Here is a 141,864-nt window from a genome sequence, read left to right as displayed (position 1 = left end):
TAGGTGCCCAACTCGTCAAGAGGAGCGGGTGCCTAACTCCTATAGAGTACTATCGAAGTCTCAGCCTTAATAGTCCAAGAATCCATGTTACAGGGAGAGAATTCCCAGCACAATTTAACAACATTTTCAGGTTCCACAACTTATATAATGGAAAAGGTTTTCAACTATTATTAATATTTGCTAAAGGTAGTAAATCTGGGTCTACCTGTTGGGAATTTTTGATATTTTGGAACTGTGTAACAATGTGAAAGAATCACAGAGGTACATTCATAGATTTATAGATTGGAAAGCCACAAAAGACCATTAGATCCTCTAGTTTGATGTCCAACACTAGATTTATTGATTGATTGATTTGGTTTATACAAAAATATGAAGACTTTCTCAATAATGGTATCCCACATTTGGACAAACTTTGTCATAAGAAGAGATATGAGATTATGTGAATCAAACTATGTGTGTCTAAATGGCTGCCCATTATGGTGGGCTCTCAGACCATTCAACATAGCAACTGGGTTCCTGGTCCAATTCGAGAGATGTTGATATTTTGTTAAATCTGCTGCATAAAACTTACGATAATATATCCAAAGAGTCAACATACCAGCCAGCTCTGTTCCTGCAACTCCATTATCAAACCAGGGGGCTTCCTTCCCCCTCAACTTCTTCTTTGCTGGGTTAAAGCTTAAGTATGTTTTCGCCAATCATCTCCAAGACGTATTTTTCTCTTCCTCACTTTTTATCCTTCCTAGATACACCCCATGGCAAACACAGAAGGGAGGAATCAAACGTCCATCACAGAATTTGTCCTCCTGGGATTCAGGGATCTTCCTGAACTGTTGGCCCTACTCTTCCTGCTGTTTCTAGTGATCTACGTTGTGACCTTGAACATCCTCATTGTTGCGCTAGTTGTGGCTGATCGGCACTTTCACACCCCCATGTACTTCTTCCTGGGGAACTTGTCCTGCTTGGAGACCTGCTACACCTCCACCCTCCTGCCCAGGGTTCTGGCCAGTTTCCTGACAGGGGACAATACCATTTCTGTTAGTGGTTGTATGACACAATTTTATTTTGTTAGTTTCTTTGCTGCTGCAGAATGCTATCTGCTAGCAGTGATGTCATATGATCGGTACTCGGCGATATGCAAACTGCTCCATTATGCAGCCCTCATGAATACCAGGTTCTGCCTGTCGTTAGCAGCTGGGTCTTGGATAAATGGATTTCTGGCTGGTATCATAGTAATAGTTCTTATGTTACAATTAACTTTCTGTGGCCCCAATAAAAACGATCATTTCTGCTGTGAATCCACAGAAATGTTAAATCTCTGCTGCAATGGCACCAACCAGATAGAGCTTGTCATTACCATCCTGGCTGCTATATTCACTCTGCCTCCATTGGTATTAACCATGATGTCCTATGTGTGTATCATCTTCACCATCCTGAGAATCCCTTCCACCGCCGGGAGGCAAAAGGCATTTTCTACCTGCTCCTCTCACCTCATTGTGGTGGCCATTTTCTGTGGGACCCTAATCACTGTGTACCTGCTACCAAAAACCAACACACTGAGAGACCTGAACAAAGTGTTCTTCATCTGCTACGCAATTCTGACTCCTATGGCCAATCCCTTCATATGCAGCCTGATTAACCACGAGGTCAAGGAAGCCCTGAAAAAACTGTCAGTAAGTGTCTAGATTTTATGAGAATTCAGAAACTTTAATCCCTTAAGGCAAGATGGTGTAATACTCATGCTATGTGGATCTTATTTCTCACTCCATTTTTGGTGATATGCACTTATAACATTTTGAGGATGTGCAAAGTTTTGAAAATATAAGAGGAATCAATACCAGGACTGTTGGAATAAAACTGAGCTGTATTTTACTTGCTGAATGTGGGTAGATATCTCGATTAATTCCATACACTAGAATGACTTAGGGCTAGATCTACGAAGGGACTTAGGTGTTGCAATGAGTAAGTTTTAGTGCCACACCAGCCAGTGGGAACCTCAGCCCTGAGTTCGCAGCCAGGCTCCCTATACGGTGCATGGGGAGAAGTAGGCAGCTAAGAAAGGGATCCCCAGAGATCAGCATGCGGAGCAAGGAGCTGCCTCACCTAGCCAAGAGGAAAAATCAGTTAGAGTGTTGCCTAAGCCCCATCTCTCCCATGGAGTTCGACACTGCCTCTGCTTGGGATTTTCAGCTGGGAACCCCAAGGGGGAGGGGTGAACTCACCAGGCTGTTGGAGACTCAGGTTCAGTCCCCCCGACTAATACGGAGCAGGGATATGACTGTGGGTTCCCCCACCCCAGGCGAGTGTCCTAGCCACTGGACTGCAGAGTCCTCCTCTGGCCCAATGCATGTTTAATTAGTTTTACACAGTGGAACAATGTCCTCAGGAGACTTTGAGGGAGCCCCAGACCTGATTGCCCTCCATGCCAGTGCACGGGGAACTCACCCGAGAAGAGGGAAACCCAAGTTTAAATGGCTCCTCTTTGGGGGGGGAGGAGGGAATTGGACCTGTCTCCCCCACGTCCTGGCTGAAGGCCCTAGCCACTGGGATCAGGGTTATAATGGAGGCTTCATGCCCCTCAGCCACTTTGGCTGGGGATAGGCTTGTTGGGAGCATGCCTACCAGATGGAGCCCTGCAGGTGAGACAGGCAGGGCCATGTCTAGCTTGAGGCTCCTGTGGGGGTGAGGTCTGAGATGAGTGCCTAGACTGAGGGGGCTGTCCATATGTTCACTGGCAGAGACTGGCTCCTACAGGCCTTTAGTGGCAGAGATTTAGCCACCTATGACATCAGGTGTCAGCTGAGCCGGTGTTTTGAGGCTCTCAGTGGTGCCTAAATGCTGGCCCTAGGCACCTGAGTCCCTTTGTGGACCTAGCTCTGAAAACCCAACTTCCGAAGTGACGGATGCTCTTAGGCCCATGGCCTCTCAATGAGATTTGTGTTCCTGTGTCACCAAGGTCGCTTGAGGCCAGATGTACTTAAAGGTATTGAGGTGCCTAGTGGGATTTTCAAAAGCATCCAGGTGCAGAACATGCCAAAAATGGGTTTAAGCCCCAAGATGCTGCTGAAAGTCCTATTGGCATCTAAATACATTTTAAAATGTATCAGTGAAATCCTTGCTGATCTTAAGCACAAAAAAGAAGCTTACAAGAAGTGGAAGATTGGACAAATGACCAGGGAAGATTATAAAAATATTGCTCGGGCATGTAGGAGTGAAAACAGGAAGGCGAAATGACACCTGGAGTTGCAGCTAGCAAGAGATGTTAAGAGTAACAAGAAGGGTTTCTTCAGGTATATTAGCAACAAGAAGAAAGTCAAGGAAAGTGTGGGCCCCTTACTGAATGAGGGAGGCAACCTAGTGACAGAGGATGTGGAAAAAGCTAATGTACTCAATGCTTTTTTTGCCTCTGTCTTCACGAACAAGGTCAGCTCCCAGACTACTGCACTAGGCAGCACAGCATGGGGAGGAGGTGACCAGCCCTCTGTGGAGAAAGAAGTGGTTCGGGACTATTTAGAAAAGCTGGATGTGCACAAGTCCATGGGGCCAAATGCGTTGCATCCGAGAGTGCTAAAGGAGTTGGCGAATGTGATTGCAGAGCCATTGGCCATTATCTTTGAAAACTCATGGTGATTGGGGGAAGTCCCGGACGACTGGAAAAAGGCTAATGTAGTGCCCATCTTTAAAAGAGGGAAGAAGGAGGATCCTGGGAACTACAGGCTGGTCAGCCTCATCTCAATCCCCAGAAAAATCATGGAGCAGATCCTCAGGGAATCAATTGTGAAGCACTTAGAGGAGAGGAAAGTGATCAGGAACAGTCAGCATGGATTCACCAAGGGCAAGTCATGCCTGACTAATCTAATTGCCTTCTATGATGAGATAACTGGTTCTGTGGATGAGGGGAAAGCAGTGGACGTGTTGTTCCTTGATTTTAGCAAAGCTTTTGCCATGGTCTCCCACAGTATTCTTGCCAGCAAGTTCAAGAAGTATGGGCTGGATGAATGGACTATAAGGTGGGTAGAAAGTTGGCTAGATTGTCAGGCTCAATGGGTAGTGATCAAAGGCTCCATGTCTAGTTGGCAGCCGGTATCAAGTGGAGTGCCCCAAGGGTTGGTCCTGGGGCCTTTTTTGTTCAATATCTTCAGAAATGATCTGGAGGATGGTGTGGATTGCATCCTCAGCAAGTTTGCAGATGACACTAAACTGGGAGGAGAGGTAGATACGCTGGAGGGTAGGGATAGGATACAGAGGGACCTAGACAAATTGGAGGATTGGGCCAAAATAAATCTGATGAGGTTCAACAAGGACAAGTGCAGAGTCCTGCACTTAGGACGGAAGAATCCCATGCACCGCTACAGACTAGGGACCGAATGGCTCGGCAGCAGTTCTGCAGAAAAGGAGCTAGGGGTTACAGTGGACGAGAAGCTGGATATGAGTAAACAGTGTGCGCTTGTTGCCAAGAAGGCCAATGGCATTTTGGAATGTATAAGTAGGGGCATTGCCAGCAGATTGAGGGACGTGATCGTTCCCCTCTATTTGACATTAGTGAGGCCTCATCTGGAGTACTGTGTCCAGATTTGGGCCCCACACTACAAGAAGGATGTGGAAAAATTGGAAAGAGTCCAGCAGAGGGCAACAAAAATGATTAGGGGACTGGAACACATGAGTTATGAGGAGAGGCTGAGGGAACTGGGATTGTTTAGTCTATGGAAGAGAAGAATGAGGGGGGATTTGATAGCTGCTTTCAACTACCTGAAAGGGGGTTCCAAGGAAGATGGACCTAGACTGTTCTCAGTGGTAGCAGATGACAGAACAAGGAGTAATGGTCTCAAGTTGCAGTGGGGGAGGTTTAGATTGGATGTTAGGAAAAACTTTTTCACTAGGAGAGTGGTGAAACACTGGAATGCGTTACCTAGGGAGGTGGTGGAATCTCCTTCATTAGAAGTTTTTAAGGTCAGGCTTGACAAAGCCCTGATTGGGATGATTTGATTGGGGATTGGTCCTGCTTTGAGCAGGGGGTTGGACTAGATGACCTCCTAAGGTCCCTTCCAACCCTGATATTCTATGATTCTATGAAAATCTGGCTCTTGGGCACTTCTGAAAATTTTACTCCTGGTCTTTAACCTCTCCGATGAGAGCGGAGGGAATCATTACTTTTACAGCTTGGTGGCCCATATGAGACCGGGACCTCTGCCAACTGGCCTATGGCACAGAGTGTGCATAGTTTCATAGGGATCCCCTGGGTTGGATATCTGCACAAGAGCTCACCAGAGGGTGGCATGTGAGCTCTGTACTGAGAGCCAATATCACACGGATTGTCATAACTCCTTAAGAATTATCGAGCCAAACATTTCACAAGGATTATGTATCTATACTGAAAATACCATCTTGGGGTTGAGCCAGGTCACCAGGAGGTGACACGCCTCCAGAAATACTTCCTAACTGTAAGAACAGTGGGACAACGGAACAGACGCCTAAGGAGGTTGTGGAAGCTCCTTTCCTGGAGGTTTTCAAAAGGAGGCTGGAGAGCCAGCTGTCTTGAATGGTTTAGACAAAACAAATCCTGCATCTTGGCAGGGGGTTAGACTAGATGACCCTTGTGGTCCCTTCTAACCCTATAGTTTTATACCTCCTGAGATAACAGGATGCTTTTCTCCCTGTCTGGCCATTTGTATATTGTAGGCCTCACCAAGGAGGCCTCTTTACAGAATGAGCCTGGTGCAAGTTAAGAGATTGCAAAATCGGAGAGAAACAAAACAGCAGGGGGTGTTGAGAGTCCTTCACCTAGGAGACAAGTTAACCGTGTTTGTCTTATGAAAGGAGGGTCACCACTAGCCTGGCTATAAAGCACAGCAAGGATTTTGCGGGAGCAATACTCTACAAGACACATGTATCTTGTTAACTAAGTTTGGGCTCTAGAATACATGTTATGATTTTATTTTGTTATAGGTAACCATTTGTTTCCAGTACTTGCTACTACTGGAATCTCTAAGCTTTGCTAAATAAACTTCTATTTGTTTTCACTAGAAACATATGTAAGTGCTGTGTGTTAAGCAGAGCGGTGAGCCGAGATGGAATGGTTAAGCTAAGGTTTTCTGGTTCTTTGGAAGCAGCAGATCTGTGAATATGGCAAGTGTCCAGTGGACCAGGGGCTGGTCACTCCAGGGGGATGCTCTGAGGCCTTGAGCATTGGTATGTGCCCAACGCGAACTGTAAAGTAACAGCAGGGCCTGCAGAGGCCTGGAGAGGAGCGCTTGTCGCCCAAGGCTGGTGGAGTTGGGGAGCTGACCCCCTGGTAGGTACAAACAAGTCTTCCTCACACTGAGGGCAGGCGGTGGCGAGGTGCTTCACAGCACTGGGTATTACAGGAAGTGTCGCAGCAAAACTGATCAAATTAGTAAGTTTTTTTTGTTTTTAACCAAAATGAGTCTCTCACTGAAATGAACGGCTGAAAAAATTCTATTCAAGTTGAATGAAATTTTTTCAGTGCTAATTTAAAACATTTCAAGACATTCCCAATTTTTTCTCCCGAAAACTCTTCACCAAATTCAACCTGAATTCCTGAATAGTTTCACCGCCCTGAAAAATGCATTTTTTTTTTTTGGCAAATTTACCATTCACTGAAGAAATGTCTCCATGCTCTCCCTGTGGGCCATGAGTGACTCTATCTGGGTGATTGTCTACCTGAGCTCTCTGGGAGAGGGGATGCACAGAACATTTGCCCCCCACTCTCGTAGATTGCGTTGGATACAGGCTGAGTTTAGTGCTGCACACTGGGATATTTGTGGGAACTCCCTGATTGTGAACTTGGGAACCACTTGTGAGATGAGGATCCTGGGTGGAGGAATGCGCAGAGGGGTAAGGATGCTGTGTGCTCCTTGTCCCAGGTGCTTTATAGCTCAGGCCCCAGGTTTCAATGGCATGGCACAGGCTGATGGATGTTGGGAAAGCAGTGAAAATGTTGATATGTTGAATAATGACTCCCTGAGAGGGCTCCGGATTGACATCCCTTCGCTAAGTAGCTGCATTGTGTAACAGTCACTAGGTAGCAACATTGCAACTTTTATACTATTTATGCTGCTACAGCATCTAATGGACCTAAGATGGCAAAGCAGTGTCCCAAAGGAGTGGGGCGTCTCTGCTACTGGGACAAGGTGAGAGCTGAGAGTAATGCAAGAGAAAAGGGCACCTATCGCTAGGCTTGGCAGAAGTCATTTTTTTTTGTTTCAATGGATAATATTGATTTAATCCATAAAAATAAAAAATACTTAAATACATTTTCAGTTGCAGAAAATTATGGGGGATCAGACCGTGGGTGGGTCAGTCAATAGTTATTTAATTACAGTACTTGTTGAGATTCAAAAAGTTAAAGCTTTAAACTGTTAAAATACAAATTTTTAACATCCCGTGTCAAAATATACCAAGTAAATATCCTTAAATCAAACTCTAAGTTCTCAAGCAGCATCTTTCGTTCTTTGCTGATCTGTAAATTTCAATCGTCATCAATGGAAATTTTTTTCATCAGTTTGTGTTGGGTGAAATCAACATTTACCAAGAAAAATCTAATTCTTCGAAGCTGAAGTATAGTTCATCTTTTCCTCCTGTTTATCCTCTACAGAATCCTCCTGGCTCTCACTGATGGCGTCTTATGTCTCGCTCACAATCTATATTTTCCACAATAGACCCCCCCATGTGTATCCCTTACCCTGTGCCGCCACCTAGTGCACAGTATATTGTCTTTATCGTTGGTGCTGCCTGGCTATCTAGCAGCCACAGCACCTCGGCTGAGAACGCTTTTCTGTCGGTGTCCTTTTCTCTTGGCTCTCAGTGGGTGCCAGTAACACAACACGGCGGGGTCCTTATTCTCTGCTGCCACCCAGTGGCAGCAAATGTAGAGTGCAGCTGCCCCTTTCCATTGTCCTTATCTTCCACTCTCCTCTAGCAGTCATTACACAGTATAACAGCCTGTTCCCTCTTCCTTATCTCCTGTCCTCTAAGGGTATTCCCAGAGTAAAATGGTCCTTTCTCCTTTCATTACCCTCTGCTGCTACCCAGTAGCCCCACTGTATAATACAGTTGTGTCTCTGGCCAGGTCTAAACAGAAATGTTTCCCAGTACAGTAATGTTGGTTAGGCTTTTTAATGACACGTCTTCCCCAGCAAAATCCCTAGCGTAGACCTGGGTGTACCAACCAAAAAATGTGCTCTTACTAATATAGCTTATTTCTTTCAGGGAACCCATCTGTATAAGCTCTACAAGCAAAATCACTTTCTTGCTGGTAAAAGCCATGTCTGAGGTCGGAAGACTTTCAGGGAGAGCTCTGCCCACCAACCTTCTTCTAGTTTGGGCTCGATTTCATACCAGTATAACTTTGTGTATTAGGGGTGTGATTTTTTTTTAACCAATATAACAGATAACAACCCTGCGTTGCATACGGGAAACTGAGGATTTCCTGGACGAAACTCAGGATAGGCTTCTAGGGGCACAAAGCTCTACAGATATAGAGCAGGTTGCACAGAGGAGCCAAGAGACCAGTGAAGAAGCTTGGCAACATGTGACCTCCAGAAGAGGTAAGCGGAATGTCCGGGTTCCAGTAACACAGACACAGGTAACTAACCGCTTTCATGTTCTCTCCACAGGTATCGTTGCGGAGAGTGGACCAGATGATATGTCTGGGGCGAGAAAGCAGAAGGAGACTCCGCTGGTTGGAAGGCATGGGATGTGCTGTCCTGAGGTTGGGGGTTCCACGACCACCACCCCCAAGAGGAGAAGGCGGGTGGTGGTGGTCGGGGACTCTCTCCTCCGGGGGACTGAGTCATCTATCTGCCGCCCTGACCGGGAAAACCGAGAAGTCTGCTGCTTGCCAGGGGCTAAGATTCGTGATGTGACGGAGAGACTGCCGAGACTCATCAAGCCCTCGGATCGCTACCCCTTCCTGCTTCTCCACGTGGGCACCAATGATACTGCCAAGAATGACCTTGAGCGGATCACTGCGGACTATGTGGCTCTAGGAAGAAGAATAAAGGAGTTGGAGGCGCAAGTGGTGTTCTCGTCCATCCTCCCCGTGGAAGGAAAAGGCCTAGGTAGGGAGCGTCGAATCGTGGAAGTCAACGAATGGCTACGCAGATGGTGTCGGAGAGAAGGCTTTGGTTTCTTTGACCATGGGATGGTGTTCCATGAAGGAGGAGTGCTGGGTAGAGACGGGCTCCATCTTACGAAGAGAGGGAAGAGCATCTTTGCCAGCAGGCTGGCTAACCTAGTGAGGAGGGCTTTAAACTAGGTTCACCGGGGGAAGGAGACCAAAGCCCTGAGGTAAGTGGGAAAGCGGGATACCGGGAGGAAGCACAGGCAGGAATGTCTGTGAGGGGAGGGCTCCTGCCTCATACTGGCAATGAGGGGCGATCAACAGGTTATCTCAAGTGCTTATATACAAATGCACAAAGCCTTGGAAACAAGCAGGGAGAACTGGAGGTCCTGGTGATGTCAAGGAACTATGACGTGATTGGAATAACAGAGACTTGGTGGGATAACTCATATGACTGGAGTACTGTCATGGATGGTTATAAACTGTTCAGGAAGGACAGGCAGGGCAGAAAAGGTGGGGGAGTAGCACTGTATGTAAGGGAGCAGTATGACTGCTCAGAGCTCCGGTACGAAACTGCAGAAAAACCTGAGTGTCTCTGGATTAAGTTTAGAAGTGTGTGCAACAAGAGTGATGTAGTGGTGGGAGTCTGCTATAGACCACCGGACCAGGGGGATGAGGTGGATGAGGCTTTCTTCCGGCAGCTCACGGAAGCTACTAGATCGCATGCCCTGATTCTCATGGGTGACTTTAATTTTCCTGATATCTGCTGGGAGAGCAATACAGCGGTGCATAGACAATCCAGGAAGTTTTTGGAAAGCGTAGGGGACAATTTCCTGGCGCAAGTGCTAGAGGAGCCAACTAGGGGGGGTGCTTTTCTTGACCTGCTGCTCACAAACCGGGTAGAATTAGTGGGGGAAGCAAAAGTGGATGGGAATCTGGGAGGCAGTGACCATGAGTTGGTTGAGTTCAGGATCCTGACGCAGGGAAGAAAGGTAAGCAGCAGGATACGGACCCTGGACTTCAGGAAAGCAGACTTCGACTCCCTCAGGGAACGGATGGCCAGGATCCCCTGGGGGACTAACTTGAAGGGGAAAGGAGTCCAGGAGAGCTGGCTGTATTTCAAGGAATCCCTGTTGAGGTTACAGGGACAAACCATCCTGATGAGTCGAAAGAATAGTAAATATGGCAGGCGACCAACTTGGCTTAATGGTGAAATCCTAGCGGATCTTAAACATAAAAAAGAAGCTTACAAGAAGTGGAAGGTTGGACATATGACCAGGGAAGAGTATAAAAATATTGCTCGGGCATGTAGGAATGTTATCAGGAGGGCCAAATCGCACCTGGAGCTGCAGCTAGCCAGAGATGTCAAGAGTAACAAGAAGGGTTTCTTCAGGTATGTTGGCAACAAGAAGAAAGCCAAGGAATGTGTGGGCCCCTTACTGAATGAGGGAGGCAACCTAGTGACAGAGGATGTGGAAAAAGCTAATGTACTCAATGCTTTTTTAGCCTCTGTCTTCACGAACAAGGTCAGCTCCCAGACTGCTGCGCTGGGCATCACAAAATGCGGAAGAGATGGCCAGCCCTCTGTGGAGATAGAGGCGGTTAGGGACTATTTAGAAAAGCTGGACATGCACAAGTCCCTGGGGCCGGACGAGTTGCATCCGAGAGTGCTGAAGGAATTGGCGGCTGTGATTGCAGAGCCACTGGCCATTATCTTTGAAAACTCGTGGCGAACCGGGGAAGTCCCGGATGACTGGAAAAAGGCTAATGTAGTGCCAATCTTTAAAAAAGGGAAGAAGGAAGATCCTGGGAACTACAGGCCAGTCAGCCTCACCTCAGTCCCTGGAAAAATCATGGAGCAGGTCCTCAAAGAATCAATCCTGAAGCACTTGCATGAGAGGAAAGTGATCAGGAACAGCCAGCATGGATTCAACAAGGGAAGGTCATGCCTGACTAATCTAATCGCCTTCTATGATGAGATTACTGGTTCTGTGGATGAAGGGAAAGCAGTGGATGTATTGTTTCTTGACTTTAGCAAAGCTTTTGACACGGTCTCCCATAGTATTCTTGTCAGCAAGTTAAGGAAGTATGGGCTGGATGAATGCACTATAAGGTGGGTAGAAAGCTGGCTAAATTGTAGGGCTCAACGGGTAGTGATCAATGGCTCCATGTCTAGTTGGCAGCCGGTATCAAGTGGAGTGCCCCAAGGGTCGGTCCTGGGGCCGGTTTTATTCAATATCTTCATAAATGATCTGGAGGATGGTATGGATTGCACTCTCAGCAAATTTGCGGATGATACTAAACTGGGAGGAGTGGTAGATACGCTGGAGGGGAGGGATAGGATACAGAAGGACCTAGACCAATTGGAAGATTGGGCCAAAAGGAATCTGATGAGGTTCAATAAGGATAAGTGCAGGGTCCTGCACTTAGGACGGAAGAACCCAATGCACAGCTACAGACTAGGGACCGAATGACTAGGCAGCAGTTCTGCAGAAAAGGACCTAGGGGTGACAGTGGACGAGAAGCTGGATATGAGTCAGCAGTGTGCCCTTGTTGCCAAGAAGGCCAATGGCATTTTGGGATGTATAAGTAGGGGCATAGCGAGCAGATCGAGGGACGTGATCGTTCCCCTCTATTCGACATTGGTGAGGCCTCATCTGGAGTACTGTGTCCAGTTTTGGGCCCCACACTTCAAGAAGGATGTGGATAAATTGGAGAGAGTCCAGCGAAGGGCAACAAAAATGATTAGGGGACTGGAACACATGAGTTATGAGGAGAGGCTGAGGGAGCTGGGATTGTTTAGCCTGCAGAAGAGAAGAATGAGGGGGGATTTGATAGCTGCTTTCAACTACCTGAAAGGGGGTTCCAAAGAGGATGGCTCTAGACTGTTCTCAATGGTAGCAGATGACAGAACGAGGAGTAATGGTCTCAAGTTGCAGTGGGGGAGGTTTAGATTGGATATTAGGAAAAACTTTTTCACTAAGAGGGTGGTGAAACACTGGAATGCGTTACCTAGGGAGGTGGTAGAATCTCCTTCCTTAGAGGTTTTTAAGGTCAGGCTTGACAAAGCCCTGGCTGGGATGATTTAACTGGGAATTGGTCCTGCTTTGAGCAGGGGGTTGGACTAGATGACCTTCTGGGGTCCCTTCCAACCCTGATATTCTATGATTCTATGATTCTAATATAATTACACTGGCACAAGCCCTTATACCTGGCAGTTACAGCAACGCAAAGATTCCTTATACCAGGAGAGCTCTGGCTACAATTCACCAAAATATCATTATCCAAATTCAGCAGGTAAACTACAGTTCAAGTTGATTCTGACTGTAATGATCCCAGTACGGACTCCTCTTACCTGTTTAAATCTTTGCACATCCGCAAATGTTATAAGCGCACGTGACCAAAGACTGAGCGAGAAGAAAGGGCTACACAGCATCTGAGTATCAAAGAGAAAAGCAGCTGCGCTCGTCACCATTTCGTCTTTTTTTTTTAAAGTGAGATTTCTGAATTCTCAGACAATCTGGACCAGGGTTTCTCAGCCTGTGGGCCGAGACCAGAAATTGTCACCAGAATGTTTCAAAGGTGGCATGGCAGCTCCTGTCCCACAGGGCTGGCTGGGCTCGTCCCCCTGCTCCAGACACTGCAAGCTCTGGGGCAGAGGTGGTACCAGCCCATTGGGGGCCCTAAGCAGGAATATTTGGGGGGACCCCCCCACAGCACACATACTAATAACTAATAGGGGGCCCCCTTGAGCTGCTTGAGGCCCTAAGCGATTGCTCAGTCTGCTAACGCCTAGTATCAGCTCTGCTCTGGGGTCCCAGCACCACTCAGGTTTGGCCCAGCCATCATGATGGCGGGAGTCCGGGTAGGCCAAATCCGAGTGAGTGGCACTGCCCTGGGTGCCCTGTTAGGGTCTAACCGGGTGAAATGTAAGGGCTATGCTGGAGTCAGACAGGAGGACCTGATGGTCTCTTCTGGTCTTAAACTCTATGAATTGCTGATAAATGGGGATGGGTGGTAGGGGAGAGGATTGAGGGTGGGGAGAGTGTTCCGGGGGGTGGGGAGTGTCAGGCCAGGGGGAGGGGAGAAACACTGGAAGGGGATCAAGGGAATGGTGGTGGAAGGGGGAGGGGTGGGCTAAGGAGGTGGGGATTGTCAGCTCCACATTCCCCTATCTCGTTTGAAGCCACCACCCCTTTCCCTTCCCCTCCCCTACTCCTCTCTAGCCTGGGTGGTAGTGGGGAGGGGGGAGAGATGCCTCTTATTCACAGCCCCATTGCTCAGGGCAATGGCTGGGAGACAGAGAGGGACACACCTCAGACAAAGGCGGGAAGGGGGTGTCAGCAGCCCCAGGCTCAGTCAGGATCTCAGGGACCCTGCTCCTCTGGGGGCTTTTCTGCCCCCGCCCCCCCATGCATGAGCCTGGTCCGCACACTTCCACTGACACCACCGACAGGACTTGGTGCTGAAATGCGGTGTCCTTGATCTCTTAAAGTGCGGCTGCACCTATCCTTCTATCACAGCGACAGCTCTGATCAAACTGTTCCAGCTAATCCCCTACCATAAACAGAGGTGGATCAGATTGCGAGTTTAGTAGTTTAAACAAAAAAAAAAATCTGTAGGGGTATTATTTAAATTAGAAATGGAGAGAAAGCTGGCAGGGAGAGAAGTCAATCAATGACATGTTAGAAAGGGTGAAGACAGCTGATAAGTGGCTGAGCTGCTAACGAAATATATAGTCTATATTGCACTATATGACTGGAGAGGAACAAATAGAGACAGCTGCTTGGGAATTTTCCATCAAATGTTTTTAGACAGAAAATGCAGTTTTGTCAGAATCAACATTTTTCACAGGAGTTTCAGCCAAACATTTTCAATTTTTTTCCTGATGGAAAATTGGAATGAAAGATTTTGTCCTGGATCAGGATGATTTGAAATGAAAATATCAGTTTGTCAAATCCAGTCAAAACATTCAATTTTGGGCCAGTTGGATGCACCCAACTGAGCAGCCATGATACTTCATGGGAGCTGTGGGCTGGGCTCTTGGGCTGGACTACATTTCCCTTGATGCACTGAGGACTCGCTTCTGCTTGAACCATTCAAAAATTCATAGATTTGAAGGCCAGAAGGGACCACTAATCCTCTAGTCTGACCTCCTGTATAACATAGGCCATAAAACTTCCCCAAAATAATTGCTCTTTGAATTAGAGCAGATCTTTTTAATAAAAATAACAATCTTGATTTAAAAGTGTCAGTGATGGAGAATCCACCATGTCGCTTGATTACTTGTTCCAATGGTTAATTACCCTCGCTGTTAAAAATTTATGCCTTATTTCCAGTCTGAATTTGTTCAGCTTCAGTTTTCAGCCATTGGATCTTGTTATACCTTTCTCTGCTAGGTTGAAGAGTCCATTATCAAATATTTGTTCCCAATGTAGGTACTCATAGACTGCAATCAAGTCACCCATTAACCTTTGTTGTTAAGCTAAATAGATTGAGCTCTTTGAGTCTATCACTGTAAGGTGTGTTTTCTAATCCTTTGGTCATTCTTGTTTCTCTTCTCTGAGCCCTCTCCAATTTATCAACATGCTTCATGAATTGTGGTCACCAGAACTGGACACAGGATTCCAGCAGCGGATGCACCAGTTCCAAATATAGAGGTAAAATAACCTCTCTATGCCTAGTCAATATTCCCCTGTTTATGCCTCCATTGCAGTCCATCAGATGAGATGTAATCCAGCCAGGGAGTCCAGCTCAGAGAGGAAAACAGGACCATGAAGCACCCACACTGCAACGCCCATGGATTGCTGAAGCAGCTCAGGGGGAGAGAGTTTAATGTCTAACCTACCCCAATTAAATGTTTCAGTTTGGTTAAAAACAAAAACCAAAATGTATCAATCTGAGAATGTTTGTTTATCATTAGGGGAAAACAGGTAGGCACATGCCTGTGGAGGAGAACCTAGATCTTCTGTCTCCCTCTCCTTTGCCTTAACACTAAGACCATCCATCATTCCCATGCATAGAATTTCACATAATGAAATCGCTTTTATTTAACCCCATGCAGGAGAGCTCCTCTTCAAGCAGAGAAAAGGACAATGGAATGATGGTGACTGAATTCATCCTTACGGGACTTTCCAATTGCCCAGCCATTCGCTTATCCCTTTTTGTTGGTCTACTTGATAACCCTCGCTGCCAATGGCCTCATCTTCATAGCCATAGGGACTGAGGCTAAGCTGCACAACCCCATGTACTTCTCCCTCAGCAACCTCTCCTTGTTAGATATCTGCTGCCCCACTGCTACAATGCCCAAGATGCTGGAAAACCTCTTGTCTGAGAGCAACACAATTTCCTTCACTGGCTGCATGTTGCAGCTCTACTTCCTGGTGGCTCTAGCAGGGACGGAGGTTTTCCTCTTGGCAATGATGGGCTAGATGGTCATGGCCTAGATGGCATGGAGGATGGTGTGGATTGCACCCTCAGCAAATTTTCAGATGACACTAAACTGGGAGGAGTGGTAGATACACTGGAGGGTAGGGATAGGATACAGCAGGACCTAGACAAATTAGAGGGTTGAACCTCCTAAAGTTTAGGTTGGATATTGGGAAAAACATTTTCACTGGAGGGTGGTGAAGCACTAGACTGGGTTACCTAGGGAGGTGGTGGAATCTCCATCCTCAGGGGTTTTTAAGGCCTGGCTTGACAAAGCTCTGGCTGGGATGACTTAGTGGGTGTTGGTGGTTGGGATGACTTAGTGGGTGTTGGTCCTGCTTTGAGCAGGGGATTGGACTAGAAGACCTCTTGAGGTCTCTTCCAACCCTAATATTCTATGGATCTGGTCAGAAAATGAGGGTGGGAAATCACTAAAATGTTCATGATTTCCACCCCACCCTGTTTTTAATCCAAACCTCATTTGACCAATATTGTCCAACCATCTCTGTTACACCTTAGTGTAATACAAAGATGTGACTGTGAAGAACATTCTAAACATGGCTGAGTCAGACAAACCAGATTATTAGGGCTGGTCAAAAAATTTTCGTCAACTTTTTCAGAGAATTGGGAGTGTGATTAAATGATTTTTTTTTAATGGAAAGTATATGCTTCCCTTCCAAATTATTGATTTTTCATCAGAAAACTGAACCTGCTGCCAAAACCCCCGAAACTTTGAGGGTGGCAGTTTTGTCTGAAAATGTTTGTTTTTAGCAGTCTGGGGCCAAAAATTGTTCAGTTTGCAGCTGAAATTTTTCAAAATTTGGTTGTTTGAAAACAAAATAATGGGTTTGGGAGGGGTATGTATTTTGTCCAAAAAGTCAAAATTTTTCCTGCAGGAAAAAACAAACATGTTCTGACCAGCTGGATAGATGATTTGTTTGTCAAAACCCGTTGTGACATGGTGAGGAATGCAAGGTTGATAGTGGGTGATTGTTCTGTATTTCCAAAGTTTCATATATGATATTCCAAAAAAAATGTCTATTATCTGATCCTTTGTACCCAGAAGGCTGAGATTTTTCAGAGGTCCCTAGAAAATGTGGATGCCTCAATTCCCATCAGTTTTCAGAACTGGGCTTCCAAATTCCTTGGCAGCTTCAAGAATTTCAGTCATTGGCTTCTCCACATTTATCCCGGTATAACTGAGTCCACAGTTAAAGTGGTACACCTTCACGCATTGCGCTCAGGCTTAGGCATCCAGACACCTAGAATGGAGCAGCAGGGCGACCCTCAGAGACACAAACATCGGTACACACGGAACGGTCACTTCCCAAATTTAGGTGCCAACTCCGAGTGACACCTACAGGGTTTGGCGGCAGCTGAGGGGGGCGGGGGGGGGGAGGATTGTGAATTGCAGTGGGGCCTAGAACTGGTTCATGTTACCTCTTCTCTGGGGCAAGGGAAGAGCCAGGGACTCTTGGGGTCAAAATCCGTCTCCTGGTCTGCTCCTGGGGCAGTGTCTGCACTGCCCCTTATGCAGGGATCAGGATAAAGTCCTTCTTGTGAGTTCACTCCCATTTGTGTTTCTTTTTTGAGTGGCCCAGCAAATGGGCTTGCCACTAGCCGTGTCTGGAAAACGGTGAACTTGAAGCAACTCTCACAGAGTTTCATGGAAAGAGATTCTGAATTCACAGCATTGGGCATGCCCAGAAGACGTAGGACCTCACTTCCAGAAGAAATGGGGGTAGGGTGAATGTAAAGGCTAGGGTGAAAGTTATAAGGTCCAGTGTGTGGGTGTCACTGCAGGAAAGGTTTGTCATGATCACCAAGCGTAATTTAATTTGTCTACAGAAAACCAATTGTAACATCATACCCATTAATATGGAAGTAATCAGAAATCTGCTCATCCAAGACCAGCTGCTAGCTGGAGGCAAAATCTGCCATTCATAAGGGCTGCATAATGCAAGGGGTTACATATCACTAAATACCGATCATGAGACATTGTAGCTAGGAGATAGAATTCAGCACCTGCCAGAGAATCAAAAGTATAAATTGCATGATGCAGCTGCTAACAGAAATGGGTCTGTCCCCAGTCAGGAGACTGGCCAGCATTCTGGTCAAGATGGGCAAAGAGAAGCAGATCTCCAAGCAGAAAGAATGGAGGTGTGAAGGGGTGTGTGAAGGTTCTGATCACCCACAAGTAGCGCAACAACGAGGATGTTCCTAGCCATGCTCACAGTGGAGATCACTAGAAGCTGCAAGAAGAGAAGAACCTTCAGTTTTTGGGTATTCCTGGATCCCAGGAGGATGAATTCTCTGACGGACCTTTGATTTCCCTATTTTGCGTCTGCCATGGCTTGTATCGAATGGAACCAAACAAACTCTGCCGTGTAATGAGGAGAACACAGAATTAAATGTTAATACATTGGCACCACTTAATTCTAGACTTGTTAAACCTGCCTCCTCCTTTTGGCCAGCAGTGTAAGGACTAGCTGGAGAATCCAGACCAGGGCTTCAAACTGGATTTGATATTTTGGAAAGTGGATTAGATTCTACTTCAGGTAAAATGATAATCATAGAACCATGCACTCCAGCCTAAACTCTAAGAAATATTGAAATCCTAGGCATGAAATAAAACCAGTATAAACCTCTCTTCTCCGCCATCTTTTCATGCACAGTTTGGGACATTGCAATCCTAATTCGCATCCCCATCCTCCGCCACCCTAGATTGCCCTGCAAGTTAAGCATGTGCTCAAGTATTGTGGGGAATTGGGGTCTAAATTGCTAGCAGTCTCCTGGGGGCAGCTACCATTTTGTGCTCACTTCTAAAACAAAATTACTGAGGCGATACACACACTGTGCTCTCTGTCATGGATACTTTATTTTTATTCCTTCTGTTGCTGTTTGCCTTTAATATAAAATAAAAAAAGTCATTGAGGCTGAGATTTTCAAAGCTGTCTAAGGAATTCAGTCATCCAATTCACAATAAAACTAGTGGGAACTGTGTGTTCAAATCCCCTAGACAGCTTTAAAAGGCTCAGCTGGAAAGTATATGCTTACTCTCTGTGTATGGGAAACAGAAAAGAAGTCAAAGTCCTAGATAGAACTTCAAGATCACAGGTCAAGGCAGGGGAATTAGGGGCAGGATTGCTGCTGTGGTTGGTGAGCTTTGGGAAATGTTTTTAATTATGATTTTAGTTTTGTCTTTTATATTTCTTTATAACAGACTGTAGCTTCATGGAGCAGTGGAACATGTTATGCTTTGTGGACAAGTAGTTGATAAATTGAAGAGGTTCAGAGAAGAGCCACAAGAATGATTAAAGGATTAGAAAACCTGCCTTATAGTGATAGACTCAAGGAGCTCAATCGACTTATCTTAACAACGAGAAGGTGAAGGGGTGACTTCCATACAGTCTGAGTACCTATATGGGGAACCAATATTTAATAATGGGCTCTTCAATCTGGCAGAGAAAGGTACAACATGGTCCAATGGCTGGAAGTTGAAGCTAGACAAATTCAGGCTGGAAATAAGGCATAAATTTGTAACAGTGAGGGTGATTACCCATAGAACAATTTACCAAGGGTCATGGTGGATTCTCCCTCACTGACAATTTATAAATCAAGATTCAATATTTTTCTAAAAGTTCTGCTCTAGGAATTATTTTTGGGGAAGTTCTCTGGCTTGTGTTATACAGGAGGTCAGACTAGATGATCACCATGGTCCCTTCCGACCTTGGAATCTATGAAACCTGAAAGGTGGCAGATCTCTGTTCAAATCCTTTCTCCCCCTGAGCCAGAAGGGGGACTTGAACCAGTGTTATCGTACACCCCAACTACATAGCCTAACCACTGGGTTAAAAGTTATGAGGGAGGTCCTCCTCTTGCCCCAACTCCAGCCATCCTTGCTTTGCCTAAAAGGGCCCAATCTGGTAGGTGAGCTCTGACCATGTTTACCAAATTGGGCCCCACAGACAAATGAGGCAGAGGACTGGTTATCTCCTCCCAGCTCGTACATCGCTCTGGGGCTCAGGTGTCTGTGTGGTTGGCGTTGGGCTGCGGAGCACATGCCCAGAGGCACCTTGGGAACTTTTACTGCAAAAAAGCAGGAGCCCAGGGAGTTTAGGGACCGACAGCGTTTGACGGCAGCTCAGCAACAGTTTTGTGAATCCCAGAGGGGGCCTGACTCTGGGATCTTCAGGGGCCTAAAGTGGTAGTTAGGTACCCAAGTTCCTTTGTGGATCTGGGCCTTTTGGATTTTGGCCCTTCCCTGTTTAGGCGATTTTGAAAATCCCACATGGGACCTCTCTGCATCTTTAGCCTGTGAAATACCTTTGAAAAGATGCCCCCTGTCTCTGGGTGTGTCTGCTCCCCGTTTGCAATATGGGGATCACAGCGCTGCCTACACCACAGGGGAGTTGTGAGGCTAAAGAAATTGTGTGAGGCGCTTACTCCAATGTAGGCCATAGAAGTACCTCAGAGAAAGCGAAATAATGAGGTTCCTCATGGGTAATAAGTTCAAAATCAGCGATTTAAGGACTTTAGTCCCATTTTCAAAAAGTTTTGGGGATTCCTGTCTTCCAAAGCAGACACTTCTGTCTTCCATTGGAAACCCAGTTTTTTGGTGAAAAAAGTTTTGATGGAAAATTTTCCACCATCCCTTGTTCAAAACAGCTGTCCCTGGAAACTTTGACCCTGACTATCAAGCTGTATATTCTCCACCCCAAAGAGAGAAGAAAAAGTCTTTGTCTCATCTATGAGTCCCTTACATTGCAAGGATTCAATGCATCAGGGAACCTGTCTCAATGGAGGCATAAAAGAACTTAAATACTCAGACTCCTCAAGGTGTGGCTTCTTCAGAGTTGCTCAACACGCGGCTCGCAAGCTTTAAAGCACATGATTATATTAGATTAAAATATTTTTTTAAAGTCAATGTTTTTTCTACACGTTATTGCTTTTTAACCAAGCACATCGGTGCATATCTTTCGCTTGGTCCTTTTTCTCCACTGCTTTGTACCTTTGTGTAGTCATTTCTATGTGAGCAATGTGAGTGGTGACTGGGTATGGAAACACTCCTCCTAGTACAAGTGGGTAATTCTGATATGGAGTCATTTTGCACTCACCTTGCATCGGTATAAATGACTACACATGGTACAAGGGAGCAGGGAGTCAGCTGCTGGTGTGTTGTTCCTCTCCCCTTACCATTTTGCTATACTAAGGAATAATTTATAATTTATAGCTGGAATTTCCAGTGGAACCTAAGGGAGGTACCCACCCAACTCCCCTGAACTTAAAGTTCTGTGCCTGAAAAAAATGTAATCAGGATCTTGGCTGCTAAGTACAGTCTTAGTGGGTCTCTATGAAAGTGATTCATAGATCCTAAGGTCAGAAGGGACCATTATGATCATCTAGTCCGACCTCCTGCACAAGGCAGGCCACAGAATCTCACCCCCCACTCCTGCGAAAAACCTCTCACCTGTGTCTGTGCTATTGAAGTCCTCAAATCATAGATAGATGGATGGATGCAGTGTTTGTCGAAGCCATGTCAGTCCCAGGATATGAGAGAGTCAAGGCGGGTGAGGTAATATTTTTTATTGGACCAACTTCTGTGGCAAGAGAGGCAAGCTTCTGAGCGTCCACGGAGCTGCTCTTGATGGCTGGGAAATGAACGGAGGCTGGGTCTGCGCTACGGACCTCACAGCGGCGCAGCCGTGCTGCTAAAGCTGTGCCGCAGCAAGGTCTCCCGCGCAGCCGCTCTTCTGCCGGCAAAATCAAACCACCCGAACAAGCGGCGGCCGCTTCGTCGGCAGGAGAGTGTCTCCCGCCGACATAGCGCTGTTCACACGGGCGCTCCGTAAAACTTTTGTCCGTCAGGCCTGGATATTTCTTTTCACACCCCGACCAACAAAAGTTTTACCACCAAAAGTGCTAATGTAGACAAAGCCAGAGAGTGTCACAGATAAATACAAAGGGGAACAGATTGTTCGGCATAAGCAGTTAACACACATTTCAAGGGACCATTCAAAGTGAAGTGGCTCGTTACTACCCTCCAGTCATAGGGAGGAAAGGAAGGGGGGTGGAGAAAAGCAGCTGGGGTGTGGTGTGGTTAGTGGGGGTCACAGATTGTTGTAATAAGCCATAAATCCAGTGTCTCTGTTCAGTCCATGATTTTTACTATCTAGTAAAGTTATGAATTTAAGCTCCCAGGATTGTCTTTTGAAAGTGTTGTGCAGGTTTCCTTTGAGGATGAGGACTGATAGCTTAGACACAGAGTGATCACTTTGTGAAGAGTGTTCTCCCACAGGGGATGGGGTGGTTTTGTCTTTGATCATTTTTGTCTTGACTTCATTAAATCACTAAATGCTCCATAGTGATCACTGTGCTCTCAAATGAACTCTCACAGGAAAATGATAGCAGGTGAGGCTGGAGCTCAGGATATGAAGTCTAGTGAGGTGGGTGGGCTAAGTCTGCTGACCCGGGCTGGGAGACTCACTCCTGCTTGCTCCAAAATGCTGTGTAGACACATCCAATGTGGTCTGGCTGGTATCGGAGCCAGGGATATCAACCTCTGTAACCAGACCTGAGGAACAGGAAATAAAGCCTGGTCTACTTGGTGAGACAGAGCAATCCTCTCCTCGTTTTACAGAGCAGGGAGATTCAGGCTGACGTTCTCAAAACGGGCCACTTGCTTTAGATGCCTCCTATTTTGGATGTCCAAGTCGTGACACATTGAACCTGGCTTTCCAACTGAAGTCAGTGGGAGCTGTGGGATCTTAGTGCCACTGCACATAAAGTACCAGATGTCCTACACTGGGCATCCACAAATGAAAACACCACTGAAAATTTGTTGTATCAAAGATTATGTATATATGTATATAAATTTCTTATACGATTCACCGATGTCACGGTGCGGGACTCACCCTGTGTCATTTCCTGCTGGTTATCCTTGGGAATTAGCTCTTCCAGCCTCCGGAGCGCCCTCTGCAGGCCGGTGTCCCACTTGTCGCTGGCCCCCGTGTCCCTCCCGGACCACGGTGCCCCTTTACCCGGGGTGCTGCCCCCTGCAGTACCCCGCAGATTTGGGTCTCCCCTCCCCAGGGAACCCCCACCCTCTATCCCCACCTCACCAGCTCCTCTGGCCTTTCCCCAGCCCTGCTCCACCTCAGGTACTGTGGTATGCTCCCCAGCAGCCAGGCCCATCTCTCTCTACAGCTAGAGGAGACTCTCTGCTTCTGGCCTACTGCCCTCTTATAAGGGCCAGCTGAGCCCTGATTGGGGTGTGGCCACAGCTGAGCCTGCTTCCCCCAATGAGCCTGGGAACTGCTTGCTCCCAGCTACAGTCCTGGGCTGTTTTAAGCCCTTTAAGGCTGGAGCAGGTGACCACCCCGCTACAACCCAACTTAACCAGTTAATGAACCAACCTGATAGCTTTCTTTGACAGGGTAACAAGCCTTGTGGATAGGGGGGAAGCGGTAGCTGTGGTATATCTTGGATTTTGTAAGGCTTTTGATACTGTCTCACGTGACCTTCTCATAAACAAACTAGGGAAATACCATCTAGATGGAGCTACTATAAGATGGGTGCATAACTGGTTGGAAAACCATTCCCAGAGAGTAGTTATCCGTGGTTCACAGTCCTGCTGGAGGTGCATAATGAGTGGGGTCCCACAGGGATTGATTCTGGGTTGGGTTCTATTCAATATCTTCATCAGTGATTTAGATAACGGTATAGAGAGTACTCTTATAAAGTTTGTGGACCACACCAAGATGAGAGTGGTTGCAAGTGCTTTGGAGGATAGGATTAAAATTCAAAATGATCTGGACAAACTGGAGAAATGATCTGAAGTAAATAGAATGAAATTCAATAATGACAAATGCAAAGTACTTCACTTAGGAAGGAACAATCAGTTGCACACGTACAAGATGGGAAATGACTGCCTAGGAAGGAGCACTACGGAAAGGGATCTGGGGGCTCATAGTGGATCACAAGCTAAATATGAGTCAACAGTGTAACACTGTTCCAAAAAAACCAAACCTCATTCTAGGATGTCTTAGCAGAAGTGTTGTAAGCAAGACATGAGAAGTAATTCTTCCACTCTACTCCCAGCTGATTAGACCTCAACTGGAGTATTCTGTTCAGTTCTGGACGCCACATTTCAGGAGAGATGTGGACAAATCGGAGAAAGTCCAGAGAAGAACACAAAAAATGATCAACGGTCTAGAAAACATGACCTATGAGGGAAGATTAAAAAAAAATTGGGTTTGTTCAGTCTGGAGAAGAGAAGACTGAGAGGGGACATAAAAGGTTGTTACAAGGAGGAGGGAGGAAAACTGTTCTCCTTAACCTCTGAGGATAGGACAAGAAGCAATGAGCTTAAATTGCAGCAAGGGTGGTTTAGGCTGGACATTAGGAAAAACTTCCTAACTGTCAGGGTGGTTAAGCATGGAATAAATTGCCTAGGGAGTTATGGAATCTCCATCATTGGAGATTTTTAAGAGCAGGTTAGACAAACACCTGTCAGGGATGGTCTAGATAATATTTAGTCCTGCCATGAGTGCAGGGGACTGGACTAGATGACCTCTCGAGGTCCCTTCCAGTCCTATGCCTCTGTGATTTTATTATCTCCACAGATAGAAAACAACTGTAGGACATGGCTAGCAGGAACCACACAGTTGTGATACAGTTCTTCTTGGTGGCTTTTTCCAACATCCTGGAGCTCCAAGTTTCACTTTTTCTTTCTGGTGCTGCTGTTGTACCTCACCACCATGGTGGGCAACATCCTCCTCATCACGATCATGGTGGTGGACCCTGCCCTTCAGTCCCCCATGTATTTCTTCCTTTGGAATTTGTCCTTTCTGGAAATGGGTTATACTTCGTCCACTACCCCCAAGATGCTGGTGAACTTATTCTCTGAGGACAAGAGTATTTCCTTCCTGGGCTGTGCCACACAGATGTATTTCTTCTCCTTCCTGGGGATCACTGAGTGTTGCCTGCTGGCTGCCATGGCATATGACTGTTACATGGCCATATGTCAACCACTGCGCTACACGACCATGATGATCAGAGGTGTGTGTCTCCAGCTCTCAAGTGTGTCCTGGCTCATCAGGGTGCTGGTGGGAGTCGGGCAGACAACTTTCATATTCCCTCTGTCCTACTGTGCGCCTATTAGCATCAACCACTTCTTCTGCAACCTGCCCCCGCTGCTGAATTTGGCCTGCACGGATACCTACAGGAATGAAATAGCTGTTTACACCATCTCTGCCACCTTCATCATGGTCCCCTTCCTGCTCATCCTTGTATCCTACATCCGTATCCTCCACGCTATCCTCACTATTCCGTCAGTCGCGGGCAGGAGCAAAACTTTCTCCACCTGCTCCTCCCACCTCATCGTGGTGACCTTGTTTTTCGGGTCTGGCATCGTGAATATCTGAAGCCCAAATCCAGCTACTCACTCGGCAGCGACAAACTGCTTTCCCTGTTCTACTCAGTGGTGTCTCCAATGCTGAACCCTTTGATCTACAGCCTGAGGAACAAGGAGGTAAAGGAAGCCCTGAGAAGGGTGATGGCCAGAAAAATATTTATTTGAAAAGTGGGGGGAAAATATTATTTTAATAGTCTTGTGATGGATTTGGAGTTGCCTGTTGTAGCCTGATCTATGAATCGTATATTAATTATATTGATTACTTAAGAATTCCCAGTTATCACTCTGAGGTATTGAAGGTTCTTGTCCCAGTATCAGGCCCAGTGTAATTAAAGTTACTGTTCAGTTGGGAACGCCGATGTCCACGGTTGCAACACTCACACTTTAGGAACCCTTCTGTCTTTGTAATCGTTTATTAATACATTCAGCAAAGTCACAAACACTCTAACCCAGCAAGGTAGACTGAAATAATACATACTGTACATCTGAACATCCATATACTCCCACCATCCCTTGCACAACAACCAGAAATGTTAGCCATTATCTTCCTCATCACCATCACCTTTCTCATTAGCACCAGTGGCCATCATCCTGGCACCTTCCAAGGGGTACATCTCTCTCTCCCCCTGCACACAGGCTGGGATACAACTTTTATAATATGTTATGTCAGGGGTAGTCAATAGGTGGACTGCGGGCCAAATCCGGACTGCCAGATGTTTTTGAATGGACTTCAAAATCTTTTAAATTACTTGTTGTTGTTATTATTGTTACTGTGGTGTGAAAAAAATAAATGCTAAAGCGAGCTCTATGGGCTACCCTGTAGCAGTCTGTGAATACTGTATGATGCTTGTCTGAATATTGTACAGATGTTTTTGTATGCACCTATTGGGTTAATTCAACAGCCGGGTGTTCAGGAAACGACCTAGGAAGATGGACAATAGCTCAGAGAAGAGCTCCTCTGCAAACACCAAGGACAATTAACGGTGACATGCTACCTCTGCCCACCCATGGTGGGCCTGCTAGCCCAGCTTTCCCAGGACTGCATCCCTCCTAAATAGAGGAGAGCGTGGTTTGTTGAGATGGTTTAGAGGGTGCAATTGCCTCCTGACCTCCAGAGGCTGGGGGGTTCTTCGAGGAAGCATAGCCTGCCTTGTCTCTTGCTGTGCTGTGTTCCTATGGTTGAGATTAAACAACACTGTTTTAAGAAGGCTGTTTTGGGTCACTGTTATCACCGCAGGTCACGGGTCCCCAAGTGGACATGCACTTGTACCGAGTCCAGTCAGACCTGCTGAGTAATGCTGGATGATTTTAAATTTGGTTTAGAAAGAGCTCAGCAGACCCTGGCTTGCCAGACCTCACCCACTGATTGTCAAATTTCTCAGATTTACTGTAAAAGAAAAAATAATAATGCAGCCAGCTCTTGGGTGGGGGAGAGAGCAGCTTTGGGGGATGCCACAAAATGAGAGAATGATTTTGCAAGGTTTTGAGAAAGACGTGGCTGAACAGAGATCAGCTTTCAGAAGAGCAAGGGAACCTGCCAAGCAGCGAGGGCTCAAATATTTGATAAAGTTTCCAGCTCAGTTTCATGTCAGGGCTCGTGAGGAAGTGCATCAGTTCCAAAAGCCACAAGGCTTGGAACATTTTGTAACTAGCCTAAAATGAATCAAGTCCCTGTTCTGTTCTAAACCACGTTTACTTGGCCTCCGTTGATGATATTGCAGTCTTCAGAAATGCATGGGCAGGGCACAAGGCTCACAGAGAAATTGTGCTGAAGAGACTCAAAGGGTTTGTCCCCTGCAAAGAGAAACCCATGGCTGGCCCATGCCAGCTGACTCAGGCTCGCAGGGCTCGGCTTGTGGGGCTGTTTCATTGCAGTGTAGACTTCTGGGCTCAGGCTGGAGTCCAAGCTCTGGGACCCTCCAATCTTGCCGGGTCCTAGAGCCTGTGTTCTAGCCTGAGCCTGGAAGTCTACACTGCAATGAAACAGCCTCACAAGCCCGAGTCGGCTGGCATGGGCCAGCTGCGGGTGTCTAATTGCTGTATAGACATACCCAAAGGTGCCGGTCTCACAGTAAAAGTGTCAAAATGCAAGATGGGGCGAAAGTCCCTTATCCAGGCCATTGGCAGGACAGGGCCAGATTTGCCAGAAACCCTTACAAGTGGACTCCATTGTTAACTGGCCTGTACCCTGAACCAAAAAGCAAATTCAGTCTTTTAGAGGCTTGCCGAATTATTACCAAAGACTCGTGGAAGGTTTCAGCAACATTGCGACTGTGATGACAGACGTCTGCAAAAAGACACAGCCTGCCAAGGTGGTTTTGACTACAGCCTGTCAGGAGGGCTTTGCTCAAGTGAAAAGACTTCTGTCAGCGACACTGGCTCTAGCCGGTCCAAATTTCGATAAAAGGTTTGAACTCTGCACAGATTCATCAAGTACAGGCCTGGGAGCCGCACTGATACAAGCAGGCAAGGGCGATAAGAAGCGTCCTATTGCTTTCTTTAAGTAAACAACTGACCCATCACTGAACAAAATTACTCAGTCATCAAAAGGAAATATGCAGTTGTGGGGCAACTAAGGCTATAGCTACTGCCCAGGAAGTTCAGAGTCCTAACAGACCATTCTCCACTGGCAGGGCTTCACGGAAGAGAAGGTACCAGCTCCAGACTGCAACGCTGGAGTCCAGACATTCATGAGTACGGTATGGAAACTGCACACGTGAAGGGCAAGGAAAATGTGTGACAGAAGCACTGTCCAGGCACGAGGGTTCTGAGGCAACGCATGTGGATTAGCCAGTGGCTAACCCTACTGCCTCAGTGAGAGTGGGGGAGGTGTGAGCCAGGAATCCCGTGGTGCCAAGCGGCAGAGGGGTTGCCTAGGGTTTTACGGGAAGACCCTGAGTTGGATATCTGTATAACTCTTCACCCAATGGTGGCATGTGAGGTCTCTACCAAGAGCCGGCAGCCCACTAGGCATCCTAATCGGTGTGAAATGTGGGTGTGGATAATATTGAAGGAGTCATGTGTCCATACTCAAAACAATGTCTTTAAGGTCTTGGCCTTAAGGCAGGTCATGTGGGTCGGAGGTGTTCCTACCAGGCAGTGGGTAACTGTGACCTTAAGAGCCCCTGAGTCAGCAAAGGGCCCTCTAGACTGTAACTCGCAACAGGACTGACACACTCACTACACTCAACACACTGTTGTCGTCATGTGTATCTAAGCGGTGTCACGTTAGGTATCGTATGCAAAATGGTGACGCTGCTACCGAAAATCCTTGTGTTCTGTGTGTATGGGTTGTGTATAGCAAGTTATGTATATGTGAGGGAAATATGTTCTTAAAATGGCATTTGGAGGCCGTACAGAATCCAGGTCTGCCCTAGACAAAGGAATATGGATTTACCTGTCTTATCAGCTTAATTACAGGGAGAGGACAATAAAAGGACATTTCCATATAAGGTAAACAAAGCAATCAAGCTAATGAGTGATGGAGGAAACAATGTAGTGAGCATACTGGGGGTCCGAATCTGCACCTCAAGGAAATCTTTCTAACTCGTGAGACAGACAATGGACTTTGGAAAATACAAGCAGGAGCAAAAAGCCATTCTAGTTAACCCTCAATTTGGGGACAAAGATAACAGCACCCTCTGATTCTGTGGAAGTTGGATCCCTGGCCTGGAGGGCTAAAGATGCTGGTAACTTGATGTGAGTGAGAAAACTGCTTAGGCAAAGATTGTAACTTATTAAGATTTAAGTTTTAGTCACTAGAAAGCATGGTTTGGTTTGGTTTGTTTGTAACCAGACCTGTATCTTTTTTCTCTTGCTTAGTATCATTTACATTTCTGTTCTTTGTTAATAAACTTATCCTTAGTTTTACTATGAACCAATTCGGTGCTGTGATCTTGAAGTGAAGTGTGAGTTGTCAGCTAAACTAACAGTCTGGTGTGTGCGCTGCCTCTTTGGAATCAGTGAACTCAATAATTTCTGAGTGTGCAGTGACAGGGACTAGACACTGCAGGGATATGTCTTTGGGGAACTCAGGAACTGGAGGTCAGTGATGGCTACCTGCAAGGCAAGGTTAAGATTGGCAGAATCTTGAGGCGTTCACTATGAAGCAGTCAGATGGGTGTGGGAGGGAGCAACACACAGTCTAACCTCCAGCAAAGCTCATTCTTGCTAAAGCGGAGGGGTGACACAGTGGCTTATAGTTCTGGGTTCCCTGAGCAGACCCTTATCTCCCTGTCTGGACAGGCAGGCATTGTGTATTGTACGCCTCTCAGTGTAGGCCTATTTGCATACTGAGCCAGATGCAAATTAAGAGAGTGCAAAATCTACAAAGTAAATCTGCAGGGTGAAACAAAGAGTGTGTGGGGGGGTGTCCTTTTTGTGAATAGGATCAAAGGATTGGGCTGGTGTATCAGGGAGTGCAAAGAAACTCACTGAGTCCTTCACCTGGGAGAAAAAGTGACTGGTCATTTGTTTCATGAAAGCAGGGTCTCAGCCAGCCTGACTGTAAGCGCTGCAAGGATCCAGGGTGAGAAATACTCTACAAGACACAAGAGTATCTTGGGAATTAAGTCTAGGCTCTAGAATGTATGTTATGTATATAACCCTTTGTTTCCATTACTTCTACTTTCTGCTATTTGGATCTCTGTGCTTTGTTCAATTAACATCTACTTGTTTAAACTATAAACGTATCTAAGTGCTGTGTGTTAAGCGGAGCGGTGCTCTAAGGTAGAACTGATAAGCTGGGCTTCACTGATCCTTTGGGAGCAGCCAATCTGTGACTACCGCAAGTGTCCAGTGGACAATGGGCTGGATGCTCCAGGGAGATGCTCGGGGGTTGGAGAGTGTCTATCACTAACCTGCAGAGTGACAGTGGGGCCTGCATAGGCCTAGGGGGAGTGCATGTGTTGCCCTTGGTCGGTGGAGATGGGGCATTGACCCCCGGCAGGCACAGTCAGGGTCAAGAGGTTGTGTCAGTTTTATTACGGTAGCACCTAGAAACTCTATTCACCCAAAATGACTTGCCCAAATTGTGGGAGTTGTGAAAAGAACTCAGTGCCCTACAGTGCAAGGTACCATCAGCAAGGATACTGGATGGTAGCACACTTTTTTTCTCCCCAACATTCTTCTCAAGGCCGCCTGCACCCCTTTGTTCCTCAGGCTGTAGATAACGGGGTTCAGCCTGGGCGTGAGGACAATGTACACCAGGCCGAATGGCCTGTCTCTGTCCCCTCCATAACTTGACTTGGGTCAGAAATTGATAACACTCACGGATCCATAGAATACAGTCACCACCACGAGGTGTGAGGAGCAGGTGGAGAAGGCTTTGCGCCTTCCCTCAGCAGAAGACATCTTGAGGATGATGTGGGCATAAGACACAAGGATCAGCAGGCCAGGGGCCATGACCGCCAACACGACCACCACAAATATCTCCACCTTGTTCAGGTAGATGTCGGCGCAGGCCAGCTTCAGAAGAGGGGGGATGCACCACAAGAAGTGGTGAATCTCAAATCACTAACATCTGGGTCAGAGGAGCAATGGGTCAGAGGAGACTTAAGTGTATAAAATAATGAATGGTGTAGAGGCGGTAGATTAGGCTCTTCTCTTCTCCCTGTCTCATAACACAAGAACAAGGGGACTGTGACCCAGGAACCCCTTTGGTGCCAAGTGGCAGAGGGCATAGGTTTTTACAGCGATCCATTGGGTTGGATATCTGCATAATACCAAAGGGTGACATGTGAGATTACGAAGAGCCAGCTGCCCACTGGTCATCATAATCACTGCAAAATGTATGTACGGATAAATTTAAGGAGTTATGGTATCTATACTAGGCAAAGAAAAAGACTAAATCCTTCACTTGGGAGGCAACTGACAGTGTATTTGCTTCAGGAACCCTGGGTCATGGCCAGGGCTAGCTGTAATGCTCTGCAAGCATTTTGGGGTGAGCAATATTCTGCAAGACGTGAGAGTCTCCTGTTAATCAAGTCTGGGCTCCAGAACGCAGGGTATGATTTTGTTTTATATGTAACCATTTGTTCCCAATACTTTTACTTGCTGCTACTTGACTCTCTGTGGTTCGGTAAATAACGTCAGACTTCTTTTGACTGTAACCATTTCTTAGTGCTGTGTGTCAAGCAGAGCCATGATCTGAGGTGGACCTGGCTCGGGTGTTGGAGCGAGCCTGTCGCTAACCTGTACAGTAACAGCGGGGCCTGCATAGGCCTAGAAGGGAGTGCTTGTGTCACCCATGACCAGTGGATTTGGGGAGCTGACCCCCGGCAGGCACAGACTTGACTTCCCCACGCTAAGGGCAGGTGGCAGTGGGTACCGCACAACCCCAGGCACCCACAAGAAACATCACAGGGACATACAATAAAATTAAAAGATGGCAAATTCTGAACCAATAAATACCTTTTCTTACGATGTGTGATTAGACTGTAATCATGAAAGCGGGACTGGGCATTTGTATGGCTAACAAGAATAGCCAGAGTTATCATATGTAATGATGATAATATTTATTACTCTAAGCAGCAGGTTGTTTTTCTCTAGGGACCAGACAGAGACTCTCAGTTCTTCTGCTGCAAAAACAAGACAACCCTGAGTAGAGGCTGAGGACATTAGGTTTGAAACCACCCCACACACAATGTGTATCCCCATGTCGGGTAAAGACTGTGTATCATTACCCCTTTTTGACCAGAGTGGCAAGGCAAAGTTTGGAGCCATGGGGATGTCCCCACTGGAAGTAGAAATTGATGGAGTCTGGTATTTTCTTTGATCTGATTTATTGACAAGGAATGTACAAAGTCCAACTTCTCTGAATGCATGAGGAACCAAGAACAAAAGGAGCAGCTTCTTTGCTTACTGCCCCAAGTCTCGTTAGCCACCTTATTAGATCCAAACACTCACTTTTTCCAGGCTCGCACTGGGCTACTGCTTGGCTTTTTTCCCCTCTAGCGCGCTCTCTCTCTCTCAGCAAAGCCCTTCTGCCCACTCAGTCCAAATTCCTGGGCAAGTCCACACACCTCTTAAGCAGAAGCCCCTTCCCCCGCCTAAGATTAACTCATCCTGACAGGTATGTGACTAGAAGGGTGTGTTCACACATCAGTTAGAATACGTGTTTTAACTCAACCATAACGAGGTTTCATCCAGCTCATTACAACATCCCCCACCTCAGCGGAGGCTCGTGCTAGTCACCCAGGCTTGGCCCCACCCTACAATGTTCACCCAGCTATTTTTAGCACGCTAGCACAAGCCCTGCTAGGAGGAGTCTGCCTGCCTAGGCTGGGAGGCTCACCTTCAGCTGCCGTGTAGACGTACCCTCAATGGTTCAACTACTGTCATGCCTTCAATTAGTTCCTGTGTATTAATTTGAATCGGAGTCCTAAGAATTCAAGTACTACTCAATGGGTAGAATTTTCAAAAGCGCCCAAGTGACCTCAGAGCCTGCGTTCCCCTTTCAGAAGGCCCTAAGGACTGGGGAATCTCTGTCACATTGAAAGTCAATGTGATTATGCTTCTAAGTCAGCTAGGCACTTTTGGAAATTTTACCCCATGTGCTTCAGGATGAAAGATGCTGGCACTTGTCAAATATGTCATGACTAGCATTTCCTCCATGCCTAACTGCTGTTTTTTTTTACTTGACATTGGTTTTGTTGTTTGTTGCTGCTGCTGTAGCAAAGAGGTTGTGTCAACAAAAATCATTCACATCATTTATTTTACTTTGTTAGCCATTAATCTGGGTCTTGGGGAATGTCTACACTGCAAAGTAAGCCCAAACTCAGACTCAGGCTCGAGGATTTCAGTCTGACAAACGCACATTCAACCGCCATTCTACACCTACTGAGAATGTAATTAAACCTCCTTTTGCCAGGGCCTCTGTGATCAGGATCCTGTTTCATAAGCCCAGGCAAAAGGGGGTACATGGGATCCCCTAGAATAACCGTGGGAACAATGACTCCATTTATGACATTGTCATTTGGAATAGTGTTTCGGCCTGTCCATTAAGGTAGACGCCTGGCTGGCGGAAAACCCTGGCATCATGAACTTTTCCCGTGCAGCCCACGTTGGCGTCCATAAATTGCCCTCTGTGGTCCCCAAGGGCCTGCATGCCCATGGAGTAGTACCCTTTGCAGTGTAGGTACTCCTGCTCCTTGAGGAGGGCAAGCAATGGGCTCATGAGTCCCATCAGTGGCCCCAGTGCAGTGGGGAAACCCCATTCTTTCCAAGCCAGCAGTTACTTCGGGGATATTGTTTATGCCCTCACCTTTGGATAAACCACACACCTGATCGCCTCAGAAACCTCGGCCACCACTTTACCGTCCAGTCAACTTTCCAACCCCAAACTGGTTAGCAACGGACCTGTAGGACTCTGGGGTGTAGAAACCCACTTTTGAACAGGAATGGCTTCCTTCGCGTATATGTCATGGTGCTGAAGGGTCTGGGCAAGCTGCTCACAAGGCTCCAGAAATCTAGCTTTCTTCATGAGCAAGTTCTAGTCATCCCAGATCCGCATGACTATGGGGTCCCACTGGTCTGTGCTCGTGGCCCTGCTCCAGAAGCGCCGGTCTACACAGGGGGCATCAGCAGCTCTCCCGAGAGCTGTGAGCACCATCAGCCAGTTTGAGTCTGACAGGTCTGTTTCACCCCCCGCCCCCCGACAGGTGCCTTCTTCAGCAGGTCAGAAAATGCCCCCGAAACGTCCACCAGCACTTCATGGACTCTCTGCCCATTGCCTGAAACAGGAGCGAAAGCACAAGCAAGACAAGTGCTTCAAACGCTGACTCCTCCCTGTTGCTGGCTCCAGCCGTCAGGCACGTGTAGACTCAAAAGACAGCTCGGCCGGATGCCTTGGCAGGATGCAACAGCTTCCGGTAAAGTGCCACGGGATGGACAGTCAAGTTTTCCCACAGGACATCACAAAGGGCTAGAACGGCTACCGCTGGGGAGGGTGCTAGGAAACCTGGCACAGGCTGGTTTGACTTAGGTTTGCGTAGTGCAGCACAGATGCCTGAGCACTGGTGTGAGGCCCGGGTCCAGAAATTCTAAATCTTAGCTTAATATGCAGTGTGACAAAGTGGGACTGTTCTTAATGTTTCCTCTGAATAGTGTGGGGGTGCCTCAGTTTCCCCTAGGCAGTTCTTAAGTATCTAGATGGTGGGTTAAGGGTGTATGATCATTGCAGAGCCCTAGAGGGCAGGTGTGTGCAGGGGTCTGGACACAGAGAATGGCCGACACCCTGTTTCCTGGTAACTGATGGCTGGGCCCTTCCCCCCTGTAAAGGGAGAGCTAAAGGGGTTGGAGAACAAAGGAATCAGGTGACCTCCTGGCCCAGGAAAGGAACAAAGCCCAGAGGAGGAGGGGCTGGAGGGAGTTTCAGTTTGGGGCTGCTGGGGAGTGGAGTGAAGTACAGACGTGGTTGTCTGGCTCACTGCCTCCCAGAATGGACCCAGCTGAGGGGTCCTGGTCTCTGCACCTACAAGCTCTGTTTTAGACCATGTTCCTGTCGTCTAATAAACCTCTGTTTTACTGGCTGGCTGAGCGTCACGTCTGACTGTGAAGTTGGGGTACAGGACCCTCTGGCTTCCCCAGGACCCCGCCTGGGCGGACTCGCTGTGGGAAGCGCACGGAGGGGCAGAGGATGCTGAATGCTCCGAGGTCAGACCCAGGAAGGTGGAAGCTGTGTGAGCTGCGTGTCCTGCAGACAGTCTGCTCCCAGAGAGGAGACTGCCCCAGAGTCCTGACTGGCTTCGTAGGGAGCAGTTCCAGAGCATCGCCCAGGGCCTCCGTGAAGACTGGCGGCAGCGGTGGGATGTAGTGCACCCCGTGGATGGCGCTTCCTGCAGTAAGTGACTGGGGAGCAGTAAAACAAAGGGGGTTTGACGAGGACCAGGCATGCTGAAGGCTCAGAGAGGAGCGGTTTCAGGGGGCGGTTAACCCCTGGGAGTGTGACCAGAGAGAAGGACTGTGCAGTAATGGGGTCCCCCTGGGGACTGTGGTGAGCAGTCTCAGGGGCGGAGGAGCCTGCGGCTTGGCCCTTGGAGAAAGAAGGACTTTTGCAGTAACAGGGTTTCCCTGGGGATTGCAGCGAGCAGTCCAAGGGGCGGAGAAGTCTGCAGCTCGACCCTGGCAAAGAGGTGGTGACCTGGAGAAGGGCTGGCACACTAGGGGTTCTCCCTGGAAACCATGGGGAGCTGAGAGCACACAGGCCTGTGAGTCCGCAACAACTTGGGAAGAGCGGAGTGATGGCCTGTCACTATCTCCTTAAGAAGGACATAGTAACCCTGTGCAGAAAGAGAAGGTTGAGCATTGGAAAGTTCACCAAAGCACAAAGAAAAGGAGTATGCGTCCGATGAAGTGAGCTGTAGCTCACGAAAGCTTATGCTCAAATAAATTGGTGAGTCTCTAAGGTGCCACAAGTCCTCCTTTTCTTTTTACGAATGCAGACTAACACGGCTGTTGCTCTGAAACCCACCAAAGCACAGTTAATCGTGCAGCTGGAGGAGGAGGATCGCTCTAAGGGACAGATTCCTGACCCCAACTGGGGCTATAGCAGGATCTGGGAGCAGCTGGAGTAGTAGCCAGGCATCCTCAAGACTCCAGTCCCCAACCAGACGAGGGTCTTCACGATCGGGTTCCCCATCCGGGGATCGGAGACGGACGGGATTGGAGCTGAGTCTGAGAGAGCAAGAGGACTGTGAGAGACAGCGAGAGTCCAAGAAAGAGCTGCAGAAGCAGCAGCAGCAGGAACTGGCGATGGTGGAGCAGAGAGGCAGAAGGGACCTCCCGGGGGTGGGTGGGGATAGACCCCGGGGTGCCAGTTCCGCAGGGAACCTTGAGAATCATTTGCTGCCCCTGGTTAAGGAGTGGGGGGATGTGGATGCCCACCTCACTGCCTTTGAGCAGGCTGGTGATTTGAACCAGGGGGACCCTGCGGAAAAGCCCCGGTGTCTAGCTCCCTTGCAGGGCCCCAAGGCCATAGGCTCCGTCAGCCAGATGAGTGGGGTGGTGGACAGGCTCCCACTTCTCACCCCTACCTATATGTCTGTGTGGAGTTTCCTGGGGCCAGGCCCCTCGGACCTCCAGTGGGAACGGAAGGTGATGGTCAGTGGGGAGACATTCCTGGGGTGGCGAGATCCTGGGGCAGAGAGAACTGTTGTCAGGCCCGTGGTGGTGCAGCCTCAGATGCTGAGGGGCTGTGTGAGGGTCCCAGGGATGAAGCCCCTCTCCCTCCCTATGGCCCAGATTCCTGTGCAGACCTAGGAGGGGTGGGGCTGGCTGGTCGTTGGGGTTCCCCAGGATACCAGCTGCGAGACCCTGTTGTGGGGTGACTGTGTCTCTTTGAGACAGGATCCAGGCCCTGCTCCTGTAACTGCCAAGGGTTTGAATTTGAATCCAGGGAACCAATTGGTGGAGAGGGAAATGGTCAGTGAAAATGCAGATGACCTGGCTGGCAGCAGGGAGGAGCTGCTAGGCTCAGGCTACCTGCATGCCTGTAACCAGCCCCTGGGGCTGAGTGGGACCGAGAGATGCTCCCCGCCCCCTTGCACACCGGAGAGGGGGCTCACGCTGGCTCTGATGCAGTGAGGAAAGCAGCGAGCTTGCTGCCTACTCCACTGGGACGGCAAGGGCAGAGCTGAGCACAGTGGAACCTGAGACCCCAGCTGAGTGGGGGGAGACACAGGCAGGGCAGGGTATCTGTTGGGAGTGGCAAGGTGCTTGGTAAGAAAAGTCTGGATGAGCCAAGGCAGCCTTGTGAGCTGATGGCTTTGTCTAGTCAGAAGTGTGGAAGCCGAGGAGAGTGGAAGATGAGTGTCCCTGGACCTTACCTGTTAGCTGGGTGGAGAAGTGTGACAGTGAAGGAAACATGCCTGTGTCTGTCAGGGGTATTGACTTGCCTATGGAGGGAGCTAACCTGATCTCCAAGCAGTTGTCTGTGACCAGCCTTGTGTGCTGGGACCAGGGGAATGAGATCCCACGCTGTGTGTCTGGTAAAGGAGAAAGTGTGTCCGGCTCTTCTTTGTCTGTGGAGCAGACAGAAGGGGCCTTTCGGCCTGTGATGGTTGAGAATACTGCAGTTGTCTCAGAGTTGGTTCTGGATTCAGCTAAAGCCCAGGAAGGGAATGGTCCTAAGTTTGTGTCTGCTAGGGAGAATGGCCCTGTAACTAGGTCGCATCCAGTCCGTGTCTATGTAAAATGCCAGAACCCAGACAATTCTGATGCTTGTATTTTGCCTGTTGCTAGTGGGTGGCAAAGGGAAGGAGAATGCTTCTCACCTTTCATCTAGGAAGTCTGTAAGTTTGCCTGAAAGGGGATTGTGTCGGAATCTGCCTGACGGGCCAGAGGTAATTCTGGATGTAAGTGAGACCCAGAAAGAGTCTGTTGTTGCTCAGGAAAGTGTTCCTCTAGAGCAAGCCCTAGGTAAAGAGGGTAAGAGCAAAAAGAAAAGGAGTACTTGTGGCACCTTAGAGACTAACCAATTTATCTGAGCATGAGCTTTCGTGAGCTACAGCTCACTTCATCGGAATTTCTGTGAAGGGTGAATTGTTGCATAGAAAAGCCCCTAGGGAAAGGAGTCCTTATGGAGTCTTTGCAAGCAGTTTACTGCAGCTGAAGAGTGTGAAAGTGATTTAATCAAGAAAGTTTCAGTTCCTAACAGCCAGAAGTTTTCTGTTGTGAATGAAGCCCCTGACTTTCCTGTTGAAAGATCCAGTGTGGATAGCTTTGAGAAGGTCTCAGATGAAGTGAAAGCCGTTAAGAAAGTTAAACAGTCCTATCACCAAGTGGCTGTGTTTGGCCAGATTGTTGGGGGAGACAAGGTTGTTGAGAAAGGAATGTCTCCATGCTAGTTCTGTAAGTGAACAGTATGTGGCCCAGGTCAATATGGGGGCTCTTAACCAAGAGAGCCTGAATGGCAGTCCTCCAGACTGGAGCGCTGGGAGAAGACCCGATCCCAGTTTGACCCCCAGGGGTTTTGGGGTGGCCAAAGGGCACAGGCCGCATAAACTTTCCCACATGCGGCCTGCGAGTGCTATCGTCCACCCCCGACCTAAGGGAGGGCGTGAAACTGGAAGGGCCTGGTGTAACTCCCACCAAGGAATGGGAGAGATGCTGGGGCATCTATGGGAATGTTGGTGGCTTCGAACTTCCCCAGGTCACCGGCTAAAGTGACCCCGCTCAGTTCGATCTTGAAGGGGGGAGAGATGTGACGAAGTGGGACTGTTCTTAATGGTTCCTCTTGAATAGAGTGGGGGTGCCTCAGTTTCCCCTAGGCAGTTCTTAAGTATCTAGGTGGTGGGATAAGGGTGTATGATCAGTGCAGAGCCCTAGAGGGCAGGTGTGTGCAGGGGTCTGGACACAGAGAATGTCTGACACCCTGTTTCCTGGCAACTGTTGGCCTGGGCCCTTCCCCCCTGCAAGGTGAGAACTAAAGGGTTGGAGAACAAAGGAATCAGGTGACCTCCTGGCCCGGGAAAGGAACAAAGCCCGGAGGAGGAGGGTCTGGAGGGAGTTTTCAGTTTTGATGCTGGCTGGGGACTTGGAGTGAAGTGCAGACGTGGTTGTCTGGCTCACTGACCCCCAAAATGGACCCAGCTGAGGGGTCCTGGTCTCTGCACCTACAAGCTCTGTTTTGGACCATGTTCCTGTCATCTAATAAACCTTCTGTTTTACTGGCTGGCTGAGAGTCACGTCTGACTGCGGAGTTGGGGTGCAGGACACTCTGGCTTCCCCAGGACAACGCCTGGGCGGACTGGCTGTCAGAAGCGCACGGAGGGGCAGGGGATGCTGAATGCTCCGAGGTCAGACCCAGGAAGGTGGAAGCTATGTGAGCTGCGTGTCCTACAGACAGTCTGCTCCCAGAAAGGAGACTTCCCCAGAGTCCTGACTGGCTTCGTAGGGAGCAGTTCCAGAACATCGCCCGAGGACTCCGTGACACCCTGTCCAAGGGATGGACCCCTTTCTCCAAGACCAGGGAGGTGGCAGAGCACAGACTGTTTTATGACATATACGAAACCTTTGCTGGTCAGCCCTGAACTCTGAATTCCATGATTCATCTTCTTCTGACACTTAATTGCTTTTCTATTTTAGCTGTAGCGATTCTTCAGACGCTCGGGCAAAAGGCAATCCCGCTTCCACATGGCACGTCAATTTCTCACTCTCTAAAGTGGGGATAATCCTGGCCCACATTCAGAAAGTGGTTGATCTTCTCTCTTTCTTCCCAAGTCCCTGCCCTCCTTGCCCAGCCCCGGCCTCTGTCCTGTTCCCCAAACTTCCATGCCCATGTGAGTGCCTGTCTCACCCCCACCTCAACCTGCAAGGTCTCCTGCCAGCAAAGAAAAGCTGCTCCCGGATCTGGAGCTGCATTCACATGTCCTGAGGGCTGTCCTGCACCACGGTCACCATGGGCAGGTAGGTCATCAACCTCCATCTGTGCCCCAGGTGCAGGCTGGCCTCTGGTTCCTGCTCTCTCAGGCACCTGGAGATGCTGAAATAGGGCTGGGGTTGGCGGAGCAGGAGAACACCCCATGAGGTTAAGAAAAGGCAGTGAGAGCCTTTTCCTTCCCTGGGAGATTAAGGTGTCCCTCTGTGGGGACTCCCTTCCTGGCAGATACTGTGCTTTCGTTCCTGGACACTAACAGGAGGCTCAGCTCCCAACCCTAGCAGCTTGGCTGTTCCATTCCCTACTGTGTACCGAAACTGCCTTTAAAGGACTATCCGAGCCCCTCCCAGGCCTGCTCCCATTGCGGGTCTCTCTCCTGGCTGAGCACAGGCTGTCCTTATATCACCCACCAGGCATGGATCCTAGTCACATGCTGCTCCTTCTCATGTGACCCCTGCACTTATTCCCTTCACCTGGGGAGAGGTTCAGTTCAGCTACTACCCCTTTCATGGCCATCTCACCCTGGGAAAGCCTGAAACTGGAAACCTGTGCTCCAACAGTAACTGTTTGCTAGGAAAGGTGCTGAAGACACAATGGAAGAGGAAATCCTTTGGACTGGATTGAAATTATATCAAAGGAAAGTGAATGAGAGAAAATGACCAGCATTATCCTCCGAGCGAAAGAAATAATTGAAGGTCAGAAAGGACCATTCTGTCCATCTTCTGTGTAACACAGGCCTTAGAACGGCACCGAGTGCTTCCTCCAGAAAACCCATGACATGGGACTGAGCCAGAGCACATCTTCTGGAAAGACATCGACATGCATTAGAACCAGCTGGTCAGAAACAATCTTTCTTCTGCAGCGATGTGAAGTTAAAGGGCAGGGAGAAGAAGAAAACCTCGACTCGGGTTGTTACTGGAGCTGAAGCAGAGAGGCCAGGACAAACACGGCTAGGGGCCAGGACTAACTATCAGAAGATCTGCCGTTTTCTCTTCCTGGCTCTTTGACCATGAGCAAATCTCTTTCCTTCTGTGTGCCTCAGTTTCCACAACTATAAATAAAGCTACTCAAGGTTATGTTTTTTTCTCTCCTGTTTTGCAAGCTGGGGCACTTAGATACATTTGGGGCCTGCTATGGTGCCAGTCTAGAGTGTATCTGTAAGCTGATGACCCCCACATGTAGATCAGACCCGATGGATAACACAAGCTCCTAAGGACAGGCTTCAGAGTAGCAGCCATGTTAGTCTGTATTCGCAAAAAGAAAAGGAGTACTTGTGGCACCTTAGAGACTAACCAATTTATTTGAGCATAAGCTTTCGTGAGCTACAGATCACTTCATCGGATGCCTCTAAGGTGCCAAAAGTACTCCTTTTCTTTTTACAAGCTCCTAAGTTTGTTCTGTGCTTAGCCCCAAGGGAGCAGTTGGGCTGGGTGGCCTTTTCTTGCTGTGCTGTGTGGAGCAGGTTCTGGGCACTAGGGATATAAAGAGACTCTCAAGGACTAATTCTTGAAAATAAATATCAATGAACTGCACCCCAGTATAAAATCACTGCTGCTAACATTGGTGGGTGATAAAATCATAGCAGAGTGGAATTAATGATGAGGAGAGGGCAGTGACACAGAGCAATCGGATCCCTTGATAAGCTGGAGCCATTCAAAGAAAACAAGTTGGAAAAGAACCAATTGAAGGGTCCTATACCTACCAACAAAGCATGCAGGCCACACCTACAGAAGGGGGAAGTGTATCCAGGAAAGCACTGACTGTGAAGAGGATTTAGGGGCCATGCTAGGCAAGCCATTCAACATGAGCACCCAGGGGGATACTGTGGTGGACAGGGCTAAAGCCATCATTAAATGTATGAAAAGAGCAGTGAGGAGCATAGGGAGGTGACACACTATGAGGAAGACTGATCATGGAATACTGTATCCAGTCTTGGCTTCCACCTTTGAAAAAAGATTTGGAAATATTGGAGTTGGGGCAGCAAAAAGCAATGAAACATTTTGAGGGCTGGAGAAAAATGCCTGCCAGTGAGCTATTGAAAGAGCTCAGCCTGTTTAGATGATAAAAAAGATCGGGAGGTGACGTCATTGAAGTGTTGAAGTGACTTCATGGAGAGAAAATATCGGGTATTAAAGGGCTCATTAATCTAGCCAAGAAAAGCATAACAAGACCCAGTGGCTGGAAACTTAAAAGAAACCAATTTGTATTCGAAAGAGGGCACACATATTCAACGGTGAGGATGAATCACCAAAGGAACAAACTAGAAAGGGATGTGGTGGGAATTCCCCACCTCTTGATGTCTTCTAATGAAGATGAGATGGCTTTCTGGAACGTCTGCAGTCAAAAACTAGCTACTATTCTCTCCAGAAAGCATGTGATATGCAGGGGGTGAGATGACATGCTCTAATTGTCTCTTCTGTTCATAAAGTCTGCTCATTTATGAAAAACTGAGCGTAGCATGGGGAGAAGCCTCTGATGTTTTACTGTGTTTGGCTTGAGCCCCGAACAATGAACGCTCATTGCGTGGGGTGATCCAGGGGAAGCGGCTGAAACATCCAGTGTGGCTGGACAGGGGCAGGACATCAGCACTGCAAGGGAGGGGTGGGTGTGGCAGTGACATCACAAGGGCCTTTGGCAGGACCTCAGCCGATTGGACAAAGGTGGTGGGGAGGCGATGACCTCACAGAGAGATCTTGACATCAGCCAGGCAGGACAGGGGTGCAGGACAGGGGCAACCTCGGAGATCTCTGTGGCTTTGCTTCAGCACGTCTCCTTCTCGAGGTCTCTCCTGGAGGACTGAGAGAGCATTCACTTGCACGTACGTGAGCGCAAGGAGGACCCTCTTCGGAGTTTTCTCCTATTCTTTTAGTGGTTTTGCTCGAAAACAGACGTCCCTGTATAGAAGGTAAGAGCCTCAGAGAGGTTTGGAACCTGTTCAGTCTGATCCATCAGGAGCCGGCTGACTTTTAGGAAAGGAAAACACTAGATTGTGGGGGCAGCATTTTATTTGCGACCTAGGACTTTGTCCCTTCCAATTACTGGGACCATTGGGGTTTCTCCTTTTTGTTTTCTCTTTTCCTCTGTCCCTCCTACCTTTCTCTTCTTGCTTCCTTTGTGCTTTTCCTCTGCTCTCCTCCCACCACCAGGAGCTCTGTGTGTGGAGCGGGGGCTGGACAGGGGCGGGGGGCAGGTTGTGGGAGGCCCACACAGAGAGGTGAGACTGGAATAGTGCTCCGAGAGTGATCCCCTCGGTGGTAACCAGGGCCATTCTTTGGGCTATTTGATGAGAACCCTTAGCCCCCCACCCCTCAAAGTCTCAACCTTGATTGGCTGAGGAGGGGTCTATTGACAGGGAGGAAACTCTAGTCTTTGTTGTTCTCTTTTATGACCAAGCAAATAAGTCACAACCAGTTAAATGTTTGACCAATGTGGATGCTGCTCTCCATTCATTGTCTCGGAGCAGTTCATGATCCTCTTGAACATTCCAATTCTTCTCAAATACTTGCTGAATAATTACTATGAACAATTGTTGGTCTGTAGCTCATTTGAGAGCAACTCTGCTACTGACTGGCTGCATCAGCTAAGACAAGTCCCTGCTCCTTTCTCAGCCTTCGTTTCTCCTTCTGTCAAGAACGAATAACAATCCTCTCCCACCTACCTCGCCATGGGTGGATGCTGGGGATCCACTGAAGAGTGTCACTCGGAGCAGTGCAGACTAGGGGTGTCCTATCACACTGAGCCATATCCGATTATGACCTAATATTCTATTGGTTTTGTATTTTATTCTTTTGAAATTGTGAAGATCAGCAACTACTTAGCTCAGACGGAAGCATCTCATCTAATTTTCTAGATCATAGTTGGTTTCAGAGTAGCAGCCGTGTTAGTCTGTATTCGCAAAAAGAACAGGAGGACTTGTGGCACCTTAGAGACTAACCAATTTATTTGAGCATAAGCTTTCGTGAGCTACAGCTGTCATGAGCTACAGATGCATCCGATGAAGAGAGCTGGAGCTCACGAAAGCTTATGCTCAAATAAATTCGTTAGTCTCTAAGGTGCCACAAGTTCTCCTTTTTCTTTTTGCTTGATCATAGTGTCTCCCCTTTGTGTACGACGAGACAGTTTAATGCACTGTGACAAACAGGAGATTCTCTTGTTTTGCAAGCAAATATTTTTGCAAAGAATTTTCATCCTACTTCTTATGATTTCAAGAAACAAAGTGGTTTCCTCTGAATGGATTTTCTGACAGAAAACGGTTTCCATGAAAATGTTCACACCTGATTTCCTGGGCTTTATCCCTGCCTCCGGGGGGTTGTTGTCTGTTAGTTAGAACAGGAGTCAGGACTGTTGTCTTCTCTTTCTGGCTCCGTCACCGCTTTGCTGTGTGACACCTTGGGTAGGTCCAATGGGAACAGGGTCAATTCTCTAACTCCAGGCAGCAGGGAGCCTGGGTGAGATAAGGGATGTTAAGGCCATCTGCGAAGGAGAAAGGGATGTTTCCAGGTGATGAATGTCAAGAATTCTAAACTTCGCTAAAATGGCTAGTCCCGAGAAACAAGAACTAGTTAGGGCCAAACTTTAACCATTGTCTTTTTTAAAGCCCATTCAGGGATGTGAGTCACAGAGAGCCATAGAGAGGGGGAGCAACTTGCCCAAAGTCCCACAGATCAAGAGGCAGCAATGGAAGCAGGAGTGACACTCTCTCTCAAAGGCAGGGGGACCAGACATTAGGGCCTGGTTGCAATTGCCAGCTGTGGGAGGGAGTGTGTGGCAGTGGTTAGTGAAGGGGTCCATCCATGGCTCTGACACTCAGTGTGACCCTGAGCTAGTAGCTGAGGTCCGTTTGCCATCAGTAGGGTTCGGGTCCCATCGCTACAGCCCAGGGGGCTTGGGAGGCTCCAGGAAGGTGAGTAAAGTGCTGGGATGTCAGGATCTCGGAGGCGCTGTCACCTCCGCCCTCGGGCCGTGTTCTGCACCCCCCTCCTGCTGGCTGAGTTTCTCCGTCCCTTGGCAATCAGACAGACTCTTCTTTTCACAGCCAGTCGATCGCCCTCGTGTCATCACCCTGCCTGCTGGCTGGGCAGGGTAACTCCTGAGGTCACCACCCTCTCCAGCCTGCCTTGGACTTGGAGCGCGAGGAGGAGGGCGAGGGACGTCTGCTGACCCTGAACATCCGCCATCCATCATCCCATCACTGAGAGCAAGTGAGTGGCATTCGGGTTCCTCGGTGGCTTCCCCTCTCTGTCTGGGGAGAGGCAGAAACGGGGAGAGACTATCTCCAAAGGGGGATTTCCTTTGCAAACAGCCCCCAAGAGCCCCTCACTCTTAGGCCAGGCAGGGGCTTCTCCAGAGCCATCTCCAGTGTGTTTGGAAAAGTTCCAGCAATGGGGCTCCCAGCCCTTCCCTTGTGGGACACTGTTCCCCAGGCTGAGAGTCTCCCTGTGAGCTGCTGAGCCTGGAAATCAATGGGGAACGAGGAGGGCCCTGGTCTTCCTGTGCCTAGGCTCTTTGTGACTTTGATGTGGGGAATGGTTTCCCAGGAGAAGTCCAGACTCCTGGGTTCTCTTCCTTCTCTAGCCTGGGTGGGAGAGTGGCCTAGGATGACAGGAGGGGGCTGCTTGTCCAGAGGAACCGGTGGTGTTTGGGACGGACCCCACTGCTCAAAAAGGATGAGACTTCCTGGATATTGCAGCAGCAGGGATTATGAGGGGGAATGTTGGGAGCAGTTCATGCAATGAACTCCTGCCCGTGTGTGTAGAAGGCACTCCCTGCACTCCTGTAGGGGCAGAGGGGGCTGCTGTGGTTGGAGCAGGGGGGAGGAGGGACAGAAAAGGCCCATGAGTGAAAGGCTGCCTTGAGCCCAGACTCACACCTGCTTCCCACTCGGTTCCAGGATGGCCAGGCTCCTGCGGATGTTGCGGAGGAAGGCTCTGCAGGTGGCCCCAGAGCCTGAGGGAAGCAGCTGCCGTCTTCCCAAGGGGCAGAGCAAGCCCTGCGTCCCCGCTGGCGGGGAAGCAGGTCCCGTCCAGGCCAGACGGCGGAAGTGCCCGGCCTTCTGGAAAAGGACCCCGGCTCCCGGCGCAGGCGCCGAGCTGGGAGAGGCCCCAACCAGGCCCCAGTGGAGCTGGCCCAGTCTGCGGTTTGGCAGACAGGACCCAGCCCAGGAGGGGCGCCGGGCAGGGTGGCTCTGGGGCTTGTTGTGTGGGCAGCAGCGGCCCCAGGAGCCCAGCCCTCCTTCCCATCAGGAGGCCTCGCCCTGCCCGGTCTCTGAGGCCCTTCCAGCCCCCGCCGGCCAGGAGGGGGAAGGTCCCTGTCCCAGCACCGGCAGCTCAGCCTGGGACCGCGGCAGCACCTGGGCCTCTGGCAGCAGCCAGGCCGATGGAGGCCACTGCTTTGTTCCAGGTGAGGAGCCAGGCTGGGCTCCGGGAGGGCTGGGCTCCGGGAGGACGGGATGTGAACACCCTGGGCCCAGACGCTCTCCCAGTATATCGGGGGGGGGGGGTCCCCAGCCCAGGTGTCTGGCCTGAGCCACGCGAACGCCACTGAGAGCAGCAGCCATCACACAGCTGCCCCTTTCGCATGGGGACCTGGGGGTGGGGGGGTGAAGAGCTGCTGCCACTTTGGTCCTTGCTGCTCCGGGCGGGGGGAACAGGCACCTCCCCTGGAGTCCTGGCCAGTGGAAGGGGGCTCTGCTCTCGGCTTCTGAAGCTGTTGGGGGCTGAAGGCATCCCTGAGAGGGATGTTTGGAGCCCGATCTGCCCTGGGTGCCTGAGGTGGGAAGGGGGGTCTTGAATCCTGCTCTGCCCACCACGCCCCTGTCCTTCCCTCCCTGGTGCAGGGACCCCCCTGGATTCGGAGCAGGAGGAAGGGGTGGACGTGGCCAAAGATGAAGCTGCTCTCAAGGTCATCCGAGAGCAGCTCCAGTGCAGAGATAAGGTACAAATGTTCCCCACCTGGGTTTGAACCAAGATTGCCATGTCCCTTCCCAGCATCCCCACCCCCTGCCGAGGGTCTTATCCCTCTAGTCCACCACCCGTAATGGGGCCCTTTTACATCCATGATGTGGGACCCCCAAGATGGGGGTGTTTGTCCCACAACAGCCCAGGTCGTCTCCCCCCACAGGCACTGTCCCAGTTCCTGATCCTGCTTGCGTAGGACTGGTGGGGGATTTGGACAATAGGCGGGTCCCCACAATCCCCCATTAAAGCCTGAGCCCTGAAGCTGGTTTGAGTGGGGCAGGAAGGTCCCGAGCTAACAGGTTCTCTCTCGCTATACCCCACTCCCGGTGGGTCCAGGACGAGGGGCAGCAGCTCCTGTTCCTTCAGGCCATCTACCCCGCATGTCTGGCTGCACGGGAGAGAGGGGAGGACACGCTGGAGCCGCGCTGCTGCAAGGCGGCTGTGGTGAAGAGGATTGTGGTGAGTGAGACATGCCATACGGCAGCTGGAGGGAGGAGAGAGACATGGGATTGGCAGGGGTATGGGCGGGCTAATGGGTGTGGGCCGGGTGGTGTTGGAGGGGGCAGCAGAGAACAAGGATTGCTGGAGCTGAAGACTTGGGAGAAGAGAAGGGAGAAATTGTGAGATTGGTCAGTAGTGGGCAGGGGGGGAGTTGTGGGGCTGGAGGGCAGCTGAGAGTTGGGGACAAGGAATCACATGGTTCCAGCTCGGTCATCGGGATGGGGCTGAATGGGGGCAGTTTTGACAGGGAGGAGGAGAGAAGGGGATTGGGAGTGAGCTGGGCAGGAATCCGGGAAGGGGGACAAGTCTGATGGGCAGGAAGGAATCGGAGGAGCGGGAGGTGGTGGGGGATCCTGCTGGCCATGTGGGGCACTGGCTGTGTTATCTCCTCAGTGGGAGGTGTCAGTCGGGCCTGAATCTCACACGCTCCTTTGTCTCCTTTGCGTCTCACAGGAGCTCATCAAGGAGCTTCCCGATGACTCGTCACCCAGCGCCGTCCTCGCTCACTCCCTGGCTGCAGTGGGCTACCTCTGGTACCGAGACAGCCCCACCCCCCCACCCCGCCAGCTCCCCTCACCCCAGTGCTGCTCAGGCCCAAGGCTGGGAGTCACCGTCACTGTCCCTCCCAGGTCACCTCCCAAGAGTGGCGCCTCTGGCAGAGATGGTGGGGTGGGAAGGTTCACTCTCTCCATGACAGGGACCTTGGGGAGGGGCTCACTCCTGGGCTCAGATACAGGAGGGGCAGCAGGCTCCAGGGAACAGGAGCTATTCCTGTCCTGCCACTGTCTGTCTGGGACGCCTTGGCCTTGTCATTCCCTAGCTAAGTGCCTCAGTTTCCATTCTCGCCAGCCTGTGCCTCTATCCCTGTGGCTTGGTGTCCGTGTTGGCGACAGTCCCACCCCCGTACTGCACAGTCTAATACCAGCTCCTCTCTCTTGCCAGCACCATGAAACCTGCCCTGGAGCCAGCCCTAGAGACCCACCTCTTGCGAGCTGCCCTTCACTCCGTCTTCACCCTGGGCACGGAGAAGGACACCACCGGCATCCAGGTACCTCCTCCTCCTCCATCCTCTTACTTTTCCTTGGTCCCTGCTCCCTTGATTCGCTGGAGCTCCAGCTTTAGGGGTGGAGTAGTGGAGATGGAACAAGCTGCAGGGTTAGATCCTTCCCTCCAGCAGGGAAGAGATTACCCCTCCCTGGGGGATTTCTTTCTTTCTTTCTTTCTTTCTTTCTTTCTTTCTTTCTTTCTTTCTTTCTTTCTTTCTTTCTTTCTTTCTTTCTTTCTTTCTTTCTTTCATAAGCCGTGTTTTGCCCAGAAGCCCAGCTTCCATCCATAGCAACTTGGCTGTTTTATACTCTTCTGCCTACAAGGCCCTCTGCAGAGACCTGCTAAGCTCATGGATCAAAGGTCCAGAGGTCATCAATTCTTGCAAATTGCCTGCAGTGCGATGTGAAGGAGAGAGGCCAGGAAATGTGTTTGGGAGTCTCCCCAGTGCTTCCCAGAGACCCCTCTTCCCATCCTGTGGCAGGTGTAGGCCCAGGTTCCCTAACTCTGACCCATGCTTTGCAGGCTCTCCACAAAGTCATCCCAGAGGTCCTGGATGCCATGCTGGGGAACCTGCTGGCAGAGTCCCCAGACACAGATAGGCTCCACTTCATCTTGGAGGTGAGCCCCATTTTACTGTAACTCTTTGGGGGACTGGTAAGGAGAGACTGGAAGATGCATTTTTTACTCTGTCTTCCTAGCTGGGTCCCCAGTTGGCCGTCCTTGGTTGGGGAGGTCAGGGCAATGTAGTGTCAGGTCCTTCCTTCTTGAGGGACAGAGGAAGGAGCTGGGACTTGGAGCCAGAGCTCTGCCTGGTTCTGCTGAGCACTAAGCACAGGGCTCCTGGCTGTCTTGGGGAGTGAGAGTCTGAAAACCCACCCTTCCCCCACCCCTCCAACACACAGAGCCCATGAGATTCGGGAGATGGTTCTCAGAGCAGAGGCACATGCTCCTTCCTAGAGAAACAGGAGGAGCCCAGGGAATCAGCCCTTTCCTCTGATCTGCTCTGAAATTCCTGGGGGGATTGTGCTCTCAGTCACTCCCTACATCCCCCCAAGGATTTGCGTAGCAGGGAAGGGCCGAGGGTTCACTCTCCTTTCTGGTGAACTGTTCAGGAATCAGGAGTTCTGGGAGGATGGGACCAGCCCTGACCCCGAACATTGTCCCAATCTAGAGAGACACTGAGAAGTTGTGACCTGAAGGGTACAAGCTGCGTCCTGGGGGAAAGAATCCCCTTCTAAAGCTCTGCCATCAATGACTCAGCTATCCCCCCCTGCGCAGAATGTCTCAGGCCCCTGGGGCTGGGGGCATGGGGCTCATTTGCAAAGCAGGTGCAGCTGGCCACTGAGTCTGACCTGCCTCCTTTCCCCACAGCATGTCAACCTCTGGGTCGTGTCCAGGGTGTCCCAGGAGCGAGCCAGGGCTATCAGGAGCAGCACAGCCCTGCTGAGATACACAGTCACCCTCCCTGAGTTTGACGTAAGTGAGCTCCAAGCCCAACTTGCTGGCTCCAGGGGGAGGCGGGCTGGCTCCAGTGGGCTGCCGGATCTGCTGCTGCTGCTGCCGGGCTGTGGCTTAGGAGGGTTCTTCATGGGGAGGCAGAGTCAGAGCAGGACTGAGCTAGGCTTGAGTCAAGTTCTTCTTGTCCTGGTTCAGTGTTGTCCCTGGGCCTTTAAGGGGAACATGCTCCAGCCCCTGCTTGGCATCCCAAAGCAGGTGCGGGCACCCTTGGCAGCAGAGCAAATGAAGGGTCGATCTCAAGCTCCTCTCCCCCAGCATCTCCTGCAGAGGGGCTAAGAGGAAGGAGCCCTCTGGCCCAGGGGGGACAGGGAGCTGAGAGGAAAATGCTGATGGAGTTCCCTCTGCTCTCCCTTCCATTAGATCTCAGCCGAGTTCCCTCGGATGGGTCACCATGTGGCCCAGCTGGCTCTGTTTGTCAGCGAGCCAGACAAGGACATCAGCCGGCAGGCCAGGGAGGGGACTTACCGGCTCTACCAACTGCTGCTCCAACAGAGGGGTAAGGAACCCAGCTGGGACACGGAACCCAATAGGGGACTAAGAGTGACCACAGGTGGATAATGGGACCCCAGACCATTTCTCTCAGACTGACCCCAGCCGGAGGACAAGTCTCTCTCTGCCTCTGTTCTTCTCCACTCCACTGTGCAGCCACCAATGGGATTGGAAGGACACAGAAACTGCAACCAGAATGAGGAGAAAAGTCTCTCTCTCTCTCTCTCTCTCTTCCAGGCCTGACCATACATGACGTGGAAGATCTCTGGTGCTATGACTGGCACCAGGACAGCAGGCTGTTGGGCTACAAGAACACAGCCAGAGTGGGGGAGGTAAGGGCACTGTGCCAGGGCATGACACAGCTCAGGGAGTGGGGCTGGCTGGGTTCCCTGTAGTGGATGCCTCCTGGAGACAGGAAAAGAGCCCACTCCTTATTTCCAGTTCAGAGTTCCTCATCCAGCAACCAGTGGGACAGGCTGGTGCTAAAGGTCCCACATTGGAACCTCGCTAGTTGCCGTGATTTGAGGAGAATCCCCCGTGGGTGAGTTAAGATAGGATTATGGCTCTGGGTGTCTCTCTGCTCCTTGTCCCCCTGGCTGATCCCCAAGTGTCTGAGAGGAGAGCACTGGCTCAGCCAGTCACGATTGCTTGATCAGACCCTTGTTGAATTCCCTGCACCCTGTAGAAGCAGAGAAAGGAGGTGGGGTTTGCCCAATTCCATTGCCGGTCAGGAAGCAGAATGCCCCAACCTGGGAACTGGGTAGGGGACATAGTGAGCTCCAGAGCCAATATGGACCACACGGGCCCCCCTCATGGCTCCAGACCCGGCCAGGGAATGGCAGAGTATCTGGACCTCAGCCACTGTTCCAAAGAAGCACATTGTCACTGAGACAAGTTGCGGCTACTTGCTGCACAAGTAGAAAATCAAAGACACCCCCCACCCCCGTCTCACAACTGTGGTGAGAATATCCAAACCTTCAAACACACTGTAACACAGTGCCCCCAGACTGGAGTCAAACGTGAAATGGGTGATTTCCACAACATCACAGAGGAGGCCTTGGAATGGCTCCTGGATCGACAAGGGCATCTACAGAACGCTCCTCCACAGACGCCCTGTGAGAGAGACTGTGTGAGCTTGTCCCGCCTCCCACAAGCTGAATTGCTGCAGCGGAAGAAAAGTCTCTGAGGAGCGTCTGGGACGGGGACTGGGCCATGAGTCTCCTTGTCTTTGTTAGGCTGCAGGTTGGATTCCCCTTGAAGAAACCAAGGAGATGCAGAGGCCAAAGCCAGCAACTAGAGAAATTACTTAGCTGGGGGAAGAGACCTCTGGTCTGTCAGCTCCAACCCCCTCGCCCCCACAACAGCACACACACTCCTCTAGCTGCTGAGGTGCAGGAGATCTCTCTGCTGGAAGCAAGACAGGGTCCCCTGTCGTCTCTGTGCCCTGCACAGCAGAGTGGGCCTGCTCACACACATTAAAGATCCATTTCCAGCCCATCCTGGCCCCTGCCATAAATTGCCTTCCCGAAAGAGCCACTGGAGGCTTTGGTCCCTCAGCATCTGCAACCTTTTAATAAAGGGGCTTCCCTGAGCCCTGGGACCCTGAAAGCCTCCTAAGGAATGAAGTGCCTTGGCCACAGCAGCTCTCTTCCCCGCCCTTTGGGGCACTAGACACCATTGTACTGCCAGGACTTGGAGGCTGGCTCTGGGCAATCTGCTTGATCCTCGTGTCCTCTTGGTTTTAGGTCTTTGGTAAATTTTTCTCCGTCGAGCAGAGAAGATCCTTCCTGCGGACAGCAGTGCTGGCCATCCACGACCCCCTGCTGCGTGTCAGCCAGGCTGGGCTGGTGCTTGTCTACTCCCTCCTGGGGGAAGCCCAGCAACTGATGGGGGACACGGTAAGCAGCTGCAATCGACTGAGGAGCTTGGGGTGGGGCCCAGGGCCCCATTCCCATCCTATCGGCATTCGCTGGCCTGGTAGCAAGGAGCCTAGTGGGGACTTCTGGACTTCTGTTCTTAGGATGTGGTGCTCTGCTATCACTCCTGGGAAGGACAGGAGAGTCCCCTAAGTGTCCTCTGGGAACCTTTCCTGCCCCACAGAGCTGCCCCCATTTCCCCATGGCCTAGTGTCCATGTCACCCGAGCCACCATCGAGAGTTGCTCCCTTCCCTGGGAGCCTGGGAGGCCAAGGACTGACTGGTGATGGCGACTGAGCAGGAAGGGCTGAGGCACATGGGCGTGGGAAGCTGGTCTTGCTGCTGGTAGGGCTGGACCCGCTCTCAAGAGATTGGGAGGATTCAGTCAGCAGGGGTTGCTGACCTGCCCCGTTCACCAGGGCTGCCATCAGCTTTTGTCAATGGGGTGACTTGGGGAAAGGTCTCAAGCTCTCCCCATCCCACTTCACTGCTGCCAGAATCCCTCCTGCCCCCCGCCACCCTTCTAGAGCCCCCTCTCTGCCCTACCTGGGTGGGGATGGAAGTGGGGGTGGAGGAGAGGGTTCTCCGAACTTGAGCGATGTCCCCAGGTGGGTTGGAGGTGGAACAGCTGTCAGGGGCACTGATGGGGAGGTGGCAGGAGCTCACCCGACAAGGAGGGGGGTTGGCACTGGAGGTCACTAGAGAGGACAGCAAGCCTCCATCCTGGGGGTCAGGAGGGTGAATCCACAACTCAGACATGAGCAGCTGCTGGGTGGAAATGATGGCACTGGTTCCAGGTGCCCTTCATCCTCCCTGATTCCTGGGGAGTGTCTCAGTCTCTGACATGTTCTCGTTCCCCTGCAGCACGAGGATGTCACAGCCAAGGTCATGGGCCAGCTTCACATCATCCGGCACTTGCACCAGATGCCCGAGGCGCTGCAAGGGCTGTGGCTCGTCTGATGCTCTTAAAGGTTCCTCTCCCTGTTCATCAAGTCCCGCTCCCTGCTGCAGGTACTGCTCTGTCTCACTGTAAATGGGGGGCTAGTGGAAGTGGAAATGGAGGCCCCTGGCACTCACAGAAACTCTCTCCTCTCTGTGGAGCCGGGTCCTTCCCTCAGCCCCCCAAATTCCTTCATCTGGGCCAGGAGCTCTTTCCCTCACACCCACATCCCTCCCCTCTTTCCTTGATCTCACCCCCATCCCATTCCCTGTGCTCCCAGGCAGAGATCTTCCTGCCCCATATGGCGCAGAAGGACCTTTGTGTCAGGGCGACAGACTGTCTGCCCAACTGAAGCTCAGGAAGCTCCACATTTGAGGAGGTGAGGATGGGACAGAGGCTCCGGGCTAGCTTCATCTCCTGCCCTTTATTCTTCCTTTGGCCCTTCTCTGGGCTCTCAGAGTCTGACATGAAGAGGAGCCTCCTCCCCCCGTGTCTTCTAGGCCCTGGGGTGTGTGACACCCTCCCAGATGGGTGCAGTCAGAAGCTGAACCACCTCAGGGAGCAGTGGGGACAGGTCCCTTGTCCTAGGAAACCAAGCAGTGGTAGTTCTCAAAGAGGCTGAGAGGGAAGAGCCCGCTCCCTCATGGAGGTAAGAGCCATTGAGTTCTTTGGGCATATGGGTTTCTTGGGGGAGAAATGGGATCCCTGCTGCATAGCCTGGCTGGGAGCTTCCCCCATCCCTGGGGACAGAGACATCTCCATCAATGAGCCACCCTTGTTTTTTTCCTAGCAAGAGGCTCTTCATAGAACTCCTCAAACCTGTTCTCCTGGGAGCGTTTCTGGGAGGAGGCTCTCGTCCCTCAGTCTCCAACTCCATCATGCAGTCTCTTTCACCTAACATCTCCGCTCTCCAGCTCCACTTCCCGCAGCGGGACAAACGGACCTTCAGCTCCCAGAGAACAGACTCTGACCTCCTTCTGATCAGCAATGGGGTTTCACCATCCCTTCAGCCAACCTGTCAGCTGGGCTGGACCGGATTGGAAGGAGGAGGGTATCTAACAGGGTGGCTTGGCCTATGGCTGCCTAGCCTGGGGCTAGGCCAAATTGATGACCAAGTGAACCCCACCTGAGGGGACACAAGCGAAAACAGCAGCAAAAGTACAGAAGCAGAGTGAGCTGTTCAGTAGACGGCCTTGGGCCAAACCCTGGAGTCCAGGTTAGGACTGGCTTCTCTCACCGTCCCTAAGGAAGGGGACATAGAAGACCCTAGAAACCCAGAAGGGCAGGCCGAAGCAAAATCAGGCTGAGGAAGAACTCCCCACGAGGGTGGAAGGCCTTGTTTCTGTTCAAGACATTTTTGGACTTTGTTTGGAAGGAGCACGACACAGGAAGGAGTGGAGTAAAGGCCAGTCACCAGGTTGGAGGGCTGAGTTCTCAGCCAACAAAGTGCAAGAGTGAGTATCAGCGGGGTTGCTAGCCCAGCTAGAAAGCGGTGACACGAGGCCTGGCCAGCATCTAGCAGTGAGTGAACTCTGGTACACACCCACGGTGGCTGTGTCTGGAGCCCTGGTAGCCTCTTCTGTGGGAAGTTCCCATGGGTCAGTGGGGCCAGAATCTCTCCTGCTCCTTTGGTCTCTTTGGGCTTCACACGAGATGTCTGGTGAACTGCCCTTGAACTCTGGGCCCAGCACCACTCACAAATTATTCGTTACCTTCAGAGAGACAGGGCACAGCTCAGCCTGTTGGGTAGGCTGGAGACTCACACTTCACTTGAACACATAACACTGAGGTGGTTTGGGAGGCATAGTGACAAAGAAGAGATTTTAGTGATACTAATCAAGAGAAAGAGACAAATTTCAAAGAGAGAAACAAAACACAACACACTTTGTAGTGACTAAAACTGAATCTTCATGACTGTGTTTTTTTCTTCTCAGAGGATGCATCCGGGACCCTGGAGACTGTTTCGTGCAGGAGGTTTGAGCGGGGAGAGATCACTCACTGTCATGACCCATGGGTCATTAACCCGGGTCTGCAGGGTTCCTGGGAGGAGTCACCCTCCAGCATGCCACCTGGAAGCCTATGAAAAACTGCTTAAGCTCGGACTGACGAAGTCCAGACCCAGTTTGAGGCTCCTATTGGCAGAGTCCCAGGGCAGCTAAATGGCCCCCGGGACCTAATTAAACCAGCAGCAGGAACAAGAAGCTGTCTGAACAGCAGCGCTCCTCCCCGGCTCTGGACCGTTTGTTGGCTGTTCATGCTCCCACTCCCCAGGCTTGATTTCCTGGCATCCGGACTCGGGTTGACTCATCTGATTTGAGGTTCTGAACACAATTTGGTTTTTTGCTTCTGCTCTTCCCGTGTCCTGACCCAGCTGACTCTCGACTCCTGTCTTGTGAGTGTGGACTCTGCCTCTGACCACTAGGTCTGGGTGCCCATGACCCAGCCATGACACTGACTTTTCTTCAATTCCTCCAATGCCCTTTTCTGCTCTCCAGCTCTGCTCTCCCAGCAAGACACACCGATCCCTTGGCTCCCAGAGTCCTGCTTGCCTGCTAGTCAAGGGCTCAGGGGGAGTGTTTGTCTTGCCTCCTCCCCCACCACAGCTGCTTTTTCTCTGGGACTCTCCCTAGCACAGAGGAGAATCCGTCCTGGCAGCAATTCAGGAAGTCACAGAAGGGACGGTCTGCTCAGCTCCCTCTGCAATGCCACTGCCCGAGACCATTACGAGTGGGTGCCCAGTGACTGAGCCGGCAGCTCCTTGAGAGACTCCTGGGGGCAGCGTAGTCGTGTTTCACGGTGAGGGCGTGGCATTGAAGAGACTCTCCTGCTGTCCCAAAGGGTTTCTGTTCTCCTGCACGGTCAGACCGTGGGGCCAGGTTGCAGAATGGGGAAGAGCTGTTTGGCGATGAGTCGGAGGATTCACCATACAGGTGGCTGCAGCTGCCGAACCTGGAGTCCCTGTGGTAGGGTTACCATGCATCCAGATTTTCCCGGACATGTCCAGGCTTTTGGGGTTTTAAATCGCCCTCCGGGAGGAATTTGTCAAACTCTCCAAAGGTCCAGGATTTCCCTCCCAATGCAGCACTCTGGAGGCTGGGGGGGGAGCTGCACGCTCTGCGGGGGAGCGCTGAACTGTGTCTGGCTCCGCACCCCAGACACAGTGCTCTGAGCCGCAGGGTACGGGGGCTGGGGGGGCTGGAGAAGGGGCATGGGGTCCCAAGGGACAGCCAGGGAGCAGGGAGGGGTTGGATGGGTCACGGATTCTGGGGGGAGCCTGTCAGGGGGTGGGCATATGGAGAGGGGATGGGGGAGTCAAGGGACAGGGAGCAGGGGGGTTTGGATGGGGCGGAGGTTTGGGGGGAAGTCAGGGGCAGGGAACATGGGGGATTAGATGGGTCAGGGGTTCTGCGGGGGCAGTCGGGGGACAGGAGTGGTTGGATAGGTGTGGGAGAGCCGGGGGTCTGTCAGGGGGTGGGGGTGCGGATAGGGGGCAGGGCAGTCAGGGGACACGTAGGGGGTGGAGTTCTAGGGGGGCAGTTAGGGTGGAGGGGTCTCAGGAGGGGGCAGTTGGAGACAGGGAGAAGGAAGGCTTAGATAGAGGGCAAGGTCCTGGAAGGGGGCGATCAGGGGACAAGGAGCAGGCGGGGTTGGATGGGTTGGCGGCCCTGTGGTGGGCAGTCAGGGGGCAGGAAGTGGTAGGGAGGAGATAGGGGGCAGGGCTACCACTCCCCCCCCCCCCGCCACCGGAGTGTCCTCTGTTTTGAAAGTTCAAATATGGTAACCCTATGGGCCCAGCCTCCACTCCTGAGAGTTCAGGCGAACCTCCCCCTGTTCTCAGGGAGTCTTTGGCTTTGGCGGCTGGGCCTGCCTGCTGAGACAGAGGACTCAGTGTTTCCATCAGGCTGCTCAGTTGCAAATGCAGCCATCCAAAGACGTGAAGAATGGAAGCGAAAGAGCAAAGCTGGACCATCCGCTGACCTCCTGCCATCAAGTGAGCCCAGCTGGGACAGACCAGGGAAAGCTCCAAGGTGGCTGATGGGTGCAGGAATCCAGGGGAGGAGAAATAAATAGTTCATGATGAATCCTACGGGCTTTTTCTTGTGTGGTGAAGGGTTTAAAATGGGTCTAGTTACGATCACATTCAACTTTACAATCGCTGTGTCTGATTGAAGGGCAGGTCTAGAAAGGTCAGAGGTCAATCGAGGAGCTTCAAGTCTCAGATTCTGTCCCTATTGCCTGCTTTGACCAGCTGATCTCAACCCAACACATCCCTCAGGTGGTAGCAGTGGTGAGCTCTTTCCCTCTTTTTCTGGATTAGCCACCAGCATGGGGACAGGATACATGTGGCTAAGGAAATGGAGAGGCGTGGGGGTCACGTGCAGAGGCATGCAGATAACTTGCAGAGTTGCCTGTTAATGCAGCTCCCATGTGGGAAGAACGGTAGAGTACCGTGCACTCCGGGGCACCATTTCCAATTTTGGTGCTGGCGGGGAGGATAATTTTACCATGATTCCAGGGGCTACTTAGGCACCTGAAAACTCTAGTGTTTTGACAGATAACTTAGCAATGAGCTGACAGAAACACTTGCCAGACTCTTTTCCGGGGAAGACAGCTATAAGAATGGATCCAGGGAATGGTTCTGTATCTCTGAGCTGTTTGGACACTTTCAGGGAACATTCCCGATGCAAGACAGAGATTCCCAAAGTTATCCTGGGGAACCCTGAGAGACTTATGGAAAACTAGCAGATCCCACATCTCTGCTGTCACTTTGCACAGACAAACTTGGACTGTCCCAACCTGTTCATGTATTTTACCTACTTTAACCTCTCAAGAACTTTCACATATGAAAGAAAGAAAATTAAATAATTGATGTAGTTACACTGATATAGGGCTGTAGCGTAAACCCGGCCTCAGAGTTGTCCCATTGAAATGGAAGTATTCACAGCAGTAATTAAAGTGAAACATGCACATAAGTGTTTCCAGGGCCAAGATTAAGGCCACAGCTTATGAGAGGTGCAGACGCAAGAAGAGAAGAGCTGTGCAAAAACTGAAATGCCACTCGGAACTTGGCCCAAACAATGCATCACGAAAAATAAACTCATCCTGTTATACAGTAATAGAGCTGGTCCAAAAGGGTTTTACACGGACAATGCAACCTTTGAACTAAAAATGCTACTTTGGATTACATTGACCATTTGAACAAAGTTCCCTTTTAAAAAAAACATTTTGGATTTCTCTGCCCACTTGAGAGAGAACGTGGAGTTTTTCCCACCAAAACTAAACAAAACTTTGATAATTAAAAACATTTGCAAATAAGTTTGAAGACTATGCGGGGGGGCCGGCAGGGGGGCGAGTGGTTTCTTCTTCAATTTTCATGAACCTCTCCACCCTTGCTATTTTTGACCAGTTCTAATTATGAATAAATGTCTGTATGTACATGAATAATAAATATGTCTGCTACTGAAACATTTACAAACAACGGCTCTCATCAGGAGCACTGAGGTCACATTACGTAGAGAAACACCCAGGCCTGCAGGGTTCACATTCTCAAAGACATAAACCGCCCCAGGACGGGAATGTCACACACAACACAACGTGACTGGCCCGGATAGGTTAGGTGCGTGTTTTGCAGTTGCTGGCAAATTGTGCTTTTTTGAGGTCGGGGGGAGGTGTGGGGGGGTTATATTTGAAAGGAGTTCTTCATCCTCTCCCACTCTCCTCCAGGGGTGCCGGAACAGGGGGGACCAGGGCCCACCACTTTTTACTGGCCATAAGTGTGAGCAACTGGATGAGTGGGGAGAGAAGGGAACGGGGGGGGCGGGGGGTTGTTTGGGGGCAAGGGGCGGTGTGAAGTGGGAGCTCAGAGAGAAAGGCTGCGTGAGGGGGGGGCCCAGGGAAAGGGGCAGTTTGAGGGGCAGGACCTCGAGGAGAAGGGGTGGCAGAGGGGCTGGGCCACAGTTTGGGTGCCAGCAGCCCCCACACACTTTTAGGAAGCTTTTGCCCATCCTGCCCTCATCCCAAATTAATTTATTACAGTAAGAAAACTTTGAGCAACAAGGAGACTCAGAGACCCACAATATAACTGCCAAAATCCTCACCCGCCCCTGGAGCTGGGCAAACAGAATTTTTGGGTCGCTGGCAATTCCAAAAAAAGAGATGGAAAAAAACTGGTTTCAGGCTGAACAAAACGAACATTTTTCCAAATTTTTGATGAACCAAAAAGCTTTAAAAAAAAAACAAAACACCCAGGAACATTTCAAGGGTTGTAACTTTTTGAATTTTTAAAATAAAACTGAAAGACATTTTTAAACAAAAAATTATTTCAAGCTGAAAAATCAAAATGGTTTGTTTGGAAAGTGTCTAAACGAAATGCTTTGACGTGTGAAGAACTGGGGGGAGGGTCTGGATGTGAACAATTCAGCAGACCGGATACGAATTCGCAAACTGCTGAATCTGCATTTTTCACCTCAAATAGGTTTAGATGAAAAGTTTCACCCAGTCTAGTCCCCACCATTGAGGGGCATCATAGGAGGGATCAGCTCTTCTCGCTGGTTCCCGAGCCCAAGTCTGTCTCCATTTGGTTCCCGAGCCCAAGTCTGTCCCTCCCCCCACTCCGGTTTAGGGTTGCCAATTTTAATTGGACGTATTCCTGAAGATTTTATCACATGACAATTAATCTTTAATTACTGCAGACTCCCAGTCACCCTGGAGGATTGGCAACGCTGCTCCAGTTTCCTGGGCCACACCTGTGTCCCCACCTAATGGATCCCTTCCTCTGGGTTCCTGGGGGAAGCGTCTGTCCTCCATTAGCAGGTCTCCTTCCCCATTCTCCAGGGCTGGGTCTTGATTCCTGTTTCTGGTTCCCTGGGCCTGGTCCCCGTCCCTGTCACACACTGCGGGGAGCTCAGATTCCTGGGAATCCTGCCGACTTCCAGGCTGCAGGGAGGGATGAGTCAGCAGCTTCCTGAAGATGAGTTGCGAGTAGGCAAACACTTTTCCTCTACCTTTCCAAAACCCACATAGGTAGAGTGAGACTAGCACCCCCACCACCCTCACCACTCCACGCACCAGGAGACGATTCCAGGACGCTGGCTCTGAAACTAAAGAGAGAGAAAGGCCCCATGACTAAGGAACTCCGATAAATCATCCCACTGCTGCCATGAGGATCCCAGAAGATGAAGACGTTCCTGGGATACAGGAAGAGCTGAGCTGGGTCGTGTGCACATGGGCAGCACTCAGAGCAGTGGGAATGAGATCTCCAGGCTCATTATCCCCATTGGCCAACCTGACGGAGGGAGAAAGGTGAGCCCGGCAAAGCAGCCATTACCATCTACCAATGTGATATATGCCATCATGTGCCAGCAATGCCCCTCTGCCATGTACATTGGTCAAACTGGACAGTCTCTACGTAAAAGAAAAAATGGACACAAATCAGATGTCAAGAATTATAACATTCATAAACCAGTCGGAGAACACTTCAATCTCTCTGGTCACTCGATCTCAGACCTAAAGGTCGCAATATTCAAATAAAAAGACTTCAAAAACAGACTCCAACGAGAGACTGCTGAATTGGAATTAATTTGCAAACTGGATACAATTAACTGAGGCTTGAATGGAGACTGGGAATGGATGGGTCATTACACAAAATAAAACTATTTCCTCATGTTTATTTCCTCCCCTCCACCCCCCACTGCTCCTCGGACGTTTCTGTTAACTGCTGGAAATGGCCCACCTTGATTATCACTTCAAAAGGTTTTCTCCACCCCCCCGCCCCGACCCCCGCTCTCCTGCTGGTATTAGCTCATCTTAAGTGATCACTCTCCTTACAGTAAAAAGAAAAGGAGAACTTGTGGCACCGAATAGAAACACAAGTAAGGTGCTTTGCATGTTCTTGTCTTTGTTTAATTGTTTCTTTTGCTTTTTTGGTTGCTTTTTTTTTGCTTGCGAGTAAGTCTGCTGCTGTGAAAAGTGATGTTTGTACGTTTGTTAATATCACGTCTCACAGCAGTGATTCCAAACATCACAGTGTGAGAGGAGGGGGATCCCCACCCCTCACTCCCTGATACCCCCTCACCCTCGCTACAAGCCTCTCAGCAAGGAGAGGAGAGGTTGTTACCTGCGGGGGACTCCAGTCTGGGGAGAATCTGGAGAGAGAAGAGAAGAGAAGAGAAGAGAAGAGAAGAGAAGAGAAGAGAAGAGAAGAGAAGAGAAGAGGTGAGAGCTCCAGGGAGGGGATGGGGGTGCAGAGGGATGGAGGGATGCTGGACGGGGGGATCTCCAGACAGACAGACAGAGGGATGCGGGCCGAGGGAGGTCACTTACCCAGCAGAAGCAGAAGGAGAGTTCGTGCCATCCTGAGCTGGTTGCTCTGGGGTGGGAGCTTGGTTCTCAGCTCAGCGACCGGCCCCATCTGGGTGCAGGGAGGGGGACGGGCCCTTCCCCTCTGATGGAGGCAGAGGAAGTCACAGCCTTAGGCGCAGTCACCGCTCAGCTCAGAGGGCCATTGCACTGTAACTGCAGTCCTCTTACTTTAAAGTGTAATGTGTATCCCTCTTTTGTATATATATAGAGCTCATGTTGAAGGAGATTTTTGTCCACCCACTCTGTTCCTGTGAGACACTGGGGCAAATTCTCCAAAGTCAAGTGAGTTACACCAGATGTGAATTTGGTTCAATGTCCCTTTGTAACATCAGTACCCAAGCTTGTATCCCAACTTGATAATCACTCCATAGGAAGGATAAATAAGTCTTTAATTTAAATACTCAGATCCTCAAACCATGAGCCTGGGATTTATATTGCATATTAGACAAAAAGCGCACAATAAAAATCATATCGTATGAGGTGATCAGGTCCCTCATTCACATTAATTGCTGTGTTTCTGTGTCTTGCTATCACTGTACACTGAGTTGAGTACGTTGTGAAATCAGTAACTTGAATTATTCTTTTATCCTTGTGAACCATCAAATGATATTTCCTGAATTGTTTCAGGTGGTCCGATGGTCCAGTGAAGCACAATCTAGAAATTCCATTTGAAACATCCATGATTGCCAAGAGAAACCAAAGCTACCAGTAAAATTCTATTCAAGTATCAGGGGAAATGAAGGTGTATTAACTGTATGGAGATCACAGTTAACAAAAATTCTCTCTCTCTGTGTCCCCAGACACATCTATCTATCTAATCTAATTTATCGTACTATCTAGGTATTCCAACAATAAATATATTCAGACTAATCAAGTGCATAGTGTCTCACAAAAGTAGAATTCACAGAATAAACTAAATTGGTTGAGAATGATTTGGGGACATAATCTTCCTTGTACATATCACTTTCATAACCTTTAACATTTTGAAACAGCCTCCACCAGGCCCAAAGTGATAGCTATCCACAAAAGCACCACATTTCGGTGGCATTTCATGATTCTAACACCTGTGAGTGCATGGAAACGTTAGAATTTACACTCACGAAACTCAATGGGCTCAAGATTCAATGGAAACATGGACACTGCTTATGTGAATCAGTGAGTGACCACTTACAATGATCTTTATGTGAATATTAGGTAAATCAGATGGCACAAAATCTTAACCAGTTCCATGTTATTTTATGAAGCGATATTAATTGTACATAGCAGATCCTTATGTTTTAAGTACATTTGGTAGACTGGATGCTAATCTACTGTAAATTGGCAGTTGAAGGTCTGGCCCAAGACAGCAGGCAAGCCTCAAAGGGTTTGAATGTTGGGTTAAGATAAAATTCTGGACAATGTAAGGTGAAATCCTGGCCCCACTGAAATTAAGTTCTGTCGTTGACGTCAGTGTGGCTAGGATCTTCTTATGATTTTTAATGTCTGCCTCACAATATTTGTTGTTTTTCTTCAAATCTCAACTGCTTGAATCAACAGATCAGCTTTCATATTTTCTTTTACATAATCATTATCCCTCTCTCTTCGGTAGTTCTTTTCATCCATAGATCACAAAGCACTATATAAAGGAGGTGAGAATCATTATCCCCATTTTACAGATGTGGAAACTGAGGCACAGAGAGAAGCCATTTGTTAGGGGGCTTATTCCTTCACCCACTTACTTCCCTGGTCCTTCTCACATGAACAGAGAGCAACAATACCCGAAGTCCAAAGGTGCAAACAATTCAATGTTTATTGGGGTGAAGTTCCAGCAAGCATGATTCCAGTTTCCTTCCTTAGTGTCCCTCTTCCCAGCTCTGATACCACAGAGCCTTACACCTGTCTCCCTCTTCCATTCCTGCCGTTAGCCAAACATGATTCCAATTTCCCCATCCACAGTTCCCATTTCCCCCTGCCCACACACCCAACCACCCACTCACTTCCTGATTGACTGCAGACTATACAGCCCCCTAACACCATTACCTGTCCAAAGTCATCCACCAAGCCAATGGCAGAGCCAGGAATAGAACTAAGAAAAGGAGGACTTGTGGCACCTTAGAGACTAACCAATTTATTTGAGCATAAGCTTTCATGAGCTACAGCTCACTTCATTCTCCTAGTTGCAGTCCAGTCCTCTTTCCACCAGGGCACACTCATGGTTACAGAGAAAAGCATAAAAACATGAAGTGCACCCTACAGACTCAAAAACCAGACAGCAAATCAAAAGAACCCAACATTTATTATTTAAAGCCAATCTCATGATTTCTAACGACGTCTCCTCTCCTTGCTGAGATGCTCGCAGCAAGGGTAAGGGGGTATCAGGGAGTGGGGGGGTGGGGATCCCCCTCCACTCCCACTGTGATTTTAAAGGTGAATCAGGACTAAGATTCTGGATTCAGTTTTGACATCATCAAAATTTTGTAAGCTATTCTCACATATTTTCAGTCCAAACTGGCAGAATCTGTGTGAATTCAATCTTTCCAAAATTTTGGAATGCCCGTGTACTAAAAACAAAGAAAAAAAGAAGCCTACAAAAATACCCATCTGGGTTTTTACCCAGTCTGGAACTGGAACCGGAACTTTATTCTGAATCCCCTTCAAAATCCACTGGGGTCTTGATTTGAGGTTCCTGTGGGTTTATCTTACCTTGGTTTGGAAGGGTTAAATTTTTATCAGTAAATGTCGGGAAATGCCAGTTTTGCCACGCAGAACGTCAACCGCCCAAAAAAAAAAAAGGTCCAAAAAACCAGTTGTCGTTAAATAATTATTCTTTGACCCACCTTGTTGTCTGACACGCCACAGTAATTTCCCACAAGTGTGAAAATACAAATAGACAATTTTTTTTAAAAAAATGCTCACAAATAAACCTTGATATTCTCTGTCAAAATTATAAAAAATAAAAATTGAATTCTGCCAAGCCTGTCGATATCTCTATCCTCTCCACAGGCCAGGCTTTAATAGAAATAAATAATTGGCACATGTGCAATTTGTTTCATTTTAAATTAAATACAAAGTAAGAGGATAACAATGCATAAGGGCTGGATTTTGAAAGGTATTTAGGTGCTTAGTGGGGTTTTAAAAAGTATCTAGGCCCTTAAAACTCATAGAAAATCCCATTAGGCACCTAAATACATTTAACAATCTGGCTGTAAATGTTCAAGGATGTGAGACACTAAGGACCAGATTGTTAAAGGTATTTAGTCAACTAACTCACACTGATTTCCATTGGAGTTGGGCAGCTAATTATCTTTAGACTTCTGGCCCTCAGGGATTGTTGTTGTTTTTTCAATACCCTATCAACTTTGGTATATCTTCCATGTGCAGACTCATTTTTCTTTCACCACATTTTCTGTGACAGCCAATGACCTCCAGCACATTTTGAAAAACATCGCTTCCCTGAATACATGTTTCAGGGCTTCTTTTACCTCTGGGTTCCTCAGTGTGTAGATGAAAGGGTTCAACAGGGGTGTGACAATAGTATTCAAGACGGTGACTATTTTGGTCAATTCCAATGAGTTCTGCATGGAAGGGTTGACATGTAGGAAAATGGTCGAACCGTACCAGATAATCACAACTGTGAGATGGGAAAAGCAAGTTAAAAAGGCCCTTCTCCATTCCTTATCTGATGGGATTGTCAGTACAGTGGAGATGATGTAAAGGTAGGAGAGAGGTGTCATGACACAGGAGCCCAGGATGACGATGAAGGAGATGATAAAGGCCACCAGATCAATAAGGTAGGTATCTGTGCAGGAAAGAACTATCCACGGTGCTAGGTCCCCAGAGAAGTGATTGATGACACTAGGGTACAGAAGGACAACCTGGTGATCAGAAATGCTGGGACACAAATAGCCAGGAAACCACACAACCAAGAGCCAACAGCCAGCTGAGCAGTCAAGGTGCTGTTCAGGATGGAGCTGTAGAGCAAAGGATAGCATATAGCCAAATAGCAATCGTAGACCATGGCAGCCAAGAGAAAATCTCTGTGCATCCTAGGGAGAAAACAAAATACACCCGTAGGACACAGCTGACGAAGAAGATGGATTTGCTTTGGGACACAAGGTTGGCAAGCGTCTTTGGGATACAAGCTGTGGTCTGCCATACCTGCGGGAAGGAGAAATTTCAGAGAAGGAAATACATTGGGGTGCAAAGGTGACGGCTGGTTGCCACTAGGACTATGATCGCCACATTTCCTGTGACAAGGAAGAGCACAAAGAGCGAGATCTGCAAATATTGGGTCGCAGGGAATCCCAGGAGAGTAAATTCCTTCACACTGGTGTGATAGCCCTTTTCCAGTGTGGTCAGCTGTTTTACCTGCCAAAACAAATGAAGACATGAAATTAAACTGATTAAACACAACTGTGGCTTTGTGGGTTACAGATGATTTTGATGCACAGAAAGAGCAGATAATTAAAAGAGGCAGGAAATAATGGTTTAAGGCTGAAAATATCCTATTGCTATTACATTTCTGGAGCCTTCCTGCTCACAGGGTGAATTTAAGCTTGTCCTAAATTTTCCTGTGGAAACTTTTTTTCCAGTGGAACGTGGCTTTTGGACCAAAAAGAAACTTTCAGGATAGAAATTCCATTTTCAGGTGTTCCTTGAAAAACACAATTTTTAGTTTTTGTCAATGAAACATGTTTTTTCCACGGTCAGCATCCAAAGCCCAAGATTGATTTTATTTTAATTGATATTTTTGTTGTTTTAAATTGAAAATTTTCAAATACAAAGTTGTTTTCGGGGTGTGTGTGGGGGGTGGGGGTTGTCCTTTTGACAAAACCCTGAAAAATTTCAACAGAAAAAACAACATTTTTCCTGTAAATTCTTCAGGATTCAGGAGCCAAATCATTTTCAAATGAGACCTATGGGTGTTAGGCATTCAGCACAATCTGTGATTCCTTTAGAATTGAACAAAACCCCATCGTCTCTTTTGAAAATCCCTGCTAAATAGGGTGAGCTTTTCAAAAGTTCTCAGTATAGGCCTATTTCTGCTCCCGAGGAAGGAAGTCAATAGGATTTTTGTCATTGAGTCAGTGGGAGCAGACTTAGGTCAATACTGAACACGTGAGATTTGTACCTGTCAATTTCCTTCCTACAATGCAAGAGGACCTTTAATTCTTTTTATGCAGAAAGTCTCAGGTTCTAAGCCTGCTGAAGTCCCAAGTTGGAGTGGGGATGTTATACAAAAAGAAAAGGAGGACTTGTGGCACCTTAGAGACTAACCAATTTATTTGAGCATGAGCTTTCGTGAGCTACAGACTAAAGCTGTACATGAGCTTTCGTGAACTACAGACACGGCTGTTACTCTGAAACCTGATGTTATACAAAGTTGCAGTTCAGAGGACAGCTACTCAATTTTGGAGCATAAATAATCATTTACATCTATAAACCAGCATTCATTTTGGGTGGTTGAAAATGAGTCAGTTGCAACCTCCTTTGACCAATTGAGACTGAGGTGTGCAAGGTCATGCAATGTGCCAATTACAGCAAAGCTCAGGGCCAGAGAGGACCAAAGAACAAAAGGAAGCAATTTTCCTAAAAAAAAAAATAATCAAAAAATGCATCCCTTTTTTATCAGAATTTTAAATTCTGATGAAGAATTTCATCAAAACTGTGAATTTCAAACATTTTTGACCAGCTGTGCCAGGAGTCTGCAATTCTTCTCCCCGTTTAGTCATTCGAACATACTTCTCGACCAGAACCGTTAATAGAACCCAGGAGCCCTGATTCTCAGCCCCCGCTCTGCTCCAACCACGATCCTAACTCCCCTCAAAGAATGGGAATAGAACCCAAGTGTACTGATTCCTGGTCCTTTGATACAACAGCTATTCTACGCATCGCTAATAGAGCTCAGCACAGAATCCAGGTACCCTCACTCCCACACAACAGACCGCAAGCCCCACAAATACAGCAAAACTGAAATATGCCGAGTTTCTAAAACACCTTCAGAAAAAAATATCAGGTTCCTACTGCTGGCCAAAAGTTTCCTTCACAGATGGATTAATGCTGAGGTCTCAAATTTGAGGCATTCAGAATTAGAAGCCACTTTTGAAAAAGTTGTCCCTACCTTGAAATCTATCAATGACTTTTACAGTGAATGTTCTGAATTTTTGTTTGACTGTTTGTTTTGGGTGTTCTGATTTTTCATTTTTCATAACCTAAATTTAGTCCCCCTCCCTATTTGGATTTGAATTTGCAAAGGATCCGAAAGGAGTTATGAAATGTAATGGAGTTGGGTGTCTAACTCCCTCAGACACCTTTGAAAATCCCAGCCTTAAATATTTTGTATCAAAGTCTAATCAACACGGGCAATCAACAATTATATTTTCTCCCTCTTCAATATAAACCATTTATTTTGTTATGACTAATATCCTATGAATAGCATCTAATGCCCTGATTCTACAAACAGTTAATAGATAAATAAACTTGCATATATAGACATATATAAAATAAAAATGCCTAAATTTACTCACATGAATGATTCCTTTGAAGTCAAGGGTTCCACTCACATGAGTAAAGTGAGGAAAATAAGTAAAATTTTTAAACATTTTAAACAATGGAACTTACTGCAACTCATCATTCAGCAAATCTTCTTACTGGGCAAACCTTCAGCTGGTGTGAATTATCAATAGACAGGGCTGATGAGAGCGGGAAGGGTGTGGAACAATTGTACTGAGGTCCTGAGCTCAGTGCCCCCGCAAAACTATCTAACTATAGGGTGAAAGGGGAGGGGGAAAACATAATTTACTGGGCCTCCAAATTTCTCTCAGCAGACCTCTCAATGGAGCTATGACTATTTAGACCAACTGAGGATCTGGCTCTTTGTATTCAGTCTCCACTGATGGAAAGAGCTGAACCTCGCAAAATTTCTGGAACAGTTAAAACACCTGATTGACAAAATCCACTTGCCTGCCCTTTATCACGATGAAAATGATGAAAACAGCCGTGATATTCTATTTTCTCCATAAAAAGAAGGACTCATCTCAGCTGAATGGTAGAGTTAATCTTTTCAAGACTTTCCTTGTACCAACGAGACCTTATTGGCTTGCAGGGAACTGTATGCCTTTCACAGTAAATTATGTTAAAATATGGAATTCCTTTAAAAAAATACCTCGTTTGTCAGGTAGTGAACTGTAAGCACTCAGAACCAAGTTGGACACTAAGATGACGATTGATTAGATAGATAGGATAGGATTAAAGTTCAAAATGATCTGGACAAACTGGAGAAATGGTCTGAAGTAAATAGGATTAAATTCCATGAAAACAAATGCAAAGTACTTCACTTAGGAAGAAACAATCAGTTGCACATATACACAATGGGAAATGACTGCCCAGGGAGGAGTACTGTGGAAAGGGATCTTGGGGCCATAGTGGGTCACAAGCTAAACATGAGTCAATAGTGTAACACTGTTTCAAAACAAAGAGCAAATATCATTCTGGGATGTATTAACAGGAGTGTTGTAAGCAAGACACAAGAAGTAATTCTTCTGCTCTATTCTGCGCTGATTAGGCCTCAACTGGCATATTGTGTCCAGTTCTGGGCACCACATTTCAGGAAAGATGTGGACAAATTGGAGAAAGTCCAGAGAAGAACAACAAAAATGATTAAAGGTCTAGAAAACATGACCTATGAGGGAAGACTGGGGGGAGGGGGAGAGGGAAAGGGCTTGTTTAGTCTGGAGACGAGAAGACTGAGCGGGGGACATGATAACAGTTTTCAAGTACATGAAAGGTTGTTACAAGGAGGAGGGAGGTAAATTGTTCTCATTAACCTGTGAAGATAGAACAAGAAGTAACGGGCTTAAATTGCAACAAGGGCAGTTTAGGTTGGACATTAGGAAAAAACTTCTGAATTGTCAGGGTAGTAAAGCACTGGAATAAATTGTCTAGGGAAGTTGTGGAATCTCTATCTTTGGAGATTTTTAAGAGCAGGTTAGACAAACACTGTCAGGGACGGTCTAGATAATACCCTTTTAACAAAGTTAAAATAATTTTCTAACCTCAGATCAAGTTCGGTGGTTGCTTCAGATATTGATGTCTAAGGGAATTGCTTGTGTGACTTGTGGTTAGCCAGTGGGGTAAAAGCAAAGTCTTTTCTGTCTGGCTGGTTTGCTTTGCCCTGGTGTGCACAGAAACCCCAGCCTTGGGCTGTAACTGCCCTGCTTGAAGCTATTTGATCTGAATGGGCACTCTCCATTGGGTCCCGCCAGAACCAGCATCGTTACACTGATAAGGGACTCAATTAATAAAGAAATAAAGTAATATAATTTGTGGTGGTTCAATACAAGACAGGACACGGCTTTAGGCAAGCAAGCAGGCTGGTCTGCTGATGGGATTACCCCTGTCAGCTTTTCCACCTCTTTTATTTCTCTCCCCCCTGCGCATCACATACCCCAACCGACCACAAAAGGCATCAACAAAGGAAATAATATGACTTTGATTAATATTCCTATTTACTAGCCTCTATCTACTACAATCTTTATTCTCAGGCCTTGAGCTTCGGCCGAGGAAGCTTCCCACGGCTGATGTCCTTATTTTGACTTCCCAGATGGTCCATGTTTTCATGGTCCATGTCCTTGGACAGAACAGAGCAATGTGTGCATTGCTCCTACACAACAGTCAGGGTGTGCCCTGACTGTTTCCAGGTGCATGAACGCTACATGAACCCTTCATCCCCCCTTTTGTTATTATTATGCTCGGCCATCTCATGGTAGCCATCAATTTGCTTTTGTAAGTGATTCAACTCCCGGACAGACAAGGACATAACTCGGGGAGCCTACCAGGGCGGATCTCTGCAAAGCCTTAGCAAGGAGGGAATACATTGTATACAGCAGCAGCAAAATATAAGCCCAACAATTACAAACACAGCATAACCGAAAAGTTGTCGCAGCCATCCTAGAGAGGGCAGCCATCCTGTAAGCCAATTCCAAAAGCCCTCAAACCCCAGATCTTGGCGTATGTGTGCTGTAAGATTGGCCAATTCGGCCAGTCTAGTTTCTATGGAGCGACTATTATCAGTTAAATTAAAGCAACACATGTGCTGAAACGTGGAGCAGCCTAGATGGTGTTTCAGGAGCAAAAAATCAATGGCTGCTCTGTTATCCAAAATTGCATCCCTTAATTCATGTTGCTCTGTGTTAAGTAGGGCAATTGCCTGGGATGTTGTATTAATTGCCTTTGCCGCAAAGCATGCCAGGTTATTTAAAGTTCTGGCTGTATAAATGGCAAGCGCGGGGACCCCAACAATAGAGGCCGCTAAAGCAGTATACTCAGCACGACTGAAAAGCTCAACATCTGCAATACAATCATCTGAAAGGGGTACACTTCTTCTACTACGTTTTTGACCAGCAAAAGGCAATATAAGTGTCATTCTACTAAGACAGCAAAGGGTGCCATCACTTAAATTTGCAGGAATATAATTAAAGGTGCGTGAACCGCAGGTAAAAAACCATCCTGATGGTAGGATGATATGGCCATAATTGTATGAAACATTTACGGCGTGGGAACAATTTAAAAAGGGTTGAGAAACTTGCCGACAGCCCAAGGGCACCCTTGTACTAGTGCAGTTAACCACACGTGCACAGGTGACATTGTTGGCCCCGGCCGGGTACGGTGTGTGGAGGGATATGGCCGTGTGAGACAAAGTATAATTGGCCGGGCCCCAATTAGCCATACCAGAGTATTGGGAAGAGAGATTCGCGTAAGCAGCAAGCATCGTCTCATTCCCTATTTCTTCAGGGTGATGACATACTGGAATAAGGCATGTACCCAACAATTCTCCAGCTGCTACAGAATTAGATAAACAAAAGTGGGTAACATTTGCTATTGAAGCCAATCTTTCCCATAGGTTATATGTCATTCGGGCTCGTAACGGAGAAAGCGCTCCCGAGCCAACCCCTACAGGAAATAGCAGGCACAAAAGGCATACAATCAATACAGAATTAGCAGTAATTTGGGCAAGAATTGCCACAAACAAAGTCTCAGGAGTCTCTGGCTGTTGGTTTGCTGCCAGCCGTCGTTGAGCCACGGGGACCAATGCTTTTACTGCTCCCCATGTCACGGGCTGGCTTGGGACACTACGCCTCTTCCGTTTCCGTCCCGCCGTTGTCGACCCAGGAGGCACCGCTCCCTCCTCCAGGGTCAGCTGAAACTCCGGTATGGGGTTCGATAGTCCCTGGTGCCATGCCATGCTGCTTCAGTGCCGGTCGCACACATCGGGCCGGAACCCACAACGGTCCTGCAGGGAGAGACACAGCAGCATATCCCCGACCCCAAGTGATTAGAGGTACTGGGCCCAGCCATTGCGGATCAGGCAGCTGACGGTAATAGACACGTGGTCTTTCCAGCACCTCGGATTTATGAAAATGCCGATCTGTGGGGGTCTGCTGATCTGCGTTTAGCGTTAAGTTATTTAAAGTGAACAAAAGGATATGCAATTGTTGCTGAATGTCTCCCAAGGTTCGGAGACGCAGCTCCCCTTGTTTTAATTGTTTGTCAAGCAAGGTTTTTAGTGTGCGATTTGCACGTTCAACAATGGCTTGGCCCGTGGAGTTGTAAGGGATCCCGTGTGTGAGACGGACGTCCCATTGGACACAAAAGGCGGAAAGGGCTGTGGAGCAGTAGGCTGGGGCATTATCTGTTTTTATTTGGCTCGGGCGGCCCATAACAGAAAAACAGGCTAGCAGATGGTGAATAACTTTAGGAGTGGCTTCCCCACGCTGTGGGGTTGCCCAGAGGAATTCCGAATAGGTATCAATGGAGACATGTAAAAACGAATAGGGGCGGAATTGTGGCACATGAGTGACATCCATTTGCCACAGCTGATTTGCTGCGGTACCTCGGGGGTTAACGGCATAAGAAAAGGTAGGAGCAGCAGCAGCACAGTGGGGGCAGGAACGAACAATGGAACCTGCATGATCAGCAGGAATGTGAAACTGCCGGGCCAAAACAGAGGCAGACTGATGAAAAAAGGCATGGCTTTCAATGGGGTCAGAAAAAAGGGAATTTACCTGACCACGCAACGTGCGATCGGCGCGTGCATTGCCCTCAGTGAGTGGCCCAGGCAGAGGGGTATGACTGCGAATATGAGCAACAAAGTACGGGAAATTACGAGTGGTGATGAGATACTGTAAAGACAAAAACAGGCGAAGGAGGTCTGCATCGACCTGAGGGGTAATGAGGGCTAGGGGTAAATGATCAATTACTTGAGAAACATAATGGGTGTCCACAATCAAATTAAAGGGACAATCAACAAAAAGTTGAAAGGCCAAAACAACAGCAGCCAATTCTGAGCGCTGCACAGAATGCTGAGGCAGCGTAAAGCGAGAATGCCAACGAGGGGGGTCACCTAATTGATAGATGACAACACCGCGACGTGGAGAGCCATCAGTAAAAAGAGTGACGGCTGAAACAATGGGTTGAGAGCGACTAAGACGATGGACAACCAGGGGCACCTGTTGGGTAATTACCAATTGGGGATCTTTAGGGGGATTATAAGAGATCTCTCCCATATAATCACAAAGAGCAACCTGCCAGGCCAAGGAGGTGTGGCACAAAGAGTCAAATTCAGTACGGGACAAGGGGAGCACAATGGCAACTAAATCAGTGCCAGTAAGTTGCATTGCACGGTGGCGGGCTTTACGAACAAGATCAGATAGGGCATCTAAATACGGGTAAATATTTTGAGGGGGGGTGGATGAAAGGTATAGCCATTCTATAATAGAGACGGCTGTGTCTGTACGGGGTACAAACAGAGCCGCAGTTGGCGTATGAGGGGTGGCAAGAAGAACCAACCGTAAGGGACGGACCTCAGGGAGTCTGTCCACAAACTGTTGACTCAATGCTGCATTGATCTGTCGAATGCAGGCAGTATGCTTTTCAGTGATGGCAATAACCGCACCCGGTGCCCGGGCTCCACGCAGGAGCTCGAACAACGGCTGCAGCATTGAAGTGGGGAGACGAAAGTAGGGCCGAATCCAATTTAAATGGCCCAAAACTTGTTGTAATTTAACAAGGGTTAGGGGTTGAGGTAGAATTAATTCCGGACGAACCGGAGCAGCATAGGTTTGTAAAACCTTATGTCCGAAGTAGTGATAGGGATAAGAGCGTTGGATTTTTTCTGGTGCCACTAATAGGCCATTTTGGCCGAGAATCTCGGACAGAGATTCAAGTTGTTCTGCCGTAACCTGAGGACCACTAAGCAAAATGTCATCCATATAATGGTAGACCTTTAGTGTGGGGTACCGGGCACGAAAAGGGGCAAGGGCCCGATCCACAAAGAGCTGACACAAGGTCGGACTATTTTGCATTCCCTGGGGCAAGACTTTCCATTGATACCTATGAGAGGGTCGCTGATTATTATATTGTGGCACCGTAAACGCAAATTTTTCGCGGTCTTGTGGGCAAAGGGGAATAGTGAAAAAACAATCCTTTAAATCTAACACACAAAGCTGATCGGTTTGAGGAATTAAATTCGGGTTCGGTAAGCCAAATTGCAAGGGGCCCATAGGTTGGATGCGTTTATTTATTTCCCTTGGATCATGTAACAGCCGCCAAGCACCCGACTTTTTCTTAATAACGAGCACCGGGGTGTCCAGGGACTAGTGGAGCTCTCCAAGCGCTGTGCTTGCAAATGCTGCTGCACCAGTGAATGAAGCGCTTTTAGCTTCTCTAGAGGGACGGGCCACTGGTCAATCCATACGGGCTCTAAGGATTGCCACACCAAGAGTAATGCTGAAGGCATGGTGGGTGCGGGAGGGTTTTGGGCCATTAGATATTAATATCGAGGGTGGTGTCCAGCTTTGTAAGCAAGTCACGGCCCCAAATATTGAGGTGGACAGGGAGCACAAAAGGACGGATTGTAGCAAGGGCACGGCCTCCCGGTTTAGAGACCGTGACCCAAGACAAACTTTGGCGTCCGGGTTTACTACCCCCAATCCCCCACAACTCCTTAGAAGGAACTGTTGGCCAACTGACCGGCCACTCCGGATCACGAATCACCGTAACGTCAGCTCCAGTGTCCACCAGCCCTGTAAAGGGAACATCATTTAGAGAAGTGTTAACTGAGGTTTCGAGGGGCGGACCGACATTGTTAGAGCAACAAGTGGAGAGGACGTGCTGTGAGATGGCGACTGAGCCAGCGTCGATCCAAAGCCGCCTCCGCCCCGGTCTCGATCCTCCGCAGCTGGCACCTGATAGGGGACTAAAATCAATTGTGCAATTGACCGTCCACATGGGAGCGACTGTGGAAGATGAGTCCACACCTGAACCTTAATAATGCCTGTGTAGTCAGCATCAATGACCCCTGGAATGACAAAAAAGCCCTGTTTCCCAGCATGTGAGCGAGGGAGAACAAGACCTACAAAGCCGGCAGGGAGAGGTCCCGTCACCTGTGTAGGTATGGCGCAAACCTCCCCTGGCAGCCGAAAGTCAGTGTCCTCCTGCATGATCAAATCAAGCCCTGCACTTCCAGCAGTCGCCGCCCTCATAGAGTCTATGGATTTTAAGGCAGAGGAGCGGTTGTCTGAGTGGGAAACACCCCCGTTTGGCCCTGGGTTCGGGGGGGGACCCGTCGCGCGGTTTCCCGACCCGCTACGACACTGATTAGCCCAGTGATAACCTTTCCCACACTTGGGGCACTTCTTGGAGGGTCGGGCTGGTGCCTTAGCTGAGCGGCACTCCCGCTGAAAATGACCCTCCTTACCACAGCGGTAACAGCGCTTCCCCTCCTTCCCGGTTTTTCTCAGGGCGGCAGCCAGAACTCCAGCCTTATGGGCTTGTGTGCCGATGTTCTGGCATGCCCGCAGCATGTCTGAGAGCTCTAAAATACCAGAGGCTTGCGCTGCCTGGAGAGCACGGCGGCAATCCTCGTTTGCATTTTCAACTGCCAATTTTAACAGGAGCTCGTGAGCTGCCTCAGTGTTATCCACCTGTCGGAGAATAGCCTCATGCAATCTGTTGGTAAAATCCAAAAAGGACTCTGAGGCACCCTGACGGATACTGACAAAGCTTTTGGTAGGCTTGCCTGAATCCGGGACCTTCTTGAAAGCATGCTGGGCACAGGTGGAAATAATGGGGAAGACGGCCTGAGGGAGTTGAGACTGCATCTCAATAGTAGCAAACGGGCCCTCCCCTGCCAAATGTTCATAAATGATACCGTGCTCTCTATGTACCTGAGCTTGGCGTTCTGCCATCTGCCGATACTCACTAAGCCAAATAACATACTGACTGGGTGATAACATCATGCGCAGCAGCGTTTTCCAATCCTCAGGGATTAGGGAGTACCCAGTACCTATCCCCTCAATGAGACCACGCACAAAGGTGCTAGTCAGGCCAAACTCACAAATTGCTTTCTTTACCTCTCTAACCACCAACTATGGCAAAGTGGTCCAGGTGCCCACGGGGTTGCCCTGGTCATCATTCTGCCAGGTCACCGGGCAAACTGAGACCAGATCAGCCAGCTCCTCCGCTGTAAGATCTGAGCGAGTCTTCGCTGCATGGACCATTCGTTGCACCAGCGAAAGCCCCTGAGCAGACACGGATGACCCTCCAGGGGGCCCCACGGGGGGAGGGTGATCACACACCAGCTCCGGTGGGGAAGGCCAGGGAGGCGGTGGTAATAGAGGCCCTGGGGGCGAAGCAGGGGGAGGGATGGTTGCAGGAGCAGACGGGGGTGGCGAGATCACCAGCCTCGCGAGGGAGGGTCTGTCCGAGGCGACACGCTGTATCGCGTCGCGGCAGAGGTGCCAGGCATGTAAAGCCTGCACGGGCGCCCGAGGCTCCTCGTGCAATGTCTGGCCCAACCGCTCCCAGTCCGCTAAGTTAAGGGTTCCAGCTTCAGGGTACCATGGGCACTGGGCACTCACCTCCTGTAGCAGGAGAGTGAGCTCTCTAGTGGGACAGTCATGCTGAGCCTTACGCAACAAATACTGTAGCTCACAGCGGTGTTGCACTTACAAAGCAGAGAGGGAACTTCCCATACTTACCACAATGAAAAATACTCACCGGGATCCGCGAAGCGGATGAGTGACGCGTCTGAAACCCTTGCCAGGCGAGGTGAGTGCTGAGGGCCCCACGTTTGGGTGCCAGTTGTGGCGGTTCAATACAAAACAGGACACGGCTTTAGGCAAGCAAGCAGGCTGGTCTGCTGATGGGATCACCCCTGTCAGCTTTTCCACCTCTTTTATTTCTCTCCCCCCTGCGCATCACATACCCCAACCGACCGCAAAAGGCATCAACAAAGAAAATAATATGACTTTAATTAATATTCCTATTTACTAGCCTCTATCTACTACAATCTTTATTCTCAGGCCTTGAGCTTCGGCTGAGGAAGCTTCCCACGGCTGATGTCCTTATTTTGACTTCCCAGATGGTCCATGTTTTCATGGTCCATGTCCTTGGATAGAACAGAGCAATGTGTGCATTGCTCCTACACAACAGTCAGGGTGTGCCCTGACTGTTTCCAGGTGCATGAACGCTACATGAACCCTTCACCTCACCACCACAGATTTTCATTGATGTATTCAGGGAAGTTAAACGACCACATGAGAGAGAGGTGAGGGCTCTTGAAGCTCACATGTGTGGGTCATCCCAGGTGTGAACATCTTTAACATGGGAGTGTTTCATACACAATAAATGTTGCTGTAATCTAGTGGTAAACCAGACAGGCATGCTGCCCTACTGCTTCATTTCTGTCCAAGCATACCGCCAGTGACTGAACAAAGTGAATTTTGAAGTGACTGAGAGCAAGGTGATGAATGTTTCATATTATTAGGGACTAGATGCAAGATCATTTGGATTCTAGTAGCTATTGAGGCCCGGGAAAGAGTCAAAGCTAGGGTCAGTAGCATTCTTCATTCTCCTAGAAGACCGAGAATAAAACTGTAATTAATCATACTGCTTTTTTAAAATGTGGTGGCCGTAGCTAATGGCCCCAGTAAACAAGCAATTTAATAAAAGTATCTGCTGCTACAATTTGTGCATGTGTTAATTTACAGTGCTGGCAACAGTGGACCGGAAAGGCTGGCTGCTAGAAAAAACAGAACCGAATAGAAAGCAGTCATGTCTTTCTGGCACTGAATCAACTTTCTCCGGGCAACAGGGAGGGTTTCAGACACAGCTGAGCGAAAATGTTTTTGAAGAGTTTGCAAACATTTTATCAAAATAAAAATGGCACTTCCCACAATTATCTGAGTCGATCATAGTTTCATCCATTTAATGGCTCAGAAGGAAAACACTCAATTTAACATTATTTTAAGCATGATTCTAAGATATGAAGACCTCTAGTCCACATAAATAAACATCATCCCTCAAAATATGGCCTCATTCTTCCATTAGTTTCCAACTGATATTCATATAAGTGAATGAAATGAAATGGATCAAGTATGCAAATGGACCTTTCCCAAATAGCACCATGGAGCGAGTGGTTTGTAAATGAGGATGTAACATAAAATGAGCCCATTGCATATAAATCTATATACATGGCAGGTATATAGGGTTTGGGGTTTTTTTTGTATATAAGAATACACAACTTCCCAAACCCCTCGTCCAGAGGCGTAGCTAGACAAATATCTGAGCAGAACCATCACATCAAATATGACTGCATGTACTTGCAATTATCTGGAGTGACTGTGACACAAAAAAACTGGATGTAAAATAAGCTAGGCAGCTAATAAATTTGGCTCAGTGATTCTTTCCTTCAGAAAGGTCCCCAGCTATTTTTAAAGAGAAAAGGAGTACTTGTGGCACCTTAGAGACTAACCAATTTATTTGAGCATGAGCTTTCGTGAGCTACAGCTCACTTCATCGGATCTATTTTTAAGTATTCAGCATAAATTTTCAAAAGTGCCTAAGTTGCATGAAAAAACAGGAAGAGATTTAAAGTGTCCTGAAATTCTCTAGGCCTGCTAGCTCTTTTCCTAAAGTCTTTTCCTCTATCTGTCTATCCCTCTGTTATTTGTTTGGGCAACCCTCCTGCTTAAAAAAATTTGGCCATCCAATTAGGGAATGGAAGCTAGGCCATATGATTTAGATCACCACTCACATAAACCAACTACTGAATTCCAATTACCCAATACAGGAAGGAATATTTCTTCAAACAGTTCGAGAAGAAAACCACACCAGTTCCAAGGGGCTTGTTAAAAATTTTCAGCAAACAATTTTAAACAATGAACAATTCTAGGAAAATTCTCATTGATTCACAGACCATTCACAAGCAGGAAAAGAGACCGAAAAGTTTGCTCGTAAGAGGGTTCATACAGCTCTGCACTCAGATGGGCACGTTGCTTTTGGATAAAGAGTGAAATTCAAAGGGGATTCTGGAAGAAGAGTTTGTGTGAGGCACAGAGACCATCTTGAGGCATATTGACGGTCTGTTGTGTCCCCCGAGTTTCTGGGAGTCACGCAGCAGACTCCGGACAAACTGAGCACAGAGGCAGACTCACTGAGCAAATGAGTTGGAGTAGTGGGTGCCTGTGCCTCACTGGTAACACTTCAGCTGTTACCAGCCTTCCATGCTTTGGGGTTGCATTAAGATATAAAATGACAAGGGGATTTGTAACCCTTCTGCCCGTCACAGTTGGCAGCAACAAGGGCCGGGTTCAATATCTAGGGGATCCATTCCAATAACACAATGCAAACCGGCTCGAGCCCCCACCCAGTGACCTGGGACAAATATATACCACCCCCGCTGGGCGCCTCCAAGAGGCAATACTTCCCCTCTCGCAAGCACATAGTCTGTGTGTAGCAAAAAGCCTTTTAATAACAGAGAGAAACAATGTGGCATTATGTTGGGGAAACACCACCAACAGGATTCATAACACAACCCATGAGCAAAAGCAACCCCACCCCAAGCAAATTGGGGCATGCCCTTTCCCTTTGGTTCTTGAGTCCAGCAACCCCAAATCACCCAAAGTCCCAAAAGTCCAATGACCCAAAAGTCTCTGTCCCTGGTCAGGGCAGCCCCAGAGTTCGAAAGTTGATCTGCAGAGCTTTACCTCCTAACCTGGGTGGAGATGGGGGGCAGAAGAGAGGTAAGGGGCACCTTACATGATCTGAAGCTGACCGCCCCACATCTCCATAGGCCTTCACTCCGCTCTGCCAGCCGCCCCTCAAACTGCTTCGCTCCGCTCCGCTCCCCACAAGCAACTCCCGCCATCCCACAAACTGCTCCACCGGCCGGTCCCCAAACTGCTCCAAGTCCCACAAGCAGCTTCCACCGTCCTATGAATTGCTCCACCAGCCTGTCCTGTCCTGCTGCGCTATAGAGGCAGACTTGACCACTGGATTGGCCTCTGGAGGGACCCTGGGCAGCTCTAGAAATGGGCCAATGGCACCAAATTCAACAACCTGTAAGTCCTCTGTGAATTCCCTGGGCTTTGGGTCCCTGGCGTCTGAGATAGCGAGTTCAGGCCGACGCACCAGTCAGTGCTATGTACTCTGTGTATTAGTGCTGGGTGGAAGCAAGTGTTGTCTGCTGGGAGACTGGCCAAAGCTTTCAGATCTGTCTGGCTTTAGTGGGGCCATCTGCGTTAAAGACGCCTGATAGTCACAAATGCTGAGTGCCTGGGGCTGCCGTGAGAACTGGGGTGCAGTAGAGATGGCCCAGACGACATCCCAAGAGGAATTTCAGTGGGATGTGGGTGGGATCAAATAACCAAACCCCAGTTGATCCGATAGCAGGGTTTGACCCTGGACCATCAGCGCTGAAAGAACGGCAGAGTAGGTCACGCTGGCGGGGGAGTGGCACTACACGTCCAGGAAAGCATAGAGTAAATTAGAGTAAAAATCTTAAACAAATGCAGCTGTATCCTAGCATCTCTCAGAATAGAAATTCCACACTTGAAGAATAGGAATCTAGCAGCAGGAATATACTACTGACCAGGATGGGGACTGTGAAATTTAGGGAGATTAGAGAGGCTACAAAAGCATAAAACCCAATAATAATGGGGGTTTTCAACTATCCCCATATTGTCTGGGAACATGTCCCCTCTGGATGGGATGCAGAGAAGTGATTTTTAGACACCATCAATGACGGCTTGTTGGAGCAGCTAATCCTGGCACCCACAAGGGAAGGGGCAATTCTTGATTTAGGCCTAAGCGGAGCACAGGGTCCGGTCCAAGTGGGGAATGTAGCTGAACTGCTCGGTAATAGTGACCATAATGTAATTAAATTTAACATTTAACAGCTCACTTCATCGGATACATTCAGTGGAAAATAAGAGTGAGTAAATTTATATACACACACAACATGAAAAATGAGTGTTTAACACGCATACTGTAAGGAGAGTGATCACTTAAGATGAGCTATTACCAGCAGGGGAGTGGGGTGAGGGGAGAGAGAGAAAACCTTTTGAAGTGATAATCAAGGTGGGCCATTTCCAGCCCATTTCCAGGAGTTTACAAGAGCATCTGAGGAACAGTGGTGGGGGGGGGGAGGGGGAGAAATAGTTTTAAACAACCATTTTTTCATGTTCTGTGTATATATAAATTTACTCACTGTTATTTTCCACTGAATGCATCTGATGAAGTGAGCTGTAGCTCACGAAAGCTTATGCTCAACTAAATTGGTTAGTCTCTAAGGTGCCACAAGTCCTCCTTTTCTCCTTGCGAATACAGACTAACACGGCTGCTACTCTGAAACCTGTCACAATTAAATGAATAGGCAGCAGGTCTGACAAAAACAAAAGGAAAAAGAAAAGGAGTACTTGTGGCACCTTAGAGACGAACCAATTTATTTGAGCATGAGCTTTCGTGAGCTACAGCTCACTTCATCGGATGCATACTGTGGAAACTGCAGAAGACATTATATACACACAGAGACCATGAAACAATAAATCCTCCCACCCCACTCTCCTGCTGGTAATAGCTTATCTAAAGTGATCATCAAGTTGGGCCATTTCCAGCACAAATCCAGGTTTTCTCACCCTCCGCCCCTCCACACACAAACTCACTCTCTTGCTGGTAATAGCCCATCCAAAGTGACCACTCTCCTCACAATGTGCATGATAATCAAGGTGGGCCATTTCCAGCACAAATCCAGGTTTTCTCAACCCCCCCCCCCCCAGCCCCATACACACACAAACTCACTCTCCTGCTGGCAATAGCTCATCCAAACTGACCACTCTCCTTACAATGTGCATGATAATCAAGGTGGGTCATTTCCAGCATAAATCCAAGTTTAACCAGAACGTCGGGGGGGTGGGGGGGGAGAAAAAAACAAGGGGAAATAGGCTACCTTGCATAATGACTTAGCCACTCCCAGTCTCTATTTAAGCCTAAATTAATAGTATCCAATTTGCAAATGAATTCCAATTCAGCAGTTTCTCGCTGGAGTCTGGATTTGAAGTTTTTTTGTTGTAAGATAGCGACCTTCATGTCTGTGATTGCGTGACCAGAGAGATTGAAGTGTTCTCTGACTGGTTTATGAATGTTATAATTCTTGACATCTGATTTGTGTCCATTTATTCTTTTACGTAGAGACTGTCCAGTTTGACCAATGCACATGGCAGAGGGGCTTTGCTGGCACATGATGGAATATATCACATTGGTGGATGTACAGGTGAACTAGCCTCTGATAGTGTGGCTGATGTTATTAGGAAGTATTTCTTCACACAACACACAGTCAACCTGTGGAGCTTGTTGCCAGGGGATGTTGTGAAGGCCAATAGTATAACTCTGTTCAAACAAGAAGTAGATCAGTTCACAGAGGATAGCTCGACCAGTTCCTATCAGCCAGGGTGGTCAGGGATGCAACCCCATGTTCTGAGTGTCCATAAACATCTGACTGCCAGAAGCTGGGTGTGAATGGGATGGATCACTCGATACTGACCCTGTTCTGTTCATTCCCTCGGAAGCACCTACCGCTGGCCAGTATCGGAGGACAGGACACTGGGCTAGATGGGCCATTGGTCTGACCCATGTGGCCAGTCTTAGGTACTTACAACTAAAAGAGCCCTTTGCGGTTGATGGGAAGCTGGAAAATGTGCCCAGAGGAGGCTTAGAAAACAAGTCAGTTGATGACCCGTTGTTTGATCCCAGTCAGATATTTTCACATATTCCAGCAAGGATGCCCTGATGTCGGCAGCAGTCTGTCTTTGTGATTGCCTCATGAGCCCATCTGTTAGTCAGGTTTGGGGTCTGTCCACACCACAGCTGGCACCATGCCATTGCAGAGAAACTAAATGAATTCTTTGCAGCAGTCTTCACGGCTGAGCGTGTGAGGGAGATTCCCAAAGCTGAGCCGTCCTTTTTAGGTGACAAATCTGAGGAACTGTCCCAGATGGAGGTGTCATTAGAGGAGGTTTTGGAACAAATTGAGAAACTAAACAGTAACAAGTCACCAGGACCAGGAACTCAAATGTGAAATTGCAGGACTACTCACTGTAGTCTGTAACCTATCATTTAAATCCGTTTCTGTACCCGATGACTGGAGGATAGCTAATGTGACGCCAATTTACCGGAACTGGGTAAACAGGCATCTCAGTGGGGTGTTAACCCTGAAATCTGCCACCCTGTGGGCGCCCACCCCAGCAGAAGGCTCTGGGTGCATCATTGCCATCTCCTCAGAGAGCTCATCTGGGGTGATGCTGGTGGGGGAGCCACCCACAGCCAACTGCTCAGGTGGCTGTGAGCTGGGTTCTCCCTTCTCTGGGACAGATCTCACCCCGAGCCAGAGGCTGGTGGCCTGAGGGCAGGGAGATCTCGGCCTGCCCAAAGAATTTTGCTGGGCCTTCTCCTAGTGGATCACATGTCTACTGTGAGTAGCCAGGATGGGACCATGGGGAAGGATTTGCTTGTGGACCTGGATCCCACCCTGTTCCCAGGTGGGAAGCGCTGGCCTCCAGCTCTGACGGGAAGCTCTGTGTGAGTGGCTGGGGTCACCCCATGGCCGCTGGGTTTGTGCTGCTGGCATTTCACTCCAGCCGCCCCCTGCAATACAGCTTGTCCTGACAGGCCTCTGGCCTGAGAGCTGATGTAAACTGTCCAGGGAGCCATGGACCCAGCTCTTCTGTGCAGCATTACTCCTGCTCCTCGCCACGCTGAGAGTCACCTGGAACCTGCGCCCAGGGCAGTTTGGGTGGGTTGGGCCTGCAGGGGCCCATCCAGACCCAGCTGGGTGTGTGGGGGGGGAGAGTAGGAACTGGGTTAATACCCACCCAGCATAAATGCTCCATGGAGGTCAGTTGATCTTCGAACCTTTCCTGGCCTTGCTACCCCACTGCCCCCTTTCTAGCTGGGGCCTGTGGCAGGTGCAGGAAGGGGAATTGTGAGGGGCTGTGAGTGCAGCAGCTCCCTGCACTGTGCGAGAGCATCTCTCCCTGCCTGTGACTGATGGGAAATGTCCAACTCCTACCTGACACCAGCTTCCTGGCTTCTGTCTTGCAGGTTTCCGATAGGAGGAGGAGGAGACTGCGCGTATCTGAACGATGTGAATGGGGTCAGCAGCTGGCGATGCAGCAGTGAGAGACCCTGGATCTGCACCAAACCTGATGCATTTACACAGGCACAGGAGGCTGCCGTGGTAGGGGGCTCGTAAGGAGAGTACTGTGGAATTAGTCCCGGAAAAGCCGGACTGATCTCTTGACAAGATCACATCTGAGCAACTCTAGAATATTGGGGAATGCTCTGCTCATCACTGGGCAGAGCACTGTGGACTTAGGTGAAAACCAGAGATGCTATTTGCACATCTTGTCCCCCCACCCGTGCCGTCTCTTTTTCCGCCAGTGGAACGGCTCAAATCCAGCCTTTCTAACCTACCTCAACTGGACCTGGAACTCTGCCTAACTGAGCCAAGGCACCAGCCTCAGCTTTCGCTGCCCTGACATTCCCCCACAGAAGCTTTTTACTCTAGAAAATTATGTATGGAATCTTTGAAAAATATTCATCATTCCCATTCGGTGGTCTGGCATAGATCTATGGGGGGATGTTCTACATTCCCGCGCCGCTGCCCCCCCCCGCCCCCCCCGCCCAGGAACTTTTTAACAAAGTTTTTTTTAATGGGTCAGTTTTGGGGGTCTTTTGAAAACCCAATTGATTTTGAAGTTTGCAGGTTTACACCACCAGTTGCTTTTTTTTGCTGTTGCCAGATATTGCTTTGGATAAAAGCATGAATGTTTTAAACTGGTTTAAATTTTCCATTTTTAGTTTTAAGAGCGCTGTACCTGCCAAGGGAGTAGACCCCCTGTTACACTCCTCGTGGGACACCTAGGGCCTGGAACGTAGGAGCAAGAGGAGAAATGTCTGTTCTCTCCCTTCCTGGAGCCCAGTGGGTTTGAAAAGGGCAGGGAGGGGGTAGGTGTGACACGGACAGACCAGGTGGCAGGTCATGCCAAAGTCCCCATGTCTGCTATAGATGCTTCTGTTACCTTTTGAAACTTTGTAGCTTCGTTGTGTATGTATGTTCACCCGCTTTAGCCTTGTAAATAAATCTTATTTCCTTTTTAATAAATTGTCATATAATAAGACTGGCTACATGCGCGGTCTTTGGTGTGACATCTAAGGTGCAGTTCACCTGGGGTGCCTGGGCCTGTGGGACTGGGAGTAACCTGAATACTGTTGTGATTCTGAGTGTGAGAGACCATCTGTCTCTCAAAGGCAGGCTCACCTGGGTTGCGAGACAGATCTGAGAACCCAAAGGGACTGCATGGCTAGGCTGTTAGGATGCCGGGGGAGGTTACCCTGCATGTTTGGTTGGTGAAATCTAGGTGTAGAATTCTCAGCCAGTTTGGATTTGTGCCCTGGTTCCCAGCAGTCTGCCCTGAGGTTGGCGCGCACTCTCTCCAGACACTGCAGACAGCGCTATTGCACGGCCTTGGCTCCAGTTCCCTCCTTGCAGGAGAGAGGAGCTGAGCCTGCCCAGAGATGGAGTTTGGGGGAAAGATGCACGTGACCCAGGGACCCCTTGGTGCCAACTGACAGGCAGCACAGAAGGTTTTCCAGGAATCCCCTGGGTCTGATCTTTACATCAGTCATTTTAAACCTTTCCAGATGACTGTACCTCTTTCAGGAGTCTGATTTGTCACCTTACTTAAAAAGTGAAATTCCAGTTAAAAACTACTCTCTTACAAAATCAGACATAAAAAATACAGAAGCATTACAGACATTATTACTGAGAAAAGAAAAGGAGGACTTTTGGCACCTTAGAGACTAACCAATTTATTTGAGCATAAGCTTTCATAGGCTACAGCTCACTTCATCGGATGCATAAAAGTGGAAAATGCACTGAGGATGTTTTTATACACATAGATCATGAAAAAATGGGTGTTTATCACTTCAAAAGGTTTTCTCTCCCCCAACCCCACTCTCTTGCTGGTAATAGCTTATCTAAAGTGATCACTCTCCTTACATTGTGTATGATAATCAAGGTGGGCCATTTCCAGCACAAATCCAGGGTTTAACAAGAACGTCTGAGGAACAGAGGTGGGGGGTGGGAGCAGAGAAAACCTTTTGAAGTGATAAACCCCCATTTTTTCATGATCTGTGTGTATAAAAACATCCTCACTGCATTTTCCACTTTTATGCATCCTATGAAGTGAGCTGTAGCCCACAAAAGCTTATGCTCAAATAATATTTGGTTAGTCTCTAAAGTGCCACAAGTCCTCCTTTTCTTTTTGCGAATACAGGCTAACACGGCTGCTACTCTGAATCCTGTCTTTATTACTGAAAAATGGCTCACGTTCTCATTGTTACCATATAATAAAATAAATCAATGGAAATATAAATTTTGTACTTCCATTTCAGTGTATAGGGATAGAGCAGTGTAAACAAGTCACTATCTGAAATTTTAGTTTGTACTGACTTCGCTCGTGCTTTTTGTGTAGCCTGTTTTAAAACTAGGTAAATATCTGGATGAGTTGATGTCTCCCCGGGAAGACCTCTGCATATCGCCAGGAGTACATGTTCCCCTGGTTGAGAACCAGTGGTCTACGGAATAGTTCACCAAAGGGGGCATGTGAGGTCTGTATCAAGGGCCAGTAGCCCAATGGTCACCATAATCGGAGCAAGACCTCTGTACGGATACTATGTAAGGAGCTGTGTCTCTAGACGGACAATGGTGCTCTTAAGGTCTTGGAGTTAAGGCAGGTCACAGGAGGTGATGTGCCCCAGATGCTCCTTTCAGACAGGAGGCAACTGAGGTTACCTCCCTGTCTGGCCATCTGTGTATTGTGTGCCTGACATAGGATGTCTCTTTGCGCACTGAGCCAGGTGTAAAATTAGAGTGCAAAATCCACAAAAAAGGGAAATCTACAGGAAGAAACTAAGAGCAGGGGGCTGTGTGTGTGTCCATCTGTCGTGTTTAAGCATAAAGACAAAGGATCGGTCTGATCTCTCTCGGTGTGCAGAGACGTACTGAATCCTTGCCCTTGGAGACAAACTGACAGTATGCATGTCTCATGAAAGCAGGGTCTGAGCCTGCCTGGCTGTGAAGTGCTGCAAGGATTTCGGGTGAGCTGTACTTGGTTAGACAGGAGAATACCTTGTTAGTTCAGTCTTGGCTCTAGAACGTATGTTGTGACTTTGATATATGTAACCATTTGTTTCCAACACTTCCACTTGACTCTTGGCTTTGTTGAACTGAGGCGTGATTTCACTATGAGCCTATGGCAGCGCTGTGTGTTAAGTGGAGCAGTGATCTGAGCTGGAGCTGGTAAGCTGGGGCCGAGGATGTTACTGTTCCTTTGGAAACAGTGAAATGTGAATCCTGCCAGTGCCCAGGGGACCAGGGACTGGACGCTCCAGGCAGATGCTCAGAGGGCTTGAGGGCAGAGTGGGCCTATTGCTACCCTGCAGTGACGGCAGGCCCAGCAGCGAGTGCGTGTGGCCAGTGGAGTGGGGGAGCTGACCCCTGGCAGGCACAGACAAGGCTCCCTCAGGCAAAGGGCAGGTGGTGGCGAGGTGCCTCCCAGCCCTGGGTACCCTGGGAAGCATTGCAGGGTATTAACTTACTGCAGGTTTGGGGCAGTTAGAAATTACACCCCAAGGCCCCAGCCCAGTGAGAAGGACCAAGGAGAGGAACTGTGACTGCGTGGGGCACCTGAGTCCCAGCCCCGCCCAGAGTTCTGCTCTGCCTAAAGCCCCAGTCCCGCCCCGTGAGTAGGGCTTTACCAAATTCATGACCATGAAAATTGCATCACAGCCTGTGAAATCTGGTCTCCCCTGTGAAATCTGGCCAGGGGAGGAGGGGATATGTCCCAGTACTGCCCCTCTTACGTCTACCCCGCCTTCAGAGCTGGGCGGCCAGAGAGCAGCAGCTGCTGGTCTGGTGCCCAGCTCTGAAGGCAGCGCTGCTGCCAGCAACAGTGCAGAAGTGAGGATGGCATGGGGGGGAGGGGGGAGGGCCAACCTTATGGGTGGATGATGCAGGCAACTGCCCCGAGCGCGGTGGTCAGGAGGGAACCCCGCCACCCGCCAGCTCCAGGCCCTTTTAACCTCTGAGTGCTGGACTCTGGAACGGGGGAGGGGCAGGGCTGGCAGCGTCCTGGGCAGGGGCTCCTACCGTGTGCCAGGCTCTAGCTGCAAGTTCGGGCTGGGCTGGGGAGGAACCGGACCTCGTCCCCTGCATGGGCTGCTCCCAGGGCCAGATCAGAGCCATTGCCAGGAACCTCCCCCAGCAGCAGAAAGCTCCGTGGCTGCCGGCCGGGAGCCCAGCTCTGAAGGTAGCACCACTGCCAGGAGCAGTGCCGAAGTCAGGGTCGCAATACCGTGACACCCCTCCCCCAATAGCCCTGAGACCCCCCCATGACCCTCTTTGGGGATGGGATCCACACAGTTACAACAGGGTGACATTTCAGATTGAAATAGCTAAAACTGTGAAATTTAAAAGACTTTTAAAAATCTCATGACCATGAAATTTACCAAACTGGATGAGTGAATTTGGTAGGGCCGTACCCAGGAGACTAAACAGGGGGTACTTCACATTACAGATACACAAATGTGGATCCTCAGTAGCACTGTTTATATCAGGGCCGCTTCTTTCTGGCAGATCCATTTGAGCTCCGCGGCACACATCTCAGACAGAACCTCGCTGCCTTTTATCCACCCGCAGCTGTTCCCATCAGCAGAGCCTGAGAAGCTGCAGAGTGAGAGAGAGTCCGTGTCATTGTGAGTCCGTGTAACAAGGAAAGGCCCAGGGGTGAGTTTTTCCTCCCCCTCCCGCTAATGGGAAGCTGGGCTCTGGTGTTGTCCTTCATCTCTGACTTGCGGAGCGTCAGTCGAGAAGACGTCCCAGGCTGTGAGGTGAGTTAGGGAAGTGGCTCTCAACCTTTCCAGACCACTGCACCCCTTTCAGGAGTCTGATTTGTCTTGCGTACCCCAAGTTTCTCCTGACTTATAAATGACTTGCTTAGTGTATGTCTATACTACGGAATAAGGTCGAATTTATAGAAGTCGTTTTTTTAGAAATCGCTTTTATATATTCGAGTGTGTGTGTCCCCACAGAAAATGCTCTAAGTGCATTAAGTGCATTAACTCGGCGGAGCGCTTCCACAGTACCGAGGCTAGAGTCGACTTCCGGAGCGTTGCACTGTGGATAGCTATCCCACAGTTCCCGCAGTCTCCGCTGCCCATTGGAATTCTGGGTTGAGATCCCAATGCCTGATGGGGCTAAAACATTGTCACGGGTGGTTCTGGGTACATATCGTCAGGCCCCCCTTCCCTCTCTCCCTCCATGAAAGCAAGGGCAGACAATCGTTTCGCGCCTTTTTTCCTGAGTTACCTTTGCAAGCATGGAGCCCGCTCAGGTAGCCGTCACCGTATGTCTCCTGGGTGCTGGCAGACGTGGTACGGCATTGCTACACAGTAGCAGCAACCCATTGCCTTGTGGCAGCAGACAGTACAGTACGACTGGTAGCCGTCCTTGTCATGTCCGAGGTGCTCCTGGCCACGTCGGCTGGGAGCGCCTGGGCAGACATGGGCGCAGGGACTAAATTTGGAGTGACTTGACCAGGTCATTCTCTTTAGTCCTGCAGTCAGTCCTATTGAACTGTCTTATGGTGAGCAGGCAGGCGATACGGATTGCTCGCAGTCCTACTGCATCATCTTCTGCTGGGCAGGCAAGAGAAGAGGATGGCTAGCAGTCCTACTGCACCATCTTCTGCTGAGCAGCCATGAGATGTGGATGGCATGCAGTCCTTCTGCACCGTCTGCTGCCAGCCAAAGATGTAAAAGATAGATGGAGTGGATCAAAACAAGAAATAGACCAGATTTGTTTTGTACTCATTTGCCTCCTCCTCCGTCTAGGGGACTCATTTCTCTAGGTCACACTGCAGTCACTCACAGAGAAGGTGCAGCGAGGTAAATCTAGCCATGTATCAATCAGAGGCCAGGCTAACCTCCTTGTTCCAATAAGAACAATAACTTAGGTGCACCATTTCTTATTGGAACCCTCCATGAAGTCCTGCCTGAAATACTCCTTGATCTAAAGCCACCCCCTTTGTTGATTTTAGCTCCCTGAAGCCAACTCTGTAAGCCGTGTCGTCAGTCGCCCCTCCCTCCGTCAGAGCAACGGCAGACAATCGTTCCACGTCTTTTTTCTGTGCGGATGCCATACCAAGGCAAGCATGGAGGCCGCTCAGCTCACTTTGGCAATTAGGAGCACATTAAACACCACACGCATTATCCAGCAGTATATGCAGCACCAGAACCTGGCAAAGCGATACCGGGCGAGGAGGCGACGTCAGCACGGTCACGTGAGTGATCAGTACATGGACACAGATTTCTCTGAAAGCATGGGCCCTGCCAATGCATGCATCATGGTGCTAATGGGGCAGGTTCATGCTGTGGAACGCCGATTCTGGGCTCGGGAAACAAGCACAGACTGGTGGGACCGCATAGTGTTGCAGGTCTGGGACGATTCCCAGTGGCTGCAAAACTTTCACATGCGTAAGGGCACTTTCATGGAACTTTGTAACTTGCTTTCCCCTGCCCTGAGGAGTATGAATACCAAGATGAGAGCAGCCCTCACAGTTGAGAAGTGAGTGGCGATAGCCCTGTGGAAGCTTGCAACGCCAGACAGCTACCGGTCAGTTGGGAATCAATTTGGAGTGGGCAAATCTACTGTTGGGGCTGCTGTGATGCAAGTAGCCCACGCAATCAAAGATCTGCTGATATCAAGGGTAGTGACCCTGGGAAAAGTGCAGGTCATAGTGGATGGCTTTGCTGCAATGGGATTCCCTAACTGTGGTGGGGCCATAGACGGAACCCATATCCCTATCTTGGCACCGGAGCACCAAGCCGCCGAGTACATAAACCGCAAGGGGTACTTTTCAATAGTGCTGCAAGCTCTGGTGGATCACAAGGGACATTTCACCAACATCAACGTGGGATGGCCGGGAAAGGTACATGACGCTCGCATCTTCAGGAACTCTGGTCTGTTTCAAAAGCTGCAGGAAGGGACTTTATTCCCAGACCAGAAAATAACTGTTGGGGATGTTGAAATGCCTATATGTATCCTTGGGGACCCAGCCTACCCCTTAATGCCATGGCTCATGAAGCCATACACAGGCAGCCTGGACAGTAGTCAGGAGCTGTTCAACTACAGGCTGAGCAAGTGCAGAATGGTGGTAGAATGTGCATTTGGACGTTTAAAGGCACGCTGGCGCAGTTTACTGACTCGCTTAGACCTCAGCGAAACCAATATTCCCACTGTTATTACTGCTTGCTGTGTGCTCCACGATATCTGTGAGAGTAAGGGGGAGACGTTTATGGCGGGGTGGGAGGTTGAGGCAAATCGCCTGGCTTCTGGTTACACGCAGCCAGACACCAGGGTGGTTAGAAGAGCACAGGAGGGCGCGGTATGCATCAGAGAAGCTTTGAAAACCAGTTTCATGACTGGCCAGGCTACGGTGTGAAAGTTCTGTTTGTTTCTCCTTGATGAAACCCCCCGCCCCTTGGTTCACTCTACTTCCCTGTAAGCTAACCACCCTCCCCTCCTCCCTTCGATCACTGCTTGCAGAGGCAATAAAGTCATTGTTGCTTCACATTCATGCATTCTTTATTCATTCATCACACAAATAGGGGGATGACTACCAAGGTAGCCCGGGAGGGGTGGTGGAGGAGGGAAGGAAAATGCCACACAGCACTTTAAAAGTTTACAAATTTAAAATTTATTGAATGCCAGCCTTCTTTTTTCTGGGCAATCCTCTGTGGTGGAGTGGCTGGTTGGCTGGTGGCCCCCCTACCCACGTTCTTGGGTGTCTGGGTGTGGAGGCTATGGAACTTGGGGAGGAGGGCGGTTGGTTACACAGGGGCTGTAGTGGCAGTCTGTGCTCCAGCTGCCTTTGCTGCAGCTCATCCATACACTAGAGTATACTGGTTTGGTCCTCCAGCAGCCTCAGCATTGAATCCTGCCTCCTCTCATCACTCTGCCGCCACATTTGAGCTTCAGCCCTGTCTTCAGCCCGCCACTTACTCTCTTCAGCCTGCCACCTCTCCTCCCGGTCATTTTGTGCTTTCCTGCACTCTGACATTATTTGCTTCCATGCATTCGTCTGTGCTCTATCAGTGTGGGAGGACAGCATGAGCTCGGAGAACATTTCATCTCGAGTGTGTTTTTTTTTTCTTTCTAAGCTTCACTAGCCTCTGGGAAGGAGAAGATCCTGTGATCATTGAAACACATGCAGCTGGTGGAGAAAAAAAAAGGGACAGCGGTATTTAAAAAGACACATTTTATAAAACAGTGGCTACACTCTTTCAGAGTAAACCTTGCTGTTAACATTACATACATAGCACGTGTGCTTTCGTTACAAGGTCGCATTTTGCCTCCCCCCACCGCGTGGCTACCCTCTCAACCCTCCCCCCTCCCTGTGGCTAACAGCAGGGAACATTTCTGTTTAGCCACAGGCAAACAGCCCAGCAGGAATGGGCTGCTCTGAGTGTCCCCTGAAGAAAAGCACTCTATTTCAACCAGGTGACCATGAATGATATCTCACTCTCCTGAGGATAACACAGAGAAATAAAGAACGGATGTTGTCTGAACGCCAGCAAACATACACTGCAATGCTTTGTTGTACAGTGATTCCCGAGTACGTGTTACTGGCCTGGAGTGGTAAAGTGTCCTACCATGAAGGAAGCAATAAGGCTGCCCTCCCCAGAAACCTTTTGCAAAGGCTTTGGGAGTACATCCAGGAGAACCGTGAATGCCAGGGCAAAGTAATCCTTTCACATGCTTGCTTTTAAACCATGTATAGTATTTTAAAAGGTACACTCACTGGAGGTCCCTTCTCCGCCTGCTGGGTCCAGGAGGCAGCCTTGGGTGGGTTCGGGGGGTACTGGCTCCAGGTCCAAGGTGAGAAACAGTTCCTGGCTGTCGGAAAACCGGTTTCTCCGCTTGCTTGCTGTGAGCTATCTACAACCTCATCATCATCTTCTTCGTCCCCTAAACCTGCTTCCGTATTGACTCCATCTCCATTGAAGGAGTCAAACAACACGGCTGGGGTAGTGGTGGCTGAACCCCCTAAAGTGGCATGCAGCTCATCATAGAAGCGGCATGTTTGGGGCTCTGACCTGGAGCGGCCGTTCACCTCTCTGGTTTTCTGGTAGGCTTGCCTCAGCTCCTTCAGTTTCACGTGGCACTGCTTCGGGTCCTTGTTATGGCCTCCGTCCTTCATGCCCTGGGAGATTTTGACAAAGGTTTTGGCATTTCGAAAACTGGAACGGAGTTCTGATGGCACGGATTCCTCTCCCCAAACAGTGATCATATCCCGTACCTCCCGTTCGGTCCATGCTGGAGCTCTTTTGCGATTCTGGGACTCCATCATGGTCACTTGTGCTGATGAGCTCTGCATGGTCACCTGCAGCTTGCCACGCTGGCCAAACAGGAAATGAGATTCAAAAGTTCGCGGTTCTTTTTCTGTCTACCTGGCCAGTGCATCTGAGTTGAGAGTGCTGTCCAGAGCGGTCACAATGGAGCACTCTGGGATAGCTCCCGGAGGCCAATACTGTCGAATTGTGTCCACAGTACCCCAAATTCGAGCCGGCAAGGCCGATTTAAGTGCTAATCCACTTGTCAGGGTTGGAGTAAGGAAATCGATTTTAAGAGCACTTTAAGTTGAAATAAAGGGCTTCATCGTGTGGACGGGTGCAGGTTTACATCGATTTAATGCTGCTAAATTTGACCTGAAGTCCTAGTGTAGACCAGGGCTAAGACTTTTCAGTGTTGACCAGGCCTCGAACAGACGTTGGACATTTAACATGAGCAAGTTATACAATGGGAGCTTTTCCCAAAGATCTCAAAGAGTAAACGTCAAGCAGCACTCACCGCACTGGATCTAATGGGGAACCGTCCACCCAGGTCCATTTCCCCCCTGGGGGTGTCACTTGAAGGCCAATCCAGATGTAGTTTGCATCTTGTACAACATCTTGTATGAAATCCTGTGATGTGCAAAGCAGAGGGGGTGGGGATGAGTATCCTGTAACATGCTAGAATTCCCTTAGTGATCCCTGTCACGGAGTGTGGGGGAGTCCAGGCCCTGCACCCCTCTTCTTGGGATTCACTGAGACTCTCAGCCAGCCAGTAAAACAGAAGGTTTATTGGACAACAGGAACACAGTCCAAAACAGAGCTTGTGGGTACAACCAGGACCCCTCAGTCAAGTCCTTCTGGGGGAGCAGGGAGCTTAGACCCCAGCCCTGGGGTTCCCTGTGTTCCTCCACCCAGCCCCAAACTGAAAACTAAACCGTCCTAGCAGCTCTCTCCTGCAGCCTGTCTTCCCATTCCTGGGCAGAGGTGTTACCTCCCCCTCACACTCCTGGCTCAGGTTACAGGCTCTCAGATCTCCCATCCCCAGGGCACATTCCCAGGTCAACACTTCACCCCTCCCTGCTGCCTCACATCCTCACAATCCCATGAAGTGCCTGCTCTCTCCTTCAGTAGCTCCGCCCATAATGCCAGCAGGAGACCCCACCAGCCCCTGAGTTAGTTCACCCTCTCCCCTGGGTGGGCAGGGTCCCAGTGCAGGTAAACGTGGCTCTCTCTATGCAGACATGGTAACATCAGCACCAGTCCTTGGTGGCACAGGGTGAGCTGGCCCTTTAAGGGAGTCCTGGATTGAGCCTCACCTGTGACTAGGTGCCCCTGGATTTAGAGGCAAAGGTGATGGAAGCAGGTGACCAGGAGCCAGGCCTGGTGGGGCTACAAGGGCAGCCAGTCTGAGCAGGGAGAGATTTGATGGGGTAGGAGGTTTGTGTGAGTAGTTCTATGCAGAAGGGCCCTGCTGAGCTCTCAGACAGAGAGCCTGGGAGTGAAACGCCTACAGGAGCCAGCTGGGCAGTCTGGGGTGGGAAAGCTGTGGGGTTCTTGTTCTGAACTGTATGTTAATAAGCCAGACCCCTAGAAGGGGAGAAAACACCCCAGTGTGGAGTTTGATTTGCGGGGGCGGGGGGGGGGGGTAGAGTCAGGCTACACTGGGATTGTAACTAGTGACACACATCTTTCTCCAGCTGGAGTTGGATGAGCCTGTATTTTCTGTTACCATCTCCTCCTGGTTCTGGATCACGAGCATGCGAGAGCTCTTCCCCGAGCAGTCGTCACGGCTCCCAGTCCAGTCTTTACGCTCCTTAGACAGCCAGTAGCACTTGTCCCCATGCAGAAGCCAGTCCCGGGGGCAGAGTTTGCACCCGGATCCCTCTGGAGGGAGAGATGGGAACCGAGGTGTCATTAATTCTGAACCTTCAAACTACAGCTGGATGAAAACTCTTGTTCAAAGTTGTTTTTTAATGGAAAATGCCATTTTGAGCCAAATGAAAGGTTTTATTTTGATTGCCATTTTTCATTTTTTGATGGGGGAGCGGACTTTGAATGGAAATGCTGGTTTTGAGGGTGGGAGGGAGGATTTCATTCAGTTTTGGAGGGGAAATAAACATTTACTCTTAACAGTTCCCTCCATTTGAAAAGTGGCGGAGGACTTTCACTTTTCTACTTCCTTCAAAGGACATCAAACTGTCATTTCTTTTCACCTTTTTCATGACCTAGGCTTACACTGTATCAGCTCTAGTTCTAGACATTGCTGAAGTTTCCCCTACAGTTGTGTAAAAAGCAGGGCTGTCAATTAATCACCGTTAACTCACGTGATTAACTGAAAAAATTAACTGTGATTAAAAAAATTAATCGTGATTAATCACACTGTTAAACAATAGAATACCAATTGAAATTGATTAAATATTTTTGGATGTTTTTCTACATTTGCAAATATATTGATTGCTATTACAACACAGAACACAAAGGGCACAGTGCTCACTTTACATGATTATTTTTGATTACAAATATTTGCACTGTAAAAATGATAAAAGAAATAGTATTTTTCAATTCACCTCATACAAGTCCTGTAGTGCAATCTCTTTATCGTGAAAGTGTAACTTACAGATGTGGATTTTTTTCTTACATAACTGCACTCAAAAATGAAACAGTGTAAAACTTTAGAGCCTACAAGTCCACTCAGTCCTACTTCTTGTTAAGCCAATCGCTAAGAAAAACAAGTTTTGTTTACATTGACGGGAGATACTGCTGCCCCCTTCTTATTTACAATGTCATCTGAAAGTGAGAACAGGCATTCACATGGCACTTTTGTAGCTGGCATTGCAAGGTATTTATGTGGCAGATATGCTAAACATTCATCTGCCCCTTCATGCTTTGGCCACCATTCCAGAGGACATGCTTCCATGCTGATAATGCTCATTAAAAAAAATAAATGCGTTAATTACATTTGTGACTGAACTCCTTGGGGGAGAATTGTAGGTCTCCTGTTCTGTTTTACCCACATTCTGCCCTATATTTCATGCTATAGAAGTCTCGGATGATGATCCAACACATGTTCATTTTAAGAACACTTTCACAGCAGATTTGACAAAATGCAAAGGAGGTACCAGTGTGAGCTTTCTAAAGATAGATTCAGCACTCAACCCAAGGTTTAAGAATCTGAAGTACCTTCCAAAATGTGATCGGGACGAGGTGTGGAGCATGCTGTCAGATGTCTTCAAAGAGCAACACTCTGATACGGAAACTACAGAACCCAAACCACCAAAAAAGAAAATCAACCCTCTGCTGGTGGCACCTGACTCAGATGATGAAAATGAACATGCCTCGGTCCGCTCTGCCATGGATCGTTATTGAGCAGAACCCGTCATCAGCATGGACACATGGCCTCCGGAATGGTGGTTTAAGCATGGAGGGACATATGAATCTTTAGCACATCTGGCACATAAATATTTTGTGCAGTGCCATGCGAATGTCTGTTCCCACTTTCAGGTCATATTGTAAATAAGAAGTGGGCAACATTATCTCTTGCAAAATGTCACCAAACTTGTTTGTCTGAGCGATTGGCTGAAGTAGGACTGAGTGGACTTGTAGGCTTGAAAGTTTTACATTGTTTTATTTTTGAATGCAGTTATTTTTTGTACATAATGCTACATTTGTAAGTTCAACTTTCATGATAAAGAGATTGCACTCCAGTACTTGTATTAGGTGAATTGAAATATTCTCTTTCTTTTGTTTTTTACAGTGCAAATATTTATAACCAAAAATATGAAGTGAGCACCGTACACTTTGTATTCTGTTGTAATTGAAATCAATATATTTGAAAATGTAGAAACCATCCAAAAATATTTAAATAAATGATATTCTCTTATTGTTTAACAGTGCAATTAAGCGCGATTATTTTTTTTAATCGTTTGCCAGCCCTAGTAAAAAGCCTTCAGGCTCAATGTACTAGTGAGGGCTTTTCTCAGGGTCAGCACTCAAACAGCCGGGCACGCTGTAGGTCAGGAAAGCAAAGTGCTGGGAGGCCAGAGAGGAGAGAATTCACTCCAAGTCTTTACACGGAGTTGCTCTCTTACGAATGGTCTGCTCTAACTCAGTCACAAGTTCTGGGCTCGATGTAGGAATCACTGGCTGGGAGAAATCTCTGGCTTGGTGCATTCCAATGTAATTCCTTGAGGTATGACGGTGTGAGCTTATAAAAGCTGAACAGGGACAGACCCAGGCTGTTTCCCAATGGGAAACCTCAAGGGAAACTCAGTGTTGAAACAAATAAGACGGATGACACCCCCGATTAAGGCAGAACTGAACCCAGAGACTCAACCTGGCCGCTGGGGGCGCTGTACCTCTGCTGGTGTCAGGATTCAGCTGGGAGTTAAAAGCAAGGTCCCATTATGGTCGTTACAAATCCTATGGCTCTTCTTTAATGGGGGAGATCTGAGTCGGTTCAAATGACAGTTCGGGGGACTACAATTTGCCTCCCTCAAATGCCCTGTGAAATTCCAATAGGTGAGTGGATTCTGCTTCAACCATTCCCCTAAGACATCGTCTGCCCGTGTTGTGTGCTGCTGAACAGTTGTGGAGTTTCACTCCAGAGGTGGCTGCATGTCAGTAGTGGGGGGAAAGGATTCCCATAAGTACGGCGTGGTTGGTAAAGCACTTTGGGATCCAACCTCTAGAGCAGTTGTATTCTTTATTACACTATTGTCATGATTGTCTGTGCTCCAGCAATGGGAATTCCTCTTCCCACTAGAGGTCACTGCTGCTCCTCTGCACAAGCGGCTGAGAATTACTTATTGTGCTTCTTCTGCACACTCCCTGGGGAAAGGATTGTCTTTCTGTGATGTGTTTTTTATGGCATCTGGCACAATGGGGCCTCCATCCCTGAGGCAGGACTGCAGTGGAAAGAAATAGGGCAGAGCTGAGAGGTTCCTGTCCTGGATCGGGTTAGAGGTTGGTCTAGGGATGCTGCGCACAGATAGTAAGACAATCTCTGCCACAAAGAGCTCCCAGCCTGAACATCTGATGTGAAACGGGTGGAGAGAAAGAGGAGGACGGCAACAAGGAAAGAGAGAGACCAGCTGGGTAATTCCTGTTCCTAGACTAACTTCCACTGGTGGAAGATACAAACTCGGAGCTCCACAGAGCTCGTCTTCAGGGCTGGGGGAGGACATCAGAGGAAACCCGAAGAAGAGCTCTGTGGCGCTCCAGAGTTTGTACCTTTCACCACCAGAAGTTGGTCCAAGAAAAGCTATCAGCTCCCCGCCTTGTCTCTCTCACATTCTGGGACCAGCCCGGCCACAACACCCCTGCCCCCAAGAAGGGAGAGGAACCCAGCCATCGGGGTACAGACAAAGGCAGCCACAGCCTGGGTCTTGCACCCACCACCTGGGAGAGATGAAGTGAAAGAAGACAGGGGTGCTGGGGGTGTACAGCGCATCACAACGGTACCCAGAGCATTCAAGCAGATTTAAAGGTGTCTCTCCCCCCGCCCCCCCCCCCCAACTTAAACATCACCCTGGCGGTGGAACATTGTTCTCCCGCTGGAGTTACGAGCCGAGCGAGTCCCCCCGCCCCAGCCAAGCCAATGCAGGGTCAGACACCGTCTCCCCTTCACCCAGAGAGCTCCCCACCACACGGCCTGTTCGCGGCTCCTGCTCGCAGCCCCCGAGGGGCTGAGCTTCTCTCGCGAAAGCTCCTGCAAAGACCCCGGCTACCCTGTCCCCCAGGAGCCTGCCCCCCCAGCTGCCGTAAGACCCCCCCCAGCCACGAGCATGGGACCCCAGAGGTTGGAGGGACCGGGGCAGGAGGCCAAGCGATGCGCGCCGCGCTCTGGGCCAGGCTACTCGGGAAGGGAGAAGTGACGTCTGCACACGGGGTTGATTTTTCCCCCGAAGGGAGGATTTGCCAGAGAACAGGAGCCCTTTCTGAAAGGCAGGACGTCTCGCCGACTTGGGAGCAATTCTGTGTGTTTTACTCGGTTTTCTGCTACTGCTACTTAAAAGCTACTGTTCGTTTCCTGGACCCACCCCCCCCCAAGCTCTCCTTTACCCAACACCTCATTTTGTGGGAAACGAAAATATTCAAGCTCAATTTGTGGCCGAAGAATGGACACACAATTCAACAGCGGCTGCTGTACAAATCGTACGTCATTCACAGACATTGAGACGCCCTGCAGCCTGCCTGTGGGGGCTGTAACAATAATCACAGGGCTGCGATGACACTGGGATCTTCAGAATAACCCCCTGTCTCCACCCTAACCCCAGTCCCTCCATTGCAGAGCGGGGGGGGGGGTGTGGGAGTCAGGTTCCCAGGGCACTGCTCTGGAGGAAGATCACAGCTTACCTCCTCCAGGGACTCCATGGCTGCAGCAGCCTTTGCAAGGCAGGTCCCTGCTCCATCCCCCCTCTCTGTGCATTAGCTGAAGGGGGGAACCCCAACTCCCCCTTTCACACACATCAGTCTTCCCCCATGGCTCGTGCAAGGGAAAGCGCCCGAAAAAGCCAGCCGCGAGGAGAATGAAACTACACAGCACGGGGGAGATCATACACCTTATTAGCATATTGCTTCTGATTGGACAAGGGGCAGGAGCGCCGCAGGGGGAGGAGGGTCCACTTGCTCTGGCCCAGGGCCCCAGGAAACCCTCGTCCGCCTCTGCTCGTCTCGCTATTGGCCTAGTTTTACCAGGGGCTGCCTGAAAGCCCTGGTGACCTCAGTGCAAACCAACATTCCAGACAGTGACGTCTTCATCTTGCTCTATGGAGTGTACACCGACATGTACATTTCCAGCTGATTTCTTTTATAATTATATGGTAACAAGGAGAGAGTCAGCAATTTTTCCATAATAGTGGCTGTGTGACACTTTTGTATTTTTATGTCCGGCTTTGTAAGCGAATGGTTTTTAAGTGAGGTGTAACTTGGGGTCTGTAAATCAGACTCCTGAAAGGGGTACAGTAGTATGGAAAAGTTGAGAGTCACTGCAATCCTTGGGCGAGCAGGGGCAGAGACTGGTGGGACGGGGGGAGAAGGGGCAAAGAAGGGCCTCTCTGCCCCGGGCACAGACTGGGGGAGGGTTGGAACTGTGACAGAGTGGGAATTTTCTGTACTATTTTGTATGAATACTATGTGCCTCAGTTTCCCCTATGTGCTGCATGGTTAAGTAGGTGGTGGGAAAAGGTTGTTTATCCTTTGTAGAGACCCAGAGATACAGACGTGGCCGACGCCTAGATGCCTGGGCCCTGGGGCCCCATGCCCATGGAGACGCCCAGAAGACAATGGCCATTCCAATTGCCCAGACATTTGGCACCCAGCAACTAATGACCATGGATGGGCCACCCTCTGCAGGAAGCCAGTGGGATGGGACCAGCTGGAGAACAAAGGGCTGAGGAGGAAGGCCAGGGGACAAGGTTTGCCCAGGAACAAAAAGAAAGGGCTGAAGAGGAGCCACGTTGGGGGTTGTTCAGTGTGGGACCACTGGAATCGGGGATGCTCTCCTGAACTGGGACAACAAAGGGGTCAAAGGGCTCTTGGTTGACGCGGAGGGACCATGCCGGAACTCTCAGTTCTAACCAAGGACTCTCTATACTGTGTTCCAGACAGCTAATAAACCCTCCTGCTTTTACAACAGTGGCTGAGAGCCACATCAGTTTAAGGAAGTTGGGGGTACATTGCTCCCTTTGGGGATACAAGTCTCCCTGATGTAAGGCAACTGTCGTCCACTTCTTAAAACTCAGTGGGGGTGTTTGGGTTAGCTAGCTCCCAGTACCAAAAGGAAGAGGAAGGGTCAATGGGAAATCAGGACCCTGAGACTGCCAGTCCCCAGGAACAATGGGGAGAGGCCAATGCGCCAGGTCAGCCTGATTGACAGGGCGGGCAGGTTACTCAGGGAGTCAGGAGGCCAGGGGGGTCCCATCCTCTGTGTGAGCCAGAACTGCCTGGGTCAGAGAGAGAGGGGCCGAGCTAAGGAGAAAGCAGGGTCCAAACTGAGCTGGGGAACAGGGTCATGCCAGCCAGGGGGGCCAGAAAAGCAGCCCAGGGAGCACGTCAGTGCTGGGAACGGAGCCAAGAAGCAGCCAGCCACAAACCCAAGGGAACAAAGTTTCCCTGGAAAATTGTGGAATGTAACTATCACTTGCCATTCATTCTCAACTCTGCCACACGCCTCTCTCCAGAATGGGGCCTCGGAGAGACAGCCCCATAGACATCTGGGGGCAGGGAGAGACCCAGGGGTGCAGGGAAAATGGGGGTAGGATGGAGGGAGCTGGAGAAAAGTAGAGATACATGGGTGGGTTGTTATGTGTTGGGACAGGGACTGACCAACTCTCAGTACATGCTGGGGGGGGTGCTGGGGTGCCATTTCAGATGGGGGGGGCAACTTTAACAGGTACTACTTAGGCATCTGAAAAATCTAGGGTTTTTTTTTGCAGATAACTTGGAAATTAGCTGACAGGAGCACTGTATCTAATTCCTATGTAACTGTAACCCTTCTGCATGTCAGAGTTAGCAGCAACAAGGGCCAGGTTGAGTATCTAGGGGTTTCAATAACGCAATACAAAACCAGCTCGAGCCCCCACCCAGAGACCTGGGAGAATTACAAACCACCCCCGGGTGCCTCCAAGAGGCAATACTTCCCCTCTCGCAAGCATAGAGTCTGAATGTAGCAAAAGCCTTTTAATAAAGGAGGGAAACAATGCGGCATTATGCTGAGGAAACACCACCCACAGGATTCATAACACAACCCATGAGCAAAAGACCGACCCCCAAGTAAATCTGGCAGGGTCCTTTTCCCCTCAGGGTCTTGAGCCGGTGAGAAACGTGCAACCCACGCTGGGCTCGCTGGGGGAGCTCCGGGACACTGGGGGGCAGGGGCTGGAACCCCCCCTCCAGAGCCCCCCCCCCGCCGGAACCCCGACTCATGGGCTGGGCATCGCCGTTTGGCGACCGCTCCCCCTAAGGGGCCCCCTCCCCCTCTTCGAGCTGGGGGGGCGCCTCTGTCTCCCCTCTCCCCTCCCCTTCCCCCTCTCCGGGCTGGGGGGGGTCCCCCGTCCCTTCCCCCTCTCCAGGCTGGCGGGGCGGGGGGGCCCTCTGTCCCCCGCCTCTAATTCCCAGGTTTCTGATGCTTGAGTTTTGCTGATGCCCATTTTCTGGAAGGGAAGGAGCTGTCCCTGCCCGGCAAGCCGGACCTCTGCCTCCATGAAGTCTCTGCTGTTTAACTGATTTCAGATACCTGCCCCTGGTTGGAGCTGAATTCACACTGCTGCGGGGTGGCGGGCGGGGGACAGTCTCTCAGAGCCCCACAAGTCTTGTCCATCCCAGCAGCCTTTCAACCCTCTGGCTCTCTGTCTGTGCATGCTCAGTGTAGTCCAGGGGTCCTCAAACTGGGGGTCGTGAGGTTATTATGTGGGGGTCATGAGCTGTCAACCTTCACCCCCAAACCCTGCTTCATCCCCAGCCATTATAACAGTGTTAAATATATTAAAGTGGTTTTTAATTTATAACGGGGGGGTTGCATTCAAAGGCTTGCTGTGTGGAAGGGGTCACCAGGACAAAAGTTTGAGAACCACTGAAATGGTTCAATTATTTTTTTTTTTTTCGGAAAAATTGGGTGTTTGATTCAAGGCAACCTTTTGTGGAAAGTGTCGACTTAAATAAAAAACATTCACTATCTTCTTGGAAAAAAACAAAAAATTGTTCTGTTTTCAATCATTCTGGACTAATTTTTTCTGATTCTGGTAGAAGATTTTTTCGGGGTTGGCCATTTTTGTCCGAAGTTTTTCTTGTTCTAGCCCTCCTGGATGGGGAGAAAAGCTTGAAAAGGTGACCCCTAAAGGCTCCACCACCAGGAGATCAAGAACAGAACCCACAGTTGTTTTCAAAATCTCATCTTGTTTAAGCCAATCTCATGGTTTTGGGGGGCTCTGACTTGTGATTTTTGGTCACTGGGGGTTGGCCACATGGGCTAGAACCAGCTTGGCCAGGATCCAGATGTTAACCCCCGTGTAGAGGGCCCTGGCCGTGGCCCAAACCCAGCAGCTGTGGGGGACAGGAGAGAGATTTGATGTGTTCCCTGAGGTTCAAATTAGCAAGAGAAGCGGCCGGGGAGACACATTCTAAACTGGGGGATCAGTGACATTCAGGGTGAGGCAACATTGAAAATACTCCGCAGTGTTACAGTTACTTTGCTCTGACACTCTCAGCCCTGGTGGAGCAGAGCCCCCGGCCCTTCCCTGAACACACCCACAGATACCTCTGCTATGGGGGTCCAGAGCTAGGAGCGGGGGCAGGGGGACCCCTGGGCACCAACTCCTCACCGCACTCTCCTCTCCCTGTTCTCTCTCTCTCTTTCCAGATCCAGCCAGCCGGAGCGGGGTGGAAGCTCCTCCCGCCCTACAGGGACCCCTTGCTGCAGCTGTCGTGAGTAAGTGTTGGGGAGCGAACCCCTGTGCCAGGCCGGGATCTCGGTGTCTGGGGTGGGGGGTGGGGGATTTCCTGGGGGGTGTCTCTGTTCTGCGCTCTCACAGCCCCGCTTTCCTCTCTCTGTTAAATCTCCTGAGGTGGGATCCACCTTCCACCCCTCCTCTGACCTGCCTGTGCCCCTCTCCTCTCTCTGCCAGGCCCCTGCCTTCGCTTGGAGCTCTCGCCGGGGAGGGGCTGCTGCTGCTGACTCTGCTCTGAGCTCTGCCTGAGGCTGGGGGAGATGCACTCGGCTCCTGGAGGGGTCAGGAACCGAACGTAGAGAGAATCTTGCAGGGGTTCCTGTTTCAAACCAATCGCTGCACCCAGGGCCTGTTGCACTGGGAGAGCCATCGAGGGCCTGATTCTGGGAGCTGCCTCCTCTGAGAATCGGCCCAGAGACGCCTGGGAACTAGTTCATGGTTTGAGATTGTCTAGCTCGGCATTTGTCCAACTGGGAGTCCTGACCCAAAAGGGGGTTGCAAGGCTTTGGAGGGGGGAGGGGGGGTCAAGAGATCACAAAAAATATTCTCAGGGGAGGGGGGCAGGAGGGGAAGAGGGCTACAACAGCTGCCCCTCTCCAGCTGCCCAGCTCTGAGGGCAGTGCCCCGCCCGTAGCAGCCCAGAAGTAAGGGTGGCAATACCATGCGTATGTTTCTATGAGTCCGTACAGTAACTTGCTATGACTGTTTGGGGGTCGGGGGTTGTCATAGCCTGAAATACTTTCAAAGTGGGGCCAGCAAAACCAAAAGTTTGAGAAGCCCGGGTCTAGCTTATTCTGATACCTGTTGCTCCCAGCCTTCCCCCAGCTGGTTTTATAGAACTGGTGAGGCTCTTCCTCCCCATCTAGTGTCCGATGATAGTAAAGCAAGAGGGAAAAAAGTGATCCAGGCAACTACAGACCCATTCATCTAAGCAAAAAGAAAAGGAGGACGTGTGGCACCTTAGAGACTAACCAATTTAGTTGAGCATAAGCTTTCGTGAGCTACAGCTCACATCATTGGGTGCATTCAGTGGAAAATACAGTGAGGAGATTTATATACACACAGAACGTGAAAAAATGGGTGTTATCATACACACTCACTTCAAATGAGCTATTACCAGCAGGAGAGTGGAACGGGGGAAAGAAAACCATTTGTAGTGATAATCAAGGTGGGCCATTTCACTCTCACAAATCTTGGGAGACAGGCCAGTCCTTGACTAAAGACAGCCCCCCAACCTGAAGCAAATACTCACCAGCAACCACACACCACACAACAGAACCACTAACCCAGGAAACTATCCTTGCAACAAAGCCCGTTGCCAACTGTGTCCACATAACTATTCAGGGAACAACATCATAGGACCTAATCACATCACCCACACTATCAGAGGCTCGTTCACCTGCACATCTACCAATGTGATCTATGCCATCATGTGCCAGCAATGCCCCCTGCCATGTACATTGGCCAAACCGGACAGTCTCTACGTAAAAGAATAAACGGACACAAATCAGATGTCAAGAATTATAACGTTCATAAACCAGTCGGAGAACACTTCAATCTCTCTGGTCACTCGATCTCTGACCTAAAAGTTGCTATATTACAAGAAAAAGACTTCAAAAACAGACTCCAATGAGAGACTGCTGAATTGGAGTTAATTTGCAAACTGGATACAATTAATTTAGGCTTGAATAAAGACAGGGAATGGATGAGTCATTAGACAAAGTAAAACTATTTCCCCATGTTTATTCCCCCATCCCCCACTGTTCCTCAGACGTTCTTATTAACTGCTGGAAATGGCCCACCTTGATTATCACTACAAAAGGTTTTCTTCCCCCCCGCCCCCTTGCTGGTAATAGCTCATCTGAAGTGAGTGTGTATGAGAACACCCATTTTTTCACGTTCTGTGTGTATATAAATCTCCTCACTGTATTTTCCACTGAATGCATCTGATGAAGTGAAGTGAAGCGCATCCAACTATACTCTTAGCCCAGCAAAAAGAATCTGTCTTATCTCTGGGCCTCTCCTTCTGCCCCTGCACTTATTCCCTTCACCTGGGGACAGGTTCAGTTGAGCTACTAACCCTTTCATGGCCATCTCACCCTGGGACAGCCTGAAACTGGAAACCTGTGCTCGAACAGGAACTGTTTGCTAGGAAAGGAGCTGAAGACACAATGGAAGAGGAAATCCTTTGGACTGGATTGAAATTATTCCAAAGGAAAGTGAATGAGAGAAAATGTCCAGCGTTACCCTCCTAGTGAAAGAAAAGAATTAAGGTCAGAAAGGACCATTCTGTCCATCTTCTGTGTAACACAGGCCCTAGAACGGCACCGAGCACTTCATCCAGAAAACCTACGACATGGGACTGAGCCAGAGCACGTCTTCTGGAAAGACATCTCCGTGCATTAGAGCCAGCTGGTCAGAAACAATCTTTCTTCTGCAGTGACGTGAAGTTAAAGGACATGGAGACGAAGGAAACCTCGACTCGGGTTGTTGCTGGAGCTGAAGCAGAGAGGCCAGGACAAACACGGCTAGGGCCCAGGACTATCAGCAGATCTGCCGTTTTCTATTCCTGGCTTTTTGACCATAAGCGAATCTCTTTGCTTCTCTGTGCCTCAGTTTCCACGACTATAAAATAAAGCTAATCAAGGTTCTGTTTTTTTCTCTCCTCTTTTTCAAGGCGGGACACTTAGATACATTTGGGGCCTGTCTACGCTACCAGTCTAGAATGTATTTGTAAGCTGATGACCCCCACATGTTGTTCAGAAGCTATGGATGACACAAGCTCCTAAGGTTGTTTTGTGCTTAGCCCCTATGGCACAGCTGGGCTGGGCGGCCTTTTCTCGCTGTGCTGTGTGGAGCAGGTTCTGGGCACTAGGGATATGAAGAGGCTGTCGGGGACTAATTCTTGAAAATAAATATCAATGAACTGCAACCCAAATAAAAAATCACTGCTGCTAACATTGGTGGGTGATAAAATAGTAGCAGAGTGGTAATTAATTATGAGGACAGGGCAGTGACACAGAGCAATCGGATCCCTTGAGAAGCTGGACCCATTCAAAGAAAACAAGTTTGAAAAGAACCAAAGGAAGGGTCCTATAGCTAGCAACAAAGCTCAAACATCCAATGTAGCTGGACGGGGCAGGACATCAGCACTGCAGGGGAGGGGTGGGTGTGGCAGTGACATCACAAGGGCCTTTGGCAGGACCTCAGCCTATTGGACAAAGGTGGTGGGGAGGCGATGACCTCACAGAGAGATCTTGACATCAGCCAGGCAGGACAGGGGTGCAGGACAGGGGCAACCTCGGAGATCCCTGTGGCTTTGCTTCAGCACGTCTCCTTCTCGAGGTCTCTCCTGGAGGACTGAGAGAGCATTCACTTGCACGTACGTGAGCGCAAGGAGGACCCTCTTTGGAGTTTTCTCCTTTTCTTTTAGTGGTTTTGCTTGAAAACAGACGTCCCTGTATAGAAGGTAAGAGCCTCAGAGAGGTTTGGAACCTGTTCAGTCTGATCCATCAGGTGCCGGCTGACTTTTAGGAAAGGAAAACATTAGATTGTGGGGGCAGTAATTTATCTCCGACCTAGGACTTTGTCCCTTAGAATTACTGGGGACATTGGGGTTTCTCCTTTTTGTTTTCCCTTTTCCTCTGTCCCTCCTACCTTTCTCTTCTTGCTTCCTTTGCCCTTTTCCTCTGCTCTCCTGCCACCACCAGGAGCTCTGTGTGTGGAGCAGGAGCCGGGGCGTGGGGGGGGTGGGAGGCCCTCACAGAGAGGTGAGACTGGACTAGTGCTCCGAGAGTGATCCCCTCGGTGGTGACCAGGGCCATTCTTTGGGCTATTTGATGAGAGCTCTTCGCCTCCCACCCCTCAAAGTCCCAACCTTGATTGGCTGAGGAGGGGGCTATTGACAGGAAGGAAACTCTGGTCTTTGTTGTTCTCTTTTATGACCAAGCAAATAAGTCACAACCAGTTATATGTGTGACCAATGTTGACGCTCCTCTCCATTCATTGTCTCGGAGCAGTTCATGATCCTCTCGAACATTCCAATTCTTCTGAAATAATTGCTGAATAATTACTAGGAACAATTGTTGGTCTGTAGCTCATTTGAGAGCAACTCTGCTACTGACTGGCTGCATCAGCTAAGACAAGTCACTGCTCCTTTCTCAGCCTTCGTTTCTCCTTCTGTCAAGTACAAATAACAATTCTCTCCCACCTACCTCGCCATGGGTGGATGCTGGGGATCCACTGAAGAGTGTCACTCGAAGCAGTGCAGACTAGGGGGTGTCCTATCACGCTGAGCCATAGCAGATTATGACCTAATATTCAATCTCATTTGTATTTTATTGCTTTGAAATTGTGAAGAGCAGCAACTACTTAGCTCAGACTGAAGCATCTCATCTAATTTTCTAGAGCATAGTGTCTCCCCTTTGTGTACGATGAGACAGTTTAATGCACTATGATAAACAGGAGATGCTCTTCTTTGCAAACAACTATTTTTGCAAAGAATTTTCCTCCTACTTGTTACGATTTCAAGAAAGAAAGTGGTTTCGTCTGAATGGATTTTCTGACAGAAAACGGTTTCCATGCAAATGTTCACACCTTATTTCCTGGGCTTTATCCCTGCCTCCGGGGGGGAGTTATTGTCTGTTAGAACAGGAGTCAGGACTGTTGTCTTCTCTTACTGGCTCCGTCACCGCTTTGCTGTGTGACACCTTGGGTAGGTCCAACGGGAACAGGGTCAATTCTCTAACTCCAGGCAGCAGTGAGCCTGGGTGAGATAAGGTATGTTAAGGCCATCTGCGAAGGAGAAAGGGATGTTTCCAGATGCTGAATGTCAAGAACTCTAAACTTTGCTAAAATGGCTAGTCTCGAGAAACAAGAACTAGTTGGGGCCAAACTTTAACCATTGTCTTTTTTAAAGCCCATTCAGGGATGTGAGGTCCAGAGAGCCATAGAGAGGGGGAGCAACTTGCCCAAAGTCCCACAGATCAATAGGCAGCAATGGAAGCAGGAGTGACCCTCCCTCTCAAAGGCAGGGGGACCAGCCATTAGGGCCTGGTTGCAATTGCCAGATGTGGGAGAGAGTGTGCGGCAGTGGTTAGTGAAGGGGTCCATCCATGGCTCTGAGACTCAGTGTGACCCTGAGCTGGTCGCTGAGGCCCGTTTGCCGTCAGTCGTGTTGGGGTCCGATTGCTACAGCCCAGCGGGGTTGGGAGGCTCCAGGAAGGTGTGTAAAGAGCTGGGATGTCAGGATCCTGGAGGTGCTGACATCTCCGCCCTAGGGCAGTGTTCTGCACCCCCCTGCTGCTGGCTGAGTTTCTCCGTCCCTTGGCAATAAGACAGATGCTTGTTTTCACAGCCAGTCGATCGCCCTCGTGTCATCACCCTGCCTGCTGGCTGGGCAGGGTAACTCCTGAGGTCACCACCCTCTCCAGCCTGCCTTGGGCTTGGAGAGTGAGGAGGAGGGCGAGGGACGTCTGCTCACCCTGAACATCCGCCATCCATCATACCATCACTGAGAGCAAGTGAGTGGCATTCGAGTTCCTCGGTGGCTTCCCCTGTCTGTCTGGGGAGAGGAGAAAAAGGGGGAGAGACTATCTCCAAAGGGGGATTTCATTTGCAAACAGCTCCCAAGAGCCCCTCACTCTTAGATCAGGCAGGGGGTTCTCTAGAGCCGTCTCCAGTATGTTTGGAAAGGTTCCAGCAATGGGGCTCCCAGCCCTTCCCTGTTGGACACTGTTCCCCATGCTGGGAGTCTCTGAGCTGGGCCAGACCCTGTGAGGTGCTGAGCCTGGAAATCAATGGAGAACAAGGAGGGCCCTGGTCTTCCTGTGCTTAGGGTCTTTGTGACTTTGACGTGGGGAATGGTTTCCCAGGAGAAGTCCGGACGCCTGAGTTCTGTTCCTTCTCTAGCCTGGGCGGGAGAGTGGCCTGGGACGACAGGAGGGGGTTGCATGTCCAGAGTAACCGATGGTCTTTGGGACTGACCCCATTGCTGGAAAAGGATGAGACTTCCTGGCTATGTGAGCAGCTGGGATTACGAGGGGGAATGTTGGGAGCAGTTCATGCAATGAACTCCTGCCCGTGTGTGTAGATGGCACTCCCTGCACTCCTGTAGGGGCAGAGGGTGCGGCTGTGGTTGGAGCAGGGAGGAGGAGGGACGGAAAAGGCCCAGGAGTGAAAGGCTGCCTTGAGCCCAGACTCACACCTGCTTCCCACTCGGTTCCAGGATGGCCAGGCTCCTGCGGATGTTGCGGAGGAAGGCTCTGCAGGTGGCCCCAGAGTCTGAGGGAAGCAGCTGCCGTCTTCCCAAGGGGCAGAGCAAGCCCTGCGTCCCCGCTGGCGGGGAAGCAGCTCCCGTCCAGGCCAGACGGCGGAAGTGCCCGGCCTTCTGGAAAAGGACCCCGGCTCCCGGCGCAGGCGCCGAGCTGGGAGAGGCCCCGACCAGGCCCCAGTGGAGCTGGCCCAGGCTGCGGTTTGGCAGACAGGACCCAGCCCAGGAGGGGCGCCGGGCAGGGTGGCTCTGGGGCTTGTTGTGTGGGCAGCAGCGGCCCCAGGAGCCCAGCCCTCCTTCCCATCAGGAGTCATCGCCCTGCCCGGTCTCTGAGGCCCTTCCAGCCCCCGCCGGCCAGGAGGGGGAAGGTCCCTGTCCCAGCACCGGCAGCTCAGCCTGGGACCGCGGCAGCACCTGGGCCTCTGGCAGCAGCCAGGCCGACGGGCGCCACTGCTTTGTGCCAGGTGAGGAGCCAGGCTGGGCTCTGGGAGGGCTGAGGACGGGATGTGAACACCCTGGGCCCAGACGCTCTCCCAGGGATACGGGGGGGGGTCCCCAGCCCAGGAGTCTGACCTGAGCCCCGCGAACCCCACGGACAGCAGCAGCCGTCACACAGCTGCCCCTTCCGCACGGGGACCTGGGGGTGGGGGCGTGAAGAGCTGCTGCCAGTTGGTCCTTGCTGCTCCGGGCGGGGGGAACAGGCACCTCCCCTGGAGTCCTGGGCAGGGGAGGGGGGCTCTGCTCTGGGCTTCGGCAGCTGATGCGGGCTGAAGGCATCCCTGAGAGGGAGGTTTGGGGCCCGATCTGCCCTGGGTGCCTGAAGCGGGAAGGAGGGTCTTGAATCCTGCTCTGCCCACCACGCCCCTGTCCTTCCCTCCCTGGTGCAGGGACCCCCCTGGATTCGGAGCAGGAGGAAGGGGTGGACATGGCCAAAGATGAAGCTGCTCTCAAGGTCATCCGAGAGCAGCTCCAGTGCAGAGATAAGGTACAAATGTTCCCCACCTGGGCTGGAACCAAGATTGCCCTGTCCCTTCCCAGCATCCCCACCCCCTGCCAAGGGTCTTGTCCCTCCTGATCCACCACCCCTAATGGGACCCTTTTACATTCATGATGTGGGACCCCCAAGATGGGGGTGTTTGTCCCCCAACAGCCGAGGTCATCTCCCCCCACAGGCACTGTCCCAGTTCCTGATCCTGCTTGCGTGGGAGTGGTGGGGGATTTGGACAATAGGCGGGTCCCCACAATCCCCCATTGAGGCCTGAGCCATGGAGCTGGTGTGGGTGGGGAAGGAAAGTCCCTCGCTAACAGGTTCTCTCTCGCTATACGCCACTCCTGGTGGGTCCAGGATGAGGGGCAGCAGCTCCTGTTCCTTCAGGCCATCTACCCCGCATGTCTGGCTGCACGGGAGAGAGGGGAGGACACGCTGGAGCCGCGCTGCTGCAAGGCGGCTGTGGTGAAGAGGATCGTGGTGAGTGAGACACGCCATACGGCAGCTAGCGAGAGGAGAGAGACATGGGATTGGCAAGGGTATGGCCAGGCTATTGGGTGGGGGCTGGGTACTGTTGGAGGGGGCAGCAGAGGGCAGGGATTGCTGTCGCTGAAGACTTGGGAGAAGAGAAGGGAGAAATTCTGAGATTGGTGGGTAGTGGGCAGGGGGGGGGAATTGTGGGGCTGGAGGGCAGCTGAGAGTGGGGGACAAAGAATCACATGGTCCCAGCTCTGTCATCGGGATGGGGCTAAATGGGGGAAGTTTTGGCAGGGAGGAGGAGAGAAGGGGATTGGGGTGAGCTGGACAGGAATCCGGGAAGGGGGACAAGTCGGATGGGCAGGAAGGAATCGGGGGAGCGGTAGGTTGTGGGGGATCCTGCTGGCCATGTGGGGCACTGGCTGTGTCATCTCCTCACTAGGAGGTGTCAGTCGGGCCTGAATTTTACACACTCCTTTGTCTCCTTCGCGTCTCACAGGAGCTCATCGAGGAGCTTCCTGATGACTCGTCACCCAGCGCCGTCCTCGCTCACTCCCTGGCTGCAGTGGGCAACCTCTGGTACCGAGACAGCCCCACCCCCCCACCCCGCCGGCTCCCCTCACCCCAGTGCTGCTCAGGCCCAAGGCTGGGAGTCACCGTCACTGTCCCTCCCAGGTCACCTCCCAAGAGTGGCGCCTCTGGCAGAGATGGTGGGGTGGGAAGGGTCACTCTCTCCTGGCGGGGCTCTTCTTTTCACTTCCATAACATGACAGGGGCCTTCGGGAGGGGCTCACTCCTGGGCTCAGATACAGGAGGGGCAGCAGGCTCCAGGGAACAGGAGCTACTCCTGTCCTGCCACTGTCTGTCTGGGAAGCCTTGGCCTTGTCATTCCCGAGCTCAGTGCCTCAGTTTCCATTCTCACCAGCCTGTGCCTCTATCCCTGTGGCTTGGTGTCCGTGTTGGCCACAGTCCCACCCCCGTACTGCACAGTCTAATACCAGCTCCTCTCTCTTGCCAGCACCATGAAACCTGCCCTGGAGCCAGCCCTAGAGACCCACCTCTTGCGAGCTGCCCTTCACTCCGTCTTCACCCTGGGCACGGAGAAGGACACCACCGACATCCAGGTACATCCTCCTCCTCCATCCTCTTACTTTTCCTTGGTCCCTGCTCCCTTGATTCGCTGGAGCTCCAGATTTAGGGGAGGGGTAACAGAGTTGGAACAAGCTGCAGGGTTGGATTCTTCCCTCCAGCAGGGAAGAGATTACCCCTCCCTGGGGGATTTCTTTCTTTCTTTCTTTCTTTCTTTCTTTCTTTCTTTCTTTCTTTCTTTCTTTCTTTCTTTCTTTCTTTCTTTCTTTCTTTCTTTCTTTCTTTCTTTCTTTCATAAGCCATGTTTTATCCAGAAGCCCAGCTTCCATCCATAGCAACTTGGCTGTTTCATACTCTTCTGCCTACAAGGCCCTCTGCAGAGACCTGCTAAGCTCATGGATCAAAGGTCCAGGGGTCATCAATTCTTGCGAATTGCCTGCAGTGGGATGTGAAGGAGAGAGGCCAGGAGATGTGTTTGGAGTCTCCCCAGTGCTTCCCAGAGACCCCTCTTCCCATCCTGTGGCACGTGTAGGCCCAGGTTCCCTAACTCTGACCCTTGCTTTGCAGGCTCTGCACAAAGTCATCCCAGAGGTCCTGGATGCCATGCTGGGGAACCTGCTGGCAGAGTCCCCAGACACAGACAGGCTCCACTTCATCTTGGAGGTGAGCCCCATTTCACCTGAACTCTTTGGGGGACTGGTAAGGAGAGACTGGAAGATCCATTTTCTACTGTGTCCTCCTAACTCGGTCCCCAGTGGGCCGTCCTTGGTTGGGGAGGTCAGTGCAATGCAGTTTCAGGTCCTTCCTTCTTGAGGGACAGAGGAAAGAGCTGGGATTTCAAGCCTGAGCTCTGCCTGGTTCTACTGAGCACTAACCACAGGGCTCCTGGCTGTCTTGGGGAGTGAGAGTCTGAAAACCCACCCTTCCCCCACCCCTCCAACACACACACTCCATGAGATTTGGGAGATGGTTCTCAGAGAAGAGGCACACGCTCCTTCCTAGAGAAAGAGGAGGAGCCCAGGGAATCAGCCCTTCCCTCTGATCTGCTCTGAAATTCCTGGGGGGATTGTGTTCTCAGTCACTCCCTCCATCCCCCCAAGGATTTTCGTAGCAGGGAAAGGCCGAGGGTTCAGTCTCCTTTCTGGTGAACTGTTCAGGAATCAGGAGTTCTGGGAGGATGGGACCAGCCCTGACCCCGAACATTGTCCCAATCTAGAGAGATACTGACAAGTTGTGACCTGCAGGGTACAAGCTGCGTCCTGGGGGAAAGAATTCCCTTCTAAAGCTCTGCCATCAAGGCCTCAGCTATTTCCCCCTGTGCAGAATGTCTCAGGCCCCTGGGGCTGGGGGCGTGGGGGGCTCATTTGCAAAGCAGGTACACCTGGCCACTGATTCTGACCTGCCTCCTTTCCCCGCAGAATATTAACTTGTGGGTCGTGTCCAGGGTGTCGCAGGAGCGAGCCAGGGCCATCAGGAGCAGCACAGCCCTGCTGAGATACACATTCTCCCTCCCTGAGTTTGACGTAAGTGACCTCCGACCCCAGCTTGCATTCTCCAGCTGGAGGCGGGCTGGCTCCAGTGGGCTGCAGGATCTGCTGCTGCCGGGCTGTGGCTTAGGAGGGTTCTTCATGGGAGGCAGAGTCAGAGCAGGGAGAGAGCTAGGCTTGAGTCAAGTTCTACTTGTCCTGATTCAGTGTTGTCCCTGGGCCTTTAAGTAGCCCATGCTCCACCCCTGCTTGGCATCCCAAAGCAGCTCCGGGCTCCCTTGGCAGCAGAGCAAATGAAGGGTCGATCTCAAGCTCCTGTTCCCCAGCATCTCCTGCAGAGGAGCTAAGGGGAAGGAGCCCTCTGGCCCAGGGGAGCTGACAGGAAAATGCTGATGGAGTCCCCTCTCCTCTCCCTTCCATTAGATCTCAGCCGAGTTCCCCAGAATGGGTCACCATGTGGCCCAGCTGGCTCTATTTGTCAGCGATCCAGACAAGGACATCAGCCGGCAGGCCAGGGAGGGGACTTACCGGCTCTACCAACTGCTGCTCCAACAGAGGGGTAAGGAACCCAGCTGGGACACGGAACCCAATAGGGGACTGAGAGTGACCACAGGTGGATAATGGGACCCCAGACCATTTCTCTCCGACTGACCCCAGCTGGAGGACAAGTCTCTCTCTGCCTCTGTTCTTCTCCACTCCACTGTGGAGCCACCAATGGGATTAGAAGGACACAGAAACTGCAACCAGAAGGAGAAAAGTCTCTCTCTCTCTCTCTCTCTCTTCCAGGCCTGACCATACATGACGTGGAAGATCTCTGGTGCTATGACTGGCACCAGGACAGCAGGCTGTTGGGCTACAAGAATACAGCCAGAGTGGGGGAGGTAAGGGCACTGTGCCAGGGCATGACACAGCTCAGGGGGTGTGGCTGGCTGGGTTCCCTGCAGTGGATGCCTCCTGGAGACAGGAAAAGAGCCCACTCCTTATTTCCAGTTCAGAGTTCCTCATCCAGCAACCAGTGGGACAGGCTGGTGCTAAAGGTCCCACATTGGAACCTCGCTAGGTGCCGTGATTTGCGTGTCTTACATGGCTGCATTGCTCTGTGGCATAAGGAAGATCCCCGGGTGGGTGAGTTAATATATGATTATGGCTCTGGGTGTCTCTCTGCTCCTTGTCCCCCTGGCTGATCCCCAAGTGTCTGAGAGGAGAGCCCTGAGTCAGTCAGTCACGATTGCTTGATCAGACCCTTGTTTAATTCCCTGCACCCTGTAGAAGCAGAGAAAGGAGGTGGGCTTTGCCCAATTCCATTGCCGGTCAGGAAGAAGAATGCCCCAACCTGGGAACTGGGTAGGGGAGATAGTGAGCTCCAGAGCCAATATGGACCACATGCGCCCCCCTCATGTCTCCAGCCCTGGCCAGGGAATGGCAGAGTATCTGGACCTCAGCCACTGTTCCAAAGAAGCACATTGTCACTGACCCAAGTTGCGGCTACTTGCTGCACAAGTAGAAAATCAAAGACACCCCCACCCCGTCTCACAACTGTGGTGAGAATATCCAAACCTTCGAACACACCGTAACACAGTGCCCCCAGCCTGGAGTCAAAGGTGAAATGGGTGATTGCCACAACATCACAGAGGAGGCCTTGGAGTGGCTCCTGGATCGACAAGGGCATCGACAGAACGCTGCTCCACAGACGCCCCGTGAGAGAGACTGTGTGAGCTTGTCCCGCCTCACACAAGCTGAATTGCTGCCGCGGAAGAAACGTCTCGGAGGAGCGTCTGGGATGGGGACTGGGCCATGAGTCTCCTTGTCCTTCTCAGGCTGCAGGTTGGATTCCCTGTGAAGAAACCAAGGAGATGCAGAGGCCATTCCCAGCAATGAGAGAAATCACTAAGCTGGGGTGAAGAGACCTTTGGTCTGTCAGCTCCAACCCCCTCGCCCCACACAACACACACACACTCCTCTAGCCGCTGAGGTGCAGGACAGCTCTCTGCTGGAAGCAACACAGGGTCCCCTGTCATCTCTGTGCCCTGCACAGCAGAGTGGGCCTGCTCACACACATTAGAGATCCATTTCCAGCCCATCCTGGCCCCTGCCAGAAATTGCCCTCCCGAAAGAGCCACTGGAGTCTTTGGTCCCTCAGCATCTGCGACCTCTTAATAAAGGGGCTTCCCTGAGCCCTGGGACCCTGAAAGCCTCCTAGGGAATGAACTGCCTTGGCCACAGCAGCTCTCTTCCCCGCCCTTTGGGGCACTAGATGCCATTGTACCGCCAGGACTTGGAGGCTGGCTGTGGCCAATCTGCTCGAGTCCCGTGTCCTCTTGGTTTTAGGTCTTTGGAAAATTCTTCTCCATCAGTCAGAAAAGATCCTTCCTTCAGAAAGCAGTGCTGGCTATCCACGACCCCGTGCTACGTGTCAGCCAGGCTGGGCTGGTGCTCGTCTACTCCCTCCTGGGGGAAGCCCAGCAACTGATGGGGGTCACGGTAAGCAGCTGCAATCGACTCAGGAGCTTGGGGTGGGGGCCAGGGCCTCATTCCCATCCTATCGCCTTTCGCTGGCCTTAGCCGCAAGGAGCCGAGTGGGGACTTCTGGACTTCATGGACTTCTCTTCTTAGGATATGGTGCTCTGCTATCACTCCTGGAAAGGACAGGAGAGTCCCCTAAGAGCCCTCTGGGAACCTTTCCTGCCCCACAGAGCTGCCCCCATTTCCCCATAGCCTAGTGTCCATGTCACCTGAGCCACCATCGAGAGTTGCTCCCTTCCCCGGCAGCCTGGGAGGCCAAGGACTGACTGGTGATGGTGACCGAGCAGGAAGGGCTGAGGCACATGGGCGTGGGAAGCTGGTCTTGCTGCTGGTAGGGCTAGACCTGCTTTCGAGAGATTGGGAGGATTCAGTCAGCAGGGGCTGCTGACCTGCCTCATTCACCAGGGCTGCCATCCTGTTGCTTCAGCATTTGTCACTAGGGTGACTTGGGGAAAGGTCTCAACCTCTCCCCATCCCACTTCACTGCTGCCAGAATCCCTCCTGCTCCCCGCCACCCTGCTAGAGCCCCCTCCCTGCCCTACCTGGGTGGGGATGGAGGTAGGGGTGGAGGAGAGGGTTCTACGAACTTGAGCGGTGTCCCCACGTGGGTTGGAGGTGGAACAGCTGTCAGGGGCACTGATGGGGAGGTTGCAGAAGCTCACCCAACAAGGAGGGGGGTTGGCACTGGAGGTCACTAGAGAGGACAGCAAGCCTCCATCCTGGGCGTCAGGAGGGTGAATCCACCACTCAGACATGAGCAGCTGCTGGGTGGAAATGATGGTGCTGGTTCCAGGTGCCCTTAATTCTCCCTGATTCCTGGGCAGTGTCTCCGTCTCTGACATGTTCTCGTTCCCCTGCAGCAGGAGGATGTCACAGCCAAGATCATGGGCCAGCTTCACGTCATCAGGCACTTGCACCAGATGCCCGAGGTGCTGCAAGGGCTGTGGCTCGTCTGATGCTCTTAAAGGTTCCCCTCCCTATTCAGCAAGTCCCGCTCCCTGCTGCAGGTACTGCTCTGTCTCACTGTAAATGCGGGGCTAGTGGAAGCGGAAATGGAGGCCCCTGGCACTCACAGAAATTCTCTGCCCTCTCTGTGGAGCCGGTTCTTTCCCTTGGCCCCTCAAATTCCTCCATCTGGGGCAGGAGCTCTTTCCCTCCCACCCATATCCCTCCCCTCTTTGCTTGATCTCACCCCCATCCCATTCCCCGTGCTCCCAGGCAGAGATCTTCCTGCCCCATATGGCGCAGAAAGACCTTTGTGTCAGGGCTACAGACTGTCTGCCCAACTGAAGCTCAGGAAGCTCCACATTTGCGGAGGTGAGGATGGGACAGAGGCTCAGGGCTAGCTTCATCTCCTGCCCTTTATTCTTCTTTGGGCTCTCAGAGTCTGACATGAAGAGGAGCCTCCTCCCCCCACGTCTTCTAGGCCCTGGGGTGTGTGACAGCCTCCCAGATGGCTGCAGTCAGAAGCTGAACCACCTCAGGGAGCAGTGGGGGCAGGTCCCTTGTCCGAGGAAACCAAGCAGTGGTAGTTCTCAAAGAGGCTGAGAGGGAAGACCCCACTCCTTCATGGAGGTAAGAGCCATTGACCTCTTTGGGCATCTGGGTTTCTTGGGGGAGAAATGGGATCCCTGCTGCATAGCCTGGCTGGGAGCTTCCCCCATCCCTGGGACAGAGACATCTCCATCAATGTGCCACCCTTGTTTTTTTCCTAGCAAGCGACTCCCCAGAGAACTCCTCAAACCTGTCCTCCTGGGAGCGTTTCTGGGAGGAGGCTCCCATCCCTCAGTCTCCAACTCCATCATGCAGTCTCTTTCACCTAACTTCTCCGCTCTCCAGCTCCACTTCCCGCAGCAGGACAAACGGACCTTCAGCTCCTAGAGAACAGACTCTGACCTCCTTCTGATCAGCAATGGGGTTTCATGATCCCCGCAGCAAACCTGTCAGCAGGGCTGGACCGGATTTGAAGGAGGAGGGTATCTAACAGGGTGGCTTGGCCTATGGCTGCCTAGCCTGGGGCTAGGCCAAATTGATGACCAAGTGAGCCCCACCTGAGAGGAAACAAGGGAAAACAGCAGCAAAAGTCCAGAAGCAGAGCGAGCTGTTCAGTCGACGGCCTTGGGCCAAAACCTGGAGTCCAGGGTAGGACTGGGTTCTCTCACCGTCCCTAAGGAAGGGGACACAGAAGACCATGGAAACCCAAGAAGGGCAGGCCGAGCCGAAATCAGGCGGAGGAAGAACTCCCCACGAGGGTGGAAGGCCTTGTTTCTGTTCAAGACATTTTTGGACTTTGTTTGCAAGGAGCACGACCCAGGAAGGAGTGGAGTAAAGGCCAGTCACCTGGTTGGAGGGCTGAGTTCTCAGCCAACAAACTGCAAGAGTGAGTATCAGAGGGGTTGCTAGCCCAGCTAGAAAGCGGTGACACGAGGCCTGGCTAGCATCTAGCGGTGAGTGAACTCTGGTACGCACCTGCTTCCATTCTGGAAACAGCCTGGTATTGGAGAATGAGTGGGGAGAGCAGGGAGGTGGGAGGGGTTCCTGAGGCTGGGGTGGGGAGGAAGCTGTGGGGCTGGGAGGGGAAGGACACGGCCCAGCTTGTGGGAGGGATCCTGCTGGCTGTGTCTGGAGCCCTGTGTAGCCTCTTCTGTGGGAAGTTCCCATGGATCAGTGGGGCCTGAATCTCTCCTGCTCCTTTAGTCTCTTTGGGCTTCACAGGAGATGTCTGGTGAACTGCCCTTGGATTCTGGGCCCAGCACCGCTCAGAAATTGTTCGCTACCTTCAGAGAGACAGGGCACAGCTCAGCCTGTTGGGTAGGCTGGAGACTCACACTTCACTCGAACACACAACGCTGAGGTGCTGTGGGAAGCACAGTAACAAAGAAGAGATTTAAGTGAAACTAAGCAAGAGAAAAAGACAAATTTCAAACAGACAAACAAAACACAGCACACTTTGTAGTGACTTAAACTGAATGTTAACAAGTCACAATCTTTGCCTTAGCTGTTTCCAGACTAACATCTCGGCTTTCCTAAGAGACCTTCTTTGATGTCCCTGTAGGGTACAAAACTTCTCTGTCGAATCCGCGGATTTGATTGCTTCATCTTCTGGTTTCAGACCCTCTGTTCTCCTTCTGGGCTGGCTGGACCCTGACTGTAACATCTCTCTGGCCCAGTCACTTACACAGATGTGTGCTGCAGTCAGCCCAATTCAGGGGGCAGTGGGGACAGATGATCTCATCCTGTCAGACCAAGAAACAGGGGTCCCAGTGAGGCTTAGATGGAAGATTCCAGGCATGTCCTGGAGGTAAGAACTGTCCACTCTTCTGGGCACTTGGGGCTGTTGCAATGAAGAGGGGGCTCCTGTTCCATTGCCTATTTGTCCTCATGACTGTGTTTTTTTATTCTCAGAGGATGCATCCGGGACCCTGGAGACTGTTTCGTGCAGGAGGTTTGAGCGGGGAGAGATCACTCACTGTCATGACCCATGGCTCATTAACCCGGGTGTGCTGGGTTCCTGGGAGCAGCCACCCTCCAGCACGCCACCTGGAAGCCTACAAAAAACTGCTTACCTAGGACTGATGAAGTCCAGACCCAGTTTGAGGCTCTGTTGGCAGAGTCCCAGAGCAGCTAATCGGCCCCCAGGACCTCCTTAAACCAGCAGCAGGAAGAAGAAGCTGCCTGAACACCCGAGCTCCCACCCGCCCCCTCTGGACCGTGTGTTGGCTGTTCCTGCTCCCACTCCCCAGGCTTGATTTCCTGGCATCCGGACTCGGGGTGACTCATCTGACTTGAGGTGCTGAACACAATTTGGTCTTTTGCTTCTGCTCTTCCAGTGTCCTGACCCAGCTGACTCTCGACTCCTGTCTCGTGAGTGTGGACTCTGCCTCTGACCACTAGATCTGGCTGCCCATGACTCGGCCGTGACACTGACTTTTCTACAATTCCTCCAGTGCCCTTTTCTGCTCTCCAGCTCTGCTCTCCCAGCAAGACACACCGATCCCTGGCTCCCAGAGTCCTGCTTGCCTGCTAGTCAAGGGCTCAGGGGGAGAGCTTGTCTTGCCCCCTCCCCCACCACAGCTGCTTTTCCTCTGGGACTCTCCCTTGTGCAGAGGAGAGTCCGTCCTGGCAGCAATTCAGGAAGTCACAGAAGGGACGGTCTGCTCAGCTCCCTCTGCAATGCCACTGCCTGAGACCATTACGAGTGGGTGCCCAGTGACTGCGCCGGCAGCTCCTTGAGAGACTCCTGGGGGCAGGGCAGTCGTGTTTCCCGGTGACCGCGGGAAGCCATGCAAAGAGTGCGGCATTGAGGAGACTCTCCTGCTGTCCCAAAGGGTTTCTGTTCTCCTGCACGGTCAGACCGTGGGGCCGGCTGGCAGAATGGGGAAGAGCTGGTTGGTGATGAGTCGGAGGATTCACCATAGAGGTGGCAGCAGCTGCAGATCCTGGAGTCCCTGTGGTCGGGTTACCATGCGTCCGGATTTTCCCGGACATGTCCGGCTTTTTGGGTTTTAAATCGCCCTCCGGGAGGAATTTGTAAAACTCTCCAAAGGGCTGGGATTTCCCTCCCAATGCAGCACTCTGGGGGCGCGGGGGGGGGAGCTGCGCGCTCTGTGGGGGAGCACGGCACTGTGTCTGGCTCCGCACCCCAGACACACTGCTCTGAGCAGCAGGGTAAGGGAGCCGGGGGGCTGGAGAAGGGGCATGGGGTCCCAAGGACAGTCAGGGGACAGGGAGCAGGAGGGGTTGGATGGGTCAGGGATTCTGGGGGGAGCCTGTCAGGGGGTGGGCAGGGAGAGGGGTCGGGGAAGTCAAGGGAGATGGAGCAGGGGGGATTGGATGGGGCGGAGGTTCAAGGGGGAAGTCAGCGGCAGGGAGCGGAGGGGGGTTAGATAGGTCGGAGGTTCTGCGGGGGCAGTCAGGGGAAAGGAAGTGGTTGGATCGGTGTGGGAGACCCGGGGGGTCTGTCAGGGGGCAGGGGTGCGGATAGGGGGTGCGGCAGTCAGGGGACAGGCGGGGGGAAAGTTCTAGGGGGGCAGTTAGGGTGGGGGGGTCTCAGGAGGGGGCAGTTGGAGACAGAGAGAAGGAAGGCTTAGATAGAGGATGGGGTCCTGGGAGGGGGAGATCAGGGGACTAGGAGCAGGGGGGGTTGGATGGGTTGACAGTTCTGTGGGGGGCAGTCGTGAGCAGGAAGTGGGAGGGAGTAGATAGGGGGCAGGGCTACCACTCCCCCCCACGCCCACCCGGAGTGTCCTCTTTTTTGAAAGTTCAAAAATGGTAACCCTACCCTATGGGCCCAGCCTTCCCTCCTGAGAGTTGAGGCGAACCTCCCCCTGTTCTCAGGGAGTCTTTGGCTTTGGCGGCTGGGCCTGCCTGCCGAGACAGAGGACTCAGTGTTTCCATCAGGCTGCTCAGTTGCAAATGCAGCCACCCAAAGACATGAAGAAAGGAAGCGAAAGAGCAAAGCTGGACCCTCCGCTGAGCTCCTGCCATCAAGTGAGCCCAGCCTGGGAGAGACGAGGGAAAGCTCCAAGGTGGCTGGTGGCTGCAGGAATCCAGGGGAGGAGAAATAAATCATTAATGATGAATCCTAAGGGCTTTGTCTTCTGTGGTGAAGGGTTTAAAATGGGTCTAGTTACTATCACATTCAACTTTACAATGGCTGTGTCTGATTGAAGGGCAGGTCTGGAAAGGTCAGAGGTCACTCGAGGAGCTTCAAGTCTCAGATTCTGTCCCTATTGCCTGCTTTGACCAGCTGATCTCAGCCCAACCCATCCCTCAGGTGGTTGCAGTGGTGAACTCTTTCCCTCTTTTTCTGGCATGCAGATAACTTGCAGAGTTGCCTGTTAATGCAGCTCCTCTGGGGGAGCACGGTAGGGTACCGTGCACTCAGGGGCACCATTACAAATTTTGGTGGTGGCGGGGAGGATAATTTCACCATGATTCCAGGGGCTACTTAGGCACCTGAAAAATCTAGTGTTTTGGCAGATAACTTAGCAAAGAGCTGACAGGAACACTTGCCAGACTGCTTTCCGCGGAAGACAGCTGTAAGAATGGATCCAGGGAATGGTTCTGTATCTCTGAGCTGTTTGGACACTTTCAGGGAACATTCCCGATGCAAGACAGAGATCCCCAAAGTTATCCTGGGTAACCCTGAGAGACTTATGGAAAACTCGCAGATCCCACATCTCTGCTGTCACTTTGCACTGACAAATTTGGACTGTCCAAACCGGTTCATGTATTTTACCTGCTTTCAGCTCTCAAGAACTTTCACATATAAAAGAAAGAAAATTAAATAAAAGCCGTAGTTACACTGATATAGGGCCGCAGTGTAAACCCGACCTCAGAGTTGTCCCATTGAAATGGAATTATTCACAGCAGTCATTAAAGTTAAACATGCACGTAAATGTTTCCAGGGCCGAGATTAAGGCCACAGCTTATGAGAGGTGCAGACGCAAGAAGAGAAGAGCTGTGCAAAAACTGAAATGCCACTTGGAACTTGGCCCAAACAATGCAGCATGAAAAATAAACTCATCTTGTTATACAGTAATAGAGCTGGTTCAAAATGGTTTTACACTCACAATGCAACCTTTGAACTAAAAATGCCACTTTGGATTACATTGATCATTTGAAAAAAGTTCCCTTTTTAAAAAAAACATTTTGGATTTCTCTGCCCTCTTGAGAGAGAACGTGGAGTTTTTCCCACCAAAACTAAACAAAAATTTGATAATTAAAAACATTTGCAAATACCTTTGAAGAATATGGGGGGGGAGTGGTTTCTTCGTCAATTTTCATGACCCCCCCCCAGCCCCGCTATTTTTTCCAGTTCTAATTATGAAGAAATGTCTGTCTGTCCATGAATGATAGATATGTCTGCTCCTGAAACATTTAAAACAACGGCTCTCATCAGGAGCGCTGAGGTCACATTACGTAGAGAAACATCCAGGCCTGCAGGGTTCGCATTCTCAAAGACAGAAACCGCCCCAGGACGGGAATGTCACACACAACACAGCATGACTGGCCCGGGTTGGTTAGGTGCATGTTTTGCTGTTTCTGGCGAATTGTGCTTTTGTGAGGGGGGGGGGGGGGTTATATTTGAAAGGAATTCTTCATCCTCTCCCACTCTCATCCAGGGGAGACCAGGGCCCACCACTTTTTTCTGGCCATAAGTGTGAGCGACTGAATGAGGGGGAAGGAAGGGGGGGCAGTGTTTTCGGGGCAAGGGGCGGCGTGAAGTGGGAGATCAGGGAGAAAGGCGGCATGAGGGGGGGCCTCCGGGCAAGGGGCAGTTTGAGGGGACCAGACCTCGAGGAGAAGGGGTGGCACAGGGGCTGGGCGACAGTTTGGGTGCCATCAGCCCCCCCACTTTTAGGAATCTCTTGCCCATCCTGCCCTCATCCCAAATTCATTTGTAACAGAAAGAAAACTTTGAGCAACAAGGAGACTCAGAGACCCACACTATTACCGCTAAAATCCTCACCCGCCCCTGGAGCTGGGCAAACAGAAGTTTTTGGTCGCTGGCAATTCCAAAAAAAGAGATGGAAAAAAACTGGTTTCAGGTTGAACAAAACTAAATTTTTTCCAAATTTTTGGTGAACCAAAAAGCTTAAAAATAAAACAAAACCCAGGAACATTTCAAGGGTTGTAACTTTTTGAATTTTTAAAATAAAATTGAAGGACATTTTTAAACAAAAAATTGTTTCAAGCTGAAAAATCAAAATAGTTTCTTTGGAAAGTGTCTAAACGAAATGCTTTAACTTGTTAAGAACTGGGGGGAGGGGCTGGACGTGAACAATTCAGCAGACCGGATACGAATTCGCAAACTGCTGAATCTGCATTTTTCACCTGAAATTGGTTTAGATGAAAAGTTTCGCCCAGTCTAGTCCCCCACCATTGAGGGGCACCGTAAGAGGGATCAGCTCCTCTAGCTGGTTCCCCAGCCCAAGTCTGTCTCCATTTAATGGGTCCCTCCCCCAAACTCCGCTTTAGGGTTGCCAATTTTAATTGGACGGATTCCTGAAGATTTTATCACATGACATGATCTTTCATTAAAAATTAATCTTGAATTCCTGCAGACTCCCGGTCACCCTGGAGGATTGGCAATGCTACTCCAGTTTCCTGGGCCACACCCGTGTCCCCACCTAATGGATCCCTTCCTCTGGGTTCCTGGGAGAAGCGTCTGTCCTCCATGAGCAGTTCTCCTTCCCCATTCTCCAGGGCTGGGTCTCGATTCCTGTTTCTGGTTTCCTGGGCCTGGACCCCGTCCCTGTCACACACTGCGGGGAGCTCAGATTCCTGTGAATCCTGCGGACTTCCAGGCTGCGGGGAGGGATGAGTCAGCAGCTTCCTGAAGACGAGTCGCGAGTAGGCAAACACTTTCTCCCTACCTTTCCAAAACCCACATTGGTATAGTTAGACTAGCTCCCCCACCACTGCCACCACTCCACGCACCAGGAGACGATTCCAGGATGCTGGCTCTGAAACAAAAAAAGAGAGAGAAAGGCCCCATGACTAAGGGAGTCCGTTAAATCATCCCACTGCTCCCATGAGGATCCCAGAAGATGAAGACGTTCCTGGGATACAGGAAGAGCTGAGCTGGGTCTTGTGCACATGGGAAGCACTCAGAGCAGCGGGAATGAGATCTCCAGGCTCATTATCCCCATCCGCCAACCTGACGGAGGGAGAAAGGTGAGCCCGCAAAGCAGCCCCTGTTCCAGGGTCTGGGAACTGGGATTTTTAAGATGCTCCAGGATGGGGTCCCTCAGGTCTTAAGTTTAGAGGGGACGGTTAGGATCATCTACTCCAGCGTCTCCTGAAGCGTGGGGAAGGGCTAGCCGTGGTGGGAAGGGTGGGGTTTGAAGATGTATCCAGGAAAATGGGGGGTGGGGTCGCGAACACATTGCTGACGGGTGAGGGGCACGATTGGTTTCTTTGCCTTGAGGAGGGGGCTCAGCTTTTAAAAGTTTTGGGAACAATCATTTAGTCTGAGCCCTGGCATAACCCAGGCCAGAGAACGTCGCCTACTGATTCCTGCACCCAGTCCAGTGATTTATTACACTGACTCAGCATTGAGAGGGATTTTATCGTACGCTGAAATCCAGCTGCAGAGGGGAAAGGGCATTAGAAGCTGAAAGACCCCAGAAGTGGCTCTGGTTTTCTCCTCAAAATAACCACCCGGGGCTGATTTTCCCCGGCCCAGCGCCTTGCAGTCATGCACCCTGCGCCGAGTGAGTTCGGTGTGCAGGCAGGCTCCCAAATCCAGACAGCGGCACTTCTACATCCACTTTGCCCTGGCGTCAGGGACTGCCCTGAGCACCCATCCTGCAAACATTTACACACCTGAGCCCTCCCACTGCCATCCAAGGCTACTCCTACAGATGGAGTTAAACACATGGCTAAAGCGTTTGCAGAGGTTTCAAAGAGCTGAGGCTCCGTGTAAAAGGAACATTACTTCAGTTATTCCAATCTTGGGTTGATGAGATGCTCCTGCCCGCCCCCTCCCTTCACAGCTGAGTCTCCCACCCAGTGGAATTCTCCAAGGAACTTCCCACTCCAGGAGACCCTGGACACTGTGGCCAGCGCTAGCTGTCCCTCTGACCCAATCCCATGCTTCAGGACAGGCTTCTGAACGCCACCGAGGTCAGTAATTAATTCCCCACCTGCATTTACAGGCCACAGTGTCTAGGGTCTCGGAGTGGGGAGTTCCTTGGAGAGTGACCAGAGAGATTGAAGTGATAGCTGGGAGTGCTGGTAGCATAGGGCCTGAGGAGAGAGTCTACATAACCAGACAATCCTGATGTTAGGATGCCAATGCCTGAGATGAAGGGGCGTCCAGGATTTCCAGGTTTATGGAACTTGGGTAGCAGATAGAAGACCCCTGGTTGGGGCTCTAGGGGTGTGTCTGTGCAGATTTGTTCTTGTGCTTTTTCAGGGAGTTTCTTGACCAGATGCTGTAGTTTCTTTTGGTAACTCTCAGTGGGATCAGAGGGTAATGGCTTGTAGAAAGTGGTGTTGGAAAGCTGCCGAGCAGCCTCTTGTTCATATTCCGACCTATTCATGATGACAACAGCACCTCCTTTGTCAGCCTTTTTGATTATGATGTCTGAGATGTTTCTGAGGCTGTGGATGGCGTTGTGTTCTGCACGGCTGAGGTTATGGGGCAAGTGATGCTGCTTTTCCACAATTTCAGCCCGTGCACGTCGGCAGAAGCACTCTATGTAAAAGTCCAGTCTGTTGTTTCGACCTTCCGGAGCAGTCCACCCAGAATCCTTCCTTTTGTAGTCTTGGTAGGAAGCTCTCTGTGCGTTAGTATGTTGTTCTGAGGTGTGTTGGAAATATTCCTTGAGTCAGAGAGGTTGAAAATAGGATTCTAGGTCACCACAGAACTGTATCCTGCTTGTGGGGATGGGAGGGGGGCAGAAGGAGAGGCCCGAGATAGGACAGATTCTTCTGCTGGGCTAAGACTATAGTTGGATAGATTAACAATATTGCCGGGTGGGTTAAAGGAACCACTGTCGTGGCCCCTTGTGGCATGTAGTAGTTTAGATCGTTTAGTGTCCTTTTTCTTTTGTAGAGAAGCAAAGTGTGTGTTGTACATGGCTTGCCTAGTTTTTGTAAAGCTCTCCAACACCACTTTCTACAAACCATTACCCTCTGATCCCACGGAGGGTTACCAAAAGTTAGTGCCTGTCTCACCCCCCACAACCTGCAAGGTCTCGTGCCAGCAAAGGGAAGCTGCTCCCAGATCTGGAGCTGCATTCGCATGTCGTGACGGCTGTCCTGCACCATGGTCTCCATGGGCTGGTAGGTCATCAACCTCCATCTCTGTCCCAGCTGCAGAATGGCCTCTGGTTCCTGCTCCTTCAGGCACCTGGAGATGCTGAAATACGGGTGGGTTTGGCAGAGCAGGAGAACACCCCATGAGGTTAAGAAATGGCAGTCAGAGCCTTTTCCCTCCCTGGGAGATTACGGTGTCCCTCTGTGGGGACTCCCTTCCTGGCAGATGCTGTGCTTTCGTTCCTGGACACTGCCAGGAGGCCCAGCTCCCAACCCTAGCAGCTTGGCTGTTCCATCCCCTACTGTGTACCCAAACTGCCTTGAAAGGACTATCCAAAACAATCCCAGGCCTACTCCCATTGCGGGTCTCTCTCCTGGCTGAGCACAGGCTGTTCTGATATCGCCCAACGGGCCTGGATCCTAGTTACATGCTGCTCCTTCTCACGTGACCCCTGCACTTATTCCCTTCACCTGGGGAGAGGTTCAGTTCAGCTACTACCCCTTTCATGGCCATCTCACCCTGGGACAGCCTGAAACTGGAAACCTGGGCTCAAACAGTAACTGTTTGCTAGGAAAGGTGCTGAAGATGCAACAGAAGAGGAAATCCTTTGGACGGGATTGAAATTATTCCAAAGGAAAGTGAATGAGAGAAAATGTCCAGCGTTATCCTCCGAGCGAAAGAAAAAAATGAAGGTCAGAAAGGACCATTCTGTCCATCTTCTGTGTAACACAGGCCCTAGAACGTCACCGAGCGCTTCCTCCAGAAAACCTACGACATGGGACTGAGCCAGAGCATGTCTTCTGGAAAGACATCTCCATGCATTAGAGCCAGCTGCTCAGAAACAATCTTTCTTCTGCAGTGACGTGAAGTTAAAGGACACGGAAAAGAAGAAAACCTTGACTCGGGTTGTCACTGGAGCTGAAGCAGAGAGGCCAGGACAAACACGGCTAGGGCCCGGGACTGACTATCAGCAGAATTGCCGTTTTCTATTCCTGGCTTTTTGACCATGAGCGAATCTCTTTGCTTCTCTGTGCCTCAGTTTCCACGACTATAAAATAACGCTACTCAGGGTTATGTTTTCTTCTCTCCTCTTTTTCAAGGCGGGACAATTAGATACATTTGGGGCCTGTCTACGCTCCCGGTCTAGAGTGTATTTCTAAGCTGATGACCCCCACATGTTGTTCAGAAGCTATGGATGGCACAAGCTCTGAAGTTAATTCTGTGCTTAGCCCCTAGGGCACAGCTGGGCTGGGCGGCCTTTTCTCGCTGTGCTGTGAGGAGCAGGTTCTGGGCACTAGGGATATGAAGAGGCTCTCAAGGACTAATACTTGAAAATAAATATCAATGAACTGCAACCCAAATAAAAATCACTGCTGCTAACATTGGTGGGTGATAAAATAGTAGCAGAGTGGTAATTAATGATGAGGAGAGGGCAGTAACACAGAGCAATCGGATCCCTTGAGAAGCTGGACCCATTCAAAGAAAACAAGTTTGAAAAGAACCAAAGGAAGGGTCCTATTGCTAGCAACAAAGCATGCAGGCCACACCTACAGAATGGGGCAGTGTATCCAGGAAAGCACTGACTGTGAAGAGGATTTTGGGGCCATGCTGGGCAAGCCATTCAACATGAGCACCCAGGGTGATGCTGTGGTGAACGGGGCTAAAGCCATCATTAGATGTATGAAAAGAGCAGTGAGGAGCAGAGGGAGGTGACACACCATGAGGAAGACTGATCATGGAATCCTGCATCCAGTTTTGGCGTCCACCTTTGAAAAAAGATTTGGAAATATTGGAGATGGGGCAGAAAAAAGCAATGAAACATTTTGAGGGCTGGAGAAAAATGCCTGCGAGGGAGCTATTGAAAGAGCTCAGCCTGTTTAGATGATAAAAAAAGATCGGGAGGTGACGTCATTGAAGTGTTGAAGTGACTTCATGAAGAGAAACTATCGGGTATTAAAGGGCTCATTGATCTAGCAGAGAAAAGCATAACAAGACGCAGTGGCTGGAAACTCAAAAGAGACCAATTCATATGAGAAAGAGGGCACACATATTCAACACTGAGAATGAATCACCAAAGGAACAAACTAGAAAGGGAAGTGGTGGGAATTCCCCACCTCTTGATGTCTTCTAATGAAGACGAGATGGCTTTCTGGAACGTGTGTAGTCAAAAACTAGCTACTATTCTCTACAGAAAGCATGTGATTTGCATGGGGTCTGATGGCGTACTCTAATTGTCTCTTCTGTCCATAAAGTCTGCTAATTTATGAAAAACTGAGCTTTGCATGGGGAGAAGCCTCTGATGTTTTACTGTGTTCGGCTTGAGCCCACAATGAACGCTCATTGCGTGGGGTGACCCAGGGGAAGCAGCTCAAACATCCGGTGTGGCTGGACAGGGGCAGGACATCAGCACTGCTGGGGAGGGGTGGGTGTGGCAGTGACATCACAAGGGCCTTTGGCAGGACCTCAGCCTATTGGACAAAGCTGGTGGGGAGGCGATGATCTCACAGAGAGATCTTGACATCAGCCAGGCAGGACAGGGGGGCAGGACAGGGGCCACCTCGGAGATCCCTGTGGCTTTGCTTCAGCACGTCTCCTTCTCGAGGTCTCTCCTGGAGGACTGAGAGAGCATTCACTTGCACGTACGTGAACGCAAGGAGGACCCTCTTCGGAGTTTTCTCCTTTTCTTTTCCTGGTTTTGCTCGAAAACAGACGTCCCTCTAGAGAAGGTAAGAGCCTCGGAGAGGTTTGGAACCTGTTCAGTCTGATCCATCAGGTGCCGGCTGATTTTTAGGAAAGGAAAACACTAGATTGTGGGGGCAGCATTTTATTTCCGACCTAGGACTTTGTCCCTTAGAATCACTGGGGACATTGGGGTTTCTCCTTTTTGTTTTCCCTTTTGCTCTGTCCCTCCTACCTTTCTCTTCTTGCTTCCTTTGTCCTCTTCCTCTGCTGTCCTCCCACCACCAGGAGCTGTGTGTCTGGAGCGGGGGTGGGGGAGGTGGGGGGTGGGGATTGTGGGAGGCCCTCACAGAGAGGTGAGACTGGACTAGTGCTCCGAGAGTGATCCCCTCGGTGGTGACCAGGGCCATTCTTTGGGCTATTTGGTGAGACCCTTTAGCCTCCCACCCCTCAAAGTCTCAACCTTGATTGGCTGAGGAGGGGGCTATTGACAGGGAGGAAACTCTGGTCTTTCTTGTTCTCTTTTATGACCAAGCAAATAAGTCACAACCAGTTAGATGTTTGACCAATGTGGATGCTGCTCTCCATTCATTGTCTCAGAGCAGTTCATGATCCTCTCGAACATTCCAATTCTTCTGAAATACTTGCTGAATAATTACTATGAACAATGGTTGGTCTGTAGCTCATTTGAGAGCAACTGCATCAGCTAAGACAAGTCCCTGCACCTTTCTCAGCCTTCGTTTCTCCTTCTGTCAAGGAGGAATAACAATCCTCTCCCATCTACCTCGCCATGGGTGGGTGATGGGGATCCACTGAAGAGTGTCACTCGGAGCAGTGCAGACTAGGGGGTGTCCGATCACACTGAGCCATAGCAGATTATGACCAAATATTCGATTTCATTTGCATTTTATTATTTTGAAATTGTGAAGAGCAGCAACTACTTAGCTCAGCCTGAAGCATCTCATCTAATGTTCTCGATCATAGTGTCTCCCCTTTGTGTACGACGAGACAGTTTAATGCACTGTGACGGAGAGGAGATGCTCCTGTTTTGCAAACAAATATTTTTGCAAACAATTTTCATCCTACTTGTTATGATTTCAAGAAACAAAGTGGTTTCATCTGAATGGATTTTCTGACAGAAAACGGTTTCCATGAAAATGTTCACAACTTATTTCCTGGGCTCTGGAAGTGCTGGGATGTCAGGATCCTGCAGGCGCTGTCAGCTCCGCCCTAGGGCCGTGTTCTGCACCCCCCTGCTGCTGGCTGAGTTTCTCCCTCCCTTGGCAATAAGACAGACACTTGTTTTCACAGCCAGTCGATCGCCCTCGTTTCATCACCCTGCCTGCTGGCTGGGCAGGGTAACTCCTGAGGTCACCACCCTCTCCAGCCTGCCTTGGGCTTGGGGAGTGAGGAGGAGGGTGAGGGACGTCTGCTGACCCTGAACATCCGCCATCCATCGTACCATCACTGAGAGCAAGTGAGTGGCATTCAGGTTCCTCGGTGGCTTCCCCTGTCTGTGTGGGGAGAGGCAGAAAGAGGGGGAGAGGGTATCTCCAAAGGGGGATTTCATTTGCAAACAGCCCCCAAGAGCCCCTCACTCTTAGACCGGGCAGGAGCTTCTCCAGAGCAGTCTCCAGTGTGTTTGGAAAGGTTCCAGCAATGGGGCTCCCAGCCTTTCCCTTGTGGGACACTGTTCCCCAGGCTGAGAGTCTCTGAGCTGGGCCAGAGCCTGTGAGTGGCTGAACATGGAAATCAATGGGGAACGAGGAGGGCCCTGGTCTTCCTGTGCCTAGGGTCTTTGTGACTTTGACGTGGGGAATGGTTTCCCAGGAGAAGTCGGGACTCCTGGCTTCTCTTCCTTCTCTAGCCTGGGTGGGAGAGTGGCCTGGGATAAGAGGAGGGGGCTGCTTGTCCAGAGTAACCGATGGTCTTTGGGACTGACCCCATTGCTGGAAAAGGATGAGACTTCCTGGATATTGCAGCAGCAGGGATTACGAGGGGGAACGTCGGGAGCAGATCATGCAACGAACTCCTGCCCGTGTGTAGATGGAACTCCCTGAACTCCTGTGGGGGCAGAGGGGGCGGCTGTGGTTGGAGCAGGGAGGAGGAGGGACGGAAAAGGGCCAGGAGTGAAAGGCTGCCTTGAGCCCAGTCTCACCCCTGCTCCCCGCTCGGTTCCAGGATGGCCAGGCTCCTGCGGATGTTGCGGAGGAAGGCTCTGCAGGTGACTCCAGAGCCTGAGGGAAGCAGCTGCCGCCTTCCCGAGGGGCAGAGCAAGCCCTGCGTCCCCGCTGGCGGGGAAGCAGGTCCCGTCCAGGCCAGACGGCGGAAGTGCCCGGCCTTCTGGAAAAGGACCCCGGCTCCCGGCGCAGGCGCCGAGCTGGGAGCAGCCCCGACCAGGCCCCGGTGGAGCTGGCCCAGGCTGCGGTTTGGCAGACAGGACCCAGCCCAGGAGGGGCGCCGGGCAGGGTGGCTCTGCGGCTGGTTGTGTGGGCAGCAGCGGCCCCAGGAGCCCAGCCCTCCTTCCCATCAGGAGGCATCGCCCTGCCCGGTCTCTGAGGCCCTTCCAGCCCCCGCCGGCCAGGAGGGGGAAGGTCCCTGTCCCAGCACCGGCAGCTCAGCCTGGGACCGCGGCAGCACCTGGGCCTCTGGCAGCAGCCAGGCCGATGGAGGCCACTGCTTTGTGCCAGGTGAGGAGCCAGGCTGGGCTCCGGGAGGGCTGAGGACGGGATGTGAACACCCTGGGCCCAGACGCTCTCCCAGGGATCCGGGGGGGGTCCCCAGCCCAGGTGTCTGGCCTGAGCCCCACGAACCCCACGGACAGCGGGGACACGGAAGCTCTGGGCTTCGGCAGCTGTTGGGGGCTGAAGGCATCCCTAAGAGGGAGGTCTGGGGCCCCATCTGCCCTGGGTGCCTGAGGTGGGAAGGGGGGTCTGGAATCCTGCTCTGCCCACCACGCCCCTGTCCTTCCCTCCCTGGTGCAGGGACCCCCCTGGATTCGGAGCAGGAGGAAGGGGTGGACGTGGCCAAAGATGAAGCTGCTCTCAAGGTCATCCGAGAGCAGCTCCAGTGCAGAGATAAGGTACAAATCTTCCCCACCTGGGCTGGAACCAAGATGGCCCTGTCCCTTCCCAGCATCCCCACCCCTGCCGAGGGTCTTGTCCCTCCTGATCCACCACCCCTAATGGGGCCCTTTTACATCCATGATGTGGGACCCCCAAGATGGGGGTGTTTGTCCCACAACAGCCGAGGTCGTCTCCCCCGACAGGCACTGTCCCGGTTCCTGATCCTGCTTGCGTAGGAGTGGGGGGGGATTTGGAGAATAGGCGGGTCCCCACAATCCCCCATTGAGGCCTGAGCCCTGGAGCTGGTTTGGGTGGGGCAGGAAGGTCCCTCGCTAACAGGTTCTCTCTCGCTATACCCCACTCCTGGTGGGTCCAGGATGAGGAGCAGCAGCTCCTGTTCCTTCAGGCCATCTACCCCGCATGTCTGGCTGCACAGGAGAGAGGGGAGGACACGCTGGAGCCGCGCTGCTGCAAGGCGGCTGTGGTGAAGAGGATCGTGGTGAGTGAGACACGCCATGCGGCAGCTGGCGGGAGGAGAGAGACATGGGATTGGCAGGGGTAGGGCCAGGCTCATGGGTGGGGGCTGGGTGGTGTTGGAGGGGGCAGCAGAGGGCAGGGATTGCTGGGGCTGAAGACTTGGGAGAAATTCTGAGATTGGTGGGTAGTGGTCAGGGGGGGAATTGTGGGGCTGGAGGGCAGCTGAGAGTGGGGGACAAGGAATCACATGGTCCCAGCTCGGTCGTCGGGATGGGGCTGAATGGGGGCAGTTTTGACAGGGAGGAGGAGAGAAGGGGATTGGGAGTGAGCTGGGCAGGAATCCGGGAAGGGGGACAAGTTGGATGGGCAGGAAGGAATCGGGGGAGCGGGAGGTGGTGGGGGATCCTGCTGGCCATGTGGGGCACTGGCTGTGTCATATCCCCACTGGGAGGTGTCAGTCGGGCCTGAATCTCACACGCTCCTTTGTCTCCTTCGCGTCTCACAGGAGCTCATCGAGGAGCTTCCCGATGACTCGTCACCCAGCGCCGTCCTCGCCCACTCCCTGGCTGCAGTGGGCTACCTCTGGTACTGAGACAGCACCACCCCCCAACCCCGCCGGCTCCCCTCACCCCAGTGCTGCTCAGGCCCAAGGCTGGGAGTCACCGTCACTGTCCCGCCCAGGTCACCTCCCAAGAGTGGCGCCTCTGGCAGAGATGGTGGGGAGGGAAGGGTCACTCCCTCCTGGCGGGGCTCTTCTTTTCACTCCCATAACATGACAGGGGCCTTGGGGAGGGGCTCACTCCTGGGCTCAGATACAGGAGCGGCCGCAGGCTCCAGGGAACAGGAGCTACTCCTGTCCTGCCACTGTCTGTCTGGGAAGCCTTGGCCTTGTCATTCCCAAGCTCAGTGCCTCAGTTTCCATTCTCGCCAGCCTGTGCCTCTATCCCTGTGGCTTGGTGTCCGTGTTGGCCACAGTCTCACCCCCGTACTGCACAGTCTAATACCAGCTCCTCTCTCTTGCCAGCACCATGAAACCTGCCCTGGAGCCAGCCCTAGAGACCCACCTCTTGCGAGCTGCCCTTCACTCCGTCTTCACCCTGGGCACGGAGAAGGACACCACCGACATCCAGGTACCTCCTCCTCCTCCATCCTCCTCCTCTTCCAGAGTGCTCCTTGGTCCTGCTCCCTTGATTCGCTGGAGCTCCAGATTTAGGGGTGGGGTAGCGGAGATGGAACAAGCTGCAGGGTTGGATCCTTCCCTCCAGCAGGGAAGAGATTACCCCTCTCTGGGGGATTTCTTTCTTTCTTTCTTTCTTTCTTTCTTTCTTTCTTTCTTTCTTTCTTTCTTTCTTTCTTTCTTTCTTTCTTTCTTTCTTTCTTTCTTTCTTCCATAAGCCGTGTTTTGCCCAGAAGCCCAGCCTCCATCCATAGCAACTTGGCTGTTTCATACTCTTCTGCCTACAAGGCCCTCTGCAGGGACCTGCTAAACTCATGGATCAAAGGTCCAGGGGTCATCAATTCTTGTGAATTGCCTGCAGTGGGATGTGAAGGAGAGAGGCCAGGAGATGTGTTTGGGAGTCTCCCCAGTGCTTCCCAGAGACCCCTCTTCCCATCCTGTGGCAGGTGTAGGCCCAGGTTCCCTAACTCTGACCCATGCTTTGCAGGCTCTGCATAAAGTCATCCCAGAGGTCCTGGATGCCATGCTGGGGAATCTGCTGGCAGAGTCCCCAGACACAGACAGGCTCCACTTCATCTTGGAGGTGAGCCCCGTTTTACCTGAACTCTTTGGGGGACTGGTAAGGAGAGAAGGGAAGATCCATTTTCTATTGTGTCCTCCTAGCTGGGTCCCCAGTGGGCCGTCCTTGGTTGGGGAGGTCAGTGCAATGCAGTGTCAGGTCCTTCCTTCTTGAGGGACAGAGGAAGGAGCTGGGACTTCAAGTCAGAGCTCTGCCTGGTTCTGCGGAGCACGAACCACAGGGCTCCTGGCTGTCTTGGGGAGTGAGAGTCTGAAAACCCACCCTTCCCCCACCCCTCCAACACACACACACACGCCATGAGATTTGGGAGATGGTTCTCAGAGAAGAGGCACATGCTCCTTCCTAGAGAAACAGGAGGGACCCAGGGAATCAGCCCTTCCCTCTGATCTGCTCTGATATTCCTGGGGGGATTGTGCTCTCAGTCACTCCCTACACCCCCCTAAGGATTTGCGTAGCAGGGAAGGGTGAGGGTTCAGTCTCCTTTCTGGTGAACTGTTCAGGAATCAGGAGTTCTGGGAGGAGGGGACCAGCCCCGACCCCCAACATTGTCCCAATCTAGAGAGATGCTGACAAGTTGTGACCTGCAAGGTACAAGCTGCGTCCTGTGGGAAAGAATCCCCTTCTAAAGCTCTGCCATCAAGGCCTCAAATATTCCCCCCTGCACAGAATGTCTCAAGCCCCTGGGGCTGGGGGCGTGGGGGGCTCATTTGCAAAGCAGGTGCAGCTGGCCATTGAGTCTGACCTGCCTCCTTTCCCCACAGCATGTCAACTTCTGGGTCGTGTCCAGGGTGTCCCAGGAGCGAGCCAGGGCCATCAGGAGCAGCACAGCCCTGCTCAGATACACAGTCACCCTCCCTGAGTTTGACGTAAGTGACCTCCGAGCCCAGCTTGCTGGCTCCAGGCGGAGGCGGGCTGGCTCCAGCGGGCTGCAGGATCTGCTGCTGCCGGGGCTGTGGCTTAGGAGGGTTCTTCATGAGGAGGCAGGGTCAGAGCAGGGACTGAGCTCGGCTTGAGTCAAGTTCTTCTGGTCCTGGTTCAGTGTTGTCCCTGGGCCTTTAAGGAGCCCATGCTCCACCCCTGCTTGGCATCCCAAAACAGCTCCGGGCTCCCTTGGCAGCAGAGCAAATGAAGGGTCGATCTCAAGCTCCTCTCCCCCAGCATCTCCTGCAGAGGGGCTAAGGGGAAGGAGCCCTCTGGCCCAGGGAGGACAGGGAGCTAACAGGAAAATGCTGATGGAGTCCCCTCTCCTCTCCCTTCCATTAGATCTCAGCTGAGTTCCCTAGGATGGGGCAGCATGTGGCCCAGCTGGCTCTATTTGTCAGCGATCCAGACAAGGACATCAGCCGGCAGGCCAGGGAGGGGACTTACCGGCTCTACCAGCTGCTGCTCCGACAGAGGGGTAAGGAACCCAGCTGGGACACGGAACCCAATAGGGGACTGAGAGTGACCACAGGTGGATAATGGGACCCCAGACCATTTCTCTCCGACTGACCCCAGCTAGAGGACAAGTCTCTCTCTGCCTCTGTTCTTCTCCACTCCACTGTGGAGCCACCAATGGGATTGGAAGGACACAGAAACTGCAACCAGAATGAGGAGAAAAGTCTCTCTCTCTCTCTCTCTCTTCCAGGCCTGACCATACATGACACAGAAGATCTCTGGTGCTATGACTGGCACCAGGACAGCAGGCTCTTGGGCTACAAAAATACAGCCAGAGTCGGGGAGGTAAGGGCACTGTGCCAGGGCATGACACAGCCCGGGGAGTGGGGCTGGCTGGGTTCCCTGCAGTGGATGCCTCCTGGAGACAGGAGAAGAGCCCACTCCTTATTTCCAGTTCAGAGTTCCTCATCCAGCAACCAGTGGGACAGGCTGGTGCTAAAGGTCCCACATTGGAACCTCGCTAGTTGCCGTGATTTGAGTGTCTTACATGGCTGCATTGCTCCGTGGCATAAGGAGGATCCCCGGGTGGGTGAGTTAATATAGGATTATGGCTCTGGGTGTCTCTCTGCTCCTTGTCCCCCTGGCTGATCCCCAAGTGTCTGAGAGGAGAGCCCTGAGTCAGTCAGTCACGATTGCTTGATCAGACCCTTGTTTAATTTCCTGCACCCTGTAGAAGCAGAGAAAGGAGGTGGGCTTTGCCCAATTCCATTGCCGGTCAGGAAAGAGAATGCCCCAACCTGGGAACTGGGTAGGGGACATAGTGCGCTCCAGAGCCAATATGGACCACATGCGCCCCCCTCATGTCTCCAGACCTGGCCAGGGAATGGCAGAGTATCTGGACCTCAGCCACTGTTCCAAAGAAGCACATTGTCACTGACCCAAGTTGCGGCTACTTACTGCACAAGTAGAAAATCAAAGACACCCCCCCGGCCCCGTCTCACAACTGTGGTGAGAATATCCAAACCTTCGAACACACCGTAACACAGTGCCCCCAGACTGGAGTCAAAGCTGAAATGGGTGATTTCCACAACATCACAGAGGAGGCCTTGGAGTGGCTCCTGGATCGACAAGGGCATCGACAGAACGCTGCTCCACAGACGCCCCGTGAGAGAGACTGTGTGAGCTTGTCCCTCCTCCCACAAGCTGAATTGCTGCAGCAGAAGAAAAGTCTCCGAGGAGTGTCTGGGATGGGGACTGGGCCATGAGTCTCCTTGTCCTTGTCAGGCTGCAGGTTGGATTCCCCTTGAAGAAACCAAGGAGCTGCAGAGGTCATTCCCAGTGACGAGAGAAGTCACTAAGCTGGCGGGGAAGAGACCTTTGGCTGTCAGCTCCAACCCCCTCGCCCCCCACAACACACACACACTCCTCTAGGCGCTGAGATGCAGGAGATCTCTCTGCTGGAAGCAACACAGGGTCCCCTGTCGTCTCTGTGCCCTGCCCAGCAGAGTGGGCCTGCTCACACACATTAGAGATCCATTTCCAGCCCATCCTGGCCCCTGCCAGAAATTGCCCTCCCGAAAGAGCCACTGGACGCTTTGGTCCCTAAGCACCTGCGACCTTTTCATAAAGGGGCTTCCCTGAGCCCTGGGACCCTGAAAGAGTCCTGGGGAATGAACTGCCTTGGCCACAGCAGCTCTCTTCCCCGCCCTTTGGGGCACTAGACGGTGATGCTATTGTACGGCCAGGACTTGGAGGCTGGCTCTGGGCAATCTGCTCGAGCCTCGTGTCCTCTTGCTTCTAGGTCTTTGGAAAATTCTTCTGCGACGGGCAGAAAAGATCCTTTCTGCAGACAGCAGTGCTGGCCATCCACGACCCCCTGCTGCGTGTCAGCCAGGCTGGGCTGGTGCTCGTCTACTCCCTCCTGGGGGAAGCCCAGCAACTGATGGGGGTCACGGTAAGCAGCTGCAATCGACTCAGGAGCTTGGGGTGGGGCCCAGGACCTCATTCCCATCCGATCGCCATTCCCTGGCCTGGTAGCAAGGAGCCTAGTGCAGACTTCTGGACTCCATGGACTGCTCGTCTTAGGATGTGGTGCTCTGCTATCACTCCTGGAAAGGACAGGAGAGTCCCCTAAGTGCCCTCTGGGAACCTTTCCTGCCCCACAGAGCTGCACCCATTTTCCCCATGGCCTAGTGTCCATGTCACCTGAGCCACCATCAAGAGTTGCTCCCATCCCTGGCAGCCTGGGAGGCCAAGGACTGACTGGAGATGGCGACTGACCAGGAAGGGCTGAGGCACATGAGCGTGGGAAGCGGGTCTTGCTGCTGGTAGGGCTGGACCCGCTCTCGAGCGATTGGGAGGATTCAGTCAGCAGGGGCTGCTGACCTGCCCCCTTCACCAGGACTGCCATCCTGTGGCTTCAGCTTTTGTAACTGGGGTGACTTGGGGAAAGGTGTCAGCCTCTCCCCATCCCACTTCACTGCTGCCAGAATCCCTCCTGCCCCCCGCCACCCTGCTACAGCCCCCTCCCTGCCCTACCTGGGTGGGGATGGAGGTAGGGGTGGAGGAGAGGGTTCTACGAACTTGAGCGGTGTCCCCAGGTGGGTTGGAGGTGGAACAGCTGTCAGGGGCACTGATGGGGAGGTGGCAGGAGCTCACCCGACAAGGAGGGGGATTGGCACTGGAGGTCACTAGAGAGGACAGCAAGCCTCCATCCTGGGGGTCGGGAGGGTGAATCCACCACTCAGACATGAGCAGCTGCTGGGTGGAAATGATGGTGCTGGTTCCAGGTGCCCTTAATCCTCCCTGATTCCTGGGGAGTGTCTCAGTCTCTGACATGTTCTCGTTCCCCTTGCAGCACGAGGATGTCACAGCCAAGGTCATGGGCCAGCTTCACATCATCAGGCACTTGCACCAGATGCCCGAGGCGCTGCAAGGGCTGTGGCTCATCTGATGCTCTGAAAGGTTCCCCTCCCTGTTCAGCAAGTCCCGCTCCCTGCTGCAGGTACTGCTCTGTCTCACTGTAAATGCGGGGCTAGTGGAAGCGGAAATGGAGGCCTCCTAGACAACAGACTCTGACCTCCTCCTGATCAGCAATGGGGTTTCACCGTCCTCTCAGCAAACCTGTCAGCCGGGCTGGACCAGATTTGAAGGAGGAGGGTATCTAACAGGGTGGCTTGGCCCGTGGCTGCCCAGCCTGGGGCTAGGCCAAGTTGATGACCAAGTGAGCCCCACCTGAGAGGAAACAAGGGGAAACAGCAGCAAAAGTACAGAAGCAGAGCGAGCTGTTCAGTAGACACCCTCGGGCCAACACCTGGAGTCCAGGGTAGGACTGGGTTCTCTCACTGACCCTAAGGAAGGGGACATAGAAGACCATAGAAAGCCAAGAAGGGCAGGCCGAGCCGAAATCAGGCCGAGGAAGAGCTCCCCAGGAGGGTGGAAGGCCTTGTTTCTGTTCAAGACATTTTTGGACTTTGTTTGGAAGGAGCACGACCCAGGAAGGAGTGGAGTAAAGGCCAGTCACCTGGTTGGAGGGCTGAGTTCCCAGCCAACAAACTGCAAACGTGAGTATCAGCGGGGTTGCTAGCCCAGCGAGAAAGCGGTGACACGAGGCCTGGCCAGCATCTAGCGGTGAGTGAACTCTGGTACGCACCTGCTTCCATTCTGGAAAGAGCCTGGTATTGGAGAGTGGGTGGGGAGAGCAGGGAGATGGGAGGGGTTCCTGAGTCTGGGGTGGGGAGGAAGCTGTGGGGCTGGGAGGGGAAGGACATGGCCCAGCTTGTGGGAGGGATCCTGCTGGCTGTGTCTGGAGCCCTGTGTAGCCTCTTCTGTGGGAAGTTCCCATGGGTCAGTGGGGCCTCAATCTCTCCTGCTCCTTTGGTCTCTTTGGGCTTCACAGGAGGTGTCTGGTGAACTGCCCTTGGACTCTGGGCCCAGCACCGCTCAGAAATTATTCGCTACCTTCAGAGAGACAGGGCACAGCTCAGCCTGTTGGGTAGTCTGGAGACTCACACTTCACTCGAACACACGACGCTGAGGTGGTTTTGGAAGCACAGTAACAAAGAAGAGATTTAAGTGACACTAAGGAAGAGAAAGAGACAAATTTCAAACAGACAAACAAAACACGACACACTTTGTAGTGACTTAAACTGAACGTTAACAAGTCACAATCTTTGCCTTAGCTGTTTCCAGACTAACATCTCAGCTTTCCTAACAGACCTTCTTTGATGTCCCTGTAGGGTAGAAAACTTCTCTGTCGAATCCGCTGATTTGATTGCTTCGTCTTCTGGTTTCAGACCCTCTGTTCTCCTTCCGGGCTGCCTGGACCCTGACTGTAACATCTCTCTGGTCCAGCCTCTTACACAGATGTGTGCTGCAGCCAGCCCAGCGCAGGGAGCAGTGGGGACAGATGATCTCCTCCTGTCAGACCAAGAAACAGGGGTCCCAGTGAGGCTTAGATGGAAGATCCCAGGTATCTCCTGGAGGTAAGAACTGTCCACTCTTCTGGGCACTTGGGGCTGTTGCAACAAAGAGGGGGCTCCTGTTCCATAGCCTATTTGTCCTCATGACTGTGTTTTTTTATTCTCAGAGGATGCGTCTGGGACCCTGGAGACCCTTTCGTGAAGGAGGTTTGAACGGGGAGAGATCAGTGACTGTCATGACCCCCGGGTCATTAACCCAGGTCTCCAGGGTTCCTGGGAGCAGCCACCTGGAAACCTACGAAAAACTGCTTACCTAGCACTGACGAAGTCCAGACTCAGTTTGAGGCTCCATCCCTGAGGACCTATTGGCAGAGTCCCAGAACAGTTAACCGGTCCCCGGGACCTCCTTAAACCAACAGCAGGAACAAGGAGCTGTCTGAACACCTGAGCTCCTCCCCGGCTCTGGACCGTGTGTTAGCTGTTCCTGCTCCCACTCCCCAGGCTTGATTTCCTGGCATCCGGACTCGGGGTGACTCATCTGACTTGAGGTGCTGAACACAATTTGGTCTTTTGCTTCTGCTCTTCCAGTGTCCTGACCCAGCTGACTCTCGACTCCTGCCTTGTGAGTGTGGACTCTGCCTCTGACCACTAGGTCTGGCTGCTCATGACCCGGCCATGACACTGACTTTTCGACAATTCCTCCAGTGCCCTTTTCTGCTCTCCAGCTCTGCTCTCCCAGCAAGACACACCGATCCCTGGCTCCCAGAGTCCTGCTTGCCTGCTAGTCAAGGGCTCAGGGGGAGAGCTTGTCTTGCCCCCTCCCCTACCACAGCTGCTTTTCCTCAGGGACTCTCCCTAGCGCAGAGGAGAGTCCGTCCTGGCAGCAATTCAGGAAGTCACAGAAGTCTGCTCAGCTCCCTCTGCAATGCCACTGCCCGAGACCATTACGAGTGGGTGCCCAGTGACTGCGCCGGCAGCTCCTTGAGAGACTCCTGGGGGCAGGGCAGTCGTGTTTCCCGGTGACCGCGGGAAGCCATGCAAAGAGTGCGGCGTTGAGGAGACTCTCCTGCTGTCCCAAAGGGTTTCTGTTCTCCTGCACGGTCAGACCGTGGGGCCGGCTGGCAGAATGGGGAAGAGCTGGTTGGTGATGAGTCGGAGGATTCACCATAGAGGTGGCAGCAGCTGCAGATCCTGGAGTCCCTGTGGTCGGGTTACCATGCGTCCGGATTTTCCCGG

At 50.7% G+C, this 141,864-nt stretch overlaps 3 protein-coding genes, 2 long non-coding RNA genes and 1 pseudogene across 5 annotated transcripts; 3 read left to right on the top strand and 3 right to left on the bottom strand.

The window, feature by feature from the left end:
* Window positions 1-755: 755 nt before the first annotated feature.
* LOC140904850 (olfactory receptor 6B1) lies at window positions 756-1,685 on the top strand. Its single transcript, XM_073327164.1, has one exon. The coding sequence runs from the start codon at window positions 756-758 to the stop codon at window positions 1,683-1,685; it is 930 nt and encodes a 309-aa protein (XP_073183265.1).
* A 22,470-nt stretch (window positions 1,686-24,155) lies between these two features.
* On the top strand, window positions 24,156-28,098 carry LOC140904849 (olfactory receptor 10C1-like). Its single transcript, XM_073327163.1, is given in 4 exon segments — window positions 24,156-24,236; window positions 24,238-24,925; window positions 24,928-25,064; window positions 27,976-28,098. Coding segments are annotated over 4 exon segments (1,029 nt in total).
* A 32,795-nt stretch (window positions 28,099-60,893) lies between these two features.
* LOC144930005 (uncharacterized) lies at window positions 60,894-83,814 on the top strand. Its single transcript, XR_013635126.1, has 3 exons — window positions 60,894-61,313; window positions 61,659-62,186; window positions 83,448-83,814. It is a non-coding gene; the product is annotated as an uncharacterized LOC144930005 (long non-coding RNA).
* On the bottom strand, window positions 63,792-65,435 carry LOC140904848 (olfactory receptor 6F1-like; annotated as a pseudogene).
* On the bottom strand, window positions 71,875-76,146 carry LOC140904860 (uncharacterized). Its single transcript, XR_012156663.2, has 3 exons — window positions 76,068-76,146; window positions 74,040-74,092; window positions 71,875-72,229 (listed from the first exon to the last, which is right to left on the bottom strand). It is a non-coding gene; the product is annotated as an uncharacterized LOC140904860 (long non-coding RNA).
* A 7,327-nt stretch (window positions 83,815-91,141) lies between the features above and the next one.
* Window positions 91,142-99,335, bottom strand: LOC144929093 (killer cell lectin-like receptor subfamily F member 1). Its single transcript, XM_078851042.1, has 4 exons — window positions 99,156-99,335; window positions 94,531-94,685; window positions 93,319-93,431; window positions 91,142-91,681 (listed from the first exon to the last, which is right to left on the bottom strand). Exons 1-4 carry the CDS (start codon window positions 99,226-99,228, stop codon window positions 91,624-91,626), a joined length of 399 nt encoding a protein of 132 aa, XP_078707168.1. The 5' UTR covers window positions 99,229-99,335; the 3' UTR covers window positions 91,142-91,623.
* Between the last annotated feature and the right edge of the window lie 42,529 nt (window positions 99,336-141,864).

Source organism: Lepidochelys kempii, unplaced genomic scaffold (genome assembly GCF_965140285.1).
Source record: "Lepidochelys kempii isolate rLepKem1 unplaced genomic scaffold, rLepKem1.hap1 scaffold_134, whole genome shotgun sequence".
NCBI lineage: Eukaryota > Metazoa > Chordata > Testudines > Cheloniidae > Lepidochelys > Lepidochelys kempii.
Note: the sequence above shows the minus strand (reverse complement) of the source record. Positions and strands in the feature narration are given on the sequence as shown.

Excerpts from the sequence above, each read along its gene's own strand:
- LOC140904850 (XM_073327164.1), top strand. The coding sequence starts at position 756 with ATGGCAAACACAGAAGGGAGGAATCAAACGTCCATCACAGAATTTGTC.
- LOC144929093 (XM_078851042.1), bottom strand. The coding sequence starts at position 99,228 with ATGCACAGAGAGGGGGGATGGAGCAGGGACCTGCCTTGCAAAGGCTGC. Across the intron at positions 94,686-99,155 it reads CCATGGAGTCCCTGGAGGAG|AGGGATCCGGGTGCAAACTC; the intron begins GTAAGCTGTGAT and ends CTCTCCCTCCAG. Across the intron at positions 93,432-94,530 it reads TCCAGAACCAGGAGGAGATG|GATTTCATACAAGATGTTGT; the intron begins GTAACAGAAAAT and ends TGCACATCACAG.